General features: G+C 48.1%; 1 protein-coding gene and 1 long non-coding RNA gene across 4 annotated transcripts; one reads left to right on the plus strand and one right to left on the minus strand.

Moving 5' to 3' along the window:
* Window positions 1-5,033: 5,033 nt before the first annotated feature.
* On the plus strand, window positions 5,034-41,220 carry LOC141069074 (uncharacterized). Its single transcript, XR_012226503.1, has 3 exons — window positions 5,034-5,170; window positions 23,343-23,399; window positions 41,119-41,220. It is a non-coding gene; the product is annotated as an uncharacterized lncRNA (long non-coding RNA).
* Window positions 41,221-50,645: 9,425 nt separating this feature from the next.
* Window positions 50,646-120,744, minus strand: DEUP1 (deuterosome assembly protein 1). Of its 3 annotated transcripts, none has more exons than XM_073558388.1 (13): window positions 120,607-120,744; window positions 118,547-118,598; window positions 116,063-116,234; window positions 112,924-113,019; window positions 97,663-97,797; window positions 93,511-93,624; window positions 87,135-87,386; window positions 85,398-85,528; window positions 83,603-83,696; window positions 77,901-78,083; window positions 69,071-69,255; window positions 59,061-59,280; window positions 50,646-50,971 (listed from the first exon to the last, which is right to left on the minus strand). In XM_073558388.1, exons 2-13 carry the CDS (start codon window positions 118,594-118,596, stop codon window positions 50,801-50,803), a joined length of 1,803 nt encoding a protein of 600 aa, XP_073414489.1. In that variant the 5' UTR covers window positions 118,597-118,598; window positions 120,607-120,744; the 3' UTR covers window positions 50,646-50,800. The 3 variants fall into 3 exon arrangements, with proteins under 3 accessions (XP_073414489.1, XP_073414488.1, XP_073414490.1); XM_073558387.1 differs by having other exon boundaries at window positions 87,135-87,389; XM_073558389.1 differs by lacking the exon at window positions 93,511-93,624 and having other exon boundaries at window positions 87,135-87,389.
* Window positions 120,745-144,179: the final 23,435 nt, after the last annotated feature.

A 144,179-nucleotide genomic window follows, 5' to 3' on the forward strand; every position in this document is an offset into this window, starting at 1 on the left:
AGTCGTCCTGGTCCTTTTGCAGAGAAACAGCACCAAAGCATGATGCTGCCACCCCCATGCTTCACAGTAGGTATGGTGTTCTTTGGATGTAACTCAGCATTCTTTCTCCTCCAAACACAACGAGTTTTGTTTTCATGAAACAGTTCTACTTTGGTTTCATCAGACCATATGACATTCTCCCAATACTCTTCTGGATAATCCAAATGCTCTCTAGAAAACTTCAGACAGGCCTGGACATGTACTGGGGACATGTCTGACACTGCAGGATCTGAGTCCCTGGCATAGTAGTGTGATACTGATGGTAGCCTTTGTTATGGTGGTCCCGGCTCTATGCAGGTCATTCACTAGGACTCCCCGTGTAGTTATGGGATTTTTGCTCACCGTTCTTGGGATCATTTTGACCCCACGAGGTGAGATATGGAGTGGAGCCCCAGATCGAGGGAGATTATCAGTGGTCTTGTATGTCTTACATTTTCTTATTATTGCTCCCACAGTTGATTTCATCACACCAAGCTGCTTGCTTAATGCAGATTCAGTCTTCCCAGCCTGGTGCAGGGCTACAATTTTGTTCCTGGTGTCCTTCAATAGCTCTTTGGTCTTCACCATAATGGAGTTTGGAGTGTGAATGTTTGAGGTTGTGGACAGGTGTCTTTTATTTTCAATAATCTTTATTGGTATTTTAAATCTTTTTAAAGGGTGTGGGTAAAATATGAGGGACCAGGTAGGAAAAAAAAGGGTAATAGGGAGGTAAAATTAAGGAACAAAGGGATAGGGAAAGAAATAAAAGAATACCCCTATAAAGATAGGGGAAATACAGGCATACATACAGTACATGTACATAACCCTAAGCTACAAAGAATACATATGTAGCTTTATACTGATAAATGACATATGAATCTTTATAAGTTACTTATTTTATACTGATAACAAGTTCAAACAGCTGCCATTACTACAGGTAATGAGTGGAGGACAGAGGAGCCTCTTAAAGAAGTTACAGGTTTGTGAACGCCAGAAATCTTGCATGTTTTTAGGTGACCAAATAGTTATTTTCCACCATAATTTGCTAAATAAATTTTGCCAAATCAGAAAAGGTGATTTTCTGGATTTGTTTTCTCATTATGACTCTCATAGTTGTGGTCTACCTATGATGTCAATTACAGGCCTCGCTCATCTCTTTAAGTGGGAGAACTTGCACAATTGGTGGCTGACTAAATACTTTTTTCCCCACTGTACTTTATTAGTGACTCGGACCCAGGATCTTATTTTGTACCTTGAGTTATAAGTATAGATGTCATCGTCAGTTAGATATTGCCCCTGAACAAGTCTGTTGACATTTTCTTACAAAGGATCAGTGCTAAATATGAAATATATTCACATACTGAGCCACTAATAGCCCTTAGGGGCCACATAGGCACTGACGATAGGACTATATGACGTGATGCAACCCACAGTATACTCCACATCTCTGGGTGGGGATTGGCATGAGTCTCCATGGGACTGGCGACTGGCCTCAATGTCTACACAGGGTACTTCAAAAAACGCAGTGTCTACAATGAGCTTTAGTTCAGTTTTTGATGTTGCAGAATTTCAGCACAATTTCTGCACCTATTATTTAAATTGTCTATTTTGTTTTCATTGCGATTTTTAACATACGTTTTTATCACATTTTTTGCGCTTCTGTTTTTGTTTCTTGTTACAGGAAAGATATTTATCTTTGTACCGTGTTAGCCAGTAGATAGAATATTTAGACTTGAGAGTCTTGTGTATAAATATGTGACTTCAGATGTTGTATTAGTCTTTGCCTGATGAAGAGACCTGAGTAGTCTCGAAAGCTTTCAATGCGTTACCATCTTTTCAGTTAGGGCAGAGACACACTGCCGTATTTTTCGTCTGAGAATCGGATCGTAAAACTGGCCCTGGCCGGCACCTCTCCTGACCTGAGCTTGACAGCTGCATAGCAATCCACCATGCTCAGGTCAGGAGAGGTGCCGGCCAGTCCGTGCTATGCGATGCGATTATCGCAGGAGAAATTCGGCAGTGTGACTCCAGCCTTAGCCATTAAAAGGTATCAACCACTGAGGACTCTCATTTCTAAATATTCTTGTTTCTTGTTAGTGTGTCATGCTTTAAATAAAGATGCTTTGCTTTTGAAAACTTTCTAGACCATACTTAAATGTGGATTTCATATGGTTTTGTTGCATTTGGGAACTTTAAACACATTTTTTTTTTACCTACGGAATTTCCGCTACAATTGCAAGCCCATGGGGAAAATTTGCACAGAAAACTCAGCGCACTCGCAAGAGAAATTGCCATGTTGCGGATTGGAAAAAAAAATTAATATAAATATACATGCAATAAGAAAGAATATAGGAAACCCAGATTTTAGCTATAGTTTGTGATAATGTAGTATTGCAGTACATAGAATCAGCGGCTGCTGCGACTCCTGCGCAGGCGTACTATATCTGCCCTGTTGAGGGCAGAGTACTGCAGTGTGCAGGTGCCGGGAAAGGTCAGAGAGGTCCGGCGCCTGCGCACTGCAGTACTTTACTCTGCCCTCAACAGGGCAGATATAGTACGCCTGCGCAGGAGCCGCAGCCGAAGTAAGAAGGAGGATGACGTCATCGCTAGAAGATGGGAGGCGCCGGACCAGAGCGCGACACCCACCGCACCCGATTGGGTGAATATAATCTAACTCGTTTTTCTTATCTTTCAGGTTACATCGGGGGCTTATCTACAGCATTATAGAATGCTGTAGATAAGCCCCTGATGGCGGTGGCCGCAGCTCATAGGCCAAAAATGAGGCCCTAGATTCCCTTTAAACAGGAATCTGTGGCCATAGCCACTTGCAAGACCCGACCCTGGAGTGGAGTGACCCGCCACAACTACCATCCTGTAGATCGCTCCAAAAATAAAAGCCCATGCCGGGTTTTACTGAATAATGTCTTGGCCAAATATCCTGACCAGGTCCATGCTCACGTTTATCACTGACTTGTGACTCACAGGCGTCCTGCTGTGAACACAAGGCACTCCATCTGCATCCTAGGCGACACATAGCGACAGGGGCGTGACTACTGCGGTTGCAGCTGCGATGGGGCCCGGAGTGCTTAGGGGCTCGATCGCGGAGCTGCAGCCGCTCATTGGTTGTGCAGCTCCGTGCTTTGATTGGCTGCCAGGCTGCAATTGGCCTGACGCGATGGCTGCTCTGTGCACACAGGACCTGTGATGAGGTCACAGGAGGGGGAGGAGTCAGGGGTCACATGATCAGGAGCCTCAGTGTATGCAGGACTCTGCTGTGCTGGTTACCAGGGTGCTGGATGGATGAGTTGTAAGTTTATGTGTAGGGTCATGTGTGTACAAGGTGTAGGAAGCGGAGCCGTGTGCGAGGTGTGCGGAGCTGTGTGTGTACAAAGTGTATGGAGCCGTGTGTGTACAAAGCGGAGCCACGTGTGTACGTGGTGTACGGATAGAAGCCACGTGTGTACGAAGCGTATAGAGCGGAGCCGCATGTGTATAAGGTGTACGGAGCAGAGATGTGTGTGTATTTTGGCATTGGGGGGGCCTCATTTGAAAGTTCGCACCGGGGCTCAAAACTTTGAAGTTACGCCACTGCACAGCGACCCTCGCATATGACTCCCCTCACTGCCTCACACCCCTTTCCGACGCTGGGCATAATAGCACGCCCACGTTGGACTCCTTCCCTTTGATGTCTGATATATACATCTGACATTTGCATGGAACAGCCGCGGGTGGAACTGCGATCCACCCGCGGCTATTAACTTGTTAAATGCCGCTGTCAAACGCTAACAGCGGCATTTAACAAGCGATTCTGTCAATCGCGCCGTAAATTTGCTTATTGGTGACCCCAGTCACGTGATCGCGGGTCACCGATGGGTTGGCATGACAACCAGAGATCTCCTGCAGACCTCAATGGTTGTCAATGCTGACTTGCAAGTGAGTAATTCTGCTACCTAAAGGCGATTTGATCATCGCCTGTATGTAGCAGAGCTGATCGGGTTGTGGCAGCTTCTAGACTCCCATGGAGACTATTGAAGCATGCCAAAAGTAAAAAAAAAAAATATATATTTTTTACAAATATTAAAAAAATAAATAAAAGTTCAAATCACTCCCCCCTTCGCCCCAATCAAAATCAATAAAAACAGTTCAAACATACACATATTAGGTATCACCGCCGTTCAGAATCGCCCGATCTAGCAATAAAAAAAAAAGCTTTAACTTGATCGCTAAACGGCGTAGTGAGAAAAAAGTCAAAACGCCAGAATTACTTTTGTTTGGTCGCCGCAACATTGCGTTAAGATGCCATAACGAGCGATCAGAAGATCATATCTGCACCAAAGTGGTATCATTAAAAACGTCAGCTCAGCACACAAAAAATAAGCCCTCACCCGACCCCAGATCACGGAAAATGGAGCCGCTACGGGTATCGGAAAATGGCACAATTTTATTTCTATAGCGCCGTGAATTTAGAAAAACAAACAAATTTTATATACCCCTTTTCTCACATTCAAATATATAAAAAAAAAAATAAAAAAAAATGCACATAAAACTCAGATCTCTCAAAATATAAAAATTAATTAACCTGATTCAGTAAATACCATAAGAAAAAAAAATTAAAATACGTTTCGAACACCACAAAAAATGCAATTAGGAGCGATTGAAACATTAAATCGTGGCAATAAATAATTAAAAAAAAAAATCAAGACACAATAAAAGCAGCTGCATTAACAGAAAAATAGAGGACAGGAAAAAAAAACAAAAAAAACTTCTGTCCGTAGGGGGTTAATGTGGATGTTGTAGTAGAATCAACTTAAAAATCCACCAAAGTGTAGAAATACACTTGAAACCGCATGAAATGTATGTTCCCCGCTTCCACATTGCGGCTCCGGCCGCCTCTGTGTGAACTGCCCCCTATCAGCGCACCGCCACATCTGCTGCTGCCGCACTGGAATCTCTGCGCTGGCTGAGGTGGGCGTGGTCTCCGCCGCTCGTGCAGCCACGTCAGCCCTGACCGCTGCCACCCCCCCTCCTAATAAAGTTTTTTCCGCTTTGAAGCCGTCGCTCAGTGTTGCCGGGAGTTGTAGTTTTGCGCTTCTCCGCTGTGGAGGTTGCTCTCTCCATGGGCTGCTTGTTGGGACCAGGCTGAGAGCAGGAGGTGAGAGCTCCGGGGTTTGGGGGCTTGGTGGGGTCGGCAGGGAGTTCTCGGTCGCGGGTCCGGGCATTATTGTCGCAGAAGTTGTGCCGCTTGCGGATCAGGGCTGCAGATCTTGCGATCTCCCTGATCGGACCCGGAGATCTCTGACGCATAGTTTTGGGGGAAATCTAAAAAGTTTTTTTTTTTTTTTAATTTGTCTGCCCCACCCCTGTGACGTCACTGCCCTGACACCCAGATAAAGTTGGCTTTCTTTGAGGTCACGGATTAACTCTTCTGATTATTGATAGAATATATATATTTTTTTTTTTATTCTAAAAATTTGCAAAAAGAGCAAATGGGGGGGAATAAGTAGTCGTTGACAACCAGTTCTTCCCCATTTCTGCTCCCGCAGAGGTTGTCGTCCACGGGACTGATGATTGACAACCAGTATGGCAACGGCGGTCGGCGCCCAGATTTCTGCCAGATTGTATCAATCCAACCTTCCCTTGAAGATTTGCCACCAAGTATGACTGCCGAAAAACTTTCTAACATCTTGTAGAAGTAAACGCGTCCATGCTGGTTGTCATAGTCCAACACATGTAATATCGCAATATGGTCCTGATTATTTTTTTTATGTCAGTACCTTAGGATGGATACAGTGGGGGGAGGGGTGCCTCTAGCGAGAAGGTTATCTGCTGTGGAACTACAACTCCCAGCATGTCCTGACAGGAAAACAACTTGTTATTAATAATATTATTATTATTATTTAAAGCTGGGTGTTTGTATCAAGCCACGCCCACTCCACATAGCCCCACCCACTGGTGGATGGAGAACGGGGTTGCAGATGGATAGAGCGGGGACAGCGGGTGGAGAGCAGGGCTGCTGAGGAAGAGAGCAGGACTGCCAGTGGAGATGGGGGGCTGCGGAGGGAGAGAGCGGGACGGCGGATGGAGAGCGGAGCTGCTGAGGGAGAATGCGGGACAGCGGGGCTTCGGAGGGAGAGAGCGGGACGGCGAGTGGAGAGCAGGGCTGCAGAGAGAGAGCGGGACAGCCATTGGAGACGGTCTGCGGAGGGAGAGAGTGGGATGGTGGATGGAGAGTGGGGCTTCAGGGGGATAGAGCAGGTCGGCGGGTGGAGAGCTGGGCTTCGGAGGGAGAGAGCAGGTCGGCGGGTGGAGAGCTGGGCTTCGGAGGGAGAGAGCAGGTCGGCGGGTGGAGAGCTGGGCTTCGGAGGGAGAGAGCAGGTCGGCGGGTGGAGAGCTGGGCTTCGGAGGGAGAGAGCAGGTCGGCGGGTGGAGAGCTGGGCTTCGGAGGGAGAGAGCAGGACGGCGGGTGGAGAGCTGGGCTTCGGAGGGAGAGAGCAGGACGGCGGGTGGAGAGCTGGGCTTCGGAGGGAGAGAGCAGGACGGCGGGTGGAGAGCTGGGCTTCGGAGGGAGAGAGCAGGACGGCGGGTGGAGAGCTGGGCTTCGGAGGGAGAGAGCAGGACGGCGGGTGGAGAGCTGGGCTTCGGAGGGAGAGAGCAGGACGGCGGGTGGAGAGCTGGGCTTCGGAGGGAGAGAGCAGGACGGCGGGTGGAGAGCTGGGCTTCGGAGGGAGAGAGCAGGACGGCGGGTGGAGAGCTGGGCTTCGGAGGGAGAGAGCAGGACGGCGGGTGGAGAGCTGGGCTTCGGAGGGAGAGAACGGGACGGCGGGTGGAGAGCTGGGCTTCGGAGGGAGAGAGCGGGACGGCGGGTGGAGAGCTGGGCTTCGGAGGGAGAGAGCAGGACGGCGGGTGGAGAGCTGGGCTTCGGAGGGAGAGAGCGGGACGGCGGGAGGAGAGCGGGGCTGCGGAGGGAGAGAGCGGGACGGTGGAGGGAGAGCGGGGCTTCGAAGGGATAGATCGGGACGGCGGGTGGAGAGCTGGGCTTCGGAGGGATAGAGCGGGACGGCGAGTGGAGAGCAGGGCTGCAGAGGGAGAGAGCGGGACAGCGAGTGGAGAGCTGGGCTTCGGAGGGAGAGCGTGGGACGGCGGGGCTTCGGAGGGAGAGCGTGGGACGGCGGGTGGAGAGCGGGGCTTCGGAGGGAGAGCGTGGGACGGCGGGTGGAGAGCGGGGCTTCGGAGGGAGAGTGCGGGACGGCGGGTGGAGAGCGGGGCTTCGGAGGGAGAGTGCGGGACGGCGGGTGGAGAGCTGGGCTTCGGAGGGAGAGAGCGGGACGGCGGGTGGAGAGCGGGGCTTCGGAGGGAGAGAGTGGGACAGCGGGTGGAGAGCAGGGCTGCTGAGGGAGAGAGCAGGACTGCCAGTGGAGATGGGGGCTTCGGAGGGAGACAGCGGGATGGCGAGTGGAGAGCAGGGCTGCAGAGAGAGAGCGGGACAGCCATTGGAGACGGGCTGCGGAGGGAGAGAGTGGGATGGTGGATGGAGAGCGGGGCTTCAGGGGGATAGAGCAGGTCGGCGGGTGGAGAGCTGGGCTTCGGAGGGAGAGAGCAGGTCGGCGGGTGGAGAGCTGGGCTTCGGAGGGAGAGAGCAGGTCGGCGGGTGGAGAGCTGGGCTTCGGAGGGAGAGAGCAGGTCGGCGGGTGGAGAGCTGGGCTTCGGAGGGAGAGAGCAGGTCGGCGGGTGGAGAGCTGGGCTTCGGAGGGAGAGAGCAGGACGGCGGGTGGAGAGCTGGGCTTCGGAGGGAGAGAACGGGACGGCGGGTGGAGAGCTGGGCTTCGGAGGGAGAGAGCGGGACGGCGGGTGGAGAGCTGGGCTTCGGAGGGAGAGAGCAGGACGGCGGGTGGAGAGCTGGGCTTCGGAGGGAGAGAGCGGGACGGCGGGAGGAGAGCGGGGCTGCGGAGGGAGAGAGCGGGACGGTGGAGGGAGAGCGGGGCTTCGAAGGGATAGATCGGGACGGCGGGTGGAGAGCTGGGCTTCGGAGGGATAGAGCGGGACGGCGAGTGGAGAGCAGGGCTGCAGAGGGAGAGAGCGGGACAGCGGGTGGAGAGCTGGGCTTCGGAGGGAGAGCGTGGGACGGCGGGGCTTCGGAGGGAGAGCGTGGGACGGCGGGTGGAGAGCGGGGCTTCGGAGGGAGAGCGTGGGACGGCGGGTGGAGAGCGGGGCTTCGGAGGGAGAGTGCGGGACGGCGGGTGGAGAGCGGGGCTTCGGAGGGAGAGTGCGGGACGGCGGGTGGAGAGCTGGGCTTCGGAGGGAGAGAGCGGGACGGCGGGTGGAGAGCGGGGCTTCGGAGGGAGAGAGTGGGACAGCGGGTGGAGAGCAGGGCTGCTGAGGGAGAGAGCAGGACTGCCAGTGGAGATGGGGGCTTCGGAGGGAGACAGCGGGATGGCGAGTGGAGAGCAGGGCTGCAGAGAGAGAGCGGGACAGCCATTGGAGACGGGCTGCGGAGGGAGAGAGTGGGATGGTGGATGGAGAGCGGGGCTTCAGGGGGATAGAGCAGGTCGGCGGGTGGAGAGCTGGGCTTCGGAGGGAGAGAGCAGGTCGGCGGGTGGAGAGCTGGGCTTCGGAGGGAGAGAGCAGGTCGGCGGGTGGAGAGCTGGGCTTCGGAGGGAGAGAGCAGGTCGGCGGGTGGAGAGCTGGGCTTCGGAGGGAGAGAGCAGGTCGGCGGGTGGAGAGCTGGGCTTCGGAGGGAGAGAGCAGGTCGGCGGGTGGAGAGCTGGGCTTCGGAGGGAGAGAGCAGGACGGCGGGTGGAGAGCTGGGCTTCGGAGGGAGAGATCAGGACGGCGGGTGGAGAGCTGGGCTTCGGAGGGAGAGAGCGGGACGGCGGGTGGAGAGCGGGGCTTCGGAGGGAGAGAGCGGGACGGCGGGTGGAGAGCGGGGCTTCGGAGGGAGAGAGCGGGGCTTCGGAGGGAGAGAGCGGGATGGCGGGTGGAGAGCGGGGCTTCGGAGGGATAGAGCGGGACGGCGGGTGGAGAGCGGGGCTTCGGAGGGAGAGAGCGGGACGGCTAGTGAAGAGCGGAGCTGCGGAGGGAGAGAGCAGGACGGCGAATGGAGATGGGCTGAGAGGGAGAGAGCGGGACAACGAGTGGAGAGCAGGGCTGCGGAGGGAGAGGGCGGGACAGCGAGTGGAGACCAGGGCTGCGGAGGGAGAGAGCGGGACAACGAGTGGAGAATAGGGCTGCGGAGGGAGAGAGCGGGACAACTAGTGGAGAGCAGGGCTGCAGAGGGAGAGGGCGGGACGGCCAGTGGAGACCAGGGCTGCAGAGGGAGAGCGCTGGACGGCCAGTGGAGACCAGGGCTGTGGAGGGAGAGAGCGGGACGACGAGTGGAGAGCAGGGCTGCAGAGGGAGAGGGCGTGGGACGGCGAGTGGAGAGCAGGGCTGCGGAGGGAGAGGGCGTGGGACGGCGAGTGGAGAGCAGGGCTGCGGAGGGAGATGGCGGGACGGCCAGTGGAGACCAGGGCTGTGGAGGGAGAGAGCGGGACGACGAGTGGAGAGCAGGGCTGCAGAGGGAGAGGGCGTGGGACGGCGAGTGGAGAGCAGGGCTGCGGAGGGAGAGGGCGTGGGACGGCGAGTGGAGAGCAGGGCTGCGGAGGGAGATGGCGGGACGGCCAGTGGAGACCAGGGCTGCGGAGGGAGAGAGCGGGATGGCGAGTGAAGAGCGGGGCTGCAGAGGGAGAGCGCTGGACGGCCAGTGGAGCCGGGCTTCGGAGGGACAGCAGTTATTTACTAAGGCCGGGCTCTTCAGCTAGTTATTATTATTATTACTTTTTGGCAACAAACTAATAAAAATCTAACAAATATTTATCCAATAAGGTGTAGGAAATTAAAAAAAAAAAAAATTATGTATTTTACTTGCCGTAGTCCCAGCACCCCACGAAAAAATGCAATTAAAAAAAACATCAAAATGTCCAATGTAACTCATAGTAGAATCGATTAAAAACATAATCTCGCCCCACACAACACAAACCCCCCGACAGGTCCATCAGTGGAAGAATACAAAAAGTTAAGTCAAAACTATTTTTTTTTTTTTTTTTTTATAAATCATTATGATTTTTTTTTATTTTTTTTTTTTTAAATTTTATGGAATTTTTGCAAAAACTTAAAAAGAAAACTAGAAATAAATACAAGTTTAGTATCCCCTAAAGCGTACCGGCCCAAAGAATCGTGTCGCTAGGTCACCTTTCCTGCCCAACTGACCCCATAAAAAGCATAAAGAGAGAAGCCCCAAAAAATAATGGTATAATGTCATTTTTTTTACTTTATTTTTTTTTGTTCCTATTTTGAATCCCCCCCCCCTGTTTTTCGTTACATTACACAGTAAAGTCAGTGGCATCATATAAAACTACAGCTCTTCCTGGGAAATAAAAACAAAATAGAAATGTGAACAGCCCCATAGGCTATAATGGGTATGTGTCGGATCTCTGTGAGAAACATGGACGTCTAAATAAGACCTGACTGAGGGCTGTGGTGGGCTAAGTCGGGCGACATTTGCCACCGGATTTGGTAGATCTTCGTGATGTCTGACAGGAATCTCGCTATTCTGGCCTCAGAGACGCTAGGCCCCATTTAGCAAAACTGCCTTAGTTGCCAATAGCAACCAATCAGAGCTCAGCTTTCATGTCGTAAACCTCTGTGGCGAAATGAAAGCTGCTCTATGATTGGTTGCTATGGGCGACAAAGACATTGTTGATAAATTTTCCCCTTTTTCAAGTACAATATGACTTGGGTAGGATAAGTCGGCAGCCATTTAAGAACTAATTGAGGGTCCCACGTACGGTATATCCTGTCATAGAAAGGGCTTGTCGATGTCAGTAGCGACAAATTTCATAACTGATGGTGGATGCAGAACTCCATACAATTCAATAACGGTGGTGAAATCTGGGTCTTAAAGTGGTTACCTGTGAATATTAATATTATCTTTTTGATTATTAAATGCATTGATTTGGGTGAAAAAAAACCTTTTTACATTTGGGTTTTATTAAACATTTTGCAGTGTTTGGCTTTTACAGGCATTTTGAGATGAGTGGAAGTGAATTGTGCTCCAATTTTACAAAAATTCGCATGCTCTAAAATACGGGTTTTTTGGTGGCCGCCATTTTTCCAGAATGTGTACTGTTATTAAGGTAAAAAACCCCAAACCTTCTACTCACCTCTCCATCCCCTCCACTCCTCACTGTCGCCAGTCCGGTCTCCGTTGCACCTCCCGATCACTGTCGCCGGTCCGGTCTCCGTTGCACCTCCCGATCACTGTCGCCGGTCCGGTCTCCGTTGCACCTCCCGATCACTGTCGCCGGTCCGGTCTCCGTTGCACCTCCCGATCACTGTCGCCGGTCCGGTCTCCGTTGCACCTCCCGATCACTGTCGCCGGTCCGGTCTCCGTTGCACCTCCCGATCACTGTCGCCGGTCCGGTCTCCGTTGCACCTCCCGATCACTGTCGCCGGTCCGGTCTCCGTTGCACCTCCCGATCACTGTCGCCGGTCCGGTCTCCGTTGCACCTCCCGATCACTGTCGCCGGTCCGGTCTCCGTTGCACCTCCCGATCACTGTCGCCGGTCCGGTCTCCGTTGCACCTCCCGATCACTGTCGCCGGTCCGGTCTCCGTTGCACCTCCCGATCACTGTCGCCGGTCCGGTCTCCGTTGCACCTCCCGATCACTGTCGCCGGTCCGGTCTCCGTTGCACCTCCCGATCACTGTCGCCGGTCCGGTCTCCGTTGCACCTCCCGATCACTGTCGCCGGTCCGGTCTCCGTTGCACCTCCCGATCACTGTCGCCGGTCCGGTCTCCGTTGCACCTCCCGATCACTGTCGCCGGTCCGGTCTCCGTTGCACCTCCCGATCACTGTCGCCGGTCCGGTCTCCGTTGCACCTCCCGATCACTGTCGCCGGTCCGGTCTCCGTTGCACCTCCCGATCACTGTCGCCGGTCCGGTCTCCGTTGCACCTCCCGATCACTGTCGCCGGTCCGGTCTCCGTTGCACCTCCCGATCACTGTCGCCGGTCCGGTCTCCGTTGCACCTCCCGATCACTGTCGCCGGTCCGGTCTCCGTTGCACCTCCCGACCCCCCCGGGCCTCTCAGATTGATCTCTGTGGAAGCCCAGAGATGTTTTGCACAAGGACACAACACCTATCATGATGCTGTGATCTTTCGTACCCTCCTTGGCTTCATCAGAGCCGGGATTTTTGTACGAGTGGCAAAGACCAGAAGATGTAACAAGGACTGGATGGGTGACTACTGAGAGAAGCTCAGGGAAAAGAATGAGTTCCCTGATAGATTCTCAGTTAACTCATTCGGCTGCCGGCGATAGACAGTGGAACCCTGAAGCTATAGAGGCAATCTGCGCAAATGTTATTTTTTAGTCCCATTAGTTGCATATACTGTAAGTAAGAAAAACAATTCCTAAAACGTTTGGAGCATAAGAAATGTGAAATGCTTATTTCTAGGTGACTTCTGGCAGGGATGGGGGTTAATTAGCCCATAACCTATACATGGCGGTCGCGTGGTGTAAATCCCGTAATCTTTGCGGTTAGTAATAGAGCGTGAATAATCTGGCATTGAGCGAGTGCTGAAAATGATGGTGGAGCGGAGTCAGGCAATGCGAGGGTGTTGTGCAGCAGAGAAGCCGCTCCGCCCGGCCTGGCATGTACCACCGTCGCGTGGCGTACTAAGGCTTTGGTTCACAGTTTCTGAAGTGGGTTTCCCAAAAATTCAACTGCGTTATAATCAAAACTTAAACTGCAAGGTGTGAACACAGCCTATGCCTAGAAAGCCATTTCCTACGAACACAGCCTATATAGGAATGATTCAAAGAGTTTTCACCAGTTTTCTGGCATAAAACTCTTTGAGGCGGAAGTTTTCTGCGCAGCTCAAAGTTGTGCAAGCATTTTTCAACTCTTATTAGTTTTACGCCAGTTCTGGCCTGATTGTACAAATGGGTGGAGCTGGGATGGGGCATGGTCAAACACTCTCCAACAAAGTCATCATAATTTACTCCAGAAATGTGCAACCGAATCTGGCTGGTATAGGTTTCTAGTGGCGGCAGTGGAAAGATGCACCAAGTTCATTAAGGAGTGTGATGCAGTGACCGCTGTGACAGCTAGGGGGCGCTGTATGGGTCATGCATGCAGGCGTTCTTTCATGGTCAAAGGGAACCGGCAGGGTTATAAATGACCGATATGTATGACAGGGGTGGGTGTCCTGTGATGGAAGCCGAATCTTGTGATTAGCAGATCTACTGCTAATGAGGTTTTTTGTTTTATATGGGGCGGCTTTCAGGTGACTTGGGGAGATGGGAGGGACCAGTCACCTACAAACCCACCCAGGGGCGTGTGTCTGAACGCCCAGGATAAAGCCTGTGTGTGTGTGGCTGTGTGAAATAGGGCCTTTAGTGAGGTCATAACCATGTGATCCATACCTCACCTGTGGGTGTGGTTATGGTCCATATAATGTGTCTGAGGTCTGGTCACAGAGAGAGAGTGCATTAGTGATGGGCAGTCCTGCTCTTTTTGGTGATCCAGCTCTCACGGCTCCGCTCACCAAAAAGAGCCCTCTCTTTCTCGACTCCTTTTGGATCCTAAATGGATCCCTATTGTATATGTGTTATGGCGTTCTAAACTCCGCCCACCTACCGCATAAACCCCGCCCACTAGCTAGGAACCAATTATATTGCTTAGTGGGTGGAGTTTTGTTCAGGTGGGCGGAGTTACGTCTGCTGAACACCGGGATTTTAGGCCTAGTGAGAGCCATTCAAAGATTTTAGTGGCTCTCACTGGGGTGCCGGCTCCCATTGTTCACCGCGGGGAGCCGGCTCTTTGTGTCGGATCGTTCGCGACCGACACATCACTAGAGTGCATGGACCTGATTAGTTCATGTGGAAGGTCTAGGTGTTGGAAGGTGTGCTGCCTTCCTGAATAGCACCTGCTGTGACCTTGGACCTAGTGAGGCTAGTGTATTGGGAGACCCAAGGAGGAGGGTCGGATCCCTGAACAGCACCCAGACCGCCCACGTGTGTGAGCAGAGTCTGTGACGGCACTGCATTGGAGGAGCTACTGTCCGCCTGTGGATCTAGACTGTCAGGTGGCCTGGTGGGCAAAGTGTTGTCTGGGACGGTGATCCCAGTTCAGCAGCTTCCCTGAGAGAGAGTCGGCATCTGGAGCCGGAGCTCCTGCGAGGTAACCCCAGACATGGGGATATAACTATTGGTACCCGTGATGTTCTACGGACACTAACGAACTGACAGAGCGGAGCTCTACTACGGTCATTAAGGATTAATCTGTCTGATGCAAGACTGTATTCTTTGTGTTGCCTAACATGGTTTATGCTGTTTAATAAAACACATGGACTGTTTAAGTGGAAAGTGTTCCTGTGTGGAGTGAATCCGCTGCCAAGTGAGTGTCCCCAACACTGACAATAAGCGCTGCCTTACAGGAGTCACATACCCCTTAATGAATTCAGTGCATCAAAATGCTTACACTAACTCTAGTGCAAAACTGTATTCTTAATGACTCGGTCTCTGCCTAGAAAGCTGCTCCCCCTTCAAATGCGGCCTCTGCCTAGAAAGCTGCTCCCCCTTCAAATGCGGCCTCTGCCTAGAAAGCTGCTCCCCCTTCGAATGCGGCCTCTGCCTAGAAAGCCGCTCCCTTGTGAACGCGGCCCCTGCCTAGACAGCCGCTCCCTTGTGAACGCGGCCCCTGCCTAGACAGCCGCTCCCTTGTGAACGCGGCCCCTGCCTAGACAGCCGCTCCCTTGTGAACGCGGCCCCTGCCTAGAAAGCCGCTCCCTTGTGAACGCGGCCCATGCCTAGAAAGCCGCTCCCTTGTGAACGCGGCCCATGCCTAGAAAGCCGCTCCCTTGTGAACGCGGCCCCTTCCTAGAAAGCCGCTCCCTTGTGAACGCGGCCCATGCCTAGAAAGCCGCTCCCTTGTGAACGCGGCCCATGCCTAGAAAGCCGCTCCCTTGTGAACGCGGCCCCTGCCTAGACAGCCGCTCCCCTGTGGACGTGGCCCCTGCCTAGAAAGCTGCTCTCCTTTGAACCTGGCCCCTGCCTAGAAAGCCGCACCCCTTCTTGTGAAGCCCATCTCTGCCTAGAAAGCCGTGCCCCTGTGAATGAGGCCCCTGCCTAGAAAGCTGTGGCCCCTGCTTAGAATCCGCTCCCCTGTGTAAGTGGCCCCTGCCTAGAAAGCAGCGCCCCTGCCTAGAGAGTAACTCTCCTTTGGAAGGCGGCCTCTGTCTGCAAAGTCAATTCCTAGTTTTACCTAAACTGTGCGACAACTATCCAGCCATTATTCCGGCTCCCACATGCCTTGTTTGTCGTAACCTTCCAAAAAGTATCTACCACTTTTGGTATACAACTCCTGTGCAGACCTATGTGTCTCCATGGTAACAATCTAAAAAAAAAAAAAAGCCCTGACTGGATCCAGTGCTGCAGTTGTGTTCCTCCTTCTGCCTATAGGAAGTAGAAGAGGCGGAAGATGGAAGGGTGACCTCAGTTAAGAGCTGTAGACACAAAGCGGTATGAGGTTTTTAAACTAGACTGTAGGGTTCCTTTTTTTTTTCGTTTATTAGACCCATCAGAGCAGCTCAAAATGAAGTTGTGAAAGTTTAAAATTTAGCTGCCTTTTTAAGAAAATAAACCCGCCATCCGTCTTCAGTCGCAAGGAGCCTGTTTCCAGATTATAGGGATTCATTACCTATAATTGGTGAATTTACAGATTGAGATAATCGTTCCTGTTCTGGAGATAAATCACCGCTCTATTTTTATCTTTATTGGACTCCTTTCTGAGTCAGCGGCAACGGCACAACAGGCTCCTCTATGGCTGGGTGGTCGGAAATGTGTCTTTTAAAGTGCACCATAGAGAGTTTTGTCCCTTCGTGGCCAGGACTGGTGCTGCGGCTTTGTCCCATTGTGGCCAGGACTGGTGCTGCGGCTTTGTCCCTTCGTGGCCAGGACTGGTGCTGCGGCTTTGTCCCATTGTGGCCAGGACTGGTGCTGCGGCTTTGTCCCTTCGTGGCCAGGACTGGTGCTGCGGCTTTGTCCCTTCGTGGCCAGGACTGGTGCTGCGGCTTTGTCCCTTCGTGGCCAGGACTGGTGCTGCGGCTTTGTCCCTTCGTGGCCAGGACTGGTGCTGCGGCTTTGTCCCTTCGTGGCCAGGACTGGTGCTGCGGCTTTGTCCCTTCGTGGCCAGGACTGGTGCTGCGGCTTTGTCCCTTCGTGGCCAGGACTGGTGCTGCGGCTTTGTCCCTTCGTGGCCAGGACTGGTGCTGCGGCTTTGTCCCTTCGTGGCCAGGACTGGGGTCCCAATGAAGTGAATGGGGTGTAAACCGTAGCAGCACTTGTTGGAGTCGGACCAAGTCGATCCTAAGGATAAGGTCCCTGTGCTACCAATTGGTTGTCCTGATCCTTGGGTCCTTGGAACTACACACAATATCAAACCTGTTCATCATCCATTTATAGAAGAGGTGATAATGTTGAACCCCTTTAAGGCATTGACTTTCTCCTCAATTTAAAGGACTCGTCCTTAACTGACCCAGATAAAAAAGCAAAAAAAAAAACAAAACTGCATTGTTCTAGCGATATCTGCGCTGTCTAATGTGACAAACACTGCAGCCCATCAGCGGCTGTTGATTGGCTGCAGCCTTTAGAATATTCCATCAGAATGAAAACCCACTCTGACGGAATACTGGAATGCTAAAGACAATCAGCGTTTACTAACTGACTGCAACCTTTACAGGACTGCTGGGAGAGTCCGTGTGGACACCGCTGTAAAGGCTGGAACAGCGATCAGGTTTTTTTTTTTATCTGGACAATTAGTGGACAACCCCTTTTACCGGGTGATCATACAACTTCAGAAGTTGACAACAGCTATTTCTCTTTGCATATACACAGTGGATCATGCATGTGTTTTCTAAAAGGAAAGGGGCGTAAGCTGCTGCCTGATAACTCTAGTTGTGGCTTATCTTCCCTGATAACAAAGATTGTTGGAGTCAGAGGATCAGTGCAGCCTCAGGAAGACCCAGCACTCCAGTTGATCAGCCGTTTTCAGCTGCAGTTGAATGTGCACTGTGTCCTCGCCGTTCTCGGTACTGCAGCTCCGCTCCTAATGAAGTCAAGGTGAGCTGCAGAACCGAGAACGGCCACTATGCAGTGCATGGAGCTGTGTTTTCCATTGACTTCTATAACCAGATGGCATCTGCTGCTCCAGCAGTTACAGTATCTTCCATAATAATGTAGTAAGTTAACCCCCAACGCGTACGTCACCGTCCCTTTCAGCACTTTGCTTGGGATCTGCAGTACCTGTCGTTGCATCTCTCCAGTTTGCTGAAGCAGGAAATGGCCGTCCAGTCTTTTCAATGTAATCTTGATTATATTTTATTTTGTTTTCCTCCTTTTCTTTATTGTTTCTGGGCTGCGATCCCATGGCTTGTAAAGCGATCTCTGCCTGCAAAAGTATCTACTGTATCTACGGCTTATCAGCCATGCTTCAATGCTGGACCATCCACTTGATTGAAACGCGCCAGAACTTGAGCTATTGTATTTCGCCGCGGCATCAGCCAGTTGGCATCAAATCTGCACATGTGGCCCAAAAACAAGAGGCTGGTGTCGGTTAATTATCTGACTGAATCATTACCAGCCGTGTCCTAATTGCTGGAGGATGGCTGCATTTAGCTGGCACTGAATACTGATGGGGGGAGAGGATCTAGTGTTAAGGAGGGGGTAGTGGTCACTGTACATTTTGAGCTCATTGTAAAAGAAGAAATGCCCTTATAAAACAATGTAAATATTTACCGTAAATATCATTTTAAAGGTTTTGTTTTGTTTCTTGTTTTTTTTGTTTGTTATATACATTTTCCTTTCTAATGTAACTTTACTGTACAGACTTGTGCAGAGTCATCTCACTTATAGTAAAATGGGAATTTAGTGGCTGCTCTGTGCTATGGCTAGAGGTCAGAATAGTAATACTATGCCCTCCCATAAGGCTATGTACCAGGGCTGTGGAGTCAGCATAAAATGGACCGACTCCGACAATATATAATACATTGGGTACAGTAGTACAAAAGCAGGATGTGCTGAATAATTCGGGAAAGTTCTGAAATGTCCTATATATGTCTGTTCTGTCCCTGATCTCAGGGTCTCGGCTTTTAGTTGAGATGACTCTGTGCTGCACTTCATGTACATGCTCAGTAGTGGGGCAGGGCTGTGGAGTCGGAGAAGATGTTTTGGCTCACCGACTCCTCAGCCCGGCTCTGTACCCAGGTCTCTTGTAACTTCCATGACTGTGACGACAAGGATCAAGATTTGGAAACGGCTTACTCCTGAAGAAGTCCTCGAAACTTTGTCCAGACGAGTAGTTATGAAGCACGGGTAGATGATGTTGGTGCAGCAGAGCAATGCAGACGGAACAAAGGAAGCTGTGGTGGCATAATGGTATCGGCAAGAGCCAACTCGATCTTTGAAGCATCGTTGGGATTACGGCGTAACATAGTTGTAATCCGCAATGAGGAAGTAGTGGAGCAAAGCTGGGTTTGTCACAGAGTTCACAACAGAGCAGTCAGTGTTATGGCCATACACGGGGCCGGCTGCTGCACATCACCGCGCGCCCCATACACGGGGCCGGCTGCTGCACATCCCCGCGCGCCCCATACACGGGGCCGGCTGCTGCACATCCCCGCGCGCCCCATACACGGGGCCGGCTGCTGCACATCCCCGCGCGCCCCATACACGGGGCCGGCTGCTGCACATCACTGTGCGCCCTATACACGGGGCCGGCTGCTGCACATCACCGCGCTCCCCATACACGGGGCCGGCTGCTGCACATCCCCGCGCGCCCCATACACGGGGCCGGCTGCTGCACATCACTGTGCGCCCTATACACGGGGCCGGCTGCTGCACATCACCGCGCTCCCCATACACGGGGCCGGCTGCTGCACATCCCCGCGCGCCCCATACACGGGGCCGGCTGCTGCACATCACCGCGCTCCCCATACACGGGGCCGGCTGCTGCACATCCCCGCGCGCCCCATACACGGGGCCGGCTGCTGCACATCACTGTGCGCCCTATACACGGGGCCGGCTGCTGCACATCACCGCGCTCCCCATACACGGGGCCGGCTGCTGCACATCCCCGCGCGCCCCATACACGGGGCCGGCTGCTGCACATCCCCGCGCGCCCCATACACGGGGCCGGCTGCTGCACATCACGGCGCGCCCCATACACGGGGCCGGCTGCTGCACATCACGGCGCGCCCCATACACGGGGCCGGCTGCTGCACATCACCGTGCGCCCTATACACGGGGCCGGCTGCTGCACATCACGGCGCGCCCCATACACGGGGCCGGCTGCTGCACATCACGGCGCGCCCCATACACGGGGCCGGCTGCTGCACATCCCCGCGCGCCCCATACACGGGGCCGGCTGCTGCACATCCCCGCATGCCCCGGGTTCTGCGAGCTTCGTAAGCTGTGAATGTTGGAACGTCCTTGATCTGTGGAGCCATTAGCAATTTTATGTGTCTGCCGGGATTAATTTAGTGCAGTGTAAAAGCCGGGATTCCAGCAATCTGTGTCAGACGGAGCTTGTGTGCAAAGACGTGCTCCCCTACAGAGTATAGGCTCGTCACGGTACAGTACGTCCGCACTTGTAAGGTAGACACCACTTGAATGTGAGATATTAACGTTGGAAAAGTTGTAGTACGTTTCTTTATTTTTCTTTTTATATCCATACAACTTTGGGTGTAACTTGCGGCGTTAACTCCGCAGCGTGCAAAAAAGAGCCCTATTGCCACTCTTCTAAGTGCTTGTTAGTAATGCCGGCGAGCTGCGAGTTCCAAAGTGGAACTGGAAGTGGGATATCCATAAATCCCGACAGCTTGTAACATATTGTGACAGTGGTGGGATAACCAAAATAAGCCCCCTGCGGTAAACTGTTAGGGCAAGACTAGCTTGCTGTTTTGATCACATGGTGCCAGCGGTGGGATCACTAAGATAAGCCCCCCCCTCCCCCTGTGCCTGTGATAGCCATGTGCGGCCAAAGGTCACACCCCCGGATCGTGACGTATGCACTGTTCACATTTGCATAGCTTACTCGCTGCCGCCGGCTATAGAATAGTGTGCACCGCTCGGTGCACACTTCGCAGGGCAGGGTCTAAAGAAGGAGGCAGGAGCTGGGGGCGGTGCCCTCCGGTGGATTCTCCGGTGTCCCGGTGCCTCAGTTTGACCCTGGTTGCGACCACTTACAACTGTCACTATATGAGAGGTCATAACCATTGATACTGAAGCTGCTACAATGCCCTGTTACTTGGGGTAAGCGACATAGCAAATCAGAAGAACTATACGTCACTTCTAATTGTCTAATTGGAGGTATTTGCTAATATTATTATTACACCTACAGCATATTGGGACAGGATTTTGGAGATGCAAATACCCCTTTAAGCATAAACTTTTACATTTCGATGACCCCCCCCCCCCCCCTCACTGCGCCACCTCATTGTCCGTTCATTAACGCTGTATAATTCCAGCAGGTCGTTTGCAGTTTGCTGATCCGTGCATTTCGTGACCATGTAAGTGTAATGGGATTTTCTCGTTGTCATTTTATTAGAAATATATGTTCTTTAATTAAAATCCTGCAGCGTGAGCGGCTGAACATGCAGAATATGTCCTGACTGATGAGTTTCACGTTAATGGGAAGATCTCTGCCAAATCCTGGCTTGTACATGCTCCAATCTGAGATCAATTGCTCTGTTATGTGATTGTAGCCTGGGATCCCCTCAATCATGCGGGGTAATTGCCTGCGCTCTAAATTACAAATTTAGTCTCACGTGTTTAATATAAAGAAGCCAATCTGATTGCACAATTAATCGCCAATCTATTCGTTAGAGAGGTCCCATGTGTGGGGCAGCTGAGCACAAGGACTTATCACTCTGTATTACAGTCCTGACCACGGCTCTTCTGACTTGAACTAACTCTCATATACAGTCGTGGTCAAAAGCGTTGGCACCCAGTGTAATTGTTCCAGAAAATTAAGTCCCAGAATATTATTGCAATTACACTTGTTTTATTATACACATGTTTATTCCCTTTTGTGTGTATTGGAACAAAACAAAAAAGAGGAAAAAGAGCAAATTGGACATCATTTCACACAAAACCCGCAAAATTGGCAGCACCTTTCCAAAATTGTGGGTAAACCACTTGGTTTCAAGCATGTGATGCTCGTTCCAACTCACCCGTGTCAAGTAACAGGTGTGGGCAATGTGAAAATCACACCTGAAACCAGATAAAAAGGGGAGAAGTTGACTCAGTCTTTGCATTGTGTTTCTGTGTGTGCCACACTAAGCGTGGAGAACAGAAAGAGGAGAAGAGAACTGTCTGAGGACTTGTGAACCAAAATTGCTGAAAAATATCAACAATCTCAAGATTACAAGTCCATCTCCAGAAATCTTGATGATCCTTTGTCCACAATGTGCAACATGATTACGAAGTTTACAGTCCATGGCATATTTCTACGCACGGGTCAGGAGATCCGCCGGCCAGTCTCTTGGTCTGATTTACACGGCCGTCTGACTGCCCCCTAACGGTGATAAAAGTTCCTCGTTGTGCCGATCCAAGTGGTGGGACCACCACGCCTTAAATGGGAACTTATTTGAACAGGAGAACCCCTTTAACTGATGGTAGAGGGATTTCTTTTGTAAGGCATTTTTACATTGCATTTTTTGGCTATAAAGCCACCAATGTATGTAATTATATGCCAATTGTTCCATAAGCCATTCGTGGTTTTATGTTGTATACCAGTGTATAGGAAAAATGGAAAAACCATGATCTCCCACACAGCGTAAAATAAAATGCTCTTGCCATCCTTCGGGCCCCATATAGATTACATTTCACAGAGCTAAAGTCTCCAGAGGAAACATGTTTGGAGCGTTCAGCTCTGCAGAACTATGAATGCAGCTCTGAAGGATTATACTGGCTGTAATTCCAAATCCCTACCAGTCCTTGTCATGTATTGTCCTCACCACCATGGGATTCCCCCAGAAATAACTTCCGATCCTTGGAGGTTCCTTCACGTGGACGCGACGTGATCCATTTAGTGATGGGCAATACTTCTAACAACCCTATATATGGCTCCGATATTAACAAAATATTGACTCCTCCAAGCCAGGAGTCATATTAGAGGCAGTATTGGGGTCCTGATGACCCCGGTGTGTGCGATAGAGAAGTTAGATTGTGAGCCTCACTTCTTTCCTTATTAGTGTGAAGTTATAATTGGGAAAATTGCTAATCTTTAGTGATGAGCGCTAGTGCTCGTTACTCGAGGTTACCGATGGTGCTCAGGTACGCACCGAGTATCGCGGGTGCTCAAGGGACATGTTTGAGTCCCCGCGCCCGTGTATGTCAGGCAATCCCCTCATGTTTTGTGGCTGTCTAACAACTGAAAACATGCGGGTTCGAAGACTTGAACATGTCACTCGAGCACCCGAGATACTCGGTGCGTACCCGAGCACCCTCAGCAAACTCGAGTAACGAGCCCTTGCACTCATCACTACTAATCTAAGTCATCCATACCGTCTCTCCTGGGATTATGTGGATAAAATGCAATTTCATCACAAACAAAATGAAAATTAGACCTCCGTTTACAAAAAGTATCCATAATTAATATAATGCATGATGTTAGGCCAAATTGTGACATTTGAGTCTGCCGATCTACGACTTTACCGTCTGTGCTCAGGACGCGTTTCACTCCGCCTTGACTGCTCCCTCAGGGGTGGTCCTCACTGCAGCTCCACCGATTTTATTTAAATGATGCATCCCAAAATGTAGTGATTATCCCAGCCACACAACATTGATATGGCGACCAAAGCTCAGAATTTTTGAAGTAGCTGTCTAGATTGGATGACCCCTTTTGATGAGCCAAATTACTACTTATGGTTAGGAAACGTGGGTCCCGCATTGTTGGGACTGGTAATGACTAATTTAATTTTCTTGGAAAAACAGATGTTTTTATTTTCTCCTTTCTCTAAATGTCTGTGTACTTGTAAGCATGTGACAAGACTCTCCACAACTGCAGGCCCATGGCCTCTATGTGATGTAGACCCATCAAGTGACTGTCTGGACATGGCTCTTTTACCCCCTTGTTGTTGGAGGTTTTTTGGTTCCTGTTGTACAGAATGGCAGGGGGTGTCTGTTCCTGCCCGGGGAAGGGACTAATGCCTCATTACTGCAGAGCGTATACAAATATATATTGAGTGTCTATTACATGTGAATAATGAATCTGCTTCCGCTTTACAGGCTGCAATAAAGGTAAAAGGGACGTCCCTCGAGGATCAAGAAGTTGATAACTTGAAGGTATGGTTACCGTATTTGTTGAGAGGTAGTTTGTGCTTGTAAAGTACCTCTCTGCCCACTTCAACAGACCCAAACAACAGGATAGGAGATGACTTATTGATTTGTGGGGGTCCGACCTCTGTGACCCGCACCGATCGACAGAATGAAGCTTTTTTTATCCCCATTAGAATGGGATTAAAATTCGCCGTTCTGCCCAGTGGTTGGACCTCTACTTCTCACTTATCCTGTGGGTAGGTAATAACTTGGTTTTCACTAGACAAACTCTTTTTAAAGTAACTGAAATTTTCCAATCCTGGAGGGAAAAAAGGGTCCATCTCCTTACATCCTGTTCACTCACTGGCGGGCGCTGACTGCTGCAGCCTAGTCGAGCAAGCCACTGGAGACGGATCGTTGGGTGTAGGCCTAAGCCCTCACCTATTTGTAAACCTATTGCTTCAAATAACCAAGAGCTGCATGGTAACGGAGACTACCCTTTTCTCACTTAAGGGGTTTTCTGCCATCAGACGCCTTCATAACAGCTACACTGGTAATCCTAAAACAAAAGGCCTTTATACTTGCCCCTGTCCGGACCGGTGATCTTCCTACGAGGTTGGTGCTGTGTATCCCAGCTGTAACGAGTAGCCTTTACTCTTACGGAATTTTGAATTAAGAAGATTGTTTTATTATTTATTATTATAGCACCATTTATTCCATGGCACATTACATGTGAGGAGGGGTATACATAATACATACAAGTACAGTAATCTTAAACAATACAAGTCATGACTGGTACAGGATGAGAGAGGATCCTGCCCACGAGGGCTCACAATCTACAAGGGATAAGTGAGGATACAGTAGGCGAGGGTTGAGCAGGTCGTGTGGCGCTTTACATGTGAGGAGGAGTATACATAATACATACAAGTACAGTAATCTTAAACAATACAAGTCACGACTGGTACAGGATGAGAGAGGATCCTTCCCACGAGGGCTCACAATCTAAAAGGGATAAGTGAGGATACAGTAGGCGAGGGTTGAGCTGGTCGTGTGGCGGTTTGGTGGATCGGTGGTTACTGCAGGTTGTAGGCTTGTCGGGCGGTAGGTCTTCAGGTTCCTTTTGAAGGTTTCCACAGTATGTGAGAGTCTGATATGTTGTGGTAGAGAGTTCCAGAGTAGAGGGGATGTGCGGGAGAAATCTTGTATGTGATTGTGAGAAGAGGAGATCTTGTGAGGATCGGAGGTTGCATGCAGGTAAGTACCAGGGGACGAGGTCACAATGGTTATCCCCCGTAAGGTCCTCACCATGATCAGCCGATCAATGTTTAACCCCTCGTAAGCCTAAGATAAGAGAGATCTCTAGCCCCTGATGATCACTGAGGTCAGAGTAAAAAATGTTATTTGGAAACCATGAACAAGCAGTCTAGCTGCTGTCACATCGTTTTATGATTTTTTTATTTTTTTTTAATTTGCAATATGACTTGCACATAATGGTTTTACTGTGTTGTGCTGGTAGTAGAAATATGACCTGTTACTTAAAGGGGTATTCTCTTTTCTATGATTATGTCCCAATATGTAGGTACGTGTAATAATATTAGCAAATGCCTTCAATTAAAAATGTGGTATAGTTCTTCTGATAAGCTATGTCGCTTACCCCACGTGAAGGGCATTGCAGTAGCTTGGGTATCCATGGTTACAACTACTCATAGTGACAGTTATTTAGCTGTTAGATAGCCATGGTTACGACCACTAAACTACTGCAATGCCCTGCACATGGGGTACATGACATAGCTTATCAGGAGAACTTTATTACATTTCTAATTGGAGTTATTTGCTTTTATCATTTTATTATTATTACACCTACTAGATATTGAGATGGGAATACCCCTTTAAGGCCCGCGTACACGCTTGCCCCTGACCATGAGCCATCTAAACATGCCAAAATTGGACGACAAACAAGCAAAAGGCTGGTTTATTGGCTAATCTGATCACTTCTACATGGCATAAGTGATTGTTGCATGCAGAACATCGGCCCGTGTGCACAGCAGCTGTGTTATGTCTCATCTGGTATGGTGGATCCTTGAAGCCCTTGTTCAGGATGAGCGGCTGCGATGCTGCAGGGACAGTTGACATTGGCGGAGCTGGAAGATCCAGATGGAACAATGGAAGCTGCCGAGGCAGAACGGCACCAAAAGAAGCCAAGGAGAAGCACGGGATCTGATGAAACGGAGTAGAAAAATTGGTAAAAAGTGTGACAGGGTTGTAGAATACAAGTAAGAAGAGGATGCTTGAAACTGCTGCGTTGTTAGGCTAGGTACATGCAACATTTGTGGCCATTGTCTGGCGCATCTGTTCAGGTGGCATGTATCCGATGGTGGTCACTGTTATTAAAGATGCCAGGGTATCCGTCCATCATAGGAACATGTTGTAAGGACTCGAATGTTGCAGAGCTGACCACTGGTATAGCAGTCTTGGGTTTGTCACAGAGTCCAGTAAAGCAGGGCTGGTAAGTAGAATAGTAGGGTTGGGTTTTTCAGAGTCCAGTAAGTGGAATAGTAGAGCTGGGTGTGTCACAGAGCCCAGTATAACAGCTGGTAAGTGGAATAGTAGAGCTGGGTTTGTCACAGCCCAGTATAACAGCTGGTAAGTGGAATAGTAGAGCTGGGTTTGTCACAGAGCCCAGTATAGCAGAGCTGTTAAGTGGAATAGTAAAGCTACGTTTGTCACAGAGTCCAGTATAGCAGAGCTGGTAAGTGGAATAGTAGAGCTGGGTTTGTCACAGAGCCCAGTATAACAGCTGGTAAGTGGAATAGTAAAGCTAGGTTTGTCACAGAGCCCAGTATAGCAGAGCTGGTAAGTGGAATAGTAGAGCTGGGTTTGTCACAGAGCCCAGTATAACAGCTGGTAAGTAGAATAGTAAAGCTAGGTTTGTCACAGAGCCCAGTATAACAGCTGGTAAGTGGAATAGTACAGCTAGGTTTCTCACAAAGTCCAGTATAGCAGAGCTGGTAAGTGGAATAGTAGAGCTGGGTTTGTCACAGAGCCCAGTATAACAGCTGGTAAGTAGAATAGTAAAGCTAGGTTTGTCACAGAGCCCAGTATAACAGCTGGTAAGTGGAATAGTAAAGCTAGGTTTGTCACAGAGCCCAGTATAACAGAGCTGGTAAGTGGAATAGTAGAGCTAGGTTTGTCACAGAGCCCAGTATAACAGAGCTGGTAAGTGGAATAGTAGAGCTGGGTTTGTCACAGAGCCCAGTATAACAGCTGGTAAGAGGAATAGTAGAGCTAGGTTTGTCACAGAGCCCAGTATAGCAGAGCTGGTAAGAGGAATAGTAGAGCTAGGTTTGTCACAGAGTCCAGTATAGCAGAGCTGGTAAGTGGAATAGTAGAGCTGGGTTTGTCACAGCCCAGTATAACAGCTGGTAAGTAGAATAGTAAAGCTAGGTTTCTCACAAAGTCCAGTATAGCAGAGCTGGTAAGTGGAATAGTAAAGCTAGGTTTGTCACAGAGCCCAGTATAACAGCTGGTAAGTGGAATAGTAAAGCTAGGTTTGTCACAGAGCCCAGTATAACAGAGCTGGTAAGTGGAATAGTAGAGCTGGGTTTGTCACAGAGCCCAGTATAACAGCTGGTAAGTAGAATAGTAAAGCTAGGTTTGTCACAGAGTCCAGTATAGCAGAGCTGGTAAGAGGAATAGTAGAGCTAGGTTTGTCACAGAGCCCAGTATAGCAGAGCTGGTAAGAGGAATAGTAGAGCTAGGTTTGTCACAGAGCCCAGTATAGCAGAGCTGGTAAGAGGAATAGTAGAGCTAGGTTTGTCACAGAGTCCAGTATGGCAGAGCTGGTAAGTGGAATAGTAGAGCTAGGTTTGTCACAGAGCCCAGTATAACAGAGCTGGTAAGTGGAATAGTAGAGCTGGGTTTGTCACAGAGCCCAGTATAACAGCTGGTAAGAGGAATAGTAGAGCTAGGTTTGTCACAGAGCCCAGTATAGCAGAGCTGGTAAGAGGAATAGTAGAGCTAGGTTTGTCACAGAGTCCAGTATAGCAGAGCTGGTAAGTGGAATAGTAGAGCTGGGTTTGTCACAGCCCAGTATAACAGCTGGTAAGTAGAATAGTAAAGCTAGGTTTCTCACAAAGTCCAGTATAGCAGAGCTGGTAAGTGGAATAGTAAAGCTAGGTTTGTCACAGAGCCCAGTATAACAGCTGGTAAGTGGAATAGTAAAGCTAGGTTTGTCACAGAGCCCAGTATAACAGAGCTGGTAAGTGGAATAGTAGAGCTGGGTTTGTCACAGAGCCCAGTATAACAGCTGGTAAGTAGAATAGTAAAGCTAGGTTTGTCACAGAGTCCAGTATAGCAGAGCTGGTAAGAGGAATAGTAGAGCTAGGTTTGTCACAGAGCCCAGTATAGCAGAGCTGGTAAGAGGAATAGTAGAGCTAGGTTTGTCACAGAGCCCAGTATAGCAGAGCTGGTAAGAGGAATAGTAGAGCTAGGTTTGTCACAGAGTCCAGTATGGCAGAGCTGGTAAGTGGAATAGTAAAGCTAGGTTTGTCACAGAGCCCAGTATAACAGCTGGTAAGTGGAATAGTAAAGCTAGGTTTGTCACAGAGCCCAGTATATCAGAGCTGGTAAGTGGAATAGTAGAGCTGGGTTTGTCACAGAGCCCAGTATAACAGCTGGTAAGTGGACTAGTAAAGCTAGGTTTGTCACAGAGCCCAGTATAGCAGAGCTGGTAAGAGGAATAGTAGAGCTGGGTTTGTCACAGAGCCCAGTATAACAGCTGGTAAGTGGACTAGTAAAGCTAGGTTTGTCACAGAGCCCAGTATAACAGCTGGTAAGTGGAATAGTAGAGCTGGGTTTGTCACAGAGCCCAGTATAACAGCTGGTAAGTGGAATAGTAAAGCTAGGTTTCTCACAGAGTCCAGTATAGCAGAGCTGGTAAGAGGAATAGTAGAGCTAGGTTTGTCACAGAGCCCAGTATAGCAGAGCTGGTAAGAGGAATAGTAGAGCTAGGTTTGTCACAGAGTCCAGTATGGCAGAGCTGGTAAGTGGAATAGTAAAGCTAGGTTTGTCACAGAGCCCAGTATAACAGAGCTGGTAAGTGGAATAGTAGAGCTGGGTTTGTCACAGAGCCCAGTATAACAGCTGGTAAGTAGAATAGTAAAGCTAGGTTTCTCACAGAGTCCAGTATAGCAGAGCTGGTAAGAGGAATAGTAGAGCTAGGTTTGTCACAGAGCCTAGTATAGCAGAGCTGGTAAGAGGAATAGTAGAGCTAGGTTTGTCACAGAGTCCAGTATGTCAGAGCTGGTAAGTGGAATAGTAGAGCTGGGTTTGTCACAGAGCCCAGTATAACAGCTGGTAAGTGGAATAGTAAAGCTAGGTTTGTCACAGAGCCCAGTATAGCAGAGCTGGTAAGTGGAATAGTAGAGCTGGGTTTGTCGCAGAGCCCAGTATAACAGCTGGTAAGTAGAATAGTAAAGCTAGGTTTCTCACAAAGTCCAGTATAGCAGAGCTGGTAAGTGGAATAGTAGAGCTGGGTTTGTGACAGCCCAGTATAACAGCTGGTAAGTAGAATAGTAAAGCTAGGTTTCTCACAAAGTCCAGTATAGCAGAGCTGGTAAGTGGAATAGTAGAGCTGGGTTTGTCACAGAGCCCAGTATAACAGCTGGTAAGTGGAATAGTAAAGCTAGGTTTGTCACAGAGCCCAGTATAACAGAGCTGGTAAGTGGAATAGTAGAGCTGGGTTTGTCACAGAGCCCAGTATAACAGCTGGTAAGTAGAATAGTAAAGCTAGGTTTGTCACAGAGCCCAGTATAACAGCTGGTAAGTGGAATAGTAGAGCTAGGTTTCTCACAGAGTCCAGTATAGCAGAGCTGGTAAGAGGAATAGTAGAGCTAGGTTTGTCACAGAGCCCAGTATAACAGCTGGTAAGAGGAATAGTAGAGCTAGGTTTCTCACAGAGTCCAGTATAGCAGAGCTGGTAAGAGGAATAGTAGAGCTAGGTTTGTCACAGAGCCCAGTATAGCAGAGCTGGTAAGAGGAATAGTAGAGCTAGGTTTGTCACAGAGCCCAGTATAGCAGAGCTGGTAAGAGGAATAGTAGAGCTAGGTTTGTCACAGAGTCCAGTATGGCAGAGCTGGTAAGTGGAATAGTAAAGCTAGGTTTGTCACAGAGCCCAGTATAACAGCTGGTAAGTGGAATAGTAAAGCTAGGTTTGTCACAGAGCCCAGTATATCAGAGCTGGTAAGTGGAATAGTAGAGCTGGGTTTGTCACAGAGCCCAGTATAACAGCTGGTAAGTGGACTAGTAAAGCTAGGTTTGTCACAGAGCCCAGTATAACAGCTGGTAAGTGGAATAGTAGAGCTGGGTTTGTCACAGAGCCCAGTATAACAGCTGGTAAGTGGAATAGTAAAGCTAGGTTTCTCAGAGTCCAGTATAGCAGAGCTGGTAAGAGGAATAGTAGAGCTAGGTTTGTCACAGAGCCCAGTATAGCAGAGCTGGTAAGAGGAATAGTAGAGCTAGGTTTGTCACAGAGTCCAGTATGGCAGAGCTGGTAAGTGGAATAGTAAAGCTAGGTTTGTCACAGAGCCCAGTATAACAGAGCTGGTAAGTGGAATAGTAGAGCTGGGTTTGTCACAGAGCCCAGTATAACAGCTGGTAAGTAGAATAGTAAAGCTAGGTTTCTCACAGAGTCCAGTATAGCAGAGCTGGTAAGAGGAATAGTAGAGCTAGGTTTGTCACAGAGCCCAGTATAGCAGAGCTGGTAAGAGGAATAGTAGAGCTAGGTTTGTCACAGAGCCCAGTATAGCAGAGCTGGTAAGAGGAATAGTAGAGCTAGGTTTGTCACAAAGTCCAGTATAGCAGAGCTGGTAAGAGGAATAGTAGAGCTAGGTTTGTCACAGAGCCCAGTATAGCAGAGCTGGTAAGAGGAATAGTAGAGCTAGGTTTGTCACAGAGCCCATTATAGCAGAGCTGTTAAGTGGAATAGTAAAGCTAGGTTTGTCACAGAGCCCAGTATAACAGCTGGTAAGTGGAATAGTAAAGCTAGGTTTGTCACAGAGCCCAGTATATCAGAGCTGGTAAGTGGAATAGTAGAGCTGGGTTTGTCACAGAGCCCAGTATAACAGCTGGTAAGTGGAATAGTAAAGCTAGGTTTCTCACAGAGTCCAGTATAGTAGAGCTAGGTTTGTCACAGAGCCCAGTATAGCAGAGCTGGTAAGAGGAATAGTAAAGCTTGGTTTCTCACATAGTCCAGTATAGCAGAGCTGGTAAGAGGAATAGTAGAGCTAGGTTTGTCAGAGTCCAGTATGGCAGAGCTGGTAAGAGGAATAGTAGAGCTGGGTTTGTCAGAGTCCAGTATGGCAGAGCTGGTAAGAGGAATAGTAGAGCTGGGTTTGTTAGAGTCCAGTACAGCTGAGCTGGTCAGAGGTATAGCAGAGTTGGGTTTGTCTTGTTATCGAAGAATACAGACCCTATGAAGCAGGCTACAGCTCTGTCCCCATCTGTTTGCTGATCAACTAGTATAATATAGTGTTAACCTTCAGCATTTCCTAAGAGTTGTGGTTGGGGAGATGGCTGGGGGTCTCGCTGTCCTCATCTATTCTGCGGGCTGCAAAAACCAAAATGAAGTAAAATCCATTAATTCGAGCAAAAGTGAATTTAACAAAGTGGAAACTGCTAGATTTTTTTTTTTTTACCCCATGTTAACAATTTAGTTTTTTATTTACACCGCACATTTTTCTTTATTTTGTAAGTGAAATAATGCTCTTTGCTTTTCTGTGCGGCTTGTAACCAGTGATTATCGGAGCTAATCATGACTTTCACACCAGTCTTTTTATAGTTGTGAGGGAACAGAAAGGTTTAATGTGGATGAAAAGGAGAAAATAAGTAGTATGGTCGTGTGCGGAACAAAGCGCAGACGTTTCCCGTCTATTCTACGCCGGTAATGTCTGATCCGTTCCATTAACTTGTTAATTGCCGGGACGTGGCAGATGTTTATTCATGAAGGAGCGGGCGTCCTCCTACTTGGCATTACTCCGGCATGTCTTATAGAAGCGCTCGAAGGTATTCAACATGGAATGGCGTCAGATGATTTTTTCTTTTTGTGGGTTTTTTTTTTTTTTTTTTTAATGCATTCAATTTTAATTATTTTTGTAGATCAGTGGAAAAAGTCAAACAAAAAGCCAAACTTTTCCCAATGACCGGCCGGCGCAACTGCTCCAATCTGCTGGCGGACGTGTGACGTAAAAAAAAAAAAAATCACGTGACCGCTGCAGACGATCAACCTTAGCCTTCCGTATTCCGTGAGAGCATAAGACCTTCCGCTGCAGTGTTACTTTTTTTCGGCAGAAGTAACGTAGTAAGCCTGTCGTACAGCTGGCAAACGAGAGCTTATCTTCTTATGGTGACGGCTGTAGTGGTCAGTGTGAAATCTGCGATATTTAAGATTTATTTCAATTTTTTTTTTTATGTGAATAATAAAAAAAAAAAAAAAAAATGTTTTCTTGGCCTGCAGTATTCTTTGCTTGACCCAGAAACAGCATGGGTTACTCTCCTGCTATCCAATTCTATGTTTGGCTCTTGATTAGAAAAGGGATTTTTTTCTTTTTCTTTTTTGTTCTACTGCAGAAAGGGCAAAGGGGGGAGGCTCCTGCTGCAGCCAGTTGTCTTACAGCCACAAACAGTGAGGAGTGAGACACTCAGAAGGTTTTTCAGTCTTCCTAGTAACAAAAAGTGTTTTTTGTTTTACTGTTTATTCCTTTACCGTATAGATTTGGGCACATCACTTTTTAATTGCTAATCATAATTACAGTTGCCTTTTTTATATTAATTACATTTTGTTCTTAATGGGAATCTGTCAGTAGGTAGGCTTTTGCTATGTAATCTGACGAAAGCATAAAGTAGAGGCAGAGACCCTGATTCCAACCATGTGTCACTTGCTGGGCTTCTTGCTGTTCTCTTGATACCATCTCAGATTTTTATCTGCTGCAGGTCTGGCAGCGCTCTAAATGCTGAGCCCTGTATAACCCCGCCCACACCACTGAAAGCTGTCTGTAGCACTGTATCTGCCAATCAGCAGTGCGGCCGGGGTTTACACAGCGCAGGAGGACTAGGAGGTACGAGAGACTTATGGCCCCGTCTCACATAGCGAGATCGCTGAAGCGTCACCGATTTTGTGATGCAACAGCGACCTCGTTACGTGTGACACTTAGCAGCGACCAGGCCCCCGCTGCGATGTCGCTGATCGTGCTTGAATGTCTCGGGCCATTTTTTGATCGCTGGTGTCCCGCTGGCCAGCATGCATCTCTGTGTTTGACACCAACGAGCAACCTCGTTAGCCACTCAGAAATCATGGACGCAGGCGGGAGTCGTTATATCGTTGCTGCGTCGTTGGGTAAATCTGCCTGTTTGACACCTTACTAGCCACCATTTAGCGACGCACCAGCGATCCTTACCAGGTGGTATCGTTGTCGGGATCGCTGGTGCGTCGCGTAGTGTAACGGTACCCTTAGTCCAGAAGTTATAATCTCCTGCTGATAAAACATTACTTTTGTTGAAACAGCAGCACGCAGCTTAATAAGTGACACATCACTGGAATCAAGGTCTCTGTCCCTACCTCAATCTGCTCTCTCATACATAGTAAAAACCTGCTGACAAATTCCCTTTTAATAGCTTTAAAGAAAAGCGTAAATTTGAAAATAAAGTGGAAGAGGTTTATTTTTTTTTTTTTTTTACCCTAGTTTGTATTCTAGCTGCGCTAGGTTGATTCTTTGTTTAGAGAAAGGAAAAATAGAAAATTACAGTGTGGCTTGCAGCATCTATGGGAAAGGACCCAGCCAGATAAAAGCCGCTTTCGCGCAAATTGGAGGCTTTTACCGTCACATAAAAATCAGTAGTTTTCAGTGATAACAAAGCCGTTTGCTTTCTGAGCTCTGCAGTTCAGTGTTGTCGCTCATCCACCGTGTGATCCCAGCCCTATCAGGCCGGAACGTCTCAGAAGCCCAGCGTATCGAGTGGGCACGACGCGAAAGACGGTGATGTAACCTAGAGCCGGGTGGATGCTGCGCTTTGTGAGCCAAGGACAGACAGGATGGGAATGTACAATCCTTCAAAATAACAAAAAAGGTTTTTTATTTATTTATTTTTTTCCCGCTTTGTTTTGTCTCGATAACCATGACTTATACTAGTAATGTACCGGTGTTCACGTATCTGGCCTGAACCCCCGTACAATAGCTCAAGGCCATTGTGGAAACCACAGACTGTTAATCCGTAGCTGTGAAGATAATATGAGGCAGAAACAGGCGAGTCCCTGGTTGACAAAACAAATGTGTGTGTGAAGTTTAGTTTTGGGGGGAGAACCGGACCTCCTTAGGAAGGCATGCCGAGTATATTGGCAATGCTTCTTGGGGGGGGAAGAAAAAGCATTCTAAAGAGTTCACTTCCGTAAAGAAGAAGACTGTTTCGCTGGTCAAATATTGTGGAGGTAGCTACTCTGAGTCAGTGTCTAACCCCTTAACGAACCTTGGGATGGAAGACCAACCAAGCCAGATGGCCATCTGTAGACCCTTTTGGAGATCAGAAAGCTCTTTGATTACCATTCTAATGGTCCACATAAAATAGTCTAATGTGTATTGGGTAGGGGTTAGATGAGGATCGTGCGTGTTCAATGTCGGACTGCCAATTGTTTTTTTTTTTTTTTTTTTTTTGTTCTCTAAGAGATGAGCCACCACTAGATGTCTGGCGGTGGCTCTCATAGAGCACATTGGACTGGAGTGGTTGATGGAAAGAGTGCTCCTGTGGTTGGGAGAGTCGGGCCGAATAGCTGCAGGCTGGATCATCGTTTTGGCCGACTGGTGTATGGGGGGGGGGGCCTTAAGCCTGTGTAGGTAAATAGGTCCCTACTGACTTTGACTTCTAAATTTATCTTTATGGTGGTAGGGACTAGTTCTGTTTTTTTCTGATGCAGATGATATTGAGAATGCTGAAAGTTGTCCCATCACAGGCCACTCCTTTCACAAATATAAAATAGATATGACAGGCTCAAACCCCAACTTAGGTGCTCTGGGGAAAAAACAAGACTAAAGTATAGGAGTAACCCCGGCACACTAATAACATGAAAGTAAAGTCTTCTCAACGACAGTCTTTAATTGTTGTGATTTTATTGATTGTGAAAAAATGGGTGGTGTTACAATCCAAAAAAGGGTGGTGTTACAATCCAACGTTTCAGCTCTACTTCTCGAGCTTTCATCAGGGATATGACTAGATCCTTAGTCATATCCCTGATGAAAGCTCGAGAAGTAGAGCTGAAACGTTGGATTGTAACACCACCCTTTTTTGGATTGTAACACCACCCATTTTTTCACAATCAATAAAATCACAACAATTAAAGACTGTCGTTGAGAAGACTTTACTTTCATGTTATTAGTGTGCCGGGGTTACTCCTATACTTTACTCCTTTCACAAAGTGGCCAGCTGATCGTTCTTGGTCGCTCTCCTGGTAACCCTGGTAAAGAATTGTTTTATTCCCAGAGGAAGCTGTGTCTAGTTGGGCATTTACCCCTAACCCATTGGTTAATGGCCGTTTTTGTAAGACCAGGATGTCCAAGTCTGCTGACATCGAATTCAGGATGGGAATCACTAGTGGTGACTGCAGTGAGAGAGAATGTTGTCATTTCAAGGGGTTGTTTCATGAGCACCATCCCTGTAATGGCACATGGAGGTCATAGAGGGGAGGCCGCTGCTCAGGACCCCCGTCCATGAGCCAGAACGAAGAGCTGCTTTGTAAGACTTGAGACAGCGATGTATTACATGGATGACTTATCTGTAAATGATCATTGTTGGGGAGGGGCTTCAAAGTGAAAAGCCCCTTTAACTGTCTGACTATATAGGTGTACTTCGACATCCGTTACCCTAATGATGTTAGGCCGCGGCTGCTCAAACTCCCACCAATCTGACACTGATGACCCCTTCTAACTTAGATGCAAGAATGCTGCGTTAAGTCATCTATTCCATCATGGCTTGGAAAATTAAGGAGGCGATAGGTTGCGAATGTCCAATGCCGGCCATCAGTTACTTGTTAGTGTAGAAGAAGTTGTGGAGATCCAGTGTGGACACTACCCTATAGATCCATGATCTCCTCGCCTCTCCACCACTTCCTAGTGGATTGAGTTTGTACATAACGGGAAAGATATTCGACAGCTGTTGTATGAGTCCACTCGTCATGTTTCATGGTTTGCCGTCTGTACCAGGGTTACTTTTTTTTTTGCATAGATTCATCTCTACGAAAATGATTAGTTTAATCTCTCTGTGCACAAACCAGGGCGAGTATACATTATGTATAGCCTGGTTATGTAGGATTACAGCTCTGAATATTTAATACAGCTCTGTGGAGATCTATTTATGTGGATTTAGAGGACGATTAAGGCCGTGGATACAGGTAACTTTCATTCATTGTCAATAATAACGTTTGAAGCCTTGAATACCGGCGTGGCATGTCGAATATTGATGAGAAGTCCGAGCTACTTCACTTCCATAACTTATGAAGCCAATATTAAGGAACAGTAGAATTTGGTCCTTATACGGGTCCATGGCAGGACCCTGTAGCTTTTAATACAGCCAAGTACATTGGTTGATGCTTTTGGTACCGGATGATTTTGGCTAGGCCCTTGTTGTGTAGAATTCAAATATGTAGGTTTTTATTGTGATATTTGCAAATCGTCTCTCCTCCGGAAGGAAGAAAAAATTGGATCTTTATTGCCAATTCTAGATAATGTCTGACAGTTTTAGCAAGATGACTGAAGATGTAACACTTTTGGGGTTCCTTCCGCCGATTTTACGGCATATTAAAGGGTCGGAAGTTGATTCATAGAATAGCTGCTACCATCCATAGGATGACACTTGAGAAAGGGTTGGACCAGACGACCCAGGAGGTCCCTTCCAACTCTACCATGCTATGATTCTAAACAGCACTCTTCCTTCTGGAGAGAAGCTAATTAGTCTACTTTTTACCTTCGCCTTAGCATACAGCTCTGGTTCTCATTCACAATCATTCACAAGCATTGCTAAATAGGGAAAAAGTAAGCAAAGCGGCTCTCCTCCCAGAAGCAAGAAAGCGGCTCTCCTCCCAGAAGCAAGAAAGCGGCTCTCCTCCCAGAAGCAAGAAAGCGGCTCTCCTCCCAGAAGCAAGAAAGCGGCTCTCCTCCCAGAAACAAGAAAGCGGCTCTCCTCCCAGAAACAAGAAAGCGGCTCTCCTCCCAGAAGCAAGAAAGCGGCTCTCCTCCCAGAAGCAAGAAAGCGGCTCTCCTCCCAGAAGCAAGAAAGCGGCTCTCCTCCCAGAAGCAAGAAAGCGGCTCTCTGGTACCATTTTACATGGTCACTCCATCTATAGACCACTGTTTTGGATTCCTTACCCAGGTTTCAGAGGGTTGAAAATTGATTTTATAGCTTGGTTATCATCAGCAGGTTGCAATTGTGAAAGCGTTTTCTGCCTTCTGGGGGAGAGCTCATCTGCATACTTTTTCCCGTTTACCATTGTTTGTAAATCTGATTAATGAGAACTAGAACTATATTCTAGTGCAAGATGGAATTGTCTCCTGCACGAATCGAATGTTTTTAGACCATGGAATAATGCTTATCAAAGGTCCCACATAGAGGGTTCTTTTCAGTTACAGCACTATTGTCTTAAAGGAAACTTTTTTCTTTTATGGGCAGTTCCTATTAAGGTATGTACTAAGGGAGAATTGGGGGTGCAAGTGTATTTGTACGTGGTTATAGAGGTTAATTTAGCTCATTTTAAAGAGCTATTCTCGCACTTGGAGGCACATGCATCTCCAGAACCGGGTGTCGTGCTTGAGGTTAGCATCACGCATTTCCCAGGCACAGATTTCAGCAGCACTAATTCGACCTTCATTAAAAAACATGAAAGTTTTCCCAAGATACTTGTGGGCCGTCATGTAGGCTTTTGTACCTTTTTTTTTTTTTTTTCCTTGAGTACTAGACCGGTTGGACAAAGAAGTGAATACAGGAGGAACATAGAGGATTTCGAAGGGTTGAGTACCCAGGAAATATTCCTTAATCTTCGATGCCTTACATGTTCACTGACTGGGTGACCAAAGACAAGTCCTCAGCATCTCAAAAATGGACGACTAGGGTTTCTTCGTCTTCTTTCAAGTTACACTAAAGCTGCTCTGCAGTCGGTGTTTTGGATGCATGTTTTACTTAAGGCCTTATGTCAAGATACCATGAAAAGTTTTCAGTTGTACACAACTCCGTAGCATAACTGAGTACACCCATCCTTCTGCCAGCTTTAGAAGTGATAAAAAAAATTGTTAGATGGCAAACAAAACTTGCATCATATGACAGGTTTTTCCTTTTGTAAAGCCCTCAAGCCCAGGATGACACCGCCGCCTTATTATCCGTGTTTATTTTGCATGAACGGATTATTACATAGTTATTTGCAAATCTTATAAAAGACCCAGCAGGAGCAGCCGTGCGGTAGAGCCAGAGGAGACTCGCTCAGGATCATACATTATTCATGTGTCACACTGCCTTGTCTCTTACATAAAAGGCTTTTTTTTTTTTATTTAAACACTAGCTGAAGAGCCCAGCGTTGTCCAGGCATAATAACTAACTGCCGTCCCACTTTCTCCCTCCGCAGCTCCGCTCTCCATCCGCCGTCCCGCTCTCTCCGCAGCTCCGCTCTCCATCCGCCGTCCCGCTCTCTCCGCAGCTCCGCTCTCCATCCGCCGTCCCGCTCTCTCCGCAGCTCCGCTCTCCATCCGCCGTCCCGCTCTCTCTCTCCGCTGCTCCGCTCTCCATCCGCCGTCCCGCTCTCTCCGCTCTCCATCCGCCGTCCTGCTCACTCCCTCCACAGCCCCTATCTCCACTGGCAGTCCTGCTCTGCCTCAGCAGCCCCGCTTTCGCTCCACAGCCCCACTGTCTCCTTCTGCAGCCCAGCTCTCCATCTACCGTGACCCTCTGTCCTTTCGCAGCCCCAGTCTCCCATCGCTGTCCCGATCTCTCCCTCAGCAGCCCGTCTCCACTGGCTGTCCCGCTGTCTCCCTCCACAGCACCGCTCTCCACTGGCCGTCCCGCTGTCTCCCTCCACAGCACCGCTCTCCACTGGCCATCCCGCTCTCTCCCTCCGCAGCACTGCTCTCCACTGGCCGTCCCATTCACTCTCTCAGCAGCCCCGCTCTCAACCCGCCATCTCGCTCCACCCGCCGTCCACATTCTCCCTCCACAGCTCCACTCTCTCCCTCAGCAGCCCGTCTCCACTGGCTGTCCCGCTCTCTCTTTCCGCAGCCCCTGTCTCCAACTGCCGTCCTGCTATCTTCCTCTACAGCCCCCCTCTCCATGCGCCGTACCGCTCTATCGCTCTGCATCCGTGTCCCGCTCTCCCCCTTGGAGCTCTGCTCTCCACCTGCGTCCCGCACTTTCCTTCTGCAACCCCGCTCTCCAGCCACCAGCGGGCGGGGCTATGTTGAGTGGGCGGGGCTTGATTATATATATATATATATATATATATATATATATACACACATACAGTACAGACCAAAAGTTTGGATACACCTCATTCAAAGAGTTTTCTTTATTTTCGTGACTATGAAAGCTGTAGATTCACTCTGAAGGCATCAGAACTATGAATTAACACATGTGGAATTATATAATTAACAAAGTGTGAAACAACTGAAAATATGTCCTATATTCTAGGTTCTTCAAAGTAGCCACCTTTTGCTTTGATTACTGCTTTGCACACTCTTGGCATTCTCTTGATGAGCTTCAAGAGGTAGTCACCGGAAACGGTCTTCCAACAGTCATGAAGGAGTTCCCAGAGATGCTTAGCACTTTTGCCTTCATTCTGTGTTCCAGCTCATCCCAAACCCTCTCGATTGGGTTCAGGTCTGGTGACTGTGGAGGCCAGGTCATCTGGCATAGCACCCCATCACTCTCCTTCTTGGTTAAATAGCCCTTACACAGCCTGGAGGTGTATTTGGGGTCATTGTCCTGTTGAAAAATAAATGATTGTCCAAATAAACGCAAACCGGATGGAATAGCATGCCGCTGCAAGATGCTGTGGTAGCCATGCTGGTTCAGTATGCCTTCAATTTTTTGAATAAATCCCCAACAGTGTCACCAGCAAAGCACCCCCACACTATCACACCTTCTCCTCCATGCTTCATGGTGGGAACCAGGCATGTAGAGTCCATCCGTTCACCTTTTCTGCGTCGCACAAAGACACGGTGGTTGGAACCAAAGATCTCAAATTTGGACTCATCAGACCAAAGTAGAGATTTCCATTAGTCTAATGTCCATTTCTTGTGTTCTTTAGCCCAAACAAGTCTCTTCTGCTTGTTGCCTGTCCTTAGCAGTGGTTTCCTAGCAGCTATTTTACCATGAAGGCCTGCTGCACAAAGTCTCCTCTTATCATTTGTTGTAGAGATGTGTCTGCTGCTAGAACTCTGTGTGGCATTGACCTGGTCTCTAATCTGAGCTGCTGTTAACCTGTGATTTCTGAGGCTGGTGACTCGGATGAACTTATCCTCCGCAGCAGAGGTGACTCTTGGTCTTCCTTTCCTGGGGTGGTCCTCATGTGAGCCAGTTTCTTTGTAGCGCTTGATGGTTTTTGCCACTGCACTTGGGGACACTTTCAAAGTTTTCCCAATTTTTCAGACTGACTGACCTTCATTTCTTAAAGTAATGATGGCCACTTGTTTTTCTTTACTTAGAATTTGTATTATGGCAAGAAAAAAGCAGCTAACAGTCTATTCAGTAGGACTATCAGCTGTATATCCACCAGACTTCTGCACAACACAACTGATGGTCGCAACCCCATTTATAAGGCAAGAAATTCCACTTATTAAACCTGACAGGGCACACCTGTGAAGTGAAAACCATTTCCAGTGACTACCTCTTGAAGCTCATCAAGAGAATGGCAAGAGTGTGCAAAGTAGTAATCAAAGCAAAAGGTGGCTACTGTGAAGAACCTAGAATATAAGACATATTTTCAGTTGTTTCACACTTTTGTTAATTATATAATTCCACATGTGTTAATTCATAGTTTTGATGCCTTCAGAGTGAATCTACAATTTTCATAGTCATGAAAATAAAGAAAACTCTTTGAATGAGAAGGTGTGTCCAAACTTGTAGTGTGTGTGTGTGTATATAAAAATTTTTTTTCGTGACCCATGCATATCATGGAGGAAAATTATGACTGAACTCATCCCTTTACAAAAAAAAAAAAAGGTGCTACGGGGAAATAATGCAATATATTATAGCACCTTGATCCCAAAATAGAGAATGTTTCCTACAACCAAGGAGGGGAAATTGTGCCATTAATTGTTTTTTTGAGGGGGTTTTCACCTGGTTTCTCATAGAATACATATAACTTGAATGGGGAAAACAACTCATTGACCTACTGGTTCTTTTATTAGTTGGGTTACTTTCTCAAGGAAGAATTGATGCTGTCCCACCATCCACCTGACGAGGTTGCTCCCATTTTTTTTTTTTGACAAGGTTGATTGGGAAAACCTAATGTTTGACTCTTTATATGAATATTGTTCATGTAGAACACCTTTTCTGTACAACATGCTGGCAATATGATGTTCTGTACCATTCCTATCGAGAGCTCAAACGTGTTGGTAACTTGGTTAAAGTAGGTAATGAGAACGTTCCTGCGCTCATCGGATGGGGAGTACTTGATTTGATGGCTACTCCGTCCAAGATTTACATTCTTCTTCTCCCTTTCCAGATCACCAGCTTCTTCTGCTGCGTTTTAAGACTTGATACAAATCTAGTGTTGGTCTACTACGTGACATACTTGAGGACACCACTACCACCTCACAACAATGAGGCAACTAAAAGGAAAACCAAAGAAGGAGTCTAACAAAGATAAAAAGGAGAGGAAACAAGCCATGCAGGAAGCTCGTCAGCAGATCACCACCGTAGTGCTTCCCACCATCGCCATCGTGGTGGTACTAATCGTTGTGTTCGTCTACGTGGCAACACGTCCAAACACGATCGAGTAACACCTATTCCCTTGTGTATGGGTACAAGATGCTTTGTGCCAACAGAACCAAACACTTTTTTTTTTTTTTTCTCTCTCTCTACATTGACAGTCTATACAGAGGATCTCCCTGATTATCCTCAGTGTTTTTATCTGGTTGATTTTGCCTCTGTCCTATTGAATGTAAAAAAACATAATAGAAAAGTTGGGCAGGAACAAAAAAAAGTGCCATAATTTATGTGAAAAAAACAAACAAAACTTGTGCCTTTTTTTGGAAATTGTTTTTTTTTTAAATATGCCAGCTTAAAAAAATAAAAATTTGGGATATTTAATGAATTGGGGGCATCACACTTCATTCAGATGTCCAACACTGTTGCTATATTCTGTCTCGTTGCCAAAGGACTCTACTTCGTGAAGACGTCAGTGTAATATATTGTACCCTACATCCCTGATATTTATTTTTGGAATAAAGGATGTTACATCTACTACCTGCCTTTGTCTTCTTTAAATAAATGTTCTTTACCAGCAACTTTTTTTTTTTGTTTTACAAGTGCCAAGATGGCACCGGATGTCTTCTAGGTTTTTATTGGCAACATATATATGATTACATTGTTATACACCAGAGACGGACAAATTACAGCCTGCATCCGACCCGTCCCTGCATGGCCCATGCCATGGTCTGGGACCGGCGAAGGCATGGAAATCAGAAGTAGCCTAAGTGGTAGGCCATTGTTGGCAGCATCAAAGACTGATCCTGACCTGCGGAGATCGGACCCTGTGATGCAGGTCGGGTGCACACACAACGTTCGAGAACGGAGGGAACGTGAGCGGGAAGGAGAGAGCAGAGTTGCGATAGATTTCATAACAAGGATAGAGACCGTGTGAGAAATCGTAGTAAAGACGTTCAAGGCTTATCATATTTGGCTTGTTTTTTAACTGGATGACCCCCCTTCCTCATCACCTATTCATAGGACAGATGATAACGTACTGGTCAGTGGGGGGGGGGGGTCAAGCGCTGGGAATGGGGAATTTTTATAACCAATGGAACACTTTTATATCCGTTACTAAGTTGAACTGCTGGTTGGATGGCTAACCACCACTCCATTAATTCTCTATGGGGTGCCAGAAAAAGCAGAGCACAGCCCATAGGGAATAAGTGGAGCGACGGTTGAGAATGTGGTTTACGATCCATTCTAATGGTGGCTAAAAGACTCCCCATTATGCCAATCGGTGCAGGTCCCAGCAATTGGACACCCAACGAACATTGAAGTCAACACCTATTCTGTGTGCCAAAAAAAAAAATATCCCCAAAGCATAATGTTCCACTGTGCTTCACTGTGGGTGTGGTTTTCTTTTGGCGATGCACCAAACATACATTTAGGAATTATGGCCAAAAAGTTTAACTTTGATCTTATCAGACCATAAAACATTTCCCACATGCTTTTAGCTAACTTAATGTAGGTCTTGGCCAAAACATTGCCAGGCTTGGATGTTTTTCTTAATAAGAAAAGGCTTCCCCACCCGCCAGACATGGAGAATACAGGAGATTGTTGTCATATGCATCACACAGCCATGATTTACAGATAATAGGATTTTGGTTGCTTACCGTAAAATCTGTTTCTCAGAGTCTTCATTGGGGGACACAGAAACTGTGGGTGTGTGCTGCTGTCACTAGGAGATTGACACTATGCATGAAAAAAAGTTAACTCCGCCTCCGCAGTATACACCCCTCCGACCGGCTGTAGGACAATCAGTTAGTGAAAAAGCAGTAGGAGACGACATTATCATGTAAGTCGTCATATATTCATTACACGTAATAAAATCATGGGAGGGCGCTGTGTCCCCCAATGCAGACTCTGAGAAACAGATTTTACGGTAAGCAACCAAAATCCTGTTTTCTCTTTCGACTCATTGGGAGACACAAACCGTGGGATGTCCAAAAGCAGTCTCTGGGGTGGGAAAAGACAGAAACTTCCTTCAGGTCGGAGAACTCACCACTGCCGCCTGCAAGATTCTTCTGCCTAGGCTGCCGTCCGCTGAAGCATAGGTATGGACCTTATAGAACCTTGAAAAGGTATGCACGGACGACGATGTGGCAGCCTTGCACAACTGCATGGCTGATGCCCTGTTGTGTACCGCCCAGGAGGCGCCCACCGCCCGGGTTTAATGGGCCTTGACTCTAGCAGGGGACACACTGTCCTTTACCCGGTAGGCTTCCAGAATTGCCATTCTGATCCAGCGGGCAACTGTTGCCTTAGAGGCCGGCAGGCCTCTTCTCACCCCATTGGGGATAACAAAGAGTGAGTCTGCCTTCCTGAAAGGAGCGGTCCTGGCCAGATAGATCCTTATCGCCCTGACCAGGTCTAGTTTATTCAAAGAACGCTCCAGAGGATGGGTTGGAGCGGGACAAAATGACGGAAGGATTATATCCTCGTTCAGGTGGAAGGCTGATACCACCTTGGGAAGAAAGTTAGGAGGAGGCCGCAAAACAACCTTGTCCTGGTGCATAATTAGGAATGGAGGGCGACAGGACAATGCCGCTAATTCTGAAACCCGCCTAATAGAGGTGATGGCTACGAGAAATACCACCTTCCAGGACAACAAAGACATGGGAGCTTCCTGTAGGGGTTCAAAGGGTGAACCTGTCAAGGCTTCCAAGACCAAGTTAAGATCCCATGAAGCCACAGGGGATCTGTAAGAAGGGGCAGCATATGCCACTCCTTGCAGAAAGGTCTTAACCTGTAAGCGGGAGGCCAAATTTTTTTGAAAAAGAATAGAGAGCAGATACCTGGCCTTCTAAGGAACATAGGGCCAGACCGCCATATAACCCTGCCTGGAGAAAAGCTAGGACAGATGGCAGGGAACAGGGCATAGGTGTGACGCGATTAGACTCACACCAGCCAAAATAGGCCTTGCAGGCTCGATAATAGACCCTGGCAGAGGAAGGGTTCCTAGCCTGGATCATTGTATTAATGACTCGGTCCGAAAAACCCGCTGCTCTCAGTATTGTGGTTTCAATGGCTATGCCGTCAAATTGAGCAACCGAGAATTTGGGTGGTAAAACGGCCCCTGAGCCAGGAGATCTGGTCTGTCGGGGAGTCTCCAGGGGGTGCCTGTGAGAAGATTGATAATTTCTGCGAACCAGGCCCTCCTGGGCCAGTACGGGGCGTTCAATTTGACCAGCACCCCTTCCGCCTTGATTATCTTTAGCAGTCTGGGCAGGAGAGGGAACTGTGTCCTGGGAATGACCAGCACGTCAACCCCTATTGCTAGAGGATCGCGGTATCTTGAGACAAACTGTTGGACCCTTCTGTTCTGTCGCGATGCCAGGAGGTCCACATCTGGAGTCCCCCATAGCTGGCATATCTGACGGAACACTTCCTGGTGTAAGGACCATTCCCCTGCCACGAGCCCCTCCCGACTGAGGAAGTCGGCGGCCGTGTTGTCTGTGCCAGGAATGTAAACTGCTGAAATTGCGGTTTCTGCCCAGTTGATGATTGATGTATGCCACCGCCGTGGTGTTGTCCGTTTGAATCCGGACAGGCAGGTTGTTGAGGTATCTTTCCCAACATAGAAGTGCTAGAAAGACCGCCCTCAGTTCTAGAATGTTGATTGATAGTGAGGATTCTTGCCTGACCATTGTCTCTGGCCAGTCAGGTGGCGGAATACTGCACCCTAGCCCAGGAGACTGGCATCTGTAGTTACTACCTGCCAGTGGACAGGGGGAAAAGGCCGTCCCAGATGAACAAGGGGTGAGGTCAGCCACCACTTGAGGGACTCCCTGGTCTGAATGGAAGGGGCGATCCAGCAAAGAGATGGACCTGTCCCACTGAAGGATGTTCCTCTGCAGTATCCTGGAACGGAACAGGGCAAAGGGTATTGGGTCTGAAGCTGCCACCAATCTTCCCAAGACTATCATGGCAGCGCGAAAGGATAGAAGCCGGAATTTCAACAGAGAGAAAATTCCCTGCTGGAGGGTAATCCACTTTCTTTCTGGGAGAAAGACCCTTGAGCGGCAGGTGTCGATTACCATTCCTAAGAATTCTAGGCGGTGTGTTGGCGTTAGGTGGGATTTCTCCCTGTTTATGATCCAACCAAACCGGGACAGCGTGTTTAAAACTACCGCTAGATTTTCCTGGGCCTGAGCGAAGGAGGGCGCCTTGACGAGAATATCGTCGAGATATGGTACCAATATTATGCCTCTGACCCTTAATATAGCTACCATCGCTGCCATAATCTTTGTAAAAATTCTGTGGGCTGTTGCCAGCCCAAATGGCAGGGCCACAAACTGGAAATGCTGCTTTTGGACAGCAAAACGCAGAAACCTCTGATGTCCCTGAAAAATGGGGACGTGTAGGTAGGCGTCCCGGATATCTATGGAACATGGGAATTCCTGATTCTCCAAAGAGTGGTCGTAAATGGCTGCACATCCAGTTGGAAGAATGACTCAAGTGGGGTACCACAGGGCTCTTTCCTGGGCCCTGAATTGTTCAACATCTTTATCAACGATTTAGATGAAGAAATTGAGGGTAAACTGATTAAATTTGCTGATGACACAAAGCTAGGAGGGATAGCTAATACTAGAGAAGAGAGAGAGAGGATTCAAAAAGATAAATAAACTGGAGCTGTGGGCAGCAACTAACAGAATGGTTTTTAACAGGGAAAAATGCAAAGTACTACATCTGGGCAATAAAAATGAAAAAAGCATATACAGAATGGGAGGAATAGGGCTAAGCAACAGCACATGTGAAAAAGACTTGGGTATACTAATAGATCACAGACTGAATATGAGTCAACAGTGTGATGCAGCAGCAAAAAAAGCAAATGCAATTCTGGCATGTATTAACAGAAGCATACAGTCTAGATCACGTGAAGTCATTATTTCCCTCTACTCCTCTTTGGTCAGACCTCATGTGGAATATTGTGTCCAGTTTTGGGCGCCACATTTTAAAAAAGACATCAACAAACTGGAGCAAGTTCAGAAAACAGAGACCAGAATGGTGACCGGTCTGCAAACCCTGTCTTATGAGGAAGGGTTGCATGATTTGGGAATGTTTAGCTTGCAAAAGAGAAGACTGAGAGGAGACTTAATAGCTGTCTACAAATACCTCAAGGGCTGTCACATTGTAGAAGGATCATCTTTATTCTCAATTGCACAAGGAAAGACTAGAAGCAATGGGATGAAACTGAATGGGAGGAGACACAGATTAGATATTAGAAAAAACTTTTTGACAGAGTGATCAATAAGTGGAACAGGCTGCCACGAGAGGTGGTGAGCTCTCCTTCAATAGAAGTCTTCAAAGAGAGGCTGGACAGACATCTGGGATGATTTAGCGAATCCTGCTTTGAGCAGGGGGTTGGACCAGATGGCCCAGGAGGTCCCTTCCAACTATACGATTCTATGATAGACGTAATTACTGACCGAATCGATTCCATCCTGAAATGGTGTAAGCGGACCCATCTGTTTAGCCTTTTGAGGTCTATTATGGGACGAACTGAGCCATGCTTTTTTGGTATTACAAACAGGTTTGAGTAAAAGTCGGTAAAACGTTCCTGCTCGGGAACGGGGACGATTACTCCTGCGTTGAGAGAGCCGATTGCTGCAAAAAAACCTAGAGCCATAGCAGCGTCTTTTGGTGGCTGCGATAGAAAGAAGCGATCTGGCAGAAGCACGTTGAAGTCTATCTTGCATCCTGTTGATACTGCCTCCTTTACCCAGATATCCTCTACTGAATTCTGCCAGACATCTCTGAAGAGGAGAAGGCGGCCTCCTAGTCTGGAAGAGGTACTGGGAAGGGAGTTGGACTCCCAGCTGGCGTCAGGCTGAAGTGGCTCTGCCCGGCCCTGACCTGGTAGCTCTGCTGTTGGAACTGTGGGAATGCCATGACGGGTTGGCCCGAAATGATACCTTCCTCCTATCTCTCGGTGCTTGCGACCTCTGTGGGCCCTGAGCATAAGTGCCTTTCGCTGGGGTACGGCGAAAGGGCTGAGCCCTACGTTTGAAAACATATCAACGAGGCTTGGCCTGAGGGAGAAGGGAGCTTGTACCCCCCGTTGCATCCTTAATAATTTGATCTAACATTGACCCAAAGAGCCGGGTGCCCTGAAACGGCAGATTAGTCAGTGATTTCTTTGAGGATAAATCAGCCTGCCAAGCTTTTAGCCAGACCGTCCACCGGACGGCTACCATGTTACTGGATGCTTGAGCTGTGCAAGACGCAGCATCCAGGGCTGCTGATACCATATACTTCCCGGCATGAGAGATTTGATCTGCGAACTCCGCCAGTTCCGCTGGTGGTGCCCCAGCCAACATGCCCTGTCTAAGCTGTTTGGCCCATTCTGTAACAGACTTGGCTACCCAGGCTGAGGCGAAGGCTGGACACAATGTAGCTGCTGCTGCCTCAAAGGTGGATTTTGCCAGGGATTCTATCCTCCTATCATTGGGATCTTTTAGGGCTGCCCCACTGGTGAGTGTGAGGACTGTATTGGTAGCGAGTCTGGACACTGGTGGGTCCACTGAAGGGGAGGCGGTCCAGTTGGCGGTGAGATCTGGAGGGAAGGGATATAGAATCCCAAAACAACTCCCTCTCTGAAACAGCCTGGTTGGGTTTTCCCTCTCCCTGGCCTACACTTCCTCAAAATCCTTGTGGGAGGCGAAGACCCTAGAGGGGGGACTTCTGACACTTAAATGAAAAAACCTGGTCATTAGGTTTTGATGTGGTGTCCCCAATGTTAAAGGTCTCATCGACTGCGGCAATGAGGCCCTGAACCATATTCCTTGACCTGGGACTGTTCTGGCCCGTACTCAGAACCCTCCTCTGAGTGCGTCTCTGATAATGCCTCGCCTGATTCCGGGGATGAGGACCGGGAGGAGGCAGACGGCCAGAGGAATTCTTGCGGTGAGATGGAGTGAGAAGGGGACCTGGGTTGGTGGTCCTGTCTAAACCTTTTGCGGCCTCTAGAAGGCCCAAAAGGAGGCTCCTTTGGTGCTCCTGTGTCCACTGGAGTCTGAAGTGGCAATCTGTTAAGCACCGTTACCAAGGTCTGTGATACCTTGGTAAGGTCGGCCACGGACTTAGAAGAGGCCCATCCTGGACACTCGCTGTCTCCCGTGGCGATAAATGGCCCCTGGGTGGCAGGCAAGGTGGCTTCCTCCTGCTCCAGGGGTAATGTGGGAGCTCTGACAGGCAAAGCGGGGGGGGGGGGCTGCACCTGCTCTCTAGCGTAGGTGACACCGTAGGTCTGCTGTAATCTGAGCAGAGTGGTGAGGACTGACCTGAAGGAAGCCTGACATTGCATTTGGTGCATATAAAATATTTGACCAAGGTCACTGAAGCGGATGAGGAGGAGTGGCATGTGTCCTGCGTACCCTATCTTTATCACTGGGGACGCAGGCCGTGCGCAGTATGCGTTTGGCGGTGCATGCGTCCTTTTGACGGTGCGCCGAGCGCAACCAAATCGCAACAGGTTGCGTTTGGCGCTGGTCGGCGCACCATCAAAAGGACGCATGCGCCGCCAAACGCATACTGTGCACGGCCTGCGCCCCCAGTGATAAAGATAGGGGACGCATGCAGCGTCATGCGTCCGTAGGCGGAGCTACCGGCAGAGGCGCAGCAGGGGGCGGGGCTTAGTGGCGGCCGTGCATCACCTGAAAGGTTTTTGAGCTCATAGATAATGTTTTCAATAGCAAAAGCAGATTAGAAATCTGCTCTATCTATCCATTTATCCATATCTGTCTATCCATATCGTATCTGTACCAAAAAGAATGAAAACCGGGTAGTACACCAATATATATTCTGTTCTATCTAAATATCTTGATTATTGGATCATAAAAATGATTAAATGTCTGAGGTTCACATTGTACTACAATAAATTTTTCACTTAAATATAAGCAATATGTGTGGGAGTCGGAGTCGTGGAGTCGGAGTTGGAGTCGGTGTAAGGGAAATTGAGGAGTCGGAGTCGCAGGTTTGGCTTACCGACTCCACAGCCCTGGTTGTAATCCACCAAAATGGCAGAAAACGGATCCACCTGTGTACGGACATCGTGTGCCACCGGACCGTTTTTTTGACGGATCCGGCGAAGGAAGAAATTTAAAGGAATGAGAGAGAGAGAGAATTTTTCAGCCGCCCGAACAGAGTTTAGGGTTAAATTTGCGGCCGAGGCAAGTCCTCCGGGCACACGCAATGTAAAATGCGGATTCGGCCGCCCGAAAAAACGTTGCATTGTCCATCCAGGCATGTCGGCAGACACCAAAATTTTGGCGGATCCGCAAAAAAACGGATCCAAAGGATGGCCATCCGTCAAGATCCGCCAGTAATGCAACTCAATGGGAAAAAAAACGGATCCGCCAAGCAAAATGGCGGATCCGTTTTTTTTTTCAAAACGTCGGATTTTGACTGATGGTAAAATACGGATGTATTTTTGCAATTTCACCACACTTTCAATTTTTTTCCCCGTTTTCTATTACAGTACATGGTAAAACCAATGGTCTCATTCAAAAGTACAACTCGTCCCGCAAGAAAAAAAACAAGCCCTCACATGGCCATATGGAGAGAACAATAAAAAAATTAAAAAGTTATGGTTTGCCTACGGATACGCCCCGAGGATGGCGGGTGCTCGAGTGACTTGTCCGTGTCATCGCCCCGCATGTTATTAGATAGCCACAAAACATGGGGAATTGCCCGTGTTTGTCAGGCAATCCCCGCATGTTTTGTGATGGTCTAACAGATGCAAAACATGTGGGCGTGGACTTGAACATGTCACTCGAGCGCCCGCGATACTCGGGGAGTATCCGTAGGCAAACTGGACTAACGAGCATTGCGCTCATCACGAGAAACGGGCCATGTAACGACTGACATCCTGGATGATTAATGCGTAAAGGCCCATTTAGACAGGCAGCGCCGATCAACTACAAACATGTTAGTCAGCGCTGGTCTACGTGCTCGTTCACACTGGTCGACAAAAATGTAGTATAGTTCTTCTGATTCGCTTTGTCACTTAGCCCATGTGCAGGGCACTGTTGTAGTTTGGGTATCCATGGTTACAATTACTCAAATAGTGACAGTTAGTTGGTAGTGGTTGTAATCATGGATACATAAGCTACTGCAATGCCCTGCACATGGGGTAAGCAAGATAGCTTATCAGAAGAACTATACTACATTTCTAATGGAATGTATTTGCTATTATTATTATAATAACACCTACTAAATATTGGGCTAGGATCTTAAGAGATTGGAATACACCTTATAATTGGATTGGTTAAACGATGGTTTCTGTTTAACGACAGCAGAGCTCTTTAATAAAAATACAACATAATTGATTGACACAGAATGTCCACAATATACAAAGAATAAGCTGCACAAGGTTCTGCGTGGTGTCGAGTCCCGGACACAGGTGACCGCTGCTGATGTCTCCTCCGTCCCCATCAGGACGATGCGGGGGGACAGTCGCTCTGGCCACGAGATCTGCATCTTTTCACCGTGTGCTCAGAATGTCGCTGAAGTTCTTCAATCTGTGAATTCAGGATGTTCTCAAAGTCCCGGGCTCGTCTGTTCTCCTCCTGTAGGAATCTCTCTGCAGCTGATACAAAGGATTGCTGAAATACAACAAGGCGGAGCAGAAGAGCTTCTTATCGGGGTTTCATAGAATGAAAACTTAAATAGGGAATTTCCAGGAATAGACAGACTCCTGCCAGAGAGGTCAATATGGGTCCAACCCTGGGACGCGGAGCGGCTGTACACGGCCCTAATCCATTGCTGATTTTGTAAGTTTGCCCACTGACAAAGATAGGAACAGTCTATAATTTTAAGGGTAGGTTAATTTTAACATTGCAAGATAGAATATCAAAAATAAAATCCAGAAAATCACATTTTCTGTCAGACTAATCTGATAAGCTTTTATGAAGAGGTAAGTTCCGGACTGGGCCAAGGGAATGCAGTGGACGTGGTGTACATGGACTTTTCAAAAGCTTTTGATACGGTGCCACACAAAAGGTTGATACATAAAATGAGAACAATGGGGATAGGGGAAAATATGTGTAGGTGGGTTAAGAGCTGGCTCAGGGATAGGAAACAAAGGGTGGTTATTAATGGAGCACACTCGGACTGGGTCACGGTTAGCAGTGGGGTACCACAGGGGTCAGTTTTGGGCCCGCTTCTTTTTAACATATTTATTAATGACCTTGTAGGGGGCATAGAGAGTAGAATTTCAATATTTGCAGATGACACTAAACTCTGCAGGGTAATTAATACAGAGGAGGACAATTTTATATTACAGGAGGATTTATGTAAACTAGAAGCTTGGGCTGATAAATGGCAAATGAGCTTTAATGGGGATAAATGTAAGGTCATGCACTTGGGTAGAACGAACAAGTTGTATAATTATGTGCTTAATTGTAAAACACTGGGCAAAACAGTCACTGAAAAAGACCTGGGTGTATGGGTGGACGACAAACTCACATTTAGTGGCCAGAGTCAAGCAGCTGCTGCAAAGGCAAATAAAATAATGGGATGCATTAAAAGAGGCATAGATGCTCATGAGGAGAACATAATTTTACCTCTATATAAGTCAGTAGTGCGACCACACTTAGAATACTGTGTACAGTTCTGGTCTCCGGTGTATAAGAAAGACATAGCTGAACTGGAGCGGGTGCAGAGAAGAGCGACCAAGGTTATTAGGGAACTAGGGGGTCTGCAATACCAAGACAGGTTATTACACTTGGGGTTATTTAGTTTGGAGAATCGAAGGCTTAGGGGTGATCTTATTACAATGTATAAATATATGTGGGGACAATACAAAGACCTTTCTAATGATCTTTTTACTCTTAGACCTGTGACGGGGACAAGGGGCATCCTCTACGTCTGGAGGAAAGAAGGTTTAAGCATACTCACAGACGCGGATTCTTTACTGTAAGAGCAGTGAGACTATGGAACTCTCTGCCATATGATGTTGTAATGAGTGATTCACTACTAAAATTTAAGAAGGGACTGGATGCCTTTCTTGAAAAGTATAATATTACAGGGTATATACACTAGTCTCCTTAATATTGCGTTGATCCAGGGAGCTAGTCTGATTGCCGTATGTGGAGTCGGGAAGGAATTTTTTTCCCCAATGTGAAGCTTACTGTTGCCACATGGGGTTTTTTTGCCTTCCTCTGGATCAACATGTTAGGGCAAGTTAGGATAGGATATGGGTTGAACTAGATGGACTTAAAGTCTCCCTTCAACCTTAATAACTATGTTACTATGTTACTATGTTACATTGTATAAAATATATAAATTTGCATTTTGCAGTGAGAAATAAGTATTTGATCCCCTACCAACCGTTAAGTGTTTTGGCTAATAGAGACCAGTTAAATGCTCCTAATCAACTCGTTACCTGCATTAACCCCTTCACCCCCAAGGGTGGTTTGCACGTTCATGACCGGGCCAATTTTTACAATTCTGACCACTGTACCTTTATGAGGTCATAACTCTGGAACGCTTCTATGGATCCCGGTGATTCTGACATTGTTTTCTCGTGACATATTGTACTTCATGTTAGTGGTAAAATTTCATTCAAATAACTTGCGTTTGTGAAAAAAACGGAAATTTGGCAAAAATTTTGAAAATTTCGCAATTTTCCAACTTTGAATTTTTATGCCCTTAAATCACAGAGATACGGCACACAAAAAACTTGATAACTAACATTTCCCACATGTTTACTTTACATCAGCACAATTTTGGAACCAAAATTTTTTTTTGTTAGGAAGTTATAAGGGTTAAAAGTTGACCAGCGATTTCTCATTTTCACACCATTTTATTTTTAGGACCACATCACATTTGAAGCCACTTTGAGGGGTCTATATGATAGAAAATACCCAAAAGTGACACCATTCTAAAAACTGCACCCCTTAAGGTGCTCAAAACCACATTCAAGAAGTTTATTAACCCTTTAGGTGCGTCACAGGAATTTTTTTGAATATTTAAAAAAAATGAACATCTAACTTTTTTTTCACAAAAAAAATACTTCAGGTTCAATTTTTTTTATTTTACCAAGGGTAACAGGAGAAATTGGACTGCAAAAGTTATTGTGCAATTTGTCCTGAGTACGCTGATACCTGATTTGTGGGGGGGAACAACTGTTTCGGCGCATGGCAGAGCTCAGAATGGAAGGAGCGCCTTTTGACTTTTTCAATGCAAAATTGGCTGGAATTCAGATCGGACGCCATGTCACGTTTGGAGAGTCCCTGATGTACCTAAACAGTGGAAACCCCCTACAAGTGACCCCATTTTGGAAACTAGACCCCCCAAGGAACTTATCTAGATATGTGGTGAGAACTTTGAACCCACAAGGGCTTTACAGAAGTTTATAACGTACAGCGGTACAATTAAAAAATCATTTTTTCCACAAAATAGATCTTTTCACCCTCAATTCTTATTTTTCCAAGGGTAACAGGACCCTAAAAGTTATTGTGCAATTTGTCCTGAGTATGCTGATACCCCACATGTGGGGGTAAACCACTATTTGGGCGCATGGCAGAGCTCGGAAGGGAAGCAGCGCCATTTGACGTTTTTGGCTGGAATTGAGATCGGACATCATGTCGCGATTGGAAAACCCCTGATGTACCAAAACAGTGGAAACCCCCCACAAATGACACCATTTTGGAAACTAGACCCCCTAAGGAACTTATCTAGATGTGTGGTGAGAACTTTGAACCCCCAAGGGCTTCACAGAAGTTTATAACATAAAGCCGTACAATTAAAAAATCATATTTTTTCCACAAAAATGATCTTTTCACCCTCAATTCTTATTTTTCCAAGGGTAACAGCACCCTAAAAGTTATTGTGCAATTTGTCCTGAGTACGCTGATACCCCACATGTGGGGGTAAACCACTATTTGGGCGCATGGCAGAGCTCGGAAGGGAAGCAGCGCCATTTGACGTTTTTGGCTGGAATTGAGATCGGACACCATGTCGCGATTGGAAAACCCCTGATGTACCTAAACAGTGGAAACCCCCCACAAATGACACCATTTTGGAAACTAGACCCCCCAAGGAACTTATCTAGATGTGTGGTGAGCACTTTGAACCCCCCAGTGCTTCACAGAAGTTTATAACGCCCGGGCGTGAAAATAAAAAATTCGTATTTTTTCCACAAACATGATCTTTTAGTCACCATTTTTTTTATTTTCCCAAGGGTAACAGGAGAAATTGGACCCCAAAAGTTGTTGTCCAATTTGTCCTGAGTATGCTGATACCCCATATGTGGGAGAAAACTACTGTATGGGAACACATCGGGGATCGGAAGGGAAGTAGTGACGTTTTGGAATGCAGACATTGATGGAATGGTCTGCGGGTGTCATGTTGCCTTTGGAGAGCCCCTAATGTACCTAAACAGTGGAAACCCCCCACAAATGACCCCATTTTGAAAACTAGACCCCCTAAGGAACTTATCTAGATGTGTGGTGAGCACTTTGAACCCCCAAGGGCTTCACAGAAGTTTATAATGCCAGGGCATGAAAATAAAAAAAATCGTATTTTTTCCACAAACATGATCAATTAGTCCCCAATTTTTTCATTTTCCCAAGGGTAACAGGAGAAATTGGACCGCAAAAGTTGTTGTCCAATTTGTCCTGAGTACGCTGACACCCCATATGTGGGAGAAAACTACTGTATGGACACACGTCGGGGCTCGGAAGGGAAGCAGTGCCATTTTGGAATGCAGACTTTGATGGAATGGTCTGCGGGTGTCATGTGCGTTTGGAGAGCCCCTGATGTACCTAAACTATTGAAACTCCCAACAGGTGACCCCATTTTGGACACTAGACCCCCCCACGGAACTTATCTAGATGTGTGGTGAGCACTTTGAACCCCCAAGTGCTTCACAGAAGTTTATAACGCTCGGACGTGAAAATAAATTTTTTTTTTCCACAAAAATGATATTTTTGCCCCCAATTTTTTATTTTCCTAAGGGTAACAGGAGAAATTGGACCCCAAAAATTGTTTTGCAATTTGTCCTGAGTAGGCTGATACCCTACATGTGGGGGTAAATCACTGTTTGGGCGCATGGCAGAGCTTAGAAGGGAAGGAGCACCATATGACTTTTTCAACTCAGAATGGGCTGGAATTGAGATCAGACGCAGTGTTGCATTTGGAGAGCCCCTGATGTCCCCAAACAGTGGAAACCCCCAATTCTAACTCCAACCCGAACCCCAACACACCCCTAACCCTAATCTCAGCCCTAACCCAAGCCCTAACCCTAGCCCTAACCCTAGCCCTAACCCTAGCCCTAATGGAAAAATGGAAATAAATACATTTTTTTAATTTTATTATTTTTCCCTAACTAAGGGGGTGATAACGGGGGGTTTGATTTACTATTTATGGCGGTTTTTATGTTTGGCGGCTGTCGCACACTAAAAGACGCTTTTTATTGTAAAAATAGTTTTTGCATCACCACATATTGAGAGCTATAATTTTTCCGTATTTTGACCCACCGAGTCATGTGAGGTCTTATTCTTTGCGGGACAAGTTGACGTTTTTATTGGTACCATTTTCGGGCACGTGACATTTTTTGATCGCTGTTTATTCCGATTTTTGGGACGCAGAATGAACAAAAACCAGCGTTTCATGAATTTCTTTTGGGGGAGTGCGTTTACACCGTTCCGCGTGCGGTAAAATTGATAAAGCGGTTTTATTCTTCGGGTCAGTACGGTTACAGCGATACCTCATTTAGGTCGTTTTTTATGTTTTGTCGGTTTTATGCAATGAAAACTATTTTATATAAAAAATAATTATTTTTGCATCGCTTTATTCTGCGAGCTATAACTTTTTTATTTTTTCGCTGATGATGCTGTGTGGCGGCTCGTTTTTTGCGGGACAAGATGACGTTTTCAGCGGTACCATGGATATTTATATGCGTCTTTTTGATCGCACGTTATTGCACTTTTTGTTTGGCGGTACGATAATAAATCATTATTTTTTGCTTCGTTTTTTATTTTTATTTTTTAAGGGGTTCGCTAAAGGGGTTAACTAATGGGACAGTTTTATAGGGCGGGTCGTTACGGACGCGGCGATACCTAATATGTGTACTTTTATTGTTTTGTTTTTTTTTTATTTTCAAAAAATGAATTTATTGGGGAATATTTTTTTTTTTTTTACTAATTTATTTGGCGATTTTTTTAAAATTATTTTTACACTTTTTTTTAATTTTTTTTTTACTTTATTACATAGTCCCAGGTGGGACATCACTGTCCTGTGACAGATCGCTGATCTGTCACATCACAGATCACTGTGACAGATCAGCAATCTGTCACAGGCAGTGCACAAGGCTTCCTCATGCCTGCGCTTTGCAGGCACTGAGGAAGCCAGCTTCCTCCAGGCCCCCGTCGCCATCTTGGATCCGGGGGCCTGGAGGAAAGGAGTCCCCCACAGCAGCGCTGCACACTGCGCTGCCGTGGGGGGCTCAGGGAAGCACGGAGGGAGCCCCCTCCCTGCCGATGCTTCCCTTTAACTCCCGGTACACCGCGATCATGTTTGATCGCGGTGTGCAAGGGGTTAACGTGTCGGGGCGGTCCGTGACCGCCCCTGACACATAGTGCCGGGTGTCAGCTGTGATAATCAGCTGACACCCGGCCGCGATCAGCGGCGCTCACCACGTGGGCGCCGCTGATCGCGCTAGACGTACTATCCCGTCCATGGGCATAGGGGCCCGGGTTCCATGGACGGGATAGTACGTCTGATGTCAGGAAGGGGTTAAAGACAGCTGTCTTACATAGTCACCTTTATAAAAGACTCCTGTTCACAGACTCAATTAATCAGTCAGACTCTAACCTCTACAACATGGGCAAGACCAAAGAGTTTTCTAAGGATGTCAGGGACAAGATCATAGACATGCACAAAGCTGGAATGGGCTACAAAACCATAAGTAAGACGCTGGGTGAAAAGGAGACAACTGTTGGTGCAATAGTAAGAAAATTGAAGAAATACAAAATGACTGTCAATTGACATCGATCTGGGGCATCATGCAAAATCTCACCTCGTGGGGTATCCTTGTTAATGATCTCAAGGCAGCTGGCACCACAGTCACCAAGAAAACCATTGCGAACACATTACGCCATAAAGGTTTAAAATCCTGCAGTGCCTGTAAGGCTGTGTGCACACGTTGCGGATTCTGCTGCGTTTCCGCAGCGGTTTTGGCCCTGCGGAAACGTAGCAGTTCCGCTGACATGGTACAGTACCATGTAACCCTATGGCTTTTCAAAAACGCTGTGCTCACGCTGCGGTTTTTTCCGTGCGGTTTTGCTGCGGTTTACAAACCGCAGCATGTCAATTGTTTGGGCGGTTTCCGCAGCGGTTTCACACCTTTAACATAGTAGAGGTGTGAAACCGCAGGGCTAAACAGGTCACTTTACCTGCAGATCCGCGCGGAAAAACCCGCAGCTGAATCTGCAACGTGTGCACATAGCCTAAGGTCCCCCTGCTCAAGAGGGCACATGTGTAGGCCCGTCTGAAGATTGCCAATGAACAACCTGGATGATTCTGTGAGTGATTGGGAGAAGGTGCTGTGGTCAGATGAGACAAAAATTGAGGTCTTTTGTATTAACTCAACTCACCGTGTTTGAAGGAAGAGAAATGCTGCCTATGACCCAAAGAACACCATCCCCACTGTCAAGCATGGAGGTGAAAACATTATATTTTGGGGTATTTCTCTGCTCTGGACAAAGGACTACTTCACCGCATCAGTGGGAGAATGGACGAATCCATGTACCGTAAAATCCGGAGTGACAACCTCCTTCCCTCCACCAGGAGATTAAAAATGGGTTGTGGCTGGGTCTTCCAGCAAGACAATGACCCAAAACATACAGTGAAAGCAACAAAGAAATGGCTCAAAAAGAAGCACATTAAGGTCATGGAGTGACCTAGCCAGTCTCCAGACCATAATCCCATAGAAGACTTATGGAGGGAGTTGAAGCTTCGAGTTGCCAACGACAGCCTCAAAATTTTAATGATTTAGAGATGATCTGCAAAGAGGAGTGGACCAAAATTCCTCCTGACATGTGCGCAAACCTAATCATCAACTACAAAAAAAGTCTGACTGGTGGGTTTGCCAACAAGGGTTTTGCCACGAAGTATAAAGTTTTGTTTGCCAGAGGGATCAAATACTTATTTCTCACTGCAAAATGCAAATAAATGTATATGATTTATACAGCGTGATATTTTGGATTTTATTTTTGATATTCTATCTCTCAATGTTAAAATTAACCTACCCTTAAAATTATAGACTGTTCATGTCTTTGTCAGTGGGCAAACTTACAAAATCAGCAAGGGATCAAATACTTATTTCCCCCACTGTAGCTTCACCTTTGATTCTGCTCATCATGGGAACTGTTCCCTCTAAACTGTGCAGCAAACAGCTCAGAAACAACGGGAGATTCAGGAAAAATGTGTTCAAAGAATGGGCAGAGCGCTCATGTATCGCGCAGTCTGACCGTAGAGAGAACTGCGCAGACGTTCAGGTCCAGCTGCACCGTCCTCCACCAGCTTTCTATTACTGGAGCCTGGAGAGGCGGCTAATCACTGGCCACCGGGTCCGCAGCATAGAGAGGTCGTCCGTCCTTACGATATTGATGACCCATCCGAAGAATATACATATCATGAGAATCCGTCACACGGAGTCATTAATCACTGGCAAGTAATGTCACTGACCTCTGCAGTAGAGTCTCCTGACTGATCATAAACGAAGTGGGAGAAATCGGTGAGATCCATCTCAGGAAAGTAATGGTCGTTCCGACTCGGGCTCATTTTCGGGAGGATGAAGTCCAGACATTCGTGGTCCGTCAGCCGGCCGTCACCCGAGCGGTAGCTCCTGACATTATTTGTGTCATTATCTGCCACCTTTGGGGTCTCTTCATCTTCCTCACTTGATCTTAAATAAAAGGACATAAAAGTTAGATGACATCTATGGATTGGATGAGGCTAAGAAAACAAAGCTTTAGGGGGGGGGTTGTCCACCTGAGGGGAACATTGTTATTTAAATGCATGCATTTTGGGATAAAAATCAATTTTACTATTGGGTTCCATCCCAAAAGTTGTGCTGTTTGCCTTCTATATTCTCACAGTGTCTGCTGCCGCAGGTTGCAGAATGAGGTAACCGAGTATCCATCAGGGAGCTCTGTCAGAAAAGAAAGTTTTCTTTAAAAGGGTTGTTCCGAAAGCCCCAGAGTAAATAGAGCGTTAGTTTGCATGCGAGACCACCACTCCTTATCTATCCACACAGGGGACTTCTTATGAGTGGTGGAGGGGGTGGGGGGCTAAGTAGGCAAACACACAGATAGCATACAATTATCACCTATCATGTGTTTTTTAGTGGTCTGTCGAGTGTTGCGCTCTCCTACTGAAATGAATGGGAGTGTGATGCCCATGAGATCAACAGGACCAAAAAATGTTCTAACGCCCCTCAGATGGCTGCCGGCCCTTCTTCTAAGGAAAGTAGTCTCCGATTGGTGGCTTTTCAGCCATTGTGGAAGTTAGTTGTAGGAAAGCCGTGGGTAGGAGACCACTGATGACGAGGGTCACGGATCTCCACTGACCACGAGCAGAAGTGCAGACTTCAGAGCTTCGCTGACGACGAGAAGAAGTGCAGACTTCAGAGCTCCAGTGACCACAAGTCGAAGTACAAACGTCAGAGCTTCGATGACCATGAGCAGAAGTACATTTTACAGAGCTCCGCTGACCACGAAGCGTAAGTGCAGACTTCAGAGCTCCACTGGCCACGAGCAGAAGTGCAGCCTTCAGAGCTTTGCTCACCAAGAGCAGACTTCAGAGCTTCGCTGACCATGAGCAGAAGTGCAGATACAGAGCTCCGCAGAAGTACATTCTACAGAGCTCCGCTGGCTACAAGCAGAAGTGCAGCCTTCAGAGCTTTGCTCACCACGAGCAGAAGTACAGACTTCAGAGCTTTGCTGGCCACAAGCAGAAGTGCAGTCTTCAGAGCTTTGCTCACCACGAGCAGAAGTACAGACTTCAGAGCTTTGCTGGCCACAAGCAGAAGTACAGACTTCAGAGCTTTGCTGGCCACAAGCAGAAGTACAGACTTCAGAGCTTTGCTGGCCACGAGCAGAAGTACAGACTTCAGAGCTTTGCTCACCACGAGCAGAAGTACAGACTTCAGAGCTTTGCTGGCCACAAGCAGAAGTGCAGTCTTCAGAGCTTTGCTCACCACGAGCAGAAGTACAGACTTAAGAGCTTTGCTGGCCACAAGCAGAAGTGCAGCCTTCAGAGCTCCAGTGACCACAAGCAGAAGGGCAGACTACAGAGCTCCGCTTGCCACGAGCTGAAGGGCAGACTTTAGAGCCCCACAGACCATGAGCAGAAGTACAGACTTCAGAGCTGCACATCATCCTGTACTTCTTTCCTTAGACTTACGGCAAAGCGGCAGAACAAAGCAAAAAGTTCTATCAAACACAGTAAAAGGCAATTCACAGCGGGGCCCTGCAGAGATCTGCATTATTCACCTCCAGAGTGCTCAGAATGAATAATGTGGAGGTAGACGGCGGGGCTCGGAATGCAGCGAGAATTTTTCATTTTCCTAAAAGGCAGTTCCCCCTCCTCGCTCATTGCACATAATGTGATGTATTTGCATACATATGTGTGTACGGACAGCACACGTCCCTGTGTAACCATGGTGAGAGCACGCTGGAACCCCACCGTCCAGCAGCCACCGGCCCCCTATAATGCAGATGTGAGCACGTAGTGCTGGAGAGGACACGATCTACCCCACAGTAAGATGTTTTGACCCTATGGGGTACAACTCATGGGTTGTGAACGGAGCACAAAAAAATGCCTGGGTGCATAAGTTCCACGTGGATTTGGCTGCAGCATTGAGCAGAGTCTGCGCTGAACATCTGCGGATATAGAATGTGCGCTGAACCTACAATTTCTGCATCCATTTTTTTTCTCCGTACAATGTGTGGATTTTGATTTGGAAAAAATCCTGCTGCTTACTGTACACACTGTGGAATTTCCACCGTCTCTGCCGCATATTTGAGAATACCCTAGAGGAACTTCCATCAGAGGTCCGTATGTGACCGAGCAGCAGGAGCCGCACAGATGGATATCAGCATAAGGATTCATTCACACACATGATTTGTCCACGTAGGAGAAAACCGGGCTGCTTATTCTGATCAGACTCAGAGTGGTCCGAGTGTCGTCCATTTATCTCGTATGTGGAGAAATATCTGACAGTATGTGAAAATTGGATGCCATCCGAGTGCAGTTCGCTTTTTTCCCCTGGACCCATGGATTCGCACAGCAGATGTTGACCCTACCCTTGGATCAAAATCAGACGTGTCTCAGCAATCTTCCGTCGTCCTCCTGGTCTGCAGAAAATCACTGGCGTGTGAACGGCACCATCGATTATGACAGGTACGAATGAAATCCGTGAAAAACACAGATGGCACTCATATGTGAAAATCGGACGTCCGAATGAGACCTCAGCAGGAAAAAGACAGACGAGGTCCTGGTGCAAGAACGGTACATGGCCCCCTTTATTTACGCCTACTGGTACATCAGAACTCTCAATCCAGAATACCCACTGCACCCCTGAACCCCATGCACTCCTCATCCTCTGTTTTTTTAACTGGTACGCTGCTGCTTTTTTTCCCCCTGACTTTAATTCCATGTACCCTACTTCAAACTTACCGTATGCATACTGATATGCCCATGCTCGTCACACTTAGTATTAAGGGCCTTTTACACATAGCGAGATCGAAAGCGATATCGCTAAAGCCTCACCGATTTTGTGACGCAACAGTGACATTGCTAGCGATCTCGCTTTGTGTGACACGTACCTGCGACCGGCCCCCCGCTGGATGATTGCGCTTGAATGTCCTGGGCCATTTTTTCGTCGTTGGCGTCCCGCTGGCGCCGACTAGCGACGCAGGGACGCAGGCGGAAGTCATCATCATCGCTACAGTGTGAAAGGCAACAGCCACCGCCGACGGATCGCTTATGGCTGCTGCGTCGCTGGTGAGATCTTCCTGTTTGGCAGCTCACTAGTGACCATTTAGCGACGCACCAGCGATCCTGACCGGGTCATATCGTTGTTGGGATCGCTGGTGTATTGCTAAATGTAACGGGACCCTAATCCTTCCATTTTATTCTGCCTCTTTCTTCAGCTGTGATGCTAGTCAAATGTCCTATTAACTGCATTCTGTTAATTGCTCCCTGCTGTGACCTGCCCTCCTGCTCCCTTCCACTCTCACCTGGCTTCATTTCATGGACATTTGAATGGTATAAGTTGCATGGAGTAGGTTTAGGTCACAAAAGGTAATAATAATCACTGTCTTCTAATTTTACATGCCTTTCTTTTCTTACCCTGCTCTTTAACCATGCTCACATTTGTCCTCACCGTTTTTGCTCCACTAATTTTCCACTATCCTTCGCTATCCCCAAACCCTTGCACCCTCGGCCCAAATAACTATCTCCCCCTCTCTCTTACCCCCCACCTCGCTTCATCTGCAGACCTGATCCTTAACCTCAGACCTCTCCAAATAAAATATAATACCAGTTGGTCACTCTCCTTCACCCACGTGCTTTCCCTTTCCCTGTTCTTCTGGCGACATATCCCCCCAATCCCGGCACCGCCCCCTCATGCATCACACTAATCCTCATCCTTATCTTTCTCACACTAAGGCCTGTTTCACACATCAGTTTTTTCCCGTCAGTCAAAATCCGCCAATATTTATAAAAAACGGATCCGCCAAAAAAGAGGCGGATCCGTTTTTTTCCCCATAGACTTACATTATTGGCGGATCTTGACTGACGGTCGTCCGTCCCACCCGTTGTTGTACGGATCCGCCAAGATTTTAGCGGCTCTCGGGCGGATGAGACGGGCCCTGCAACGTTTTTTTTACTTTGACGGACCGCTATTTTCAGCTGCACATACCCAGAATGTAAACTCCGGAAAGCATTTTAACCCATGCCGTCCAGGAGCCGCTAAAATAATCTCTCTCTCCTCACGGTTCGCCCCGACCCTCTCTTCTCGCAATCGTCACGCTGCTCACTTCTCACGATCATCCTGCCTCTTCTCCCGATCATCCCCCCTCTTCTCGCGGCTCCTCCCACCGCTCTCTTCTAGCGATCATCCCGCCTCTTCTCGCAGCTCCTCCAGCCGCTCTGTTATCGCGATCGTCCCCCCCGCTTCTTGCGGCTCCTCCAGCCGCTCTGATATCGCGATCGTACCCCCGCCTCTCGCGGCTCCTCCCGCCGCCCTTATCGCGGTTCCTCCCACCGCTCTCTTATCGCGGATCCTCCCGCGGCCCAGCTCTTTCTCGCGGCTCGTCCCGCAGCCCGGCTACATCGTCGGTACTTTTTTCAACCCTGCGGTTCCTTTAAGTTTCCTAGATCGGCGGATCCCGTCAGAGCAACAGTCAGGTGCCACCCGTTGGTGTCTCAACGGACACGGATCCGTTCTCTGCCTTTTTGGCGGCTGCCAACTGAAGGGAAAAACATATGTGTGAAACAGGCCTAAGAGAAACTACCACAATCCCTCACCCTTAAAATCTGTGCCACTGACCCCCGCCCCCCTGTTCCCTCTCTCTGGAGCACTTTGGAATGCCCGCTCCGTCTGCAACAAACTCCATGTGATCCACAACCTCTTTACCTCCCACAACCTTTCCTTCCTGGCCCTCACTGAGACCTGGCTGACACTCCCTGACACGGCCTCCCCGGCCGCACTGACTTATGGCAGCCTCCACTTTACCCACACTCCTCGCTCTGGCAACAGATATGGCGGAGGACTGGGTTTAATCCTTTCTAAAAACTGCTCCTTTAACCCTATCCAACCCCCCCTTATCCTCCCTTCTTTCGAGGTTCACTCTGTCCGTATCTACTCTCCCTCTATTCTCCAAATGGCTGTCATATACCGACCACCGGGCTCAGCCACTGCCTTCATTGACCAAATCTCCACCTGGCTCCTCCACTTTCTCTCTGCTCACATCCCCACCTTCATCATGGGGGACTTCAACATTCCCATTGACACCCACCAGCCTCCAAACTCCTGTCATATACCTCAACCTTTGGACTTACTCAGCGGTCCTCCACCGCCACCCACACAGATGGACATACATTAGACCTCATCCGATCTCCTTTCCACGCGCCCGGCCTCGCAGTCCCAGTAATGCTTTGCGCCTTAGACCGGAGATGACGTCACTCTCACGAGAGCGCAACGTCATCAGCGGTGTTTTGCGCAAAGCATTACTGGGATCGCGAAGCTCGCTCGTGGAGATCACGGGCCGTCGGAAGGTGAGTATATAACTATTTTTTATTTTAATAGAGACCATGCATACCAGGAAAGGGGGGTGAAGGGACCATACATACCAGGAAAGGGGGGTGAGGGTGACCATGCATACCAGGATAGGGGGGTGAGGGTGACCATGCATACCAGGAAAGGGGGGTGAGGGGGACCATACATACCAGGAAAGGGGGGGTAAGGGGGACCATGCATACCAGGAAAGGGGGGTGAGGGGGACCATGCATACCAGGAAAGGGAGGTGAGGGGGACCATGCATACCAGGAAAGGGAGGTGAGGGGGACCATGCACACCAGGAAAGGGGGGTGAGGGGGACCATGCATACCAGGATTGGGGGGTGAGGGGACCATGCATACCAGGAAAGAGGGGTGACGGGACCATGCATAACAGGATTGGGTGGTGAGGGGACCATGCATATCAGGATTGGGGGGTAAGGGGACCATGCATACCAGGAAAGAGGGGTGACGGGACCATGCATACCAGGATTGGGGGGTGAGAAGACCATGCACTCCAGGATTGGAGGCTGAGGGGGACCATGCTTACCAGGATTGGGGGGCGAGGGGTACCATGCATATCAGGACTGGGGGGGGTGAGAGGACCATGCATATCAGGATTGGGGCGTGAGGGGACCATGCATACCAGGAAAGGGGGGTGACGGGACCATGCATACCAGGATTGGAGGGTGAGAGGACCATGCATACCAGAAAAGGGAGGTGATGGTGAGCATACATACCAGGATTGGGAGGTGAGGGGACCATGCATTCCAGGATTGGAGGGTGAGGGGACTATGCATACCAGGATTGGGGGGCGAGAAGACTATGCATACCAGGATTGGGGGGCGAGAGGACTATGCATATCAGGATTGGGGGGCGAGAAGACTATGCATACCAGGATTGGGGGGCGAGAAGACTATGCATACCAGGATTGGGGGGGCGAGAGGACTATGCATATCAGGATTGGGGGGTGCATTATTGCATTATTATTAAAACTTCATAAATAAACTACGTACATATTCTATAATACCCGATGCGTTAGAATTGGGCCACCATCTAGTATTCAAAATTCTATTGTTTTAGGAGTTTATTTTGCTTGTTTTATTTTTTTAATTTATTTTTGGAGTCTGATCCACAAAACAGATGAGAATAGGACCTGTTCTGAGTCTTACGGACCCGTTTTTTTTTTTTTAAAGTGATGTGTGTATGGATCAAAGAAACTATGGGACAGTGTGCAGCCTGAGAAAAAACAAAACTTATCACAGGGATGTGTCATTGTTGCCTTACCTGTAACCTATAGATTGAAATCTCCATTTCTGTGGTTAGGAGTCCAGTGGGCGGTCCTACTAACTGATTGGCGGTCTATCCTGCATGACTGTGCATAACGATAGAGTTGCCAATCACTGAGCAGAACTGCCTACTGGACATCTAACTTTTGCTCTTTCTGTTAACAGTCCAGTAGGCAGTTCTTCTCAGTGATTCGTAACTGTCGGTATGCATATTCATGCAGGAAAGACCGTCAGCTAGTAGGACCGCCCACTGGACTCCTAACTTTTGCTCTATGGTGTTACGAGTCCAGTGGGCGGTCCTACTAACTGATTGGCGGTCTATCCTGCATGACTGTGCATACCAACAGAGTTACGAATCCCTGAGCAGAACCGCCTACTGGACCTTCACCATGTTCCAAATTATTATGCAAAATTATATTTTTCTCTGATTTTCCTAAATGGTCGGTGGAAATGACAGTCAGTCTAAACATTTGATATGTTTTAAAGAACTGAAAATGCTCATTTGTGGAATTTGCAGCATTAGGAGGTCACATTCACTGAACAAAAAAGCTATTTAACTCCAAAACATCCTAACAGGCCAAGTTACGTGGTAACATAGGAACCCTTCTTTGATATCACCTTCACAATTCTTGCATCCATTGAACTTGTGAGTTTTTGGAGAGTTTCTGCTTGTATTTCTTTGCATGAAGTCAGAATAGCCTCCCAGAACTGCTGTTTGGATGTGATCTGCCTCCAACCCTCATAGATCTTTTGCTTGATGATACTCCAAAGGTTCTCTATAGGGTTGAGGTCAGGGGAAGATGGTGGCCACACCATGAGTTTATCTCCTTTTATGCCCATAGCAGTCAATGACTCAGAGGTATTCTTTGCAGCATGAGATGGTGCATTGTCATGCATGAAGAGGATTTTGCTCCTGAAGGCACATTTCTGCTTTTTATACCATGGAAGACAGCTGTCAGTCAGAAACCCTATATACTTTGCAGAGGTCATTTTCACACCTTCAGGAACCTTAAAGGGCCCTACCAGCTGTTTCCCCATGATTCCGGCCAAAAACATGACTCCTCCACCTCCTTGCTGACGTCGCAGCCTTGTATGTCTGGGCCCACTGCAACCGTTTCTGCTTGTGAGCACTGTTTAGGGGTGGCCGAATAGTAGGTTTATGCACCACAGCAAGCCTTTGAAGGATCCTACACCTTGAGGTTCGAGGGACTCCAGAGGCACCAGCAGCTTCAAATATCTGTTTGCTGGTTTGTAATGGCTTAATAGCAGCTGCTCTCTTAATCCAATAAACTTGCCTGGCAGAAACCTTCCTCATTCTGCCTTTATCTGCACGAACACGTCTGTGCTCAGAATCAGCCACAAATCTCTTAACAGTGCGATGATCACGCTTACGTTTTCGGGAAATATCTAATGTTTTCGTCCCTTGACCAAGGCATTGCACTATTTGATGCTTTTCGGCAGCAGAGAGATCCTTTTTCTTTCCCATGTTACTTGAAAACTCTGGCCTGCTTAATAGTGTGGAACATCCAGTTTTCCTTTTATTGGGCTCACCTGGCAAACTAATTATCACAGGTATCTGAGATTGATTTCAGTGATCTAAAGAGCCCTGAGACACAATACCATGAATGGGTTTCATTGAAAAAAAAACAAAAAAAAACAAAAACGCTATGACACTTAAAAGCAATTTGCACAATAATTTGGAACATGGTGTATAACACCAGAAAAGAGAAAAAGGAGTCCAGGGGCTGGTCGGTACTGTAGTAGTGTGGCCTATCTTGAGTGACTGTGCAAACATATCTGTCACTTAGCTGGATCACTTACCAGAATCCTAATACCAGCAAGTGGCTTTTTCTGAGGTTAAGAGTCCAATGCTAGCTGATCGTCAGTCATTCCTACATGATTATGAATACACACAACTGTCAATCAATGAGTAGGACCTCCCATCGGACGCCTGACCCCAGAAAGAGTCCTGGACTCCTTTACTCTTGCTGATGTTAGGAGTGCAGTGGGCAGCGCTCTGCTTAGTGATTGGCAACTACAGTATCTCAGCATGCACAGTCATGCGGAAAGACTATCAGATAGTAGGCCCGCCCACTTGACTCCAAACCCCATTAAGAGCAAGGATTTCAGTCAATTGGTAAAAAGTTATCCCGTTTCCCACAAACCTTTATATCGATCTTCTCAGCTCCTCCTGATCTGTAACATACTGACCTCTAATGGGGTGGCATGTGCAAAGTGAAAGGTTCCCTTTAAGGTCTTTGCTATTTATTTTTTAACTTTTGCTTTCAGAGTGACTTATTTTTCTCTTTTATGCAAAATGTATGTTCATATTCAAGGGCTTGTTTTTCTTCATTAGTATCTTTTATCGCCACATTTTGGGGTTCATATGATGTAGTGATAAAATTGGGGGGGGAGTTAATGGGAAATTACTGCAAATCTACCATTGTTCTAGATCAGAAACTGATCCTTTTCACTGCAGCGCCACCACAGGGGAGGTTAAGCATTACACATTCATCACGAAAAAGGGGTTATATCCCCTTCGCTCTTTTACGGAGGGGTCTGTCTAAAGTCTTGTGATGCAGCGTTAAAATCGGGACGAATAGCTTTTAAAGGGGTTGTCCACTATTCAGACAACCCCCCTTTCTTAAATGATGTCAACGACGGACCTCCCACTGCTCATGTGACATTGCTATGCTGCATGAACCTGTCACAGACACCAATGGGGGATTGTATAAGTGGTGGACCACCCCTTTAAATTTAAAGGGGTTGTCCATCTTCCCTCAAAAAAAGATTTCAAGACGGAGAAAATGATCACTGGCTCTAAGCCTCTTGTCTCTCCAGCGTTGAACACTCGTGGTCTCCATTCGGACAGGAAGCCATGATGTCATGTCCAGTCTACAGTGGTCAGGTGGCTACGGCAGGACGTCATCACCTCTAGCACCACTTTCATTGGAGCTCTCGTGAGACATCACAGGAGGATAGAGAGTTAAATAAAGAGAAGGCAGGTTCTTAAACGTCCTAAAAGGAAGAACTGTATGATGAGCTTGGAGGGCCCCCAGGACATTTTAGCTCAGGTACGAGTCTTGGTATTTAATTTCAAAGCTCGGTAAATATTAAATGTACCCGTCATGTTGTCCTTGGCTCAGTTTCCCGGTAATCCCGCACTGCCAGGAAAATGTTTTCATCATCTCCAGCTGAAGACCCTCCTCCAGTTCTTGCCCGTCGGAGCAGGACCCCAGATGCGTCTCCATCTCCGGTTCTAGAGTCAGCTCATGTAAACGACTGCGTCCATCCGACGAGATCGAGACCTTAGAGATTTCAGAAAATGGGACAAAAGTGAGAATGTCGTAGTCAGGAATAAGATTTTAGGGAGTTCAAAAAATAAAATAATCACATGGAGGAGGAAAAGCATTTCAAAACACTGGTATAGGAAAGGGTTCTTTACAGTTACAGCACTATGGAATGTGCAATCCCGAGAGGTCGTAATGCCGGGCATAACTACAGCATTCAGTAAAGGGCATTCTTGTCTGCAAAAATCATACCCCATCCACTGTACAGGTGACAAATGTTGGAGGATTGTGGCACGCCGCTTATGATGGCAGACCACACAGTCGTTATGGAGTTCTGACCAAAGAACATTCTTCCAAAACGTTTTAGGCTTTTTCAGGTAAGTTTTGGCAAACTCCAGCCTGGCTTTTTTATGTCTCGGGGTAAGAAGTGGGGTCTTCTGGGTCTCCTACCATACAGTTCCTTTTCATTCAGACGTTGACGGATAGTACGGGTTGACACTGTTGTACCCTTGGACTGCAGGGCAGCTTGAACTTGTTTGGATGTTAGTCGAGGTTCTTTATCCAACATGCGCACAATCTTGCGTTGAAATCTCTTGTCAATTTTTCTTTTCCGGCCACATCTAGGGAGGTTTGCCACAGTGCCATGGGCTTTACACTTCTTGATGACACTGCGCACGGTAGACACAGGAACATTCAGGTCTTTGGAGATGGACTTGTAGCCTTGAGATTGCTCATGCTTCCTCACAATTTGGTTTCTCAAGTCCTCAGACAGTTCTTTGGTCTTCTTTATTTTCTCCGTGCTCAATGTGGTACACACAAGGACACAGGACAGAGGTTGAGTCAACTTTAATCCATGTCAACTGGCTGCAAGTGTGATTTAGTTATTGCCAACACCTGTTAGGTGCCACAGGTAAGTTACAGGTGCTGTTAATTACACAAATTACAGAAGCATCACATGATTTTTCGAACAGTGCCAATACTTTTGTCCACCCTCTTTTTTATGTTTGGTGTGGAATTATATCCAAATTTGGCTTTAGGACAATTCTTTTTGTGTTTTTTCATTTAAGACAAATTAAATGAAGACAATAATACCAAAGAATTTGTGTTTGCAATCATTTTCAGGAAGAAACTGAGTATTATCTGACAGAATTGCAGGGGTGTCAATACTTTTCGCCACAACTGTATAATAAATTGGGTACAGTAGTACAAGGCAGGATGTGTAGAGAAGGTTTTCATAAAAATTTGGGGAAGTTATGAAGTGTCCTATAAATGTCTGTTCTCTCCCTGATCTCAGCTTTTACTTGAGATGAATCTGTGCTGCACTTTATGTACATGCTCAGTAGAGAACCATGTATGAGGAAGTCAGAGTCGGGAATTGGAGTCGTGGGAAATTGAGGAGTCGGAGGTTTGGCTTACAGACTCCATAGCCCTGGTGGGAGGTCCATCATACAGTTTGTAGGGGACTGTGGGGTCATGACACTGTGCAGTGGACATCATACAATATGTATGGGAAACTGGGAGCACTGCATACTGTGTGTGGTGGGAGGACTGTGGGGACCAAGGAAAACATACTGCGTGGTGAGTGGACAACATACTGCGTGGGGAGTGGACAACATACTGCGTGGGGAGTGGACAACATACTGCGTGGGGAGTGGACAACATACTGCGTGGGGAGTGGACAACATACTGCGTGGGGAGTGGACAACATACTGCGTGGGGAGTGGACAACATACTGCGTGGGGAGTGGACAACATACTGCGTGGGGAGTGGACAACATACTGCGTGGGGAGTGGACAACATACTGCGTGGGGAGAGGACAACATACTGCGTGGGGAGAGGACAACATACTGCGTGGGGAGAGGACAACATACTGCGTGGGGAGAGGACAACATACTGCGTGGGGAGAGGACAACATACTGCGTGGGGAGAGGACAACATACTGCGTGGGGAGAGGACAACATACTGCGTGGGGAGAGGGCTGTGGAGACAACATACTGTGTGAGGAGAGGGCTGTGGCTAGAACGTCCTGTGTGGGGATAGGGCTGATGAGACAACCTACTGTGCGGGGAGAGGACAACATAATGTGTATGGGGTGAGAACATAATGTGGGGGGACTATGGGGACAACATACTGTGTGGGTAAAGGGCTGTGGGGACAACATGCTGTGTGGGGAAAGGGCTGTGGGGCAACCTACTGTGTGGGGAAAGGGCTGTGGGGCAACCTACTGTGAAGGGAGAGGACTGTGGGAGAAACCTACTGTGAAGGGAGAAGGCTATGGGAGCAACCTACTATGAAGGGAGAGGACTGTGGGGACAACATAACGTACATGGGAGGAGGACTGTGAGGGCAATAATGTGTGGGGAGACTATGGGAACAACATACTATGTGGGGATAGGACGACTGTGGGAACAACATACTGTATGGGGGAGGACTGTGGGGACAGCATACTGTTCGATGGGACACAGCAGTGTGTGGTAAGGAATATGGGGACAATATATTGTGTGGAGAGAGGACAACTGTGTGGACAACATACTGTTTAGGGAAAAAACTGGGCACAACACACTGCGTGGGGGCACTGTAAGAATATCATACTGTGTTGGTGGCTGTCATGACTTTACACTGGGTTTGATGCACAGTAAGATGATAACACTGTTTGTGGGGGGGTATTTTTGGGTCATCATACTCTATGAAGACCATAAAAATGTTATTGTAGAAGCTGAGAACGACAAAAGGGGCAAAATTACTTTATTTCTACAGCAATATATGTCCTTCTCTATGTCTTAGCTCTGTGATTACGCCTATGAACTGTGATTCAGTCTACTCTACCAAATATATATATATTTTTTTTTACAGTGGGAATGACTTGCCTTCGCGCCCCTTAATTTACATTTTAGAGGAGTTTTGGTCCCAGCAACTGATGTTCCCTATTCTTGGTTGAACGTCCAAGACAAGGAGGAGTGAAATGGATTGGCCACTGGCACCGGTGCCCTGTCGCTCCATCCATCTTCACCAGTGACATACACTTTAGCTGGAGGGTCACCTGCTGCTTCTTTTATCTCCTCCTGGCTTTGGTCATCCGGCAAGCGGAGAACAAAGGACATAATTCCTCAGTTTTAGAGATTGGTAGAGGACTCCTATCCAAGGTAATAGGTGACCATTTCATGGACCCTTTAAGGGTAAGAACACAAGCATCTTCCTAACGAACTCTGTGGCCAAACAAGTTTCACTTCTGTAGATGATCCTCGATGTAATAAGACGTATTCAGTACAAGTCAGCGCTGTCTGTCCATTCTTCAGTGAAAATTTATAATCAGAAAAAAAAAAAAAACTTTTGGAAAAGCTTCACACAGAGATGAAAGTATCCGTCCCGGCACCTGCCAATGAGAGTCCTGAAGACGTCTCCATTCAGCCAAACAAGTGACACTCGGTCATTTATCACGGCTGTTGGTTTTTATGGCCTTATAGATAAAACTGGTACTTTGTAGGCTTTCCAGCAGTGCTGCGGACGGATGAATGTGGAATCACATCGGAGGCGAGAAAGCGCAGGGACGGCGAGGGGTGGTGGGGGGAAACAAAGCTTCTCTGGATGTGGGATACGACTCTCCGGGCATCAAAGGTTTGCTCCTACGCACAAAGCTCGATACACTGTTGTTAGGTTTATGTTGGCACGGCGGCTGCATGTAGCCCAATTACAGCCCTGTTTTCCCTCCGTAATTGGCAGCTCTGTCTTCTTGCTCAGGGCTTCAGAATGAGATCGGTGAAGCAGGACGGAGATGTAACCCTTTGACTGCAGAGTTTGTGCAAGACCGTATTTGATAAAGGGGGGAGCAGAGTGAAAGCAAAATAAAAAATGTCAAGAAAAAGTAGAAAAGAGAGAAGTTCACTTTTTCTCCAAAAACAGCTCCTCTCTTTTCCATGGGCAGTGTCTGGTATTGCAACCGAGCCCGTCTGAGATGCAGTTAGACTGGTAAAGATTGACGTGTTCCAAAAGATCCAACTTGCACGTGATCTAGAAGTCTCCCTTTGCCACATGCTATCCCCTTATTTAGGGAGAAATGTGGCAGTACATAATATCTATTCCAAATTATGTAGCAGCCCTCACCACCAGCGGCAACCCTCCTCACTCGTGGCAACCCTCCTCACCGGCGGCATCTCTCCGCACAAACGGCATCCCTCTTCACTCGTGGCAACCCTCAACACTGGCGGCTGCTCTTGCTTTTTAAGAGTACAAACTAGATATATGTACAGAGGAGTCGTCTAGTTTTCAGCGACTTTCTAATTCACTTTTTGTTTTAATCCCCCAACATTTGCGGTCGGAAAATAAAAACCATTATAAATCAGAATGGGTCTTGCTCGGCGCAGGTAAAATGTACAAAAGACTGAGTCTGGCATGCTTAGCTCATAGAGGATTGTCTAGACTGGAGGCGACAGCTGTTACAAACTCCCATCTGTGAGTAGTAGTGGACCCATATGGGTCTTCAGTGTCCGGATGGGCACACAAAGAATCCCACTCACCAGCAACAAATATAGATCTTAAAAATATTGAGAAATTGAAACACAAAGTAGATCAGAGAGCTGCAGAACTTGTCATTATATAGTGACTAAAGGGGTTTTCTGGTACTTTAGTAATGATGACCCATTGTAGGAATCAATATGTAATTGGTGGGTGCTTGACTCCCTGCATCCCCACCATTCAGTTGATTGACGGTTCTTTCCCACTTTACAATGTCACATTCCTACTGGATGATTTTTAAGAAAAGGAATGGAAAATTCCTTAAAGAGCAAAACTAATATTGTCCATATGCATCTAGGAGGAATCTTCTCCCCCCCCCCCCCCCAGTGATTGAGAACATAAGACAAATGTGTTAAAAGGGCCAAATCTTAAAGAGGACCTGGCGCCAGGTCATAAATGAGCAGTTTTAGCTTTTATTTTATTACTACTCCTCCCCAAGTATTTTGTTTTTTTTTCTTTTTTTTAACCCCTTTACCCCCGAGGGTGGTTTGCACGTTAATGACCGGGCTAATTTTTACAATTCTGACCACTGTCCCTTTATGAGTTCATAACTCTGGAACGCTTCAACGGATCCTGGTGATTCTGACAATGTTTCCTCGTGACATATTGTACTTCATGTTAGTGGTAAAGTTTCATTCATATAACTTGCGCTCATTTGTGAAAAAAATGGAAATTTGGTGAAAATTTTGAAAATTTAGCAATTTTCCAACTTTGAATTTTTATGCCCTTAAATCACAGCGATACGGCACACAAAAAAACTTAAGTAACATTTCCCACATGTTTACTTTACATCAGCACAATTTTGGTACAAATTTTTTTTTTTTTTTTTTGGAAGTTATAAGGGTTAAAAGTTGACCAGCGATTTCACATTTTTACAACACCATTTTTTTTCAGGGACCACATCACATTTGAAGTCACATTTGAGGGGTCTATATGATAGAATGGTGCCACTTTTGGGTATTTTCTAAAAACTGCACCCCTCAAGGTGCTCAAAACCATATTCAAGAAGTTTATTAACCGTTCATGTGATTCACAGGAATTTTTTGAATGTTTAAAAAAAAAATGAACATTTAACTTTTTTCACAAAAAAATTACTTCAGGTCCAATTTTTTTATTTTACCAAGGGTAACAGGAGAAACTGGACTGCAAAAGTTATTGTGCAATTTGTCCTGAGTACGTTGATACCTGATAAGTGGGGGGGAACCACTGTTTCGGCGCATGGCAGAGCTCAGAATGGAAGGAGCGCGTTCGACTTTTTCAACGCAAAATTGGCTGGAACTGAGATTGGACACCATGTTGCGTTTGGAAAGCCCCTGATGTGCCTAAACAGTGGAAATCTCCCACAAATCACCCCATTTTGGAAACTAGACCCCCCAAGGAACTTATCTAGATGTGTGGTGAGCACTTTGAACCCCCAAGTGGTTCACAAGTTTATAACGTAAAGCCATAAAAATAAAAAATCATTTTTTCCCTCAAAAATGATATTTTTGCCCCCAATTTTTTTATTTTCCCAATGGTAACAGGAGAAATTGGACCCCAAAAGTTGTTTTGCAATTTGTCCTGAGTAGGCTGATACCCCATATGTGGGGGTAAACCACTGTTTTGGCTGAGCTTGGAAGGGAAGGAGCACCATTTGACTTTTTGAACGCAGAATTGGCTGGAATTGAGATCAGACGCCATGTTGCGTTTCAAGAGCCCCTGATGTGCCCAAACAGTGGAAACCCCCAATTCTAACTCTGACCCTAACCCCAACATACCCCTAACCCTAATCTCAGCCCTAACCCTAAGGGTGTGTGCACACATTGAGAATTCTGCTGCGCATCCGCAGCGGATTTGGCCCTGCGGATCCGCAGCAGTTCCTGCTGCATTGCACAGTATCTTTATATTCAATGGCAAATGAAAAACGCAGTGCACATGTTGTGGATTTTTCCGCGCGGATGTGCTGCGGTTTTAAATCCGCAGCATGTCACTTCTTTGTGCGGAATCTGCTCCATTACCAGATGTCAAAACGCAGGGGAAAACAGCAGGCTAATCCGCACTAAATCCGCAGGTAAAACGCAGGTCATCTGACCTGCAGATGTACCTGTGGATTTAGCCAAATCTGCGTGGAAAAATCCGCAGCAGAATCCGCATTGTGTGCACACAGCCTTGCCCTAGTCGGAAAATAGAAATAAACACATTTTTTTTTATTTAATTTTTTTTCCCTAACTAAGGGGGTGATAACGGGGGGTTTGATTTACTATTTATGGCGGTTTTTATGTTTGGCAGCTGTCGCACGCTAAAAGACGCTTTTTGTTGCAAAAATAGTTTTTGCATCACCACATATTGAGAGCTATAATTTTTCCGTATTTTGACCCACCGAGTCATGTGAGGTCTTATTTTTTGCGGGACGAGTTGACGTTTTTATTGGTACCATTTTCGGGCACGTCACATTTTTTGATCGCTTTTTATTCTGATTTTTGGGACGCAGAATGAACAAAAACCAGCGTTTCATGAATTTCTTTTGGGGGGTGCATTTACACCGTTCTGCGTGCGGTAAAATTGATAAAGCAGTTTTATTCTTCGGGTCAGTACCGGTTACAGCGATACCTCATTTAGGTCGTTTTTTTATGTTTTGGTGCTTTTATACAATAACAATTTTATATAAAGAATAATTATTTTTACATCGCTTTATTCTGCGAACTATAACTTTTCTATTTTTTTGCTGATGGAGCTATATGGTGGCTCACTTTTTGCAGCGGTACCATGTTTATTTATATCCGTCTTTTTGATTGCGTGTTATTGCACTTTTTGTTCGGCGGTATGATGATAAAGCAATGTTTTTTGCTTCGTTTTTTTTTTTAAGGGGTTCACTAAAGGGGTTAACTAGTGGGACAGTTTTATAGGGCGGGTCGTTACGGATGCAGCGATACTAAATATATGCATTTTTATCATTTTTTTATTTTTATTTACAAAAAAAAGAATTTGGGAATTTTTTTTATTTTTAATTTATTTGGGGATTATTATATATAAATTATTTTTACTTTTCTTTTTTTTTTACTTTATTACATTGTCCCAGGTGGGGACATCACTCTATAAAGGTGTCAGATCGCTGATCTGACAGTTTGGACAGCACTGTCAGATCGCGCTGCTGCAGGCTTCCATATTGGATCCAGAGGCCTGCAGAGAGGAGACCCTCGGAGCGACGCAGCACATCGCGTCGCTCCGAGGGTCGCAGGTAAGCATGCAGGGAGCCCCCTCCCTGCATGCTTCTCTCCTATGCCCCCGGTACACTGCGATCATGTTTGATCGCAGTGTGCCAGGGGTTAGTGTGCTGGGGGCAGTCCGTGACCGCCCCGACACATAGTGCCGGTTGTCAGCTGTGATAATCAGCTGACACCAGGCGGCGATTAGCGGCGTTCCCCACCTGGGGCGCCGCTGATCGCGATGACGTACTATCCTGTGTCCCCAGACATACGGGCCCGGGTACCGTGGACGGGATAGTACGTCATATGTCAGAAAGGGGTTCAAATCCAACATACGGTTCCAGAGGCATGACCTTGTCAATTTACTGCTAATTTGCATGGTGTTACAAGGGGGCGTTGCTCAAATGATCCTCAGGGGCGTGTTCTTAGACCATAAAAATGAACACTAAACAAAAAAAAATTATTAAAAAACTACTCAGAGGAGCAGTGGGAATAAAATAAAAGCTAAATCTGAACACTTTTGACCTGGCTTGGTCTCTGGAGGGCAGGAAGACTCCAGCAGAAAAAAACCCTCCTCCACAGATGTAAGACTGGAATATGTAAGACTGGAATATATTTCTGTCTTAACTTACGACCCTTTCGTGCCATAAATTAGGATGAATTTATTAGCCATGTGCACACTACGCCCATCTTGCCATGCACCCGTCACTTTGGAAAAAGTTGGTAAAAAAAAAAAAAAAAGCCAAAAATTGCAGAATTTTCACGTAACTCCCAAGCTGCACAGAAATTTTGCAACGTTTCAAACAGCGTTACGTCAGATATCTGTCACAAACAGGATAAATATTCACCTGTATATCAGATTGATTAAATACTTTCTTTGCACTCTGCAATTCCTCCTGGCAAAGTGCGAATACATTGACAACCATAAGTTACCATTCCCCCTGTTGATAGGATGCGTCTTCCTACCTGCCGATGCACATTCCCATGCTCTTTCATGTCCAACTCTCGCTCCAGTCTGGAGACTTTTCGGCTTATGGTTGCTATGGTAACATCTTTCCGATGCAGGCGTTCCGTCAGGTCTGAGACGTCCGCCTGCAGCCGTTCAAGGCCCATGTCTCTTATCTCTTTTATGAAGAAATCTTCTTCAACCTTTAAAAAAAAAAAAAAAAAAAAAAAGATAAAAATTAATAAAAAAGTAAAAGAAAATTCAAAAAGGAACCTGCCTGACTGGACAGCAGCATAAAATGCTGACCCCGATTCCATCCACGGTCTCTTACTGGATGGTCGCACCGTATGAGTCCCTGGGTCCAATTCATTACTGTACTCGGAAGCCTTTATTTATTTCTGTTTTTTGGCGTTTTTCCCCCTCTTTGATTTGCACCTTATTCTTTATCTTTTCCATCAGTTTGTGGTTTCCAGTTGTTTCCTAATTCATCAACAGGGACTTTTTTTTTTTTTTTTTTTAAAGTGATTACATTTTTTGCGCAGATTTTCTCCAGTTCCCTGGAGTGATTTTATGTATATAGCATCTCTGCCTGGAGCGAGCAGGGACAGACAAACTTGCATCTAAATTTTTCGATTTTGTTTCTGGCTTTAGGCTTCATTAATCGGTGGTTGGCCAGATCCTCTTCTGATAAACGAACCTCACTTTTTCGCAATATGTAAACTTTCTGTGACTTTCTGCACAATTTGTGGCTTTACTTTTTGGGTCTATATCCAAGCCCAAAACTAGTGTCAAAAAGGGAATCTGTCAGCAGCATGATGTAGGGACAGAGACACACATTCCAGCAATGTGTCACTTGCTGGTCTGCATGCTATAACTTTGATACAATCACAGTTTTCTCTGCTGCAGATCTAGCAGTGCTCAGAATGTAGGATCCCTGTATAACTCCGCCCACAGAACGGATTGGCAACTTTACACACAAAGCTGCCAATCAGTGGTGGGGGCGTGGTTTCAGAGCAGTTGACTAGGAGCAACGAGGCAGTAGTCCTATAATGATAATCTCCTGCTGATAAAACACTTGATTTTATTGAAACCTAGTAAGTGAACCGCTGGAATCAGATGCAGACAAGAAAGCGGACCCTCCGTCAGGATGAAGAAAGCAGCGGCTTCCCACATAAATAGAAGTCTCAAGAAGTACTGCTAAGGTTCACTAGTTAAAGGGCTTGTCCAGAACTTAGAAATAGATGCCCTATTGTAAGAAAAGTTCATTCATTTCTATCTCACACCCAGCTCCCCGACCGATCAGCTGTTTATACGTCCCACACAGCCAGAAATAAGAGTACAGAACCCGGGACACCACCTCTCCATACACTGTGAAGTGGCTGTTTTTGGGGCACTTCAGCACAGCTCCCATTGAAGTGATAAATAATTAGGCAGTATACAGAGTATGAAAAGGTGGTGTCCCAGGTCCTTACACTGTTTACTTATGGCCATGTAGGACCTACAAACAGCTTGTCGATGGAGGTAATGGACCTACAAAGAGCTGATCGATGGGAAGTGCTGGACCTACAAATGGCTGATTGATGGGATGTGCTGGACCTACAAAACAGCTGATCGATGGAGGTGATGGACCTACAAAGAGCTGATCGATGAAGGTGCTGGATCTACAAACAGCTGATCGATGGGATGTCCTGGACCTGCAAACAGCTGATTGATGGAGGTGATGGACCTACAAAACAGCTGATCGATAGGAGGTGCTGGACCAACAAAGAGCTGATCGATGGAGGTGCTGGATCTACAAAGAGCTGATCGATGAAGGTGCTGGGCCTACAAAGAGCTGATCGATGAAGGTGCTGGACCTACAAACAGCTAATGGATGGAGATGCTAGACCTACAAACAGCTGATTGATGGAGGTGCTGGTCCTAGAAACAGATGATCGATAGTTGTCAGGTCTCCATCCATCTGATCTTGATGAAAGGAGAGGTAGTCAATTTCCAAGTTCTGGAAAACCCTCTTAATACTTGGACATCCTTTGATACAATGTGCATACTACTCCAAGTAATCATACTCAAAAGATTCAACTCACACATTTCAGGGGCGAGAGAATTTTCAGCCTTATTACGCAATGTGTTTGTTTCAGCGGGGATGTAAGATTTACTTTGATTGATTACAAAATGCACCTTTGACAACTAGAAGGAAGCAGACGTAGCAGCCAGCGGGGAATGCTAATGCTGCCAATGACATCAAGATCGTAATGATTTATGGCCATATAGAAGACCCTCGCCCCCTCTAAATCATGCCTCGGATGAAACTCCCAGCATATTCAGAGCTTCTACACTTATTGCATTGAGCACTGTTCTGCCCAAGACTAAATCTTGATTCAATGGACATCCAAATATATGATCCATGAGTCCATAAGACGGGACCCAGGACCCTTGAAGCCTGCAGATTATTATAACTATGGTATTTTGAGTTACGAACAGAGATTTGGACAGTTTGGAGAATATGTGGTCACTGAGTGTGAGTGTTCTTGCTCTGCAGATACTTCCATGTACTTGATTGGCCGTATATGCCCTCATTGACAGTTATTGATACACAGCGACTCGAGATAGGATGACCAATGGAAAACAAAATGTGTGCTTCCATAGCTTCAGTTCTCAGTAACCACCATGATGGCCCCGATTCACTGAGACTGATGTCTTGTACTACGCGTTGAGGACTAAGATGCGCCAAAGTCAACGTGGCGTCCACCACTGTAAGAACAGTACACCAGACAGACTGGAGAGCATTTCTGCCCCAATTCACTCCACATATGTCGTGTAAATGATGAGGAATATGTCAGCCGTGCTCCTTACCAGCAGAGTTCGGCCAACCTTCAAAAAGTTCTCGACTGGCCGGGACTAAAAACGATACTTCGGGATTCTGGAAAAAACGGATTGATGAATCGGGTCTTTTTCTTATATGCAAATCTTAAAGATGACAATCAAGGCTTGGTGCAGGCAAAGTTTCCAGAGGCGATTTCCCCTTGAAAAACTCGTCTTTGGAGAGATTTTGAAGACGTTTTCCTTTTTCCTGAAGCCTTTTTGAACAGTCTTTTTAAAAGCATTTATTCCCCTAAAACAGCCCTTTGATTTAGGCTACTTTCACACTTCAGTTCTGTAGCATCAGGCACGATGCAGCGAAATATGTAAAAACCGGATCCAGCGCCGTTTTCCCCCGGATCCGGCTTTTTACCCATATACTTTCATTGTCCTCGTATTGCGCAGCCTGCAACGTTTTTTGTCAGTGCCGCACCTTTTTTTTTTTTTACAACAGCGCATGCCCGGAAGATGTGAATGTTAACCCTAGAAGTGGCTTATTCTCTCTGAAGATGTGAATGTTAACTCTAGAAAAGGCGAATTCTCTCTCTCGCTCGTCCCCAGATCACTATTGCTATTCCTTGGTGCAATGTTCCTTTAAATTTCAGCAACAGCGTATCCGGCCAAAAGAAGGATCCGGTGTCAGCGGCTTCACCCGGATCCGGTATCACGACTTTTCACCGCAAGGCGCCGGATTACAAAGCCTGAAGTGTGAAAGTGTAAAACTTGAAGCAGGTTTCAGGAGGAATCTGACTCAAATATGTGACATGCGCCTTCTGTTTTTCTAACAGGTATTTTCAAAAACTTAAGGAAAAAAAGGTCAGAAGAATGAAAATATGAACATGAAAGTGGATTAATATTGAAATTAGTCTTGTAAGGCTGGTTTTACACTTGCCGTGTTTTTGCGCGCCGTTTTTGCGTCCCCAGTGCATTTCTATGGGGCCACAAAAATTAGTAGGAGGGCCGAGCTCCGTATGGCTGTATTTGCGGCCGTGAAAAAATATCGAGCTTGCTTGATATTTTTCACGGCTTAAGGACACGGCTGCAATGCACTTCAATGGTACCGCAAAATTGTTAGCTTATTTTTGCAGTGCACTGTTTTTGCGGATCGCCGTTTTTTCCCCCTGCTATTTGTTATAACAGGGAAAAACGGTGATCTGAGAAGGTTGATTGCGGCCCGTTTTTGCGGGAGACCGCAAAAATCATGGCAATACGACCTGCAAAAACGGGCCGCAAAAAACACGGCAAGTGTAAATGTGGCGCCCCTGAGGGTTCAGTCGCCACACAGGTACTGCACCTCCTCCTGAGGTGTGGTACCCCACCATCCAGGTAAGGTGTAGACACCTGACCACACTCCAACACCTGCATCCCACACAGCACAGTAGTGCAGCAAAGCACCCTTTGGTGGCTCCCTGCTTGGAACACGAAGCGTGCTGGGAGGCGGGTAGAGTTTAGTTTAGCACCAAAAGAGCGGGAAGAGGGTAGGATTGAGTCAGTTTGTCACAGGTGTCTGACGAGGTCAGTCTGTGAGAAGAGATCCCCTGAGGGGGATGGATGAAGGAAGTGCTGCAGCCGACCTCAGTGACCTGGGTCTGCTGGCACAGGAAAGGAACATTGATAGAAAGCCTGACTCTCCATAAAAAGGAAAGGATTAGTACGGAACGTGAGGAGAAGAAGAGAACTAAGGATTAGGGTTAGAGGAGAACCCTTCCCAAGTTCTAAGTGCAAGGCCGGGGTCCGGTCCCCGAGGTTGTATGGATACTAGTGGTCCTGCAGCAGACACCGGAGGAATAGAAGTTGTCATCACTTTATTCCCACACCAGACTTGGGGGCACAACAGCAACGTGAGTGAGCCGGGACTAAGTAGTAAGGAGTTCCCGAAGCAGGCTACAGCTGTCTGCCGTACAAGTAGAGTTCATAGGAACATCTGACAGGAGGCACTCCAGTGTAACTCAGTACTGTGAGTACTTCACCATAGGCGCTTAGAGGGAGATGTTCAGAAAAGGCACATGTTGGCGGAGTGTTGGAAAGGAGTACTTCATCTTGCTTGGAAGTTGGCTGAGCCCCTGACCCGGAGGACACGGCACGGATGCGGGCCCTTGTACCCCAACGGACTGTGAGTAAAGCTTTGGAACTGCATGCCCTTTTGTCCTCCACTTATTCCTGCGTCAACCTACCCAGCACCGCTACATCTCCCACGCCTGACACTACATCATCTAAGTGTCACTTCACCTACTCTGCCCTGGGACTACAGCCCTGCCTGTGGAGGGCTACACCATCATTTCTGCACCACACCATCGGTCCCAGAGGTTCTGTCTTCAGCGTCAGCTTAACATCTTCATTGCCGAATACCACAGGTGGCATCACGAAACATTCATTAATAAACTTTATTCCATCACTCAACATTCCCCTTTTACAATTGACGCCCAGGGCCACAGCTACCGTGACAACTCCCATTGAAATCAACGGGTCCGGCTCCGAGTACCCCACAGCCCTGGGAGGGCGACCCATAAAAGCAGCCTAAGTGTTTTTTTTTTTATTTTTGAATTCAGCAGGAGGGTCCCAGGCAGTCTATTCCTACTGTCCTGGGGAAGAGGCGCTACACAAGACCTAATTCTAGACAGGGAATACCAGTGACCAGCCTGCCATCTAGGAACATGATGCAGGAAAATAACTAATAACCATCTCCATTACTAGTACCTGAGCCCACTGAGACCCCTTTAAAAAGGTAAAGTAAAATTAATTCAAACGGTTTAAAAATTAATTTAAGAATAAACATCACCTCATTAAGGCATTCTTATCCGGAGCCATCACATTCTAGAATTTCTGGTACTGTGCAAATATCAACCTTCTGCGGTTACGTTACCTGATCTTTTTTGCAGGGAGACAGTTTTAATCTCTTTTGAAGCTTCTCTCGGTTTGACACCTGCTTCTTCATGAACACGTATGATTCTTGAGAGCTGAAAAACCAAAAAAATACAGGGGATATCCAACAAAACGTAATAAACAGAAACAAAAGAATATGTTTAATTTATTCACACTTCAGCCTATGCATTAGGATATATGTACACCAGAGTAGGGGGTAGTGTCAAAAATAACAGGGGTGGTCACGCAGATCCCATCACTGTTACCACTTTGACACCTGACAGATCACACAGATCCTACGGTTGCGACCACTTTGTCCGGAAAATGCAACTCTGCTGGCTTCAGAGGTGCGGTTTACAGAACAAAAGGAACAGAGCTATTAAATGTTATATATTTAATCCAAATAAGTAGACAGCGTTTATAAAACTATACAAAGACGAAATAAAAGGGTAACAAAACAATCCAAGATATACAATTACATAACTTAAAAAAGGAATAAAAAGAGAATTACTAAACTTGATGTCACAGAAATGGCTCAGCGCTTAGCGAAGCACTCCAATTGGGCAAATGTAACACTTTCATAGCTAATTATGTCTTCTTGAATGACCAATGTCCCAAACCCAAGTTCTGCTTTTAATTCAATCAAGGATATACCCACATACCTCCCCTTGGTGATCTCATATGGGGGCTGGTTGTGGGGTGTGCTAAGTCTGATAGAATTTTATGAGACAACTTACATGATATGTTTGCCCTGGAGTATCTAGGAGGTAGATATTGTCGTCATATTTTTTATCGAGACTTTACCTTTACATACAGATCAAACATGACTTGGATAGCATCATCTATCGGGCTGTTATTAGGTTAGAGAAGTTAGAGGACAATGATGGGAGTGAATGTGGTCTATTCTTTCCTTTGCAACAACGCTGAAAGTATATCCTGATAAATATCGGATGGATGCAAACCCAACACTGGACACCGGAGACAGAGTGTCTATGAAAAATTCTTTGATGAGAAGCTTATTCCTAGGAAAGCAGTTCTCCTCCTCTGCGTAAATGAAACTCACACTGGTTTTCTCTTTCCCCAGCAAATTTCCCTGCTGTAATTACCTGGCCACTGAAGGGAGCTGCAACTTCAATTGACATGGGGATGTTAGCTCTCTTCCCTCATCCCGTTAGAATTAGTTTTTCCTCACTTCCCCATATGTTCAATGTGATGGTGATATGCCTCTTCTCTGGAGATGTCTTATAGATTTTTAATTTTTCTCTATGACACAGTGTGTTTGAGACTACACTCTATGAGCTAGAATAGACCTAGCTTGTCCATGGTTAGTACACCCAACAGGGAAAGAAAAAGGATAACCCTGCCATTGCCTCCATGACCCTTAAAGGAAAACCTATCAGGACAAGGTTTACAGATCAATCTGGTATATAGATGTATATATCACAGAACAAGAATGAAAAATTATACCTGTCTTGTAGTAATTCGATGCACTATTGCTGAGGAATTGAGATTTAAAGCCACATGCAAATTAGCCTGGAAGTGCATTGTGGGAGTGTTCATGTTCTCCGCATATACCGACACGCCCCAATGCACTTCCAGGCTAATTTGCATGTGGCTTCAAAGCTTGATTTCTCTACGCTGACACATCAGATTAGTATTAGACAGGCATCATTTTATTAATTCTTGTCCTGATAGATTCACTTTAACTCCATTTAGCAATCTGAGACCATTTCCCTATCCCGTGACCTTTCTCTGTGGGGGGGGGACCAAAAAATAGTCCATGTCAGTCATCATACCTGAGCTTATTCTCTTCATCCTTCTCCGATATTAATGTGTGCAGCTGCCTCTGATCCATCTCGGTCGCCCTGCAGAGGTCCTGACGTGCCCGCAGTTCAGTGGCGGCTTCGGAGAGTTTGCTCTCCGTCCTCTGGGGGTCAAGTGATAAAGAGGAAATTGATTTTCTATCTAATTTGCGAGGTTGTTACACCATTATACTGGAGACAACTGATCAATCATGGGCTTTATTCAAGAGAAAACTAGAAAGGCTCGAGCCTACGAGAGCCTATTACTATGCATCTGTAGGAGAAGCAGAAATCTCAGCTAAGCAAGCCACAGGCTTTACATTGATAAATCCGCCTAGGATTGCTCTGACATAGGGTCAATGCCATCTGCACAATCACATATACACGGTAATGGGCCACAGATTGCATTCCAAGCAGGATCCAGGCTTAGATTATAAATTTTCTCAATGTGGATTTATGGAGATCTTCACTAGTGTGCTGCATCCTAACCCTGACCCTCCACACCCCTCTCTTCCCACCTTGCACCTTTCCATAAGAGCCAGACGCTTATTTGATAGATCACATGATAAATAGCCAATCTGCAAATCACCATTTATAAATGTCGTCTTACCCCCCCAGGAAAAAAAATCACTACTAAGGGTTGGTCCCCTCCGCCCCAGGAAGCGGGGGGGGAGGGTCCTTGTCCCTCCGCCCCAGGAAGCGGGGGGGGGGAGGGTCCTTGTCCCTCCGCCCCAGGAAGCGGGGGGGGGGGAGGGTCCTTGTCCCTCCGCCCCAGGAAGCGGGGGGGAGGGTCCTTGTCCCTCCGCCCCAGGAAGCGGGGGGGGGAGGGTCCTTGTCCCTCCGCCCCAGGAAGCGGGGGGGGGAGGGTCCTTGTCCCTCCGCCCCAGGAAGCGGGGGGGGGAGGGTCCTTGTCCCTCCGCCCCAGGAAGCGGGGGGGGGGGGAGGGTCCTTGTCCCTCCGCCCCAGGAAGCGGGGGGGAGGGTCCTTGTCCCTCCGCCCCAGGAAGCGGGGGGGGAGGGTCCTTGTCCCTCCGCCCCAGGAAGCGGGGGGGGAGGGTCCTTGTCCCTCCGCCCCAGGAAGCGGGGGGGGAGGGTCCTTGTCCCTCCGCCCCAGGAAGCGGGGGGAGGGTCCTTGTCCCTCCGCCCCAGGAAGCGGGGGGAGGGTCCTTGTCCCTCCGCCCCAGGAAGCGGGGGCAGGGTCCTTGTCCCTCCGCCCCAGGAAGCGGGGGGAGGGTCCTTGTCCCTCCGCCCCAGGAAGCGGGGGGAGGGTCCTTGTCCCTCCGCCCCAGGAAGCGGGGGGAGGGTCCTTGTCCCTCCGCCCCAGGAAGCGGGGGGAGGGTCCTTGTCCCTCCGCCCCAGGAAGCGGGGGGAGGGTCCTTGTCCCTCCGCCCCAGGAAGCGGGGGGAGGGTCCTTGTCCCTCCGCTCCAGGAAGCTGGGGAGGGTCCTTGTCTTTCCGCTCCAGGAAGCAGGGGAGGGTCCTTGTCCCTCCGCTCCAGGAAGCAGGGGAGGGTCCTTGTCCCTCCGCTCCAGGAAGCAGGGGAGGGTCCTTGTCCCTCCGCTCCAGGAAGCAGGGGAGGGTCCTTGTCCCTCCGCTCCAGGAAGCAGGGGAGGGTCCTTGTCCCTCCGCACCAGGAAGCGGGATTATGTGCTTGTGCCAATGAGGAGTCCTTATGATTGGATGGGACAGAACCATTGCTGGTGGACTTGTGCTGCCGCCTATCATGTCATTACCTGGCAATGCTTCTGACAATCCCTCAGCTCCTGTAAGAGCTGCAGATTCTCAGCTTTCAGCGAGTTCCTACTTAATGTGATTTCTTTTACAGCATTTTTGAGGTTTTCGATGATGACCCTGCCGCTCCGGATTGTCTCCTGGGAAACGTCAAGCTGGCACCTCAATCTTCTGATGTCGCTTTGGTTATTGGTAATTGCCTCGTCCTGCAGCCGCGTCCTGCATGAGCGCTGCTCCGGGTGGCAGTGCGACTGCTTCTAGGAGACGAGAACACACATCATATATTACAATTACACATTGTATCCTTCATTATGGGCAAAAAATAATGAGACCCTGAGCACCAATTAGATAAACCAGCAAAAACATGCGCGTCTCCGCTCACCAGACTGCAATTACTGAAAGGGAAGAGTCCATGTAAAAGAGCTGTAAAGCCCCTCCACATCTACTTCTCCCATACCGTCATTACAGACAAATGGGAATGTTACCTCTAGCTCCACAAATCTCACTTCATACTGGCCGCTGTTCAAGCGAAACAATCAGGAAAGCCGGTATAAAAAGGAAGAAAAAGCCACGAAGAATGAAAAGGTGTCAATCCCTAATTAACACACAGTGGCGGAAAAGCTCACTCTCCTTATTACAGTCTTCTTGTGCCTGCCCAATCTCACCAAATAAATGACATATGTACTCACAGCACTGCCTCCCTATAAATGAGGAATGCACAGATAGTACTGTCTCTATGTCTCTCCTTATAGCTGACCAAGACACAGATAGTACTGCTTCCCTGTCTCTCCCTATAATTGATCTAGACACCTATAGTACAGCCTCCTTGTCTCTTCCTATTATTGACCCAGAAATATAGTACTGCCTCCCTGTCTCCCTATAATCGACCGAGACACCTATAGTACTACCTCCCTGTCTCTCCCTATAATCGACCGAGACACCTATAGTACTACCTCCCTGTCTCTCCCTATAATCGACCGAGACACCTATAGTACTACCTCCCTGTCTCTCCCTATAATCGACCGAGACACCTATAGTACTACCTCCCTGTCTCTCCCTATAATCGACCGAGACACCTATAGTACTGCCTCCCTGTCTCTCCCTATAATCGACCGAGACACCTATGGTACTGCCTCTGTGTCTCTTCCTATAACTGACCTAGAAACAGATAGTACTGCGTCCCTTTCTCTCCCTATAGCTGAAATTGGCTCAGATAGTACTGTCTCCCTGTCTCTTCCTAAAATTGACCCAAGAACAAAGTGCAGATTCCCTCTCTGTGCCTATAATTGACCTAGCCTATTAGTGCTTGTCATCCTTGACAAATTCACAGCTGGGGTGGCCATGCAGATCCCACCACAGCCACCAATTTGTCAAGGATGTCAGCGCTTCCTCCCTATAACTGACCAAGACACATAGTACTGCATCCCTGTCTCTTTCTAGAATTGGCCTACGCACAGATAGTACTGCTTCCCTCTCTCTCACTATTATTGACCAAGGTGAGAATAGGCAGAAGTAAGGACGCAATACTAGCGGCAACTTGGTGAATAATAGGGAGGAGTAAAAAGGCAGAACTATTACGGTATTAACCAAGGCACAGATAGTACTGCCTCCCTGTCTCATCCTATAATTATCCTAGGTACACATAGTACTGTCTCCTTATAAATGATGTAGACACAAATAGCACTGCATCCCTTCACATGGCATATCAAAAAGCTAACAGCAGAATGACTCAGAGGGCAGTATGTAGCGACAATGTATACAGAGGTAGGTACGGAAACGTAGTCATCTGCTCGTGCATATAGTGAATCACTTAGAGATCTTGACCTCCACTGTTCCTGCTAAATGACATTTCTTAATTACATTTCATAACTGAGGAAAGGGAAACTTGAAAATGCTGTGCTATCTTCTAATAGCCTTCTCCTGCTTTGTGGACCTCCACAATTCTCATTTTCAGATGGCTAGGCAGCTGGTTAGAAGAACCCATGGCTGCAGTTTTTGGTCTGTTCCTGCATCTGACCTAGGACCACACAGTACTGCCTCCCTGTAAATGATACAGGCTCAGATACTATTGCCTCCCTCTAAAAGGATACAGGCTAAGATAGTACGGTCTCCCTCTAAAAGGATACAGGCTCAGATAGTACCGTCTCCCTCTAAAAGGATACAGGCTCAGATAGTACTGTCTCCCTCTAAAAGGATACAGGCTCAAATAGTACTGTCTCCCTCTAAACGATATAGGCTCAGATAGTACCGTCTCCCTCTAAAAGGATACAGGCTCAGATAGTACCGTCTCCCTCTAAAAGGATACAGGCTCAGATAGTACCGTCTCCCTCTAAAAGGATACAGGCTCAAATAGTACTGTCTCCCTCTAAACGATATAGGCTCAGATAGTACCGTCTCCCTCTAAAAGGATACAGGCTCAGATAGTACCGTCTCCCTCTAAAAGGATACAGGCTCAGATAGTACCGTCTCCCTCTAAAAGGATACAGGCTCAGATAGTACCGTCTCCCTCGGATACAGGCTCAGATAGTACCGTCTCCCTCTAAAAGGATACAGGCTCAGATAGTACCGTCTCCCTCTAAAAGGATACAGGCTCAGATAGTACCGTCTCCCTCTAAAAGGATACAGGCTCAGATAGTACTGTCTCCCTCTAAAAGGATACAGGCTCAGATAGTACCGTCTCCCTCTAAAAGGATACAGGCTCAGATAGTACCGTCTCCCTCTAAACAGGATACAGGCTCAGATAGTACCGTCTCCCTCTAAAAGGATACAGGCTCAGATAGTACCGTCTCCCTCTAAAAGGATACAGGCTCAGATAGTACCGTCTCCCTCTAAAAGGATACAGGCTCAGATAGTACCGTCTCCCTCTAAAAGGATACAGGCTCAGATAGTACCGTCTCCCTCTAAACAGGATACAGGCTCAGATAGTACCGTCTCCCTCTAAAAGGATACAGGCTCAGATAGTACCGTCTCCCTCTAAACAGGATACAGGCTCAGATAGTACTGTCTCCCTCTAAATGATATAGGCTCAGATAGTACCGTCTCCCTTTAAATGATATAGGCTCAGATAGTACTGTCTCCCTCTAAACGATATAGGCTCAGATAGTACCGTCTCCCTCTAAACGATATAGGCTCAGATAGTACTGTCTCCCTCTAAATGATATAGGCTCAGATAGTACCGTCTCCCTCTAAACGATATAGGCTCAGATAGTACCGTCTCCCTCTAAACGATATAGGCTCAGATAGTACCGTCTCCCTCTAAACGATATAGGCTCAGATAGTACTGTCTCCCTCTAAATGATATAGGCTCAGATAGTACCGTCTCCCTCTAAACGATATAGGCTCAGATAGTACTGTCTCCCTCTAAACGATATAGGCTCAGATAGTACCGTCTCCCTCTAAACGATATAGGCTCAGATAGTACCGTCTCCCTCTAAACGATATAGGCTCAGATAGTACTGTCTCCCTTCCTTCCCTGTAAATGACATTTAAAATGTTTGAGTTGCCAGAGCAGAAATCTCACAGCATTATCTGCAGTCTCAGTGGTGCTTTAATATGATGGTGAGAAATAAAAAGTAATGTCCCCCTCCCACCCCCTCTAAGAACGTATTTCACAAGCTTCTTGAATGGTTTCCAACGACAACCAGCAGAATTATTACTTTCAAGATAAAACAGCTCGAGTATAATAAATCACTACAATACACGGTAAGTAATGCAATGTATTTAGAAGGTGAAATTATCTTTAAAAAGGCAAATGCATGATTTAACCCCTTCCCTGCACACAGCCCTTCATTTAGTCTGCTGGCAGAGCGTAGCGTGCAGTAAATGTATGGCAGGCGGATGGTGCATGACCCATTAGCTAGTTAAAGTCAATGGTTTCTCCCTGGTAGGGTGTCTACAACAAAATGTATGGCTGACAGTGCGTTATCCGTGCCAGGAATGAGATCTGCTGCATTAGGGAAGCATAAAGAGAATCTACAATAAAGCAGAATACGTCCAGGGAGCAGCACTGGAAAGATCCGGCTAGGGACCATAGCCATAAAGCAGACTAGTCTAGCTCTGTCCCTGGCCGGCTCTTCCCAGCGCTGCTCCGGGTGACTGACAGGTCTCTCATTATGAAAGACACCTGTCAATCCAGAGGAATAGCCTAGGAGACATATCATCTTTATTTTTGCGGCGATATAGCTTGTTTTTGCGGGATGAGCTGTGTTTGTCGGCGGCAACATTTTGGGGTATAAATCAATTATTTCTAAACTTTTTTTTTTTTACTGTTTGAGGGGAGAAATGGTGAAAAAAACCCCCCCCCCAAAAAAACAACAAATGCAATTTTGATGCGGATTTCTTTTTTCTTCCCGATTAAGGCCCCCCCAATGATAGCCCAATTAAGGCCCCCCCAATGGTAGCCCAATCAAGGCCCCCCAATGGAAGCCTGATCTGTGTGCATTTTTCCCACTAGGCAGCCAGCTCCTCTTTTTCTTTGGGTTACTGGCTGTCTTCATCAGTGGGTTGCACCTGTGCTGCCCTAAGCCTTTATCAATGGAGGCCTGCTGCATCCTGCTAGTGCATCAGTCAGGGTTTGGTGAGGAGTCTACCTTTCATATGTAAAACAACTTTGTTTCAAGCATATGATGCTCGTTCACACTCACTTTTGGCAAGTAACAGGTGTGGGCAATATGAAAATCACAGCTGACACCAGATAAGGGGAGAAGTTGACTCAGCCTTTGCATTGTGTTTCTGTGTGTGCCACACTAAGGGTACCGTTACACCTAGCGATGCACCAGCGATCCCGACCAGCGATATCACCCGGTCAGGATCGCTGGTGCATCGCTAGGTGGTCGCTAGTGAGCTGCCACACAGGCAGATCTCACCAGCGACATCGCTGGGGACGGGGGTCGCTACTTACCTGTCAGACGCGGCGATCCTGCGTCCTCCCGCCCGGCTCCACGCGTCGCTCGTCGGCGCCACAGGAAGCGCCGCAGGAAGTGACCGACGAGGAATAGTCCAGTAGCTTCTCGCGCGATCAACGATAACCAGCGGGGGAGCCGGTCGGAGGTAAGTATCACATGCAGCGATATCGCTAGCAATATCGCTGCAACGTCACAAAATCGGTGACTTTAACAGCGATATTGCTAGCGATATCGCAGTGTGTAACGGGGGCTTAAGAGTGGAGAACACAAAGAGAAGAGAACTGTCTGAGGACTTGAGAACTAAAATTGTTGACAAAATATCAACAATCTCAAGGTTACAAGTCCATCTCCAGAGATCTTGATGTTCCTTTGTACACAGTGCGCAACATAATCAAGGTTACAACCCATGGCATTGACACAGGATAGTCCGGATGTTGGATAAGCAGCCCCCAATCAAGTTCCAAAGAAATTCATGCTCTCCTGCAACTCAGGATGCATCAGTTTCATGTACGAACTATCCGTCCACATTTGAATGAAATGAAATGCTATGGCAGGAGACCAAGGAGGACCCTACTGCTGGCACAGAGCTTTAGAAAAACTAGACTGCAGTTCACAAAAATGTATGCAAGTTAAAATCCTCCTGGGAAAGCGTCCTGTGGACACCTGAAACCAAGATAGAGCTTTTTGGTAAAGCACATCATTCTGTTTACAGAAAAAAAGGAAGCAGCCTACAAAGAAAAAGGATACAATGCCTACAGTCAAATATGGTGGAGGTTCAAACATGGTTTGGGGTTCAATGCTGCCTCTGACACTGAGTGCCTTGATTGTGTGCAAAGCATCATGAAATATGAAAATTACCAAAGGATTTTGGGTTGTAATGTAGTGCCCTGTGTCAGAAAGCTGGGTTTGCATCCTAGGTCATGGGTCTTCCAGAAGAATAATGACCCCAAACATACTTCAAGAAGCCCTCAGAAATGGATGGAAACAAAGTGCTAGAGAGTTCTGAAGTGGCAGCAAGGAGTCCGGATCTAAATCCCATTAATCACCTGTAGAGAGATTTTAAAATTGCTGTTGGGAGAAGGCGCCTTCAAATATGAGAGACCTGGAGCAGTTGGCAAAAGAAGAGTGCTCCAAAACTCCAGTTGAGAGGTGTAAGAAGCTTGTGGATGGTTATAGGAAGTGACTGATTGCAGTCAATTATTCCAAAGGGTGTGCAACCAAATATTAACTTGAGGGTGCCAACAAATTCCCATTTTGGGGGTTTTGTACGAAATTATGTCCAATTTGCCTTTCTCTCTTTTTTTTGTGTCGTTCCAATATACACAAAGGAAATAATCATGTGTATATCAAAGCGTGATAATTTTCTGGGAGAAATACTTCATGTTCTGGAACAATTTCAAGCGTGTGAACACTTTCTGCCATGACTGTAGGTAGATATAGACGGTGTATAAGCGGAATATTTTACTGAGGTTACCTGGAGATATTCACATTTTTCTATCAGATTCTTCCTCTGCTCATTTAATTCCTGGATATTTTCCTGATACAGCCGGCTCTGATTCTCCCATTGTTCGGCTTGCTCTTTATATTCCTGAAAAGACACAAATCTCACAAGTGAAAAGGGTTCTCTGCCTTTATCTGCTTCCAGCTACACAGCTCAGGCCCCACAGCTAGCACGTCTAAACTTTTTTTCCACTGCAACCTACAAAAAAAAACCAAAAAAACAATCGAGGTATAATGCCCACCCAATATATTTCACAGACAAAGAATATTTTTTGCATTCACGTCATGCAGCTGGATAGCTTAAAAATTGTGAAGAATTTCTAAGAAAGGACATTAGTTTCACATTGGGCAGACCAAAAACAAGTCTGTGTTACATGTGAAGGCATTATAGCCTGTTCCTAGTGTCAGATTTTTCTCTTGTAGGAGTGTCCCTCTCAGTAATATAGGCTGGATATGAGCTCTGAGTATATCCAGGCTGCTGTCTCATTCACGGTATAATCTTCATTCTTTCTCAGACCCCCTGATATGCAGTTCACAGTCTGTTCCAAGTTTCAGATTTTTCTCCTATAAGAGTGTCCCTCTCAGTAATATAAGCTGGTTGTGAACTCAGAATTTCCAGGCTGCTGTCTCATTCACTCTCATTTCCTTGGTTTTCTCTATATATGTTGTAATACTATGTAACTATTCACAATTGACAAAGGCTCTGGATGAGCTGAAATGTTTTGCTGTGATGTGGAATAAAGCAAATTAAATCAACACATGTGAGTGCCGGGATTTCCTCTTTTCTTGAACCTCTCAGTAATATAGGCTGGATGTGAGCTTAGTATATCTAGGCTGCTGTCTCATTCAATCTTTCTCAGGCCCCCTGATATGCAGTTTTCAGCCTGTTCCAAGTTTCAGATTTTTCTCTTGTAGGAGTGTCCCTCTCAGTAATATAGGCTGGATGTGAGCTCAGCGAATTTCCAGGCTGCTGTCTCATTCACTCTATAATCTTCAATCTTTCTCAGACCCCCTGATATGCAGTTTACAGCCAGTTCCAAATTTCAGATATTTCTCTTGTAGGAGTTTCCCTCTCAGTAATATAGGTTGGATGTGAGATCTGAGTATTTCCAGGCTGCTGTCTTCATTAGATCATAACTACACAGCTTTTATGCTTCACTTATTTCTTCACCGTTTGCTTTTTTTCCCATCGCCAGGTCAAGAACAGATTAAATTACAGTAACTTCATTCTGCAGGTGAATACGATATTGATACCAAAATTACGTAGGTTTTTTTTTTAATGTTTTACCACTTTTCAACAAAAAAATGCTCAAAAGTTTTTTTTAATATTTTAATGGTGGCAAAAAAAATTCCAAACTTCGTAAAATAATAATAATTAAAAAAAATTGGTGTATGTTGACATTTTTTTCAAGACCCGTAACTCTTACTTTTCCCACAATGGACCTGCGATGTATTTTGTATGGCTTTTATTGGTTCTATTTTGGGATACATACAACGTCGATCACTTTTATTGCAGGGTTGTATTTTTTATGGGTGGAGGTACCAAGACTAAAAACAGCAACTCTAGTGTTTTACGGGGTTTTTTCTTCCTTGTATTTACCATACGGGATAAAATAGTTTTACGCTGTGATAGATCGGACGTTTACAGACGCGACGACAAATATGTTTTTTTTACACTATCTATATATAATTGGTGAAAAGAGGGGCGATTCAAATTTTTGTTTTTTAACTTTTTTAAACTTTTATTGTTTTCGGAGACTTTCACCGTCGATGGTTTCATCGCTTGTTCTAGGTTTTGCAGTACTACAGCAGTGAAAATAACAGTCTCCTATGAAGCTCAGTCTGTGGCTTGGCTTCACAGGAGAACCAAGATATCCCCTGGCTTCCATGGTAAACCATTGGCACCCTGCAATCATGTGGAGAGGAGGAAAGGTGATGGACGACTGAACGGGTACCTGGGCTTGATCACTCCACCTAAATGCAGCTGTCAGCGATTGACAGCGGCATTTAAGGGCCTAAAAAGCTCCGATCCCTGCTGCTAAAGTCAAAATGCCGGCTGCATAACACAGTCAGCACCTGCCCTTTATGGACGGGCTCAGCTCTTGAGACCTCTCCATGTGATTTTCTAATACATCCTTGTGCTGAAAGGGATTCATTAAAGTGATTTTCAGCAGTTTTAATACAGATTGATCATCCCGTATCAGATCTGTGGGCTTTCGACTCTCAGAACCTCCGAGATCCGTTGATTGAAGGCTCTGCGGTATATGGTAAGTGCTACAGCTCCATACACAGTGTATTGGCCGTGAGCGGTACTGCAAGGACCCTGCTATACAAGTGAATGGGAGGAAAGCTTGCAGCACAGTGAACGGAGCAGAGACCCCTTAGATCAGCCGATCGGTAAGGGTGCTAAGAGTCAGACCACCACGAATGTGATATGGAGGGCCTATCTTAAGGCAAGATGATCAATATCATAGCTCTAAAAAAAAAAAAAAAAAGACTATTAAGACTATTTGCAAAGTTGCTTCATTTCCCATTTGACACTGACTGTGAAGCTGGATCTTCTCTTTAACAACCAAAAGAAAAAATAAATATAATAAAAAAATAAATGCTGCTATTTTTATTATAAAAGCCAAGTTATCATTAGGACAAATAATGTGGAAGCGCCGCTGTGGTCACACAGACTGGAGATGATTTATGTGTCCCCCTGCCAGTAATTACTTTCTGATTTAGTCAGCACTTAACTCTCTGTAAATTGCCATCCTTAAAAAAAAACAAAAAAACTATTTACTCAATGAATCAAAGCTATTAGCGCCAATAAACCGTAAACGAGCCGTAAAGAGGCTCCGGGAGCGCAGCACGATTTATGGCTCTCCGCGGCTCGGCATCCAGCTGATCGCCACAAGATACTTTATAATTACCGTCCAGGCGCCCGGATGCTACAGCCCCATACATGTCATAATGTAAGCGTGCAGACGTGGCGCTCTAGAGCTCGACCATAAACATGGAACCAAAAAAGGTGCCGGTACCTGATGAGCCTCTGCGGACAAGTCGCTGTGTAGTCTGACGTTGTGTAACGACTCAATAATAAGACGGCAGAAGAAACCAGATTATGCCTCACCTCCGGGTGCAAGTCGTATAGGAACGGGCAGAGGAAAATGCAGCTCAGCCTGCGCTCCCAGGACTGGTGCGACTGCTGGAGTCCCCATGTGAGTTGGTTATATACAGTGAGTCACATGTGCTGAGAAGCCGTTCTTACTGCTTCAACACATTTATTCTTAAAAAAAGCAAATGTGCAAATCAGTCAGGCTACATAAGGTTTATCACTGTGTGTGGATGAGAAAATAAACAGGACTCTCAGGCTCTCCTTCACTTTGGGGGGGGGCAAAAGAAAGACTCGCAGGCTTTCCTTCACTTTGGGGGGGGGGGGGGGGGCAAAAGAAAGACTCGCAGGCTTTCCTTCACTGTGGGAGTGGGGCAAAAGTAGGACTCACAGGCTCTCCTTCACTGTGGGAGTGGGGCAAAAGTAGGACTCACAGGCTCTCCTTCACTGTGGGGGTGGGGCAAAAACAGGACTCAAGGGCTCTCCTTGACTGTGGGGTTGGGGCAAAAGCAGGACTCACAAGCTTTCATTCACTCTGGGGGTGGGACAAAAGCAGGACCAACAGGCTTTCCTTCATTGTGGGGGCAGGGCAAAATCAGGACTCACTAACTTTCCTTCCTTGCGGGGGTGTGGCAAAAGCAGGACTCACAGGCTATGCACACTGTGTGGGAGTGTCAGAAGCAAGACTCACAGGCTTTCCATCACTGTGTGTGTGGAGCAAAAACAGTATTCACAGGCTTTCTATGCTAGATGGGCAGGGAAAAAGCAGGACCCACAAGCTTTCCCTCTGTGTGTTTTTGTGGGGTGAACAAGACTCACAAGCTTTTAACGTGGGTGGGCAGGAAAAAAAAACAGGACTCACAGGCTTTTACTAAGAATAACATCAATCAAAAAAGGGATGTCCCAAAGTAAAAGAAAGAAGAAAACAGAAAACTGTAAAGAAATCGATGCAAGCCAAAGGAAAACATGCAGATGTTGGACCCAAAGCCCCACAGTGCTCATCACTGAATCACTGCACAATCTTACCTCCAGCCTCTGAGACAACCGGTGGAGGTCCGCCTGGCTTCTCTCGGGCTCCATGGAGGCCTCTGCGCTGTCATTCTTATGGTTTTTCACGTGATAATAATGGAGTTTATCATAACTCTTCTTCAATTTACTAAGCTGAGGAAAGAAACAGACAAAGTTGTGATCACGTCTGTTAACAATGACACCCCCAGCCATGTCAAAGGGGACGTTCGGACCAACTAAATAAACAGCGAGGCAGTGCAATAAGGAGAGTCCTGACCGTGTCCAACGTGCTCACAGTCAGGAATCCGCTCGGTTTCACACTCTCGGCACTCGTCACGTGACCTGCGCATTTGCAAACTTCTGATCATGTGCTGACCGCCTTCTCTTCCAATTCTCAAAACGGTCTCTATTGAGACCATATGTGACATCACTGGGAGGAATTTGGCCTTGTACTGGTCATACCTTACGTCGCTTTATCGGCCAAAAAATGGCTTGTGTGTAACGCTACATCTTGCCAGCAGAGGGCATCCTGGGGAATCATTTCTGTGCAGATTTGATCGCTGATAGAGGTCCGCAAATCCCTACTTGTGGCGCTCAGGTGATCGCTACCTGCATGTCCTGCACCTTGTTAAAGAGGTTTTTCACTTTAACAAAAGGGAACCCCAGACCTTATTAAACACACATAAAATACCAAATAGAGCGGGTAATTAACCCTTTCCCAAGTCCAGCACTGCTTCTCTGCTAAAGCTCCGGTCTCTGTGTTTTGGTTGCAGTCACGGACACGGCTCACCTCACCGCTGCAGCCAATCAGTATATCAGGGCAGAGCTCAGCGATTTCCACAGCGGCGACGCGCGTTGTAGTTGAGACGTTATTGATGATCAGTGGCAGAGAACCAGCGCTGTTTCCAGGGGGGGGAGGGGGGGGGCTTAATGTATGAAAAAAAGCATATTAGGGAAGACTGAGCAGTAAACTATCCTCCTGCCCGTCAGCAGTTATTGGGGGGAGATTTTGGCAACTTTCAGTCCAGCGGTTACAAAAGATTAGAGTGTAACCACAATCTCCTCATCGCTCGCCCCGTCTATGGAGAAATCGCAAGTTCTATAAAAGGAAAAAGTTTTTATAAAGTTTCTCAACTTTCGGAAAGTTTTTATATTAAGTAGTAACGGAGTAATAGGATCTCAAAAAGTTTTAACAAACTTTATAAACTTAGGAAAAAGATTTCACCAAGTTTTTCAACTTCGGTAACATTGAAAAACTTTGCAAAAACTTTTTCCTTTTTTGAACTTTGAGTTGTTTTTAACAATGTCCTACCAGTCTGCCCACATCTGTCCTACCCACAGGTCCACAGGACGTGTTCTCCTAATGTGGAAGCTACGGACACATTTTCCCTCCGGAGATTTTGAAATCTAGCGCACTGCCTATAAAATCCAAGAGGGAAAACAGTGTGACAGGTACACTGGGGTATTCTGAAGGGTTGGGACCGCAGTGCTAGGTGTAGATATGGTTCATGTAAAAGGAGATTTTCTTTTTTTTCTTACCATCAAAATTGATTTTGCTTTGGTTCAGCGCCATCTAGTGACCGCTGATGGAAATTTATTTTAATTTTCTGCTTTTCACAATTGGGATAAAACTACAGGGATGGGGAAAGCTGCAGCTAAATTATCTACATAGGGGAAAGAGGAACAGCTAAAGTGAATGTGACATATGGGGCCCAGGGCATCAAACTGTACATGAAGAAGAAAAACTTCATTGAGGCAAAATAAAATTCACATACAGGTTTAATCTACTCTATAAAGAAACACTTTATATACAGTATGTATTAAATTATTTAAATAATTATTCAATTATTTGGAGTCACTGTGTACATACATTACTGATCCTGAGTTACATCCTGTATTATACTCCAGAGCTGCACTCACTATTCTGCTGGTGGAGTCACTGTGTACATAGATTACATTACTCATCCTGAGTTACATCCTGTATTATTCTCCAGAGTAGCACTCACTATTCCGCTGGTGCAGTCACTGTGTACATACATTACATTACTGAACCTGAGTTACATCCTGTATTATACTCCAGAGCTGCACTCACTATTCCGCTGGTGCAGTCACTGTGTACATACATTACATTACTGATCCTGAGTTACATCCTGTATTATACTCCAGAGCTGCACTCACTATTCTGCTGGTGCAGCCACTGTGTACATACATTACATTACTGATCCTGAGTTACATCCTGTATTATACTCCAGAGCTGCACTCACTATTCTGCTGGTGCAGTCACTGTGTACATACAGTACATTACTGATCCTGAGTTACATCCTGTATTATACTCCAGAGCTGCACTCACTATTCTGCTGGTGCAGCCACTGTGTACATACATTACATTACTGATCCTGAGTTACATCCTGTATTATACCCCAGAGCTGCATTCACTATTCTGCTGGTGTAGTCACTGTGTACATACATTACTGATCCTGAGTTACACCCTGTATTATACTCCAGAGCTGCACTCACTATTCTGCTGTTGCCGTCACTGTGTACATACATTACATTACTGATCCTGAGTTACATCCTGTATTATACCCCAGAGCTGCACTCACTATTCTGCTGGTGCAGTCACCGTGTACATATATTACATTACTGATCCTGTACTGATCCTGAGTTACATCCTGTATTATACCCCAGAGCTGCACTCACTATTCTGCTGGTGCAGTCACTGGGTACATACATTACATTACTGATCCTGAGTTACATCCTGTATTATACCCCAGAGCTGCACTCACTATTCTGCTGGTGCAGTCACTGTGTACATACATTACATTACTGATCCTGAGTTACCTCCTGTATTATACTCCAGAGCTGCACTCACTATTCTGCTGGTGCAGTCACTGTGTACATACATTACATTACTGATCCTGAGTTACATCCTGTATTATACCCCGGAGCTGCACTCACTATTCTGCTGTTGCAGTCACTGTGTACATACATTACTGATCCTGAGTTACATCCTGTATTATACCCCGGAGCTGCACTCACTATTCTGCTGGTGCAGTCACTGTGTACATACATTACTGATCCTGAGTTACATCCTGTATTATACCCCGGAGCTGCACTCACTATTCTGCTGGTGCAGTCACTGTGTACATACATTACTGATCCTGAGTTACATCCTGTATTATACTCCAGAGCTGCACTCACTATTCTGCTGGTGCAGTCACTGTGTACATACATTACTGATCCTGAGTTACATCCTGTATTATACCCCGGAGTTGCACTCACTATTCTGCTGGTGGAGTCACTGTGTACATACATTACATTACTGATCCTGAGTTACATCCTGTATTATATTCCAGAGCTGCACTCACTATTCTGCTGGTGCAGTCACTGTGTACATACATTACATTACTGATCCTGAGTTACATCCTGTATTATACCCCAGAGCTGCACTCACTATTCTGCTGGTGCAGTCACTGTGTACATACATTACTGATCCTGAGTTACATCCTGTATTATACCCTGGAGCTGCACTCACTATTCTGCTGGTGCAGTCACTGTGTACATACATTACATTACTGATCCTGAGTTACATCCTGTATTATACCCCGGAGCTGCACTCACTATTCTGCTGGTGCAGTCACTGTGTACATACATTACTGATCCCGAGTTACATCCTGTATTATACCCCGGAGCTGCACTCACCAGGGCTGTGGAGTCGGAGTCGGAGTCGGTGCTCATTTTGGTGGAGTCGGTATAAAATGGACCGACTCCGACTCCTAAAATATATAATAAATTGGGTACAGTAATTCAATGCAGGATGTGCTGAATATTTTTTCATAGGAATTTGGGAAAGTTATGAAATGTCCTATAAATGACTGTTCTATTCCTGATCTAAGGCTACATTCACACACAGCGTTTTTCCTGTGTTTTTTGAGGATACGTTTTTCAGCTGCAAAAGCTGATCATCTTTTTAAAAAACTGCATCACCTGAAAGGTTTTTGAGCTCATAGATAATGTTACTCAATAGCAAAAGCAGATTAGAAATCTGCTCTATCTATCCATTTATCCATATCTGTCTATCCATATCGTATCTGTACCAAAAAGAATGAAAACCGGATAGTACACCAATATATATTCTGTTCTATCTAAATATCTTGATTATTGGATCATAAAAATGATTAAATGTCTGAGGTTCACATTGTACTACAATAAATTTTTCACTTAAATATAAGCAATATGTGTGGGAGTCGGAGTCGTGGAGTCGGTGTAAGGGAAATTGAGGAGTCGGAGTCGCAGGTTTGGCTTACCGACTCCACAGCCCTGGCACTCACTATTCTGCTGGTGAAGTCACTGTGTACATACATTACTGATCCTGAGTTACATCCTGTATTATACTCCAGAGCTGCACTCACTATTCTGCTGGTGCAGTCACTGTGTACATACATTACTGATCCTGAGTTACATCCTGTATTATACCCCGGAGCTGCACTCACTATTCTGCTGGTGCAGTCACTGTGTACATACATTACGTTACTGATCCTGAGTTACATCCTGTATTATACCCCGGAGCTGCACTCACTATTCTGCTGGTGCAGTCACTGTGTACATACATTACTGATCCTGAGTTACATCCTGTATTATACCCTGGAGCTGCACTCACTATTCTGCTGGTGCAGTCACTGTGTACATACATTACATTTCCGATCCTGAGTTACATCCTGTATTATACTCCAGAGCTGCACTCACTATTCTGCTGGTGCAGTCACTGTGTACATACATTACTGATCCTGAGTTACATCCTGTATTATACTCCAGAGCTGCACTCACTATTCTGCTGGTGCAGTCACTGTGTACATACATTACTGATCCTGAGTTACATCCTGTATTATACTCCAGAGCTGCACTCACTATTCTGCTGGTGCAGTCACTGTGTACATACATTACATTACTGATCCTGAGTGACTTCCTGTAGCTCTTTTTTATTATAAAAATATCAAAAACACAATACATAATACATAAGACAGACAAAAACAACATTCCAGAAATCAAAAACCACGGTACATGAACTAAAATAAACCACACCGACATACAGAAAAAACTTGTGCAAATATGCTAGCTTATGACAGTCCGTCTCTGAAGAACATAGCGCAGCATCTCCAGGCTTTGCAGCCTGAGGGACCCCCAGCAGGAACCTCCAAAAAAAACAAAGAAAACAAACAAAAATCCATTCCTTCACATTCAACCCCATTCACACCTTCACTCATGCTCCTGTTCATTCCTATATACTGGATTTAAAACAGGAAAGTAAACACTTTTCCTGTCCCACTGCCTTAAACAAAAAAAAAAAAAAAAACAGCCATCTTGGCAGACCCTCAACTACTTCCCCTCAACACAGCAAGAAACCCCCCCCCCCCTTTTTTTCCTTTTTTAATTTTTTTATTTTAAATTTTTTTTTTTTTTTCTTCCCTTTCCACCACCCACACCACAGGTCCACAAGTTCGTAGCCTTTTCCACACCTAGGTGCATGAAAGTTTATGGCCTCAGAAAAAAAAAACAGCACTTCAGGGTCCCAGAAAGTTTATGGCCCGTCTCTACGTTTCCTATATTTCACATGGTCCTTGGTGTAGTTCCCAGGCCATCTTCCTTCTCATCTTCGGCCCTTGATTTCTCAGGGTCCTTTCCAGGGTCCAAACTTCCCCCCTCCCCCCCGCAAGAAACCCCCACCCAATCTGACTGTACCCCTTCCCCCTTTCCTAACTATAATATATACATTTTAAAAGCACCATCCTAACGACATACATACAATACTGCATACATATACACATACACAAAAAGAACATACTACACTTGTAATGCACCTAAGATACGACCTGCTTATATAACCAGTGATAATATTACCCAAACAATCAGTATTAACCACATTTCCAAAAAAACCCTGCCACAGGCCCAAGTTTGGTGCCTGCAAGCCCAATATCCATTAAATTTCATGCTTCCAAAACAAAGCTAAAGTGACATGCACCAGCCCAACACCAGGAAAGGAGTTCTGGAGGCCCCATCCCTCACTAACACATTCACCCTGTCCCTCAACAACCAAGACTGTCCCTACTTCTGTCCCTAAAGAAACTGTCCCTATCTGTCCCTACTCTACCTAAATTATCATAACTAACTCTCTCTGTCCCTCAGTGCCTGTCCCTCCCTGTCCCTAACACACCCAGTGAAACTTATGCTATCCCTACCCTCATTCACACGGAGCTAGCTCTCCCTTGAGTGCGTTTTTAAAAGGAGAGGCCTCTCCAAAGCCAAGAGGCCTTCCTCACACCCAACCTTTCGAACTCCAAACAACGGACCTTCACCAGGTCACCCAAGATGTTTCCTACCACCTCATCCCTTGGGAGGGTTTTTTCCTCGTCGAAACTAGGCACCGTGCATTCCAAGTGTAGAACCTAACCACTACACTGACTAGGAATAAAGTGCACGGGTCCCGGCCACCCAGGGATCTGAACGCTCCATAGACCCACTCAGTGTAGGAGAGGGACGCCTGCCGCGGCCAACGTATGGAAGCACCCACCTCTGCATTAAAGGGACAATGAAGCAGGAAGTGCTCCATGCTTTCCAGCACGTTGCCACACTCCTCACGGGGACAACCCCGATCATCGGATTTCCTGCACTTCAAGTTATCCTTTACATACAGCCTCCCGTGGAAGCAGCGCCAGGTCAAGTCCCAAAACTTCATGGGGATCCGCTTAGAATTTAAAAGACCCAGCCCGACCTCCAGATCCCGGCCTGGGCAATCCTTAAGGGCCAGGAGCTTCTGGAAATGGGTCAACAGGACCCTCCTGTCAAGGCATTGCCTCGACATGGTCCTGATTTCCCACATTCCCAGACCCCACCGGCGGATCACCTTCAGAACCGGGGAAGCGTAAGCCTGGAGATGCCCATGAGGTGTGCGTAGGTCCTTCACCTGCCCTCCTGTCTCCCATTCCTGGAAGAAAGGCCAAAGCCAACCCTTGCAGGAGACTACCCACGGAGGAGCCCTCTCTAGCCAGAGGTTGGAGATGTTAGTCTTAAGAAAGGTGTTTACTAGAAACACCACCGGGTTGACCATACCCAACCCGCCTAGTCTCCTCGTACGGTATGTAACATCCCTCTTGATTAGGTTAAGCCTATTCCCCCATAACAATTGGAAGAACAGGCTATAGACCCGTGTCCAGAGAGGTTCCGGCAAGATGCACACACTGCCCAGGTATATTAATAAAGGTAGCAGAAAGCCTTTAGCCAGGGCAACACTTTCCCTCAGGGTTAAAGACCAACCCTTCCATTGGTCCACCTTTTGGGCGGCGATCTTAAGTCTGCCCTCTCAATTTTGCTGGGGGTAATCCCCGGGGCCAAATTCGATGCCTAGAATTTTGGCGGTGGCCTGGGGCCCTGGAAGGGTGTCCGGGAGATCAAACCTGGGATCTCCCCCTCCCAGCCAGAGACTTTCACACTTATCCCGGTTGATCATGGACCCGGATGCCTCCGAGTAGCGTACTACCTCCGACATGACCCAATCCGCCTCCCCTCTCGAGGACACGAAAAGGGAAACATCATCGGCGTACGCCACCACCCTCAGAGAGGACCCAGAGCCCGCCTGGTCCATCCCGACTCCCGCCAACGGTCCACGATCTACCCTCCTTAGGAAGTGATCGATCGCGAACGCGTATAAAAGCGGGCTCAGCGGACAGCCCTGACGGACCCCAGAACCCACCTCAAAAGGGCGACCTGACCAACCGTTCACCAGCGGAAAAGTCTCAGCCCCTTGGTACAAGATCTCTAACCATTTTACAAACCTACCAGGCAGTCCATACCTCAAAAGGACAGACCAGAGGTACTCGTGGTTGACCCGGTCAAAGGCCTTCCAGTGACCTGCCCTACCCTGCTCCACTGCCTCTCGGACAACGAGCACAGCACTAAAAGTACTGCGGCCTGGACCAGAGCAATGCTGGGCCCCTGAAAGGAGCCGGGGTGCAAACTTCACCAGCCGATTAAACAGCACCTTGGCCAGAACCTTCCGGTCCGTATCGAGAAGCGCTATGGGACGCCAATTCTCGATACGGGACGGATCCTTACCCTTTGACAGAATAATGAGGGCTGACTTGCTCATTGAGTCGGGAAGAGTGCCCGAGGAGAGACACTCATCAAATACCCCTGTCAAGAGGGGGACCAAGGAGTCCCTAAAAGTCTTATAGAACTCGGATGTTAAGCCATCCGGACCTGGCGATTTCTTGGGCCGAAGCCCATCAATGGCCAGTCTCACTTCCTCTTCCCTGATTTCTTCTGCCAAAACACCAAGAGAGGGATCACCCCCTGGCTCAGGGACGGTTTCAGCCAGGAAAGCCGACATCCTGTCCCGATCCAGATCCTTCTTTTCCAAGAGGTGTGAGTAGAAGGATCTGACCACCTCCAGGATCCCTGATTTGGATCTGTTCAGGGACCCCGTACTGTCGATCAGTCCTGTTACCATCTTACAATTCACTGACATCTTACAGTTTCTGTAAGGGTCGGGCGAGCGGTACTTCCCGAAGTCCCTCTCAAAAACTAAAGATGTGTGCCTATCATACTGACACCTCTTGAGTAAAGATTTCACTCTGGAGATTTCCTCACGGTCACCTCCAGTCGAGACAAGCTGCTCGAGGTTCCTCCCCAGAGCCTGATACAAGCGGTGCCTGTTCAGACTTCTGAGGTTCTAGAGCTGACGGAAGAACCCCGCCACCCGCTTTTTGAAGATCTCCCACCACTCTGACTTACTACTACAGAGATCCAACAGCGATACCTGGCTCTGAAGAAAATCCTCGAAGGATTGTCTCACCTCCGCTTCTTCCAGCAGGGACGAATTGAGCTTCCACAGCCCTCTTCCCATCCGAGGAGTCTCTGCAACATTCAGAGAAAAGAAAATTAGACAGTGGTTGGAGAACTCCACCTCAACGGCGGACACCGCAGAAAAGATGGCGTCCTCCTTTAAAAAAAACCTGTCTATTCTAGACCTGCTGCTACCCCTATGATAGGTGAAACCCCCGTGACCTGGGGTGTGCCGGATGTGGACATCCACCAGGTGAGCTTCACTGGCTATACTATTTAACGCGACGCTGTCATAAGCCAGGCGATCTCCGGGACTCCCCCCCGGTCAAGGGACCTCGTAATGGTGTTAAAGTCCCCACCGAAGACCACCTGTCGGCTCGTAAAAAGAAAGGGCTTGATCCTCAGGAAGAGACACTTACGGTCCCACTTTGACTGGGGCCATAGATGTTTATGAGCCGAAGCTCTTGTCCCCTCATGAAGACATCCAGGATCAGGCACCTCCCCATTTCCAACACGGTAACCCGTCTGCATTCCACAACTGCGGTTTTAAAAAGGACCGCCACCCCGCTATACGGCTCGGCCGCAAGAGACCAGTATGAGGGCCCGCACCTCCACTCCCTTCGTGCTTTATGGATGGCCCTCATGTCGGTTAGTCTGGTCTCCTGCACAAATAACATTTCTGCCTCAATTCGGGAGAAAAAATCAAAGGCCGTGAAGCGAGCCGCATCTGACTTTATGCTGGCAACATTAATAGATGCCAGCGTCAACGGGGCGAGTTCCGCCATCATGGGTGATCAATTCGGATGGCCAACTTCTTACCACTGCTATCACCTCCACCTGGGGAGGGGGTTGGACACCTTCCTTTTCAGGGAAGCTCCCGTTGTGTCCATCCCACCCCCCGGTGTCCTCGCCCCCGGGTTCCAGGTCTGTCCCCCCCCCAGGAGGAACACTGCCCCCTGAGGGACGGACCCCACCATCCCCCGAAGGACCCTCCGGTGGTACCCCCGGCCCAGCATCCTCGTCTTGCGGCCCATCATCCGAGCCTCCAAGGACGCTGAACCGGTTGGAGAGATCAATCAGAGGGAGGGGTCAGCGGGCCCTTCCGTGCGCACCCTGGTGGTCGGGGCAGGGGGAGATTTTGAAGGCTTGCCAGCCTTCTTCCCCCCCGATTTGTTACGATTGGCACGTTTGCTTTTGCCACCCGCTGCTGTAGGCTGCTCCTGGACCTCCTCATCAACACTTTCATACTGTGAGGACCCGTCCAAGTCAGCCGCTTTATTCTCCCTCTCAATCCTCCTGATGTCCTCTCTCACCACACTCTCCGTCAGGACCTCAGTGGCTTTTGCCACTGGCCTGGACGGGAGTAGCAGGCATCATCCCGGTTGCCTGAGACTTCACCTGCCCCCCACCCCCATGGCGTTTTTCTTGCCTCCGCACGTACGCGGGGCCCCTCACCTTGGCACTGCCCTTCCTCACCAGTCCCTCAGCCCCTTCCCCTCCGCCACCACCTGCCACAGCTGCAGGAGCGCGGCCAGAGGTTTCTCCCTCACGTACTCCTCCCGCCGGGCCTGCAGCGGCATTAGAAAAGGAGCGAGGGCAGCGGCAGAGAGGGTGACCTAGGTCACCACACACGTGACACCGAATGTCTTTACACGAGGCGGCCAGATGACCTACCCCACCACACAAGGCACATTTCTGTACCTTGCAGCTAGCGCTGAAGTGAGTGGGGTCGCCGCACTTGTGGCAGACCTTCGGTTGCCCCTGGTAGAAGACCAGGATCCTGTCCCTTCCCAGGAACGCCGAGGAAGGGATGTGGGTGACCGTGCCGCCGGAAACCTTCAATTTAACCATGAAGGTCCAGCCCCCCGACCAGATGCCGAATTCGTCCCTGTTCTTTTTGGGGACCTCGGTGACTTCCCCATAACGGGAAAGCCACATCAATGTCCACGCCGGCAAGTGACTCGTTACAAGTGACCACGGTCACTCGCTTGACGGAATTTTGGCGAGACACCGCTTGCGCAACGAAGTCTCGCCATCCGGGCTCTTCCTGCACCAGCTCATAGTTAGACCAGAAGAGCTCAAGCCCCTCTGGCCGCACAAAGCTGACGTCGAAGAAGCGGGACGCCGAAGGATGTATCAGGGCAAAGATGTCATTCGCCCCGAAGCCCATCTTAAGGAGGAGCTCCACCACCTTGCTCCTAGGTGGAAAGCTTCACTGCCCCCCCACCTAAGACGGACCACATTCCTCCTTTGCGGCCCCTGCCCGGCTGTGGGGAGAGACCAAACAGTCCCTCCCTCCCTTTGGTTTTGGAAGGCAGCAAGGCCGTGTCTCTCTATCCAGAAAGACAAGTCCACTGTCCTCCCCTCTATCACTATCGACATTTCTCCTTTTTTGAGGGCCTCCAGGAAACGGTGGTGCAAAGCGCCGTCCCTGGAGCCCGGAGGCGAGGAGACCCCCCGAGGACCACCGTGACCCCCAGCCGCGGCCCCCGCATAACTATGTTGGGGTCTTGCGGCCGGGGGGGGGGGCAGACGGGCCAGCCCTCCCACCACCACTCATGCTTGCACCCTCATTTATCCGCCCACTCACTCTCCCATTCACTCTTTTATTATTGGCATTCACTCCAGCACTTTCAGACCCATTCACACCCGCACTCACTCCCTCATCCATGTCACTCATATCTCCATTCATCTCTGCAAACATCTCTTCAAAAATATCCACGCCACTCTCATACTCACTATCACTCACACAAATGGTGCTTGCTTTATTTACAGTATTACTTTCTTCCACGCAGTTCTCCCTCCCACCTGCTGGGGGCCATCTCTCGCTGCCCGGTGCTCCTGGTCTGGCCTGGACAGTGCTGCTGGCCAGGAGTGCTGCTGCTCCTTTAAGGGCCTCCATGTTAGCCTGCATGTTACTCTGGCTGGGCCTGGGAGCAGCAGCTCCTGGTTTCCCCAGCTCACTTTTTTTTCTTTTGTCCAAAGCACCACAGTCGTCCTTTCCCGTCTGTACTCTCTGGGCAGGGACGGCCACTGGCACCGCTCCCTGCCCTGCATCTCCTCTCTCCGCCCCCGCCACTGGCATCCCAGGAAGAGCCGGAGCCCCAGCACCCCCAGATGACGGTAGGTGGGCTGGGGACCCCGACAACTCCCCACCAGTTTCTGGGGGCCGTGCTACATTGCTGGGAAGGGTGGGTGGGACAGAGGGCAGCGGGCCCGCCGTGGCCACGCCCCCCCGCCGGTCGCAGTCACTCCAGGCTGGGCAGTGACCCCTTGCGAGGCCACGCCCCCGGGTGACGCGAGCACAGCGGGCGGAGCCGCGACCGCCGAGGTCATGCCCCCCCGCCAGCCACAGCCACCACAGGCAGAGCAGCGGCCCCTTGCGAGGCCACACCCCCGGGTGACGCGGACGTAGCGGGCGGGACTATGGCCGAGGAGGACACGCCCCACCGCATGCCGCAGCCTTTGCAGGCCAGGCAACACTCGGGGAGGCCTCGCCCCCCTCACGGACCACCGCCGCCACCCTGTGCCCACCGCTCGACACGGGCAAGGCCGGCCACTCCCCCTCGTCACCCAATGGCGGCGGAGCCCCCTGCACGGATCCCTTTTTGGGTCGACGTGCCGGAGACCCCGCTCTCACCACGGGCGCCGATAGGGGAGCTACCAGCACCTTGCACCGCTTGAGCTGCGATTTAATTGCTGGATCGCCCTTTCTTGGCTTCTGGACCCCCAACAGCGATCCAGACCTAACGGATCCGTACGTGGGGGGCCCAGAAGCCCCAGCACTCGCTGCCGGAGGTGCGGCCCTGGCTGTACCAATTTTACCTGGTGCCAGGCCAGCCCCCCCTGCCACTGAGGGCTGAGCCTGGACACCACCACCAACACCACAACCAGCACCGACCTCCATGTCACTGCCCTGGTCTGAACTGTCACCAGATGCGACAGTCGGGTCACAACAGTCATCTCTCTCCCTGCGGACCCACCACAGGGCCCGAGCCGGGGTGGGTAGCGGGTTCCACACAGCGGGACAGAGGGGCCCCGGGAAGAGGAGCAAAAACCAGTTGTTCCTCCACGCCTTCAGAGGCCTTACGCCTGCGCCTCCTGTTACTCCTCCTCCCGGTTGCCTCATCCTCCGGGCAGACTTCATACCCAAACAACAGCGTGCCAAACCGTGCTGGGGATTCCGTCTGCCGTACTTGTTTAAGGATGAGGCAGCCCCCCTCAGAACTACTCCCGCTCCCTCCATCCCCCCCCCCCTCGCTCCCGCTTTCCTCCACATTACTGGAGTCCAGCTGGAGGGCCATCTGCTCGGGGGCTATCCCACTGTATGTTACCTGGCTCACGCTGGTGTCCGCCAGGTCTTCAGGTGGAGGTGGCCCGGGTGTGGTGTGGGCGCCATCTTGCTCTTCCTCCTCCTCGCTTTCCTCCACCTGGATGGGGACTCCTGACCCCACAGGAGACCCACCGGCCATGGCCCTGAACCGGTCCTCGTTGTGCAGTTTCTCCTGGAAGGGGCCGCTGCCGGCTATGATGGTACTTTGCCGGTCCTCCAGGGCCCGAATCTCCCCTTTCAGCCGCTTGACTGTGGCGGCGACCTCCGCTCTCTTTGAGGCTGGGAGCCTGTTTTTACTGATGACCCGGGCTCCCTCCAACTCCCCCCGGAGTCTCCTGAGCTGCTTGCCGGCCTCCTCGTACTCGGAGAGGTGGGCATGGATGTGGGAGGCGTAGGTGGTAGCCGGCTCTCCCGCAACCTTGGACCCCCAGATGTTAAGGGGGGCCCCGCCTCACCTCTGCCGGCTGCTGCACCTCCGGGGAAGGGCCCGCCACAGCCTTCACTTCAGGGGTCTCGGACCCTGGAGCCTTGCGGCCCCCTGGGGTCCGCTTTTTCCCCATCCCTGGGTCTGGCTGGCTGTGCCTTGGGCCTCCTGATGGTGGATGAGGCCCCCCCACCCCCAGCTGGCTTGCCGGGGGGTGGGAACCAGGGGCACAGCCCCGGCGCTCAGTCCCAGGGAGAGTCCTCTTTCCTGGGAAGGGGGCAGATGGAAAGTCCTTGCAGGAAAAAAAACCTCCCTTCCCAGGAGCTTAGCAAAACCCCAGCCTGCAGACGCTCAGCTGCGACGCTCCTCCTCTTCCTGGGCGTGTACAGAGCTGCACTCACTATTCTGCTGGTGCAGTCACTGTGTACATACATTACTGATCCTGAGTGACTTCCTGTATTATACCCCAGAGTATAATGCAGGATGTAACTCAGGATCAGTAATGTATGTACCCAGTGACTGCACCAGCAGAATAGTGAGTGCAGCTCTGGGGTATAATACAGGAAGTCACTCAGGTTCAGTAATGTATGTACACAGTGACTGCACCAGCAGAATAGTGAGTGCAGCTCTGGGGTATAATACAGGATGTAACTCAGGATCAGTAATGTAATGTATGTACACAGTGACTGCACCAGCAGAATAGTGAGTGCAGCTCTGGGGTATAATACAGGAAGTCACTCAGGATCAGTAATGTATGTACACAGTGACTGCACCAGCAGAATAGTGAGTGCAGCTCTGGAGTTTAATACAGGATATAACTCAGGATTAGTAATGTAATGTATGTACACAGTGACTGCACCAGCAGAATAGTGAGTGCAGCTCTAGGGTATAAAACAGGATGTAATTCAGGATCAGTAATGTATGTACACAGTGACCGCACCAGCAGAATAGTGAGTGCAGCTCTGGAGTATAATACAGGATGTAACTCAGGATCAGTAATGTATGTACACAGTGACTGCACCAGCAGAATAGTGAGTGCAGCTCTGGAGTTTAATACAGGATGTAACTCAGGATTAGTAATGTAATGTATGTACACAGTGACTGCACCAGCAGAATAGTGAGTGCAGCTCTAGGGTATAAAACAGGATGTAACTCAGGATCAGTAATGTATGTACACAGTGACTGCACCAGCAGAATAGTGAGTGCAGCTCTGGGGTATAATACAGGATGCAACTCAGGATCACTCACTATTCTGCTGGTGCAGTCACTGTGTACATACATTACTGATCCTGAGTGACTTCCTGTATTATACTCCAGAGCTGCACTCAATATTCTGCTGGTGCAGTCACTGTGTACATACATTACATTACTGATCCTGAGTTACATCCTGTATTATACTCCAGAGCTGCACTCAATATTCTGCTGGTGCAGTCACTGTGTACATACATTACATTACTGATCCTGAGTTACATCCTGTATTATATTCCAGAGCTGCACTCAATATTCTGCTTGTGCAGTCACTGGGTACATACATTACATTACATTACTGATCCTGAGTTACATCCTGTATTATACTCCAGAGCTGCACTCACTATTCTGCTGCTGGAGTCCTTCGCTGCTATCATGTGATCCTCAGTTGGGAAGGACGGCTGTGTTTTCTGTGCTTTTTTCTCCTCTCTCCTACCTGATTTTTCAGAGCTTCCAGCTGGGTCTCGTAGTTTTGGACGACTTCATGCCGACTCTTTTCTGCTTCTTCCAACTTTTTCGAGAGGACTCCAATCTAAGGCAATAAAAAAAACAACAAAGAACAGTGGAAGGATATCAGTTACCGTATTGTCTTTTATAACTGACCAATATTTCCGGGACTCCTGGGTCAGATGTGATGAGGCATTCGGATGGATGGAAACCTTTGTCCTGGGGATCACTGTGCGATCCAACTTCTCACATATAAATGATCTGATGCCGCCTCATCCCGGGTCGTAGCAGCTTCACTTCTGCTCCTACGTTCTACGGGACACAGCATGTGACCGGAGCGGTGCGTGGAGGGGGCTGGCTGGCGACTCATCTCAATATCTAAGCCAGATCCATTTTCTGCTATGGCTGATGCATGGATGAAGAAAGGGGTGGGCTTGGTGGCTATTGAAACAGGCAGCAAGCCAGCCCCCTTCATGTTCTGCACAGGACCAGATGTGAAGATGCATCTAACGAGATTTGTGGGACCTTGGTCCAGTGGGCAAGTCAGTAGCCTGTGGTCTCCGGACCAGCGCCCTGCGGACCTCCCTCTACCTGCCGGCGTCCCCAGCGCCTCTTCTGATCAGTAGCCCCAAACCAAATGGTCATCAGTAAGTGTATACAATAACATGTAGGGAGTCTCACATGCAATGCACCCTGGGAAAAAAAAGTATGCAAATTACTTCTCCTCCATAAGGAACAATATTGTCTCTCTAGTGCCACCTATAGGTAAATACCCTTTATGTAATGTTTTAGGAACAAGTAGATGTCAGGTGAACTCAGGATTACCTTAAAGCTTTCTTGTATTTTAACAAAGAGAATGACGAAAATCTTATTTTGCTGCCCCCATCACCCCACAAGATAAAACAGCTTTGGGGGCACATATCGATCTAACATGTCTAGTGATTGTGTCTCATTACCACCAATGTACTCTTTTTAAGTGGATAATTCCCATTCAGCAGCATTCTGCCAGTACTATAGGTGCAAGAACCTATCAATTCCAAGCATGCAACACTCCTCCTGCCAATGTCCAATAGTTTCCCAGCCCTAACCTTCCTTGGTATGCTTGTATGAAGGCTAGCAAACTGGAGATCAGAGACAAATACCAGCCCCCACTTCCTGTAGAGCGACAACAATCAGCCCCCACTTTTAGTAGCGAGACCAAAGCCTGGCCCTGCTTCCTATAGAAAGCGAAGTCCCCCTAGTTCCTGAAGAAAGCAAAGACCCAACCTCTTCCCGTAGGAAACCAAAGATCCATCCCCGCTTTATGTAGAAAGTCAAATAACCACCCCCACTCCCTGTAGAAAGGCAAAGAAAGACCGACCTCATTTCCTGTACAAAGTCAAAATTCCACCCCACTTTCTGTAGAAAGTCAGACCTGCCCTCTCATGTCCTTTTGATAGTCAAAGACCTACTCTCGCTTCCAGTTTCAAGTCAAATACCCACCCCTGCTCCCAATAGAAATGCAAAGATATACCCGCCCCCGCTTCCCATAGAAAGTCAAAACACTTGCCATGCAACCTGTAGAGAAACAAAGGCCAACCTTCCCTTCCTGTAGAAAGCCAAAAACCCACCCTGCTTCCTGTAGAAAGTCAAAGACTGCCACCCCCTTCCAGTAGAAAGTGAAAATCAGCCCCCATTTCCAGTTGAAAGGCAAATACTCACTCCCACTCACTGTAGAATGTCAAAGAAAGACCAGCCCCCGCTTCCTGTAAAGACAAAGACCAGCCCCCGCTTCCTGTAGAAAGACAAAGACCAGTCCCCGCTTCCTGTAGATAAAGAACAGTCCCTGCTTCCTGTAGAAAGACAAAGACCAGCCCCCGCTTCCTGTAGAAAGACAAAGACTAGCCTCCGCTTCCTGTAGATAAAGAACAGTCCCTGCTTCCTGTAGAAATACAAAGAACAGTCCCCACTTCCTGTAGAAAGACAAAGAACAGTCCCCGCTTCCTGTAGATAAAGAACAGTCCCTGCTTCCTGTAGAAAGACAAAGACCAGCCCCCGCTTCCTGTAGAAAGACAAAGACTAGCCTCCGCTTCCTGTAGAAAGACAAAGAACAGTCCCCGCTTCCTGTAGATAAAGAACAGTCCCTGCTTCCTGTAGAAAGACAAAGAACAGTCCCCACTTCCTGTAGAAAGACAAAGAACAGTCCCCGCTTCCTGTAGATAAAGAACAGTCCCTGCTTCCTGTAGAAAGACAAAGACCAGCCCCCCGCTTCCTGTAGAAAGACAAAGACTAGCCTCCGCTTCCTGTAGAAAGACAAAGAACAGTCCCCGCTTCCTGTAGATAAAGAACAGTCCCTGCTTCCTGTAGAAAGACAAAGAACAGTCCCTGCTTCCTGTAGAAAGACAAAGAACAGTCCCCGCTTCCTGTAGAAAGGCAAAGACCAGCCTCCGCTTACTGTAAAGACCAGCCTCCACTTCTTGTAGATAAAGACCAGCCCCCGATTACTGTAGGTAAAGAGCAGCACCTGCATCCTGCAGATAAAGACCAGCCCCACTTCCTGTAAATAAAGAGCAGCCCCCGCTTCCTGTAAGCCCCCGCTTCCTGTAGATAAAGAGCAGCCCCCGCTTCCTGTAAGCCCCCGCTTCCTGTAGAAAGTCAAAGACCAACCTCTACTTCCTAAAGATAAAGACCAGCCCCCGCTTCCTGTAGATAAAGAACCGTTCCTGCTTTCTGTAGATGTAGATAAAGACTAGCCCCCGCTTACTGTAGATAAAGACCAGCCTCCGCTTCCTGTAAGCCCCCGCTTACTGTAGATAAAGACCAGCCTCCGCTTCCTGTAGAAAGTCAAAGACCAACCTCCACTTCCTAAAGATTAAGAGCAGCCCCCGCTTCCTGCAGATGGAGATTAAGACCAGCATCATCCACATCAGTCTCTGCTGCAGCAGAAGGATTACACTTGAGTACAGGCCGTGGACAGTAAGTGACACAGAAGGAGACACCTCGTAGTTGATACCTTACCGCGATTATGATCGTACAGGGACATACAGGCCACATACCTATAGGGGTCATTTCTGATACAGTCTTTCCTTCTGGAGAAGAGCTAATGTGCATACGATAATATTACGAGGAGTGACCCAATACTCCATTACCTCACAGTCCTTCTGATCCAAGGCACATCCGGTTCTGGTCAGCTCCAGCTCCTGAGCCTGCAGCCTCTGCTCCAGCACCAGGACCTGCTTCTCCCACTCCCCCTTCTTGCTATTCACCATGATGTCGATCTGGTGCATCAGCTCCTCCAGCTCGTTCTCACAGGAGGAGTCACTGGGATACAAAGGAAACTATTCAGATTCTATGCAAAGAAAGGTTTCGTTACAATCCTAGCTGAGGTCGAAAAAAAATCTGATCCGCCATGCTTTACACTGCAGCGCTGTATAGTCACCTGACCCATTCACACATTACTGTTGTTTCCCAGCTTCAGAGTGTAGAAGGTTTCCATTCACTGACAACAAGCAGCAATCTTGAAAAAAACTCAGGGATTCAGACACATAGTCCCCATTTCATTTGCGCTTTTGTTCTCTAGTTGACTTTCGCCTGTTTTTCATTGGCGCCTTTTTAATGTCCATTTTACGTGGTCCACTCCGGTTGTGACGTCACTTCTGGCTCGGTGGAGGCTGTCGGAGCGGCAGTGCTGGAGCGGATGGCGGAGTCATGCGAGGTAAATATGACTTTTTCTAATCTTTTATTAAGAAATCCCTACAAGGCTATGTGCACACAGTGCGTTTTTTCTGTGCGGAAATAGGCCAAAAACCACTATGGAATCCTTATGCAAGCTAATTCTATGACAATCCTGAAGTGTTGTGCACATGATCACTAAATTTCCTTTATTTGCAGCGCGTTTTTTTTCTTCAACATGTCAATTCTTTGTGCGTTTCTGCAGCGTTTTTCATCCATTTACTTCAATTGAGTCAGTCAAATCCGCAGCAAAAACGTAGGGATAAAAATGTTTGCGGATTTGCTGAGTTTTAGTCTTGTGTTTTACTGGCTTCCTATGGTGTTTCCCAATCTGTCATCTGTGTGACAGCGTGGGAAACACCGGCGGAGTAGTTCTTATCAGCAGTAATGCTACCGCCAGTAAGACCGTCAGAGCACTGTGGAATCGTGCTGTCAGATGTCAGCGTGACCCCGCAGCTGTGACTGTCACCCGCAGCGGTGACTTGCGGTAAAAAGCTTACTGGAGGTCAGCAGGTGTCGGCTGATGAGACTACTACTCCCATCAGCTGTGTCTGTTGTCACTGATCACAGAGACAGCAGGTGCCACTGATGGGAGACGTAGTGGTGGTGCCGTGAGAGCACCGGAAATGAACAGCTGATGAACTCCGGTGAACTCTCACGGCAGATACACTGCGGGAGAGATTACCTCCTGTGTCAGTGTATTGCCTTCAGTCTCAAAGTCATCAGGATCATTGTGGGACATTAGGGACATTATGGATTATCTTCTCTGCGGACAGGTGAGGAATATTTTGGTTTATGTTATTTTTGTTGCAGGAGATGTTGGCTTCAGTGGATTCATCAAAGGAGTCGGGTCATTATTTCAAATAAAGGACTTTATTCTGGGTGTCTGTGTTTTTATACAATAACACTATGGGGTTACTAATGGATAGGTGTCTTATAGACACCTCTCCATTACTATCATGTGGGCTTGATGTCACCTGACAATACAAAGTTGACATCAACCCCAAAAATATGAATCCCACTCGCCACCGCTACAGGGCAAGTGGGAAGAGCGATGCTAAGCACCAGATTTGGGGCCTCTTATAGATGCACCTTTTCTGGGGCGGCTGAAAGGTTATCTTTTTTAGTCTGGGAGGGGGCCAATATCCATGGACCCTTCCTAGGCTATTAATATAAGCCCGCTGCTGTCTGCCTAGCCTTTGCTGGTTAGATTTTATACGGGGACATTATGTAAATTGTTTTCTGGGGTCCCCCTGTAAACTAGCAAGTAAATGCCAAGTAAACAGCTGCGAGCTGATATTAATAGCCTGGGAACCTTTATGGCTATTGGTTCCTTCCCAGAATATTAATATCAGCCCTCAGCCGTTGGCTTTCCCTCTGCTGGTTATTAAAATTACGCGGGAGCCCAAGCAATTTTTTTTTCATTTTTTTTCTTTAAAATTAACAGTTGTTGTCTAGTTACAGCCTATGTACAGTATGTTCGTTCTGTTAACTCTCCTACATAGGCTGGTGACAACATGTCTGTTTGTGTTTACTTATTGGCTTAGTAATGAGTGTGTCGGGCTGACACCTTTTCATTACTAAGCTGACACCAAGCCCTAGTCCCATTACGCTGATGCCACACTGCATCAGCATGAAAAAAGTAGTGTTGAACCAAGAAGTTACATCACAAAACTTTTTTTTTTAAATATATTTATTCAGCTCAAAAAAGTCATCATTGCTGTACAAAAACACACGCAAAGACGCACCAAAAACAGACGAGTTTGCCGCAGCGTTTTTTCCTGCCAAGGGATGCTGAAACCTTGCAGAAATTTCTGCAAGCAAATACTCAAGATGTGCACATCGCCTAACACTGGTGACGATGGTGATGTGTGGAAATGTCAGCAGGACCTGGCACTCACCCCAATGTCTGGTACTTCTGGAAGGCCGCCCGCTGCTTGGTCACGTCCATTGCTAGAAGGAAACACAAAGAACACATCAAGGCCGACTGCATACCCAAGACTGCGACTGGCCATTAGCTCGTTTGGCAGTTAGGGGCAAGTTGGCAGCCCCCCATACACATCAGATGGTGGCCCAGTCCCACAGATCTGTCCCACAAACATCTAATTTGTAGATCTGCTCTTGTATTTGGGTGATCATTCGATTGTCATACACATGGCTGCGAATTACAGCACAAGCACGGCTACGGAACGAAGTACATTACTTCTTATATCCTCAGCTTCTGCAGAACTTCTTCACAGAATGGAAGCTTACAGTCCGCCATCGATTTAGTATGAATTACGGTCATCCTTGCCATAAAGGTCTGCAGCAGCTTGTAGTGCGACCTTCCACCCACAGTTTGCAGCACGCCCTTACGGCCCCAGCCTGCTTCACGCCCTCACACCCCCAGCTTGCCCAGCCTGCCATGCTCCCTTACGCCCACAGCTTGCCCTGCACCCCCAGCCTGCCTCGTGCCCTTACGCCCCCCCAGCCTGCCTCGTGCCCTTACGCCCCCCAGCCTGCCTCGTGCCCTTACGCCCCCCAGCCTGCCATGCTCCCTTACGCCCCCCAGCCTGCCATGCTCCCTTACGCCCCCCAGCCTGCCTCGTTCCCTTACGCCCCCCAGCCTGCCATGCTCCCTTACACCCCCTCAGGCTGCTCTGCGCCCTTACGCCCCCAGCCTGCCACGCTCCTTTACGCCCCCAGCCCGGCCCTCGCCCTTACGACCCCAGCCTGCCCAGCCTGTCACACTCCATTACGCCTTCAGCCTGCCCCACGCCCTTACGCCCCCAGCTTGCTCCGTGCCTCCAGCCTGCCTCGCGTCCTTACGCCCCCAGCCTGCCTCGCGCCCTTACGACCCAAGCCTGCCCTTACACCCACAGCTTGCCCAGCATGCCACACTCCCTTACGCCCCTAGCTTGCCCAGCCTGCCCCGCTCCCCTCGCCCCCAGCCTGCCATGGTCCCTTACGCCCCCAGCTTGCCCAGCCTGCCCCAATTCCTTACGCCCCCAGCTTGCCCCGCGCCCTTACGCCCCCAGCTTGTCTTGCAACTTCCCGCCTCCAGCTTGCGGCGCACCCTTCCTCCCCAAGCATGACCAGCGGCCTTCCACCACTTAACCATGTGACCAACGGAAGCCTAATCCTCGGACTTTGGATCTAGGAGGAGGGTAGCCAAAATTCCTGGGCCGCAACGCAACTCAGGGGAAGCAGAACTATGGGGCTCCGCGATTTGGTAGAGTGGGGCCCAGGGAGTAACTGTAATTAGACTTTGTGTCTCATGAGAGGGGGGGGGGGGGGGAGAAGCGTTTTGGAAACCAAAACTCAACTATGGTACCCCAAACTTGGGGAGAGAAGTTCAATAATGGGACTCAGATGTGGGGGGACTCAAGATGGAAACTGCACCCCCCACCTCATGTCTGGGAATCTTGTGAGAAGAACACCCCAGGGGAACCCACTAACATTACAAGGTGTAATACTGGGTCCACGAGACGTAAAGGCATTGCACGCCCTCGGGGACAATTTTTTTCTTTTTTCTCTTAAATTCATGTATTTGTGGCTAAAAAAAATCACCATTGTTATAGGGATTCATGAAACATTCTGCACCGACTGCTTTCAGTAGCCTCCGGCTGCAGGAGGAGTCATTGGAGAATCTGTCAGCGAGCTTTTGTTTTTCTGATGCGCAGACAGGAGGGTTTGTGACTAGATTCTCTTTTTCGGAGCTGTAAAAGCCAAAAATGGTGCAAAATTTTGTAATGGAACCCCAGCACCAAATACACGGATTTAAGAAAACTTTAATAATAATTGTCCCCAAAGAACGACAACCCCTTTAATAAACCACAACTTGCCCCAAAAACAAAGCATCAGCTGCCTCCTGCCAGGGACATTATGTGCACACAGAAGCATCATGGGGACCCGGTCAGTGACAGAAAACGTACTGCCTGCAAGAACTGCAATTCCCAGAATGCCCCAGCAGACCCCGTACCTTCGTATCCGGCGCTCTCCCCCGGGACTGACCCACCGGGCTGTGCCCCGCACTCACACTACAGCGTAACCGCGCCACAGCTGCCGCCGGGACGTAACCACGCCCCCTTCATGGAGACACTACCATTATGATCCCGCCCACCGAACTTTCCACCCCATCAGCGCACCTGTATGGCAGTAAACCACGCCCCGTTTCTAATCTGGCAGTTATAAACCCCCATGTGGACGACGCCGTTTGTTGCCTTAGCGACAATGAGCAACGACGGGAAGTGATGAGAGTCAAAATTCATCGCTTTGCGAAACAACATGCCTGTCTATGTTTTCTAGCCTTATTTTTTTTATTATTATTATGTTATACACATGTATGATTATATACCCCTACTCATTCTATGAAGGGGGTAGGGGCATCGCTCTGCTCTCACTTTGAAGGGGGTCCATCAACGCAAGTGCAAACTCCAAGTGACCCGCCAGGTCTATGCGCTGCAATACATGCTGCCAGCCAATCAGAGGCCAACAGCTGACCCTGGCGTGCATGCAGTGTCGGACTGGGATGCCAAGGGTCCACCAGTAACATTGACTTTGGGGGGGCCCACTTTTCACCTGCAAACAAATATTACATGACCCTGGTTCACAAATGTACCTATATCTCTTTATAATAATAAACTGGGTAGTTTGGTTGATGAATGAGATGCTGCTTTTTTCTGTACAGAGAGAATCGAGAATTATGACAAGTACTGCCCATACAGTGGGGTTGGGGGGCTTAGATTTGCACAGGGGCCCACCGGGGAATTCCCCTGTTCCCCTGTGGGCCAGTCCGAGCCTGCGTGCATGTGACTGATGGTGTATGGCAGTGACGTCATACACTCCCATCACCTGCACGCTGAAGTCACAAGACGAGCAATGGGGGAGCGAGGGAAGGTGAGTAGAATCGTTTTTTTTTTTTATCTTCCTCTTCCTGCACAATTGGACAGTAGGTGGGGACAGTGACGGCAGCGCTGATTGGGCACCGGCGTAACGTGACAGGAGCACAGGAACCTCGGGGAGAGCGAGTGCCGACACGGCGGGAACAGTCCCAGCAGAGGGGGGGTAGTATTAGCTTTATACTTTGATGGGGGTCAAGTGAGGGGCATGAGAAGAAGTTGCCCAAGTAGTAGACAAGTTCTTTAAGTAACAGCGGCAGAATGAGGAATATATACCAGGATAGGGGATATATATACCAGGATGGGGAACATATATACCAGGATGGGGCATATATATACCAGGATGGGGAATATATATACCAGGATGGGGAATATATATACCAGGATGGAGCATATATATACCAGGATGGGGGATATATATATATATATATATATATATATATATATATAAGGATGGAGGATATATATGGCATGATGGGGAACATATATACCAGGATGGGGGATATACTGTGTATATATATATGTGTATATATACAGTGGGGAAAAAAAGTATTTAGTCAGTCAGCAATAGTGCAAGTTCCACCACTTAAAAAGATGAGAGGCGTCTGTAATTTACATCATAGGTAGACCTCAACTATGGGAGACAAACTGAGAAAAAAAAATCCAGAAAATCACATTGTCTGTTTTTTTTTCATTTTATTTGCATATTATGGTGGAAAATAAGTATTTGGTCAGAAACAAGCAATCAAAAATTTCTGGCTCTCACAGACCTGTAACTTCTTCTTTAAGAGTCTCCTCTTTCCTCCACTCATTACCTGTAGTAATGACACCTGTTTAAACTTGTTATCAGTATAAAAAGACACCTGTGCACACCCTCAAACAGTCTGACTCCAAACTCCACTATGGTGAAGACCAAAGAGCTGTCAAAGGACACCAGAAACAAAATTGTAGCCCTGCACCAGGCTGGGAAGACTGAATCTGCAATAGCCAACCAGCTTGGAGTGAAGAAATCAACTGTGGGAGCAATAATTAGAAAATGGAAGACATACAAGACCACTGATAATCTCCCTCGATCTGGTGCTCCACGCAAAATCCCACCCCGTGGGGTCAGAATGATCACAAGAACGGTGAGCAAAAATCCCAAAACCACGCGGGGGGACCTAGTGAATGAACTGCAGAGAGCTGGGACCAATGTAACAAGGCCTACCATAAGTAACACACTACGCCACCATGGACTCAGATCCTGCAGTGCCAGACGTGTCCCACTGCTTAAGCCTGTACATGTCCGGGCCCGTCTGAAGTTTGCTAGAGAGCATTTGGATGATCCAGAGGAGTTTTGGGAGAATGTCCTATGGTCTGATGAAACCAAACTGGAACTGTTTGGTAGAAACACAACTTGTCGTGTTTGGAGGAAAAAGAATACTGAGTTGCATCCATCAAACACCATACCTACTGTAAAGCATGGTGGTGGAAACATCATGCTTTGGGGCTGTTTCTCTGCAAAGGGGCCAGGACGACTGATCCGGGTACATGAAAGAATGAATGGGGCCATGTATCATGAGATTTTGAGTGCAAACCTCCTTCCATCAGCAAGGTCATTGAAGATGAAACGTGGCTGGGTCTTTCAACATGACAATGATCCAAAGCACACCGCCAGGGCAACGAAGGAGTGGCTTCGTAAGAAGCATTTCAAGGTCCTGGAGTGGCCTAGCCAGTCTTCAGATCTCAACCCTATAGAAAACCTTTGGAGGGAGTTGAAAGTCCGTGTTGCCAAGCGAAAAGCCAAAAACATCACTGCTCTAGAGGAGATCTGCATGGAGGAATGGGCCAACATACCAACAACAGTGTGTGGCAACTTTGTGAAGACTTACAGAAAACGTTTGACCTCTGTCATTGCCAACAAAGGATATATCACAAAGTATTGAGATGAAATTTTGTTTCTGACCAAATACTTATTTTCCACCATAATATGCAAATAAAATGAAAAAAAAAACAGACAATGTGATTTTCTGGATTTTTTTTTCTCAGTTTGTCTCCCATAGTTGAGGTCTACCTATGATGTAAATTACAGACGCCTCTCATCTTTTTAAGTGGTGGAACTTGCACTATTGCTGACTGACTAAATACTTTTTTTCCCCACTGTACATATACATACGAGGATGGGGCATATATATACACCATCACGGGATATATATATATATTTATATATAAAAGGATGGAGGATATACAGTATATGGCATGATGGGGAATATATATACCAGGATGAGGCCCAGGATGAAGGGTATTTACCAGGATGGGGGATATATATACAAGGAAGGAGCCCAAGATGGGGGACATAACTTCATAATGGGGGAGGTGGTGCAACTTGTACTGTATGTCCTTATAGGATTCAGAATATCACAGGTGCGGAACGGGGGGTGGTCAGGTTCAAATCTTGCTCCGGTGCCCATCAGACTGTAGTTACACCACTGACTGCTATACTATAGTATTGCAGAACAGAGCCCAAATCATGGTCTCCTATGATGCATATGGCTGGGCTTCACAGGAATACCAAGATGGAACACCAACAGGAGTCTTCAGCAGGACTCTGGCTGCCATAACAAACAATTGGCAGCCCGTGATCATGAACGGGAAGGGTCTGATGCATGTCCTAACTTCCTAACTGGGATGGGGCAATTTTAATGATACTATCATAGATTGAAAGCAGAATTTACTGTAAGTGGCTAAACAGCAGTAATAAAGGCTAGCTCTGGTCATTGATGTTATACCTCGCTCCATCATGGATATGTAAGTCATGGAAATTGATAAAGTTACAGGAACATGATTTTGAGACTCAGGATTTCTCAACATTCTGAATTCACAGCTAAAATCTGTCTTCATTGAACATTGATTTTCCCATTACTGAGATAGGAGATGACAGTTGGTGCCTATAAGGTTCTATGGAGAACTGTAGCTTGACGTTATAGGAGAACTTGCAGCTGAACGTCTGTGTCTGCCTTCTCCCTCCCATCTCCATAGAATTTTAGAAGCACCAACTGTCATTTCCTTTCTCAGTATTTTGAAAGTCTGTCTTCACCGAATACACATTTTACCAATGAATTGAGAATGAATGATCAACCCAGGAGGTGAAAATAACAAGTTTCTTATTTTAACGTGTAAAAACTACAATTACTCTTAACGTGTAACTTAATTTATGTCCTTTTGTTAAGCCTTTTCATCCCCTTTCAAGGGTTATTCCCTAAAAAAACATGCTATCCCCTATTGATATGAATAATGATAACTTGCTGATCGGTGCGACCCCAGAGATCCTGAGATCAGGCCTCTGGAACCCCAATCCTGAATGTAGCGGAGGTGCACATGCTTGACTTCCACTCCTTTTGACTTTGAGACTTCTGGTGTGTTATACTCAACAGTCCCATAGCCAATATTAGAAGCAGAGGTCGACCAAGTGCATCTCGGCTCCATAGCCTAGATCCAGAGCCCTGACCTTGGCATTACTGGTGTCCCAAAGGTCAGATCCCCAGCAATCAGCAAATCATTCCATATCCCAAGAAATAACTTGTTTTTTTTAAATAAACATTTAAATATCAATATATAGGTGGGCATCCAAGTCCCGAGACCCCCGCTGGATACCTTTCGGTAGAAACGTTAACCTTACCCTGCAGAAGAGATCAGTGGGGTGTAGACCTACAGATCTTCTATTCAGATTGTACACCACTGTGTGCATGCTCATGGGGGAGTTGATCACTTTTGCCCCATGGTTTGAGTGATGAGTTGAGGCCTCCGGACCCAGACCCTCACTAATCTAAGGAACTTTTAAGGGGCTAGATAAAAAGACAAAAAAATAAAGAGTTTAATTAAACTTTTTAGTTATACTCCCACGAAGAGTGATAGGATCTCTTGTCCGGCTGGCAAGGCAACTTTGCAACACTTTAAGGCCTCTTTCACACATCAGGTTTTCGCCGTCAGGCGCGATCCGGCGCTTTTGACAGAAACCGGATCCGGCGAAATGCAATGCCGGATCCGGTTTCCCCCCCATTGACTTGCATTTGCGCCGGATCGCGCCGGATGGCCATGCGTTTTATCCGGTTTTCGCCGGATCCGGCAATGTGTCGCGATCCGGCGTCTGGAAAAAACGTCTACTGTAACGTTTTTTGTCTCCGGCGAAAAAGCCGGACACGCCGGATCCGGCGCGTCCGGCTTTTTCACACAATGAAAGCCTATGAGCGCCGCAATGCGCCGGATCCAGCGAAAGCCGGATCCGGTGGCCGGATCCGGTTTTTTTGGTCTGAGCATGCTCAGTAGCTCTGCCCACAGGAGATATATAAAAGCAAGACAATGGGACCCTCAGCCACACCCAACATGCCACCCAAGCCAAGAACCAGGAGCAGGAGAAGGCAGCAGACATCTGCAGCAGCAGCACCATCAGCACCACCCCAAATGGAGCAGCAAATGGAACATGCTGAGGAGGGGAGTCCAGCAGCAGATGAGAGACGGTAATTATCAAATCCCCCATTCCTCCAAACTAGGGCCATGGAATATCAAGATATTCATTGGCCCTTTGTTTCTCTTTATTCAACAGCTGCCAAAGAGATGCAGCAGCAGCAGCAGCAGAAATGGCATCACTGGCAGCAGCAACAGCAGCAGCAATACCCACAGCCATGGAGTCTGGCCATCAACAGGACAGCACATCTTCTTCTGGGAGCCCTCCCTCGCATCGTCAGCGTTTGACGGTAAGTTTTTATTTCCAAAATCCATCATCTCTGTAATATATGTCTATTCATTGCCTTTTATTTCAAAACAGGAATCACAAGATGAAGAGGAGCTCCCAGAAGAAGAAGGAAGGGGTGGACAGACACCTGGAGTGGGCTCACAATTGGTAAGTTTTTTGCATCAAACGCAGAAACACAACATCACACTACACACAACACATAGAAAACAATGTTCTGCAGACCACACACAGCAAACAAATGCCTACATCCAAAGACATAACTTTTTTTGTTTTCTTCTCTAGTCTTCCCAATCTGGTGCTCGGACAAGAGGTCCTCGCAGTGCCTCCCAGGGTCGTCGGCGACAGCAACGCGGCGGTCACCAGCGTGTAAGTATAAATATTTTTGCTTTGTTTTTTTGCACTTTTTATTTCATTTCTTTTGTGGAGGCTAATTATGTTATTTTAGTCTTTTTCTTTAACAGCCTTCACAGCGTGCTCCCGACTCTGACGGTGAGGATGGAGGGATTGATGTGGACCGCCTCATCGATCTCGTCAGAGAAAGGGAGCCGCTCTGGAATATGGCTGACCGCCGCCACGCTGACCTGATCGTTACCCGACGACTCTGGGAGGAAATCTGTTCGCTCCTTGTGGGCCGCTGGGAGGACCTCGAAGCTCGGGACCAGATTAAAGAGCGTAAGTATATACAGTACCGGTTGCTTGATGTAAACCAGTGTTTCCCGAACTCCAGTCCTCGTGGTCCCCACGGATCATGTGTTCAGGATTTCTATTTACTATGGAAATCCTGAAAACATGACCCCTGGGGACCATGAGGACTGGAGTTTGGGAAACACTGATGTTGTATACTAACCACTCCTTTCTCGTTTCAGGGAACAGAATTGTGAATTGGTGGCGGTCTGTGAGGGATCGTATCAAGAAGGAGTTCAATAAAGAGATGCGGGCCCCGAGTGGATCTGGAGGACGCAGGAGCAAGTACAAGTACGCAGAAGCCCTGTCGTTCCTCCGGGAAACAATGCTCACCAGAAGGTAAATATTACACACCACATGTGAAAAAAATGTTAGATGTAACTTTTTTTTTTCAGCCAGGGCCATACCATGTCAGTATTTTAATTGTTTTTTTTTCTCTTTATTACACAGCACGGTGAGCAGCACTCGGGAGCCTGCACGATTGGACCCTTCTGAGGCGATCCCTGAGGAGACCGGCACCGAGGGACACTTCGACCGCCCCGGTACATCTGCACCTTCCCAGCCTTCCCACACATTCGACCCATCTGTCCCATCCACCAGCACAGGAGCATCGTGGCCGCCTACATTACATGAAGCTGCTGGTGAGGAGATCGCTTTCCCTTTACCCCACCCTTCTGCCCCTGCCACCTCTAGTACACCTGCGGGTACTGGGCGGCAGCGGCAGAGGGGTCAGGAAAAGAGTTATGCGCCAGAGTTCTTGCATCTGAATGCATCTTTCCAGAACTGTCTCAAAGTCTTGTCAGAGCAAATCTCCGCAGGCTTTCAGCAGATCAACTCCAGCATTCTGGAGGTGAAGACACTTCTGCAAACCATGCATTCAGAAGCAAGATCTTCGCCAAACCACACCTTTTTCAGGTCTGTTGTGGAGCGCATGGAAACACTATCTCCTGCCCAGCAGATGCATGTAATGTATTCATGCCACGGTGCTCTACAGCAGGTTACCTCCCAACCTCCACCTCCCACCACTGTAGTTCCTCCACCTGCACCCCCTCCAGCCACTTTCCATCCTCCCCCTCCTATTACATCTGCACCCCCTCCAGCCACTTTCCATCCTCCCCCTCCTATTACATCTGCACCCCCTCCAGCCACTTTCCATCCTCCCCCTCCTATTACATACCAGCAACCTCACCAGTACCAGCAACCTCCCCAGTACCAGACATCTCCCCACTTCCAGCAACCTGCCCCGTACCAAACTCCTTCCCCGTACCAAACTCCTTCCCCGTACCAAACTCCTTCCCCATACAACTTTCCATCAACATCATCTGCTCCTACAGTCCCTGCCCAACCCTCCACTCCACCGCCCACCACCTCTTCTGCCTCCCACATGTCCACCCATTCTGTAGCTTTTTCCACACCTTCACCTCTAACTGTTCCTTCCACACCACGATCCCAGTCCTCTCTCCACACACCCAGTGTCGAAGTGTCCCGCTGCCCCTCCAGCAGTATTTCCACCCCACACTACACAGATTTGTAATGTGTGTTTTTTGTAATAAAAAGGCCAATTGGGTTTAAAACCTTTATTAAAAAAGTTTTTTGCACTTTAAAAACATTTTACAAAAAAAAAAAAAAAATTTAAATAAAAGTTAAATTATCGTTTCACAATGGTTGTCTGTCATTTCTTTCTGCGGCGAACTATGTTTTAAAAAAAGGTTAAATACAGGGTATTTAAAAGGTAAAAAGGTATTCAAAACCAGGTATATAACTGTGGGTAAATTTTAGCTTTTTGCCACAGTTGTGTTCCTGGTTGTGTTTGAAGCAAAGTATTTCACCTGAAAAGTTGTGTTTATTGTTGGTGATTTCCTAACAATGTACACAACTTTTGTTAAAAGGTGAAATACTTTGCATAAAACACAACCAGGTACACATCTGTGGCCTAAAGCTAAAAATAGTAAGACCATGACAAGATAGCCAACTTTGGTTGGCAAAGGTATATACTGTTGGTCCAGAAGGTACACAAGTTTAGGGCACAAATCTTTCACACTCTGTCATCCTGCCAGTGTACTCTGCCTTGAGGTGACATAAAGTATAGTGGAAAATTGTCCCTGAAACCGTCACAGAACTTCTAGTGGTAATATTTCCAATGACAACATCCATCTTCGCCAGTAACTTGCTCTTCTCTCCAACCTGCACTTTCTTCTCTACAACCTGTCAAAGAAGGGCTGTAGGAACATGCTATATCTAGTTTTCCAGTAGCCAATCCCGTTCGGAAGGCCACAAGGGTCAATTTTAAAAACCGGATCCGGCGTAATCCGTCGAAAAACGGATAGAAAAACGGATGAACCGGATGAGACGGATCCGGTTTTGTCTGTCAAGAACAAGACGGATCCGGCAGAAAACCGGATCCGGCACTTCAGGTTTTACAAAACATTTGCCGGATCCGGCATTCCGGCACGACGCCGGATCGCGCCTGACGCCGAAAACCTGATGTGTGAAAGTAGCCTAAGCCACTCTTGCAGAGCACCACCTGGGGGCATTGTAATGTTGCCTCTCACCTGGACCATCTTGTCTGTGCACTTACCCCTCACTTAAAAGTTTTGGCAGGAGAAATAGATGACTGTTCACCCTAAGAAAAGGGTCCCCAAAACCATCTCTGCCAAAGACGAAGGGTTGGACTGGCCCAACAGAGAATCGGAGAATCCTCTGGTGGGCCCTGACTTCTCCTTCAGGATAGCTTATAGTGCAGATGTGTGGCACCCCTGAGGGTTCAGTCGCCACAGAGGTACTGCACCTCCTCCTGAGGTGTGGTACCCCACCGTCCAGGTAAGGTGGAGACATCTGACCACGCTCCAACACCTGCATCCCACACAACACAGTAGTGTAGCAAAGCACCTTTGGTGGCTCCCTGCTTGGAACACGAAGCGTGCTGGGAGGCGGGTGGAGTTTAGTCTGCACCAAAAGAGCGGGAAGAGTTTAGGATTTAGTCAGTCTGACAGTCAGTGGAGGAGTGAAGATCCCCTGAGTGGGATGGATGAAGGAAGTGCTGCAGCCGACCTCAGTGACCTGGGTCCGCTGGCACAGGAAAGAGACATTGATTTAAAGCCTGACTCTCTCCATAAGAAAGAAGGATTAGTACGGAACGTGAGGAGAGGAGGACTAAGGGTCAGGGTTAGAGCAGAACCCTTCCCAAGTTCACAGCGCAAGGCCGGGGTCCGGTCCCCGAGGATGTACGGATACTAATGGTCCTGCGACAGACACCGAGGAATAGAAGTTGTCATCACTTTATTCCCACACCAGACTTGGGGGCACAACAGCAACGAGAGTGAGCCGGGACTTAGTAGCAAGGAGTCCCCGAAGCAGGCTACAGCTGTCTGCCGTACAAGTAGAGTTCATAGGAACATCTGACAGGAGGAACTCCAGTGTAACTCAGTACTGTGAGTACTTCACTAAAGGCGCTAATAGGGAGACGTTGAGAAAAGGCACATATGTTGGCGGAGTGTTGGAACGGAGTACTTCATCTTGCCTGGAGGTTGGCTGAGCTCCTGACCCAGAGGACACGGCACGGATGCAGGCACCTGTAAGCTCAGCAGACTGTGAGTAAAGCTTTGGAACTACATGCCCTGGTGTCCTCCACTTATTCCTGCGCCAACACACTCAACACTGCTACATCGCTGTGCCTGACACCGCACCATCTACGTCTCCTCCCTATCTCTTCACCTACACTGCCCTGGGACTACAGCCCTACCTGTGGAGGGCCACAACACCATTGCTGCACCACACCATCTGTCCCAGAGGATCTGTCTGCAGCGTCGGCTTAACATCTTCATTGCCGAACACCACAGGTGGTGTCACGAATCATTCACTCAAACTTTAATCATCATCCACACACTCAACATTCACCTTTTACAATGGACGCCCAGGGCCACGGACCGGGTCACCGCTACCGTGACAACTCCCATTGAAATCCACCGGGCCCGGCTCCGAGTACCCCGCCGACCTGGCGAAGACCCTGGGGGCGCTCCAGATGCATTGGTTTTGTATACATGAAAGTGGGCCCTCAGAATTAAATCCCACGGTGGGCCCAGTGTTCTTCAGTCTGACGCTGCATAGACGTGATCGCATCTATTCGTCTTGGCTCAGATTCACGGCGCTGGTGCTTCTGCATTTTTGGATGAAAAGGTACGGCACAAAAATGGATCAGAAAGTTCCACCTGTCAGGAGACTTTGACACGAGCAGAGACAGCGCAGCTTGCCTCCATCTTCATGTTTTATTCATTGACTTTATGCTGATTTTTACAGAAGGCCTAGATTTTTAAGAGATTACCCGCAAAGTTGAATGTCTTGTCAGTTCTTACGTATGGTACACGGCTTTATTCAGGGGAAGAAAAAAAGAGATCCCAGATACGAGGGTCTCTTTGCATTTCAATTGGACAGGTAGAACAAAATACTATAGGACAGCAGTAGGCAGTCGCAGGGTTTTTTTTTAGACTTTCTTAAAAAAAAAAAATCATATGGCACCAGATGCTGCAGCTCTGTTAGTATTCTCTATTTACATTTTGCATTTGTATAACATGAAAAAAACCTCAAAGGTATGAACTGGGATATAAACTGGTGTGCATGCAGCGTGTAAATGCACGTTCACACTCGCCACTGAACAGAAAATAAACCAAGGAAACATAATGATGAAATACCCGGCAGTAAATAAATAAATCGCATAGTGCATGAAAATAATATTCGGTACTTAGTTAACATGTTTTCTGATTAAAAAAAAAATGCGAAAGCCATCCCACCACGCCATGGTGACCGCAATTGGGACAGTCCTAACCCTAATATTAAAAACGTTTGTCAAGTGACGTGCATCATGTAGATAAGGGCTGAGAGGGACTGGGCCCAACTAGTGGACACATAGCTGAGGGAGACCACATCCATAATGTATAATATGTTCTAAGTTCTTAATGCTAAATTTTACTTATTTTTTCCAGCTTTCTGCACTGTTTATTAATTTTTCTCTGTGATTTTTTCGCTTTTGATATTTCAACCTCATTTCAAATATGGTAAATATGCCAGGGGAAGTTTTTTTTCCGCTGTACAATGATTTTGGTTTTCAACAGGAGCAGAATATTTTCTTGAACTACTTCGGCAAGAGACGCAGGATTCCCTGGCTTTCTCTATTAGTGAACAAGGAACGCAGGACTCACAGGCTTTCTCCATAAGTGAGCGAGGTATGCAAGACTCACAGGCTTTCTATATTAGTGAGCGAGGGACACAGGACTCACAGCCTCTTTCACTATCATGAGCAAGGGACACAGGACTAAGAGGCTTTCTCTATTTGTGAGCAAGGGATGCAGGACTCACAGACTTTTTTTCTATAAGTGAGCGATGTACACAGGACTCACAGGCTTTCTCTATAAATGACCGAGGCATACAGGACTCACAGACTTTCTATTTTAGTGAGCTAGGGATACTGGATTTACAGGCTTTCTTTATCTTGAGCAAGGAACGCAGGGCTCACAGGCTTTCTATATTAGTGAGTGAGGGACACAGGCTTTCTATATTAGTGAGTGAGGGACACAGGCTTTCTATCTAAGTGAGCAAGAGACACAAGAATCACAGGCTTTCTCTATTAGTGACCAAGGGACGCACGACTTACAGGCTCCCTATAAGTGAAAAGAAACAAAAAGTTCTTGAAAAGTATAAATGAAACCACAAAATTAGTAATAATAATAATAATCAATAACATAATTTTATTACAGACACCAAATTAAACAAATACAAAACTATGGGACATGATGTAAAATGTAAAGTTATAATTAAAAAGAGGAAGCAGAGCAGTATACACAGTGGCGGATTATAATGAGGTCAATTTGGGCAGTTGCCCCGGGCCCAGTGGGGTTAAGGGGCCCACAGCCCAGGCCAGTAAATTGCCCCATTATAATCCGCCACCGCGCAGGGCCGGATTATAGGCAGGGCAGGCGGGGCTTCAGCCCCGGGGCCCCCACCACAAGAGCTTCTAAGGGGGCCCCCACCACATTCCTGCTGGCTGCTGCAATGGCACTCCATCTTCTCCCCACCTAAAAGTGAGTGACCGTGGGGGCGGCATTATGTGCTCTGCTACCAGCAGCATCTACAAGTAGCGTGAACGCTGATGCTGCTGGTAGCGTGCAAAGGCTTGTGATGAGCTCACAGGAGGTAAGGTGTCAGGGCCCCGATCATGTGACCCCTGTCTCCTCCCCTCCTGTAACCTCATCACAGGTCCTGTGCGCACAGCACAGAGCACTGAGAGCAGCCATGTATGTGGAGTGCGGCTCTGCGGGTGGAGGTCGGTGCTGGAGGCTCCATTATTCTCTATGTGGAGTGCGGCTCTGCGGGTGGAGGTCGGTGCTGGAGGCTCCATTATTCTCTATGTGGAGTGTGGCTCTGCGGGTGGAGGTCGGTGCTGGAGGCCCCATTATTCTCTATGTGGAGTGCGGCTCTGCGGGTGGAGGTCGGTGCTGGAGGCTCCATTATTCTCTATGTGGAGTGCGGCTCTGCGGGTGGAGGTCGGTGCTGGAGGCTCCATTATTCTCTATGTGGAGTGTGGCTCTGCGGGTGGAGGTCGGTGCTGGAGGCCCCATTATTCTCTATGTGGAGTGCGGCTCTGCGGGTGGAGGTCGGTGCTGGAGGCTCCATTATTCTCTATGTGGAGTGCGGCTCTGCAGGTGGAGGTCGGTGCTGGAGGCCCCATTATTCTCTATGTGGAGTGCGGCTCTGCGGGTGGAGGTCGGTGCTGGAGGCTCCATTATTCTCTATGTGGAGTGTGGCTCTGCGGGTGGAGGTCGGTGCTGGAGGCCCCATTATTCTCTATGTGGAGTGCGGCTCTGCGGGTGGAGGTCAGTGCTGGAGGCTCCATTATTCTCTATGTGGAGTGTGGCTCTGCGGGTGGAGGTCGGTGCCGGAGGCTCCATTATTCTCTATGTGGAGTGCGGCTCTGCGGGTGGAGGTCGGTGCTGGAGGCTCCATTATTCTCTATGTGGAGTGCGGCTCTGCGGGTGGAGGTCGGTGCTGGAGGCCCCATTATTCTCTATGTGGAGTGCGGCTCTGCGGGTGGAGGTCGGTGCCGGAGGCTCCATTATTCTCTATGTGGAGTGCGGCTCTGCGGGTGGAGGTCGGTGCTGGAGGCCCCATTATTCTCTATGTGGAGTGCGGCTCTGCGGGTGGAGGTCGGTGCTGGAGGCTCCATTATTCTCTATGTGGAGTGCGGCTCTGCGGGTGGAGGTCGGTGCTGGAGGCCCCATTATTCTCTATGTGGAGTGCGGCTCTGCGGGTGGAGGTCGGTGCCGGAGGCTCCATTATTCTCTATGTGGAGTGCGGCTCTGCGGGTGGAGGTCGGTGCTGGAGGCCCCATTATTCTCTATGTGGAGTGCGGCTCTGCGGGTGGAGGTCGGTGCTGGAGGCTCCATTATTCTCTATGTGGAGTGCGGGTGGAGGTCGGTGCTGGAGGCCCCATTATTCTCTATGTGGAGTGCGGCTCTGCGGGTGGAGGTCGGTGCTGGAGGCTCCATTATTCTCTATGTGGAGTGCGGCTCTGCGGGTGGAGGTCGGTGCTGGAGGCTCCATTATTCTCTATGTGGAGTGCGGCTCTGCGGGTGGAGGTTGGTGCTGGAGGCTCCATTATTCTCTATGTGGAGTGTGGCTCTGCTGGTGGAGGTCGGTGCTGGAGGCCCCATTATTCTCTATGTGGAGTGCGGCTCTGCGGGTGGAGGTCGGTGCTGGAGGCCCCATTATTCTCTATGTGGAGTGCGGGTGGAGGTAGGTGCTGGAGGCTCCATTATTCTCTATGTGGAGTGTGGCTCTGCGGGTGGAGGTCGGTGCTGGAGGCTCCATTATTCTCTATGTGGAGTGTGGCTCTGCGGGTGGAGGTCGGTGCTGGAGGCCCCATTATTCTCTATGTGGAGTGCGGCTCTGCGGGTGGAGGTCGGTGCTGGAGGCTCCATTATTCTCTATGTGGAGTGCGGCTCTGCGGGTGGAGGTCGGTGCTGGAGGCTCCATTATTCTCTATGTGGAGTGTGGCTCTGCGGGTGGAGGTCGGTGCTGGAGGCCCCATTATTCTCTATGTGGAGTGCGGCTCTGCGGGTGGAGGTCGGTGCTGGAGGCTCCATTATTCTCTATGTGGAGTGCGGCTCTGCAGGTGGAGGTCGGTGCTGGAGGCCCCATTATTCTCTATGTGGAGTGCGGCTCTGCGGGTGGAGGTCGGTGCTGGAGGCTCCATTATTCTCTATGTGGAGTGTGGCTCTGCGGGTGGAGGTCGGTGCTGGAGGCCCCATTATTCTCTATGTGGAGTGCGGCTCTGCGGGTGGAGGTCAGTGCTGGAGGCTCCATTATTCTCTATGTGGAGTGTGGCTCTGCGGGTGGAGGTCGGTGCCGGAGGCTCCATTATTCTCTATGTGGAGTGCGGCTCTGCGGGTGGAGGTCGGTGCTGGAGGCTCCATTATTCTCTATGTGGAGTGCGGCTCTGCGGGTGGAGGTCGGTGCTGGAGGCCCCATTATTCTCTATGTGGAGTGCGGCTCTGCGGGTGGAGGTCGGTGCCGGAGGCTCCATTATTCTCTATGTGGAGTGCGGCTCTGCGGGTGGAGGTCGGTGCTGGAGGCCCCATTATTCTCTATGTGGAGTGCGGCTCTGCGGGTGGAGGTCGGTGCTGGAGGCTCCATTATTCTCTATGTGGAGTGCGGCTCTGCGGGTGGAGGTCGGTGCTGGAGGCCCCATTATTCTCTATGTGGAGTGCGGCTCTGCGGGTGGAGGTCGGTGCCGGAGGCTCCATTATTCTCTATGTGGAGTGCGGCTCTGCGGGTGGAGGTCGGTGCTGGAGGCCCCATTATTCTCTATGTGGAGTGCGGCTCTGCGGGTGGAGGTCGGTGCTGGAGGCTCCATTATTCTCTATGTGGAGTGCGGGTGGAGGTCGGTGCTGGAGGCCCCATTATTCTCTATGTGGAGTGCGGCTCTGCGGGTGGAGGTCGGTGCTGGAGGCTCCATTATTCTCTATGTGGAGTGCGGCTCTGCGGGTGGAGGTCGGTGCTGGAGGCTCCATTATTCTCTATGTGGAGTGCGGCTCTGCGGGTGGAGGTTGGTGCTGGAGGCTCCATTATTCTCTATGTGGAGTGTGGCTCTGCTGGTGGAGGTCGGTGCTGGAGGCCCCATTATTCTCTATGTGGAGTGCGGCTCTGCGGGTGGAGGTCGGTGCTGGAGGCCCCATTATTCTCTATGTGGAGTGCGGCTCTGCGGGTGGAGGTCGGTGCTGGAGGCTCCATTATTCTCTATGTGGAGTGCGGCTCTGCGGGTGGAGGTCAGTGCTGGAGGCCCCATTATTCTCTATGTGGAGTGCGGGTGGAGGTCGGTGCTGGAGGCTCCATTATTCTCTATGTGGAGTGCGGCTCTGCGGGTGGAGGTCGGTGCTGGAGGCTCCATTATTCTCTATGTGGAGTGCGGCTCTGCGGGTGGAGGTCGGTGCTGGAGGCCCCATTATTCTCTATGTGGAGTGCGGCTCTGCGGGTGGAGGTCGGTGCTGGAGGCTCCATTATTCTCTATGTGGAGTGCGGGTGGAGGTCGGTGCTGGAGGCCCCATTATTCTCTATGTGGAGTGCGGCTCTGCGGGTGGAGGTCGGTGCTGGAGGCTCCATTATTCTCTATGTGGAGTGCGGCTCTGCGGGTGGAGGTCGGTGCTGGAGGCTCCATTATTCTCTATGTGGAGTGCGGCTCTGCGGGTGGAGGTTGGTGCTGGAGGCTCCATTATTCTCTATGTGGAGTGTGGCTCTGCTGGTGGAGGTCGGTGCTGGAGGCCCCATTATTCTCTATGTGGAGTGCGGCTCTGCGGGTGGAGGTCGGTGCTGGAGGCCCCATTATTCTCTATGTGGAGTGCGGCTCTGCGGGTGGAGGTCGGTGCTGGAGGCTCCATTATTCTCTATGTGGAGTGCGGCTCTGCGGGTGGAGGTCAGTGCTGGAGGCCCCATTATTCTCTATGTGGAGTGCGGGTGGAGGTCGGTGCTGGAGGCTCCATTATTCTCTATGTGGAGTGCGGCTCTGCGGGTGGAGGTCGGTGCTGGAGGCTCCATTATTCTCTATGTGGAGTGCGGCTCTGCGGGTGGAGGTCGGTGCTGGAGGCCCCATTATTCTCTATGTGGAGTGCGGCTCTGCGGGTGGAGGTCGGTGCTGGAGGCCCCATTATTCTCTATGTGGAGTGCGGCTCTGCGGGTGGAGGTCAGTGCTGGAGGCTCCATTATTCTCTATGTGGAGTGCGGCTCTGCGGGTGGAGGTCGGTGCTGGAGGCTCCATTATTCTCTATGTGGAGTGCGGCTCTGCGGGTGGAGGTCGGTGCTGGAGGCCCCATTATTCTCTATGTGGAGTGCGGGTGGAGGTCGGTGCTGGAGGCTCCATTATTCTCTATGTGGAGTGCGGCTCTGCGGGTGGAGGTCAGTGCTGGAGGCTCCATTATTCTCTGTGGAGTGCGGGTGGAGGTCGGTGCTGGAGGCTCCATTATTCTCTATGTGGAGTGCGGCTCTGCGGGTGGAGGTCGGTGCTGGAGGCCCCATTATTCTCTATGTGGAGTGCGGCTCTGCGGGTGGAGGTAGGTGCTGGAGGCTCCATTATTCTCTATGTGGAGTGCGGCTCTGCGGGTGGAGGTCGGTGCTGGAGGCTCCATTATTCTCTATGTGGAGTGCGGGTGGAGGTCGGTGCTGGAGGCTCCATTATTCTCTATGTGGAGTGCGGCTCTGCGGGTGGAGGTCGGTGCTGGAGGCTCCATTATTCTCTATGTGGGGTGTGGCTCTGCGGGTGGAGGTCAGTGCCGGAGGCTCCATTATTCTCTATGTGGAGTGCGGCTCTGCGGGTGGAGGTCGGTGCTGGAGGCCCCATTATTCTCTATGTGGAGTGCAGCTCTGCGGGTGGAGGTCGGTGCTGGAGGCTCCATTATTCTCTATGTGCAGTGGGGCTCTGCGGGTGGAGGTCGGTGCTGGAGGCTCCATTATTCTCTATGTAGAGTGCGGGTGGAGGTCGGTGCTGGAGGCCCCATTATTCTCTATGTGGAGTGCGGGTGGAGGTCGGTGCTGGAGGCTCCATTATTCTCTATGTGGAGTGCGGCTCTGCGGGTGGAGGTCGGTGCTGGAGGCCCCATTATTCTCTATGTGGAGTGCGGGTGGAGGTCAGTGCTGGAGGCTCCATTATTCTCTATGTAGAGTGCGGGTGGAGGTCGGTGCTGGAGGCCCCATTATTCTCTATGTGGAGTGCGGGTGGAGGTCGGTGCTGGAGGCTCCATTATTCTCTATGTGGAGTGCGGCTCTGCGGGTGGAGGTCGGTGCTGGAGGCCCCATTATTCTCTATGTGGAGTGCGGGTGGAGGTCGGTGCTGGAGGCTCCATTATTCTCTATGTGCAGTGGGGCTCTGCGGGTGGAGGTCGGTGCTGGAGGCTCCATTATTCTCTATGTAGAGTGCGGCTCTGCGGGTGGAGGTCGGTGCTGGAGGCCCCATTATTCTCTATGTGGAGTGCGGGTGGAGGTCGGTGCTGGAGGCTCCATTATTCTCTATGTAGAGTGCGGCTCTGCGGGTGGAGGTCAGTGCTGGAGGCCCCATTATTCTCTATGTAGAGTGCGGCTCTGCGGGTGGAGGTCGGTGCTGGAGGCCCCATTCTCTATGTGGAGTGCGGCTCTGCGGGTGGAGGTCAGTGCTGGAGGCTCCATTATTCTCTATGTGGAGTGCGGCTCTGCGGGTGGAGGTCGGTGCTGGAGGCTCCATTATTCTCTATGTGGAGTGCGGCTCTGCGGGTGGAGGTCAGTGCTGGAGGCCCCATTATTCTCTATGTAGAGTGAGGCTCTGTGGGTGGAGGTCGGTGCTGGAGGCCCCATTATTCTCTATGTGGAGTGCGGGTGGAGGTCAGTGCTGGAGGCCCCATTATTCTCTATGTGGAGTGTGGCTCTGCGGGTGAAGGTTGGTGCTGGAGGCTCCATTATTCTCTATGTGGAGTGCGGCTCTGCGGGTGGAGGTCGGTGCTGGAAGCTCCATTATTCTCTATGTGGAGTGTGGCTCTGCGGGTGGAGGTCGGTGCCGGAGGCTCCATTATTCTCTATGTGGAATGAGGCTCTGCAGGTGGAGGTCGGTGCTGGAGGCCCCATTATTCTCTATGTAGAGTGAGGCTCTTGTGGGTGGAGGTCAGTGCTGGAGGCCCCATTATTCTCTATGTGGAGTGCGGCTCTGCGGGTGGAGGTCGGTGCCGGAGGCTCCATTATTCTCTATGTGGAGTGAGGCTCTGCAGGTGGAGGTCGGTGCTGGAGGCCCCATTATTCTCTATGTAGAGTGTGGCTCTACGATTCGTGACCCCCGTCACGTGACGAGGGGGGCCCACAGAGTCTGAACTGCCCCGGGCCCTGGCTACCCTTAATCCACCCCTGAGTATACACAGCACTATTAGTTTTATAGTAAGAGTAAGAATATTATATATTTATAAAGTGCAGATGCACATCATAATTTTGAAATCCATAACAAAGAGATATTAGAAGATAGTGTATATATATGAGGTGCTGGGCAGAAATAGAATATCTCAATTAAGTATAACATAAAGTGCTGTGCACATGTAAGGAGATAGACCGGACCGCAAGTACCTGCATTCCGGGTCCGTACTAGATAGGCTGCACCCTTTGTACTCGGGGGGAGGGGGAGCTTGAGTGGGGCGGACCTTCCCCTGCTGCAGGAGAGAAGGTGTGGCGCCCCCAGGGGTATGGTCGCCACAGTGGCTTTGCCTTTCTCCAGGGGAGGGTAATGCCAGGCTTGGAGGCAAAGATGAGTCTCTCTCGTAGTCAATCTATGCATGCAACACAGTTCCACTCCAGGCCAGCAGGGGGAACTCTGAAGCGGGATTAAGGGGAGGAGTGCTCTCTGAGGGCCAAGAGGAAGGGGTGGTTAGTTAGTTAGTCTGCAGACGGTGAAGTGTGCAGACGTGTGGAAGGAGCGCTGAGAGAGCTGAGAGGAAGAGCTCATCTCCCGTAAGAGCACATGAACTGGAGCCTGGTCTCCACAGTTGTACGGATACTAACGGTCCTGCAACAGACACCAGAAGGGTAGGAGGCTGTAAATGCCCTACTCCCATCTAAGACTTGATGGCACAACAGCAGCTTGGATAGTGAGCCGGGACTCAGGAGAGAGGAGTCCCCGAGATAGGCTGCAGCTGTCTGCCGTGCAAGTGAGGTTCTTGAGAACATCTGTCCAGAGGAACTCCAGTGTAACTCAGTACTAGGAGTACTTCATTCGAATAAGCGCTAGTAAGGAGACTGCACAACCCATCTGCTCAGAGAGAATCCCTGAATTGCTTCCCGGCTAGCCTGCTCCAATACCATCTGTAATCAGGACCTGGACTGCAGTTATCAAGTAAAGGTACGGAAATTGCACCCCGCTGTGTCATGTCTGCTTCCTACCTTTCCGGCACTGCTACATCCCCGTGCCAACCACATCTACATTGCCCTGGGACTATAGCTTCACCTGTGGGGAGCTTTTACACCTTTGCTGCACCATACCATCAGTCCCAGCGGATCTGCATGCAGCGTCGGCTTAACACCTCCCTTGCCGGACACCACAGGTGGCGTCACAAACTATTCTTCTAACTACATTCCACCATTCACATCTTCCTATTACTTGGGCGCCCAGGGCCACGGTCCGGGTCACTGCTGCTGTGACACATCCCACTGATACCTGCCCGGTACCGAGTACCCCACAACCCTGGGAGGGCAACCCAACTTGGCGTCACAAACAGGATTACGGAGCCCGGTTCCCCCCGGGTCCTGTGTGCCATAGACTGTGTTTGTGTAAAAGACTGTGTGTGAAATTGGCGCCAATTGCCGCCATTGCCGCGCTGCTTGGCACGCGTGGGAAGAAGGGGCAGGCCTTCGTGGGCGGAGCCTGCCACAGAGCGCGAAGAAGTGAAGTGCTGCGCGGGAAGAGAGGACAGTGCGCGAGAAGGGGAGGAGCTGAGGCCTACAGCCCGGAGCATCGGGCCTGCGAAGTCGCTGGTGAGCTCACACAACCCCCGGCCCTGGCTAACGTTAACTAGGGGGGAGGAAGAGAATGTCCATGCCGCACAGCAATGCAGCGGCGGACGCCGTTGCCAACCCCGCAGCGCCACAAGGAGGAGCGCCCGCCACAGCGGTCCCCCTAATGCCGCTGTCTATGCCCTACATACCGTGAGCGGCCAGGCTACCGCAGTACTCAGGTGAGTCACATACCCTGAGTGAATTTAAAGAGAGACTGTGCAGTTTAAAGTTACTCTCTGTCTGAGAGCCAGAAAGTGAATATCCTGATTGGACAGCTAACGGGTGCAGCGCAGAGAGAAGTGAAAGCCTGGCAGGACACTGATAAAGAGACTGTTGCAAAGATCCTGGCCAAGCTGAGAAGCACCTTTGACACCCGAACTGCAGCTGAAATCAAGATGAGGTTCTTTGGCTGTAAACAGAAGGCACAGGACAGTATAAGGGACTATGCTCTCAACCTGCAGGAGGCGCTGTGAGCAGTTAAGCAAGTTGATCCTGACAGTGTGAAGGAGGAAGATAAACTGTTAAAGGAGCAGTTCATTGAAGGACTTCTATCCAGGATGCACAGAGGACAGTTGCATATCATAACCCTGCAAAACCCTGATCTGGACTTTGCTGATTTTAAGGACAGGGCTATTCGGGTACTGCAGGAATCAACTGACAGCCGCCCAGCGCCCCCTAGGCGCCCAGCTATCACCTACCATCAGGAAGCAACATCTTTTCCTTCCATCCCTGTAGAGGCTGATGCACAGACTCTGGATAAAGATCCAACTGAGGAGCTGCGTCTTCAGGTCCAGGAGTTGACCAAAGGGATAGCTGCACTTACCAAAACCATGCAGGTGTCCTCCAAAGAGAAGATCCAGCTTGCTTCCAGTCCAGAGGATGTCCCGTGGCTCCGGAGGAGGAGAACCCCGCCACTTCGAGGGAGGAACAACGATCGCTATGACCAGGACAGACATCTCATCTGTCGTCGCTGTCAGAAGGCAGGTCATCTTGCAAGATTTTGTCCTTTAAACAAGCAAACCCTGGGGCAGAGGGCCAACCCCCAGGAGTAGGACTACAAGGCCCAAAGAACTGGAGAGCCAAGTATGTGGGAGGGAGACCGATCCTTCCTGTGGTGATTGACGGCATCCCCATGAACGCTTTGCTGGACACTGGCTCCCAGGTGACCACTATGCTGCACATTCATTACAAGAGGTATTGGGCTGATTCAGAAGTTACCCATGGCCCAACTGATGAACTGACAGTAGTTGCCAGTAATGGTCAGTCTTTGCCGCAGATAGGTTGTAAAGACGTTACTGTTAAAGTGGGGCGGGTAGAGCTAAAGTCTCAAGGTCTGATAGTTGTGGATATTGATCGACGTGAATGTAATCCCATGATGACTCTTGGTACAAATGTAATTGAAAACTCTGTCCGAGGTTATTGTCTTGTTGCAACAGGTGGCTGAGACTGCTGGTTCCAGTGAACAACGAGTCCTGCAGAAGGAGATCAGAGCCCTGATGCAAAGACAACAGGTAGAACTCTCTGGCGGAGAAATTGGCAGTGTCAGAGTGAGTGATCCCTTCCCCATTGCAATACCCCCCAGATGTGAAATGTTGGTTTGGTGTCGGGCAGCTATAGGTCTTAGAGGGAGAGATTACCAGGCATTGGTAGAACCCGTATACTCCGAGAGCAGGCCCACTGTCCTGACAGTCAGAGGGGTGGTTGATGTCCGAAAGGGGAGAGTACCTGTACGCCTTTTGAATTGTGGGGAGGAGGAGGCCACGATACCTCGGTACACCACAGTTGCTAAGCTGCTCACTGTCAATAACAACTATTTGTAGGCAGCAGAACCCTTGGTCTCATCCGATCAAGTGGAGGACAATGGCTCTGTGAAGCAGATGGAGGAGTGGTGCCAGCAACTGCAGGTGGGAACTGACTCTACGCCCTCCTACCAGAAAAATGGGGTATACAGAGTGACAAGAGTATGAGCGGGTATTCAGCAAACACCCACTAGATTTTGGGCAGGCAAAAGGGGTTCAACATCATATCCCCAATGGAGACCATCCACCCATAAAGGAGAGGTACTGACCTATACCCCCAACACAATACCAATGTACTAAGAGTATGTTGAGGGAGATGAAGGAAGCAGGTGTTATCAGAGATAGTTGTAGCCCATGGGCAGCTCCCATAGTTTTTGTAAAGAAAAAGGATGGTACCATGAGAATGTGTGTTGATTACAGGAAAATTAACAGCATTACACATAAAGATGCCTACCTGTTGTGAGTTCATTTTTCCCTTCACGGTTGAGGTCTGATGAACTCCCTACTCTGCTGAAGGAAGGTAGTGAGGCTGATTACCAAACACCTGGTCAGCTAGATGATGACTGGGTGGCTGGAAATGAGGACTGGATATAAGGCAGCCGACGCCCTTCTGCCTTGCTGGTGATCCTGCTGGATTCTTGGAGACCAGTCTGATTCCTGCGTCTCAAAGCTAAGTTTTTCTGCTCTGCTTTGTACACTTCAGTTTTGTTTTTGTTTTGCCTTGTTTTTTGGGAGTTCTGCCATCCCCGGCCGGGGGTGAGCTGTATTCCATTTTTGTCTCTGATCTTTTGATCTTTGCTCTGTCTTCAGAATATACCTGAGTGCTGATATAGTCTTTTGAAGTCTAGCGACTTCAGGGCCTGTTTTTCCTATCAGTCGGTTGGCACATTTTGGATAGGGTTTTTGCGGATGGCAGACAGCAGCTTTCCTATCCTGTCCTATGTAGTTAGCTTGGGCCCCATCATTTGCTCAACCTATCTTTCTATCTGTGTTAGTGTTTTCATCTTGCTTCACCGTCATATGTTGGGGGCTGCCTATTGCTTTGGGGTCTGCTCTGGGGCAGTTTAGTTTTTCCCCTTTCTGTCTTTAGGCTATGTAGTTCTCCGGCTGTGATCGAGGGGTCTAGGGCACCGTAGGAACCCCCCACGGCTACTGCTAGTTGTTGTGGATAGGTTCAGGGGTCAGCAATCCGATAGCTGCCAACCTCTCTGGTTTTTCTGGACTTAGCTAGTATTTTGTTTTTTCCTCCTTCGGTGACTCATCATAACAGAATCACCAGCCATACCGCAGATCCTAGGGTACTCAATAGCAGGAGAGAATTGTAAAAAAAAAAAAAAAGTGTCAGAATTTTTTTTTTTTTTGTGTGCATATTTTTTCCTCTATATCTCTAAGGCCG

The sequence above is a fragment of the Dendrobates tinctorius genome, unplaced genomic scaffold (genome assembly GCF_039654945.1).
Source record: "Dendrobates tinctorius isolate UK_male_01 unplaced genomic scaffold, ASM3965494v1 ptg000256l, whole genome shotgun sequence".
Classification (NCBI taxonomy): domain Eukaryota; kingdom Metazoa; phylum Chordata; class Amphibia; order Anura; family Dendrobatidae; genus Dendrobates; species Dendrobates tinctorius.

Bases quoted from the DNA above. Each gene is read 5' to 3' on its own strand.
- DEUP1 (XM_073558387.1), bottom strand. From the start codon at position 118,596: ATGGACGTGACCAAGCAGCGGGCGGCCTTCCAGAAGTACCAGACATTG. The intron at 78,084-83,602 runs GTAACGTAACCG...TTTTTTTTAAAG, and splicing joins CTCCCTGCAAAAAAGATCAG to GTTGAAGAAGATTTCTTCAT. The intron at 59,281-69,070 runs GTACATTTAATA...CTTTTATTTAAG, and splicing joins AGCCAAGGACAACATGACGG to ATCAAGTGAGGAAGATGAAG.